Source organism: Lemur catta, chromosome 4, assembly GCF_020740605.2.
Source record: "Lemur catta isolate mLemCat1 chromosome 4, mLemCat1.pri, whole genome shotgun sequence".
Classification (NCBI taxonomy): domain Eukaryota; kingdom Metazoa; phylum Chordata; class Mammalia; order Primates; family Lemuridae; genus Lemur; species Lemur catta.
In genome coordinates, this window is record NC_059131.1 from 58,429,323 (window position 1) to 58,573,501 (window position 144,179).

General features: G+C 43.3%; 1 protein-coding gene and 1 non-coding gene across 2 annotated transcripts; one reads left to right on the forward strand and one right to left on the reverse strand.

The window, feature by feature from the left end:
* Positions 1-38,735: 38,735 nt before the first annotated feature.
* On the forward strand, positions 38,736-38,870 carry LOC123637666. Its single transcript, XR_006735014.1, has one exon. It is a non-coding gene; the product is annotated as a small nucleolar RNA U109 (small nucleolar RNA).
* A 2,527-nt stretch (positions 38,871-41,397) lies between these two features.
* EVA1A (eva-1 homolog A, regulator of programmed cell death) lies at positions 41,398-91,332 on the reverse strand. The gene is made up of 4 exons (XM_045549942.1): positions 91,184-91,332; positions 65,701-65,823; positions 59,253-59,408; positions 41,398-42,688 (listed from the first exon to the last, which is right to left on the reverse strand). Exons 1-4 carry the CDS (start codon positions 91,224-91,226, stop codon positions 42,315-42,317), a joined length of 696 nt encoding a protein of 231 aa, XP_045405898.1. The 5' UTR covers positions 91,227-91,332; the 3' UTR covers positions 41,398-42,314.
* Between the last annotated feature and the right edge of the window lie 52,847 nt (positions 91,333-144,179).

A 144,179-nucleotide genomic window follows, 5' to 3' on the forward strand; every position in this document is an offset into this window, starting at 1 on the left:
TAGCCAAAAATCAGACACAACCCAGATACTCTTCAAGGAATGGATGGTTAGACAAACCATGGTACATGAATACTACAGAATACTCCTCAGCAATAAAAACAAATGAACTAATGATAGATACACACAACAACCTGAATGAATCACCAGAGAATTATGCTGAGTGGGGGGGAAAAGGCCAGTCTTGAAAGCTTATATACTCTGTTTCCATTTCTTTATTTATTTAAGACAGGGTCTCGCTCTGTCTCCCAGGCTAGAGTGCAATACCATGATCGTAGCTCCCTGCAACCTCAAATCCCTGGGCTCAAGCCATCTTCCTACTTCAGCCTCCCAAGTAGCTGGGACTACAGGTGCCCACCACCACACCTGGCTACTCTGTCTCCATCTACAAAACATTCTTGAAATGACAAAATTATAGAAATGGGTAACCAATTAGTGGTTGCCAAGGTTGAGGAGAAGACACAGCTCTTAAAGGACAACATGAGGGATGGTTGTGTTGATAAGAACATTTTCTATGTGGACTTTGTCAATGTCAATATCCTGGTTGTGATATTGTACCGTTTTACAAGATGTTACCATTGGGGGAAAATGGAGGGTACATGGGATCTCTTTGTACTACTTCTTACAAGTGCATGTGAGTCTACTAGTACCACCAAATGGAAACCTTTAATTGAAAATAAATTTTAATAGTAAAGGAGAGTGATGTAGAAAGCCACAACCATGATGGGGTTAGCATCAATTAAGAAAGAACAGATTCAAGAAATATTCAGAAGGGAAAATCCATGGACTTAAAAGTTGCACATGGCTTTGCAGCCTTTATGAAGGATGAGCCCAGAAAGGAGTGACATTCTGCACAGAAACAGATACCTACCTAAGAGCACAAAACCCTGGAAACTTGGATACTTCACCTGCTGAAACCGAGGTAGGAAGGTCTGGGACAATACTAGTTAGAGGTTAAAAAGAAACCAATTAAAAAAAGAAAGAAAAAAAGAGAATACACATCATCCTAGAATCTGGAGGAGAGAGTGAAAGGAATGTAGGAGTAGTTTCCCAGAGAAAAAAATCTTTCCCAGCTGGGAAATGCTGTATTTCATCCATCTAAGATACCATCAAGTGGAAGATACATTTTTAGATACCATAAAGACAGAAACAAACAAACAAAAACCCTGTCATGTAAACCAGGACACAGTGCTTTAGTTCGTAGAAGTTTTACATTACACATATTAAATAAGCTCTTTTAGGCTTATTATTTAGACAGATTTTTTATCACGCATTCCTCATATATTTTTCTAATAATAACAATAATATGTGCTTATTGTTAAAAAATAAACATTTGGAAAATACTGGAAAAAATTATAGTGAAGAAAGCTAAAATGGCTCATGCTTCTAGATTACAGTTTCTTAATCTCAGGAGTATTGACATTTGGGGATAGTTAATTCTTGGTTGTTCTGTGGGGGCTGTCCTGTGCATTGTAGGACAATAAGGGTCATGGCCGGCCCCTACCCACTAGATGCCAGTAGCACCACACTTCACTCGTGGTATCCAAAAAATGTCTCTAGACATTGTCAAATGTCCCCTAGGGGGAAAAATCATCCCAGTTGAGAACCACCATTCTAGAATATAGAAGGTATCATTGTTAACACTTGGTTATTTACTGCTACTCTTTATGCTTTTATGATGCAGTTTTTCAGCTCTATGCTCAGTTCAGGCTCCTGCATATCTCTAAAAGCAGATCAGGAACATCTATATTCTTAGGGACACAACATGGCTTATTGAACCACCACCCAGTGCTGGAAATTAAGGTTGTTCCCAATTTTACACCATTATAAACAATGCCACGATGACCACCATGCACATAAATAATTTTCTGTAACTCTAATGATTTTTCTAGGCTAGATATCTCATAATAGAATTAACAAGCCAAGTAGCACTGAGATGTCTTTAAATTGCATAAGCAGAATTTGCAGGTAGAACACATGGCCTGGGAACATAGTGTCTAGTATAAGAATCATTGCCTTCCAAAACATGTTCCTGAAGACAAATGTACGCCTTGAGCTAAAATTTAAAAGAAAAAAAAATCAGCCTTTGTCCAATTAATCAAAAATAACTAAATGGATAGAATTTCTAAATTTTAACTTTCTATCTAATAAATATCTCTTAATCTTAGGAAGCTGCCTCTGCTTGGTAATAATGAGTCACTATCAAATGAACAATTAAGAAACCAGTATTCATGGGGGGCATAGGAAATGTGTTCTCATTAAATAAATATACATAGATTTTGTTGACTTTGACCTGAAATTTATCAAATCTAAAGTATTCTGAAAAGAGCATCCTGACTTTTAGGTGCTCTCGAAATTGGAACAAATTGGAAATTACCCATATAAGTCTTTTAATTTGATATCCATTTCATTAAGGTCATGGTATATTCTCACCTCAGCATGGCTACATGGCAACAGAAAGAAACTAATATGGAAACCAAACCATGGGAAGGCCAGAATGAGGCAAGGAGCTTCCTGCACTGGCTGAGGACAGAGTAGTCAAATGTAAATGCTACCATCATGTGATCATCAGCAAATGCTGCCAATGGACAAGAATAAATGGCATTTCTGATAAGCATTTTGCCGGGAATGCAATTTTGTCAATTATAACCAGATTTACTCTGTTTTATAAAATGAGATAGAATAGAATCATGCATTGCATATAGTAAAGGTAAGTATTGTTTTTGAAATGTAGAAGGCGAGAGATGGGTATGTCCATCCAGGTTCTCCAAGAAGCAGACACCAAGATAGATTTAGACATGCAGGAGATTTACTGGTGGAAACAACTATGAAGGATAAAGAGGGAGGAGAAGGCAGAAAGAGCCTTGGACCGTAAGGTGGGTCTGACACCTAAAAGGAGAGAGGATAGGAAGACAGATTGGGAGAGAGAGCCTCAGACTGCAGCACAGCTCTGAGATGATCTTGGCTAAGCCGACGGGAACCCCAGAGCAAATTTTGTTTTTTAAAGAAGTCTGGTGTTGGGAAGGAATGGTCCAGCAAAAATTACCCTCAGCCCTGGAAGTGTGTGACCTTGACATAAAAGCTATGGCAGATCCCAAAGTGCAGCTTTGGAGCTTGTCCACCAACTACGCTTCTTGCAGCAGGTTCTCCTAAAGGGAGAACCTTGGCTGCCACATGAAGATAAAGGGAGAAATTGTCTCCATATCTTAGATCCTTCCCTGTGGTATTTGCATATACTGTAGGTAGGAGTATGTGCTCTAAAGAAAGACTCCTGAGGTTCAAATCCCAGCAAGCCCAGGACTCAAGTGAGGCAAGTGAAGTCCCTAGAGCACCAAATTCAAGGAGGCACTTACACCCTGAGAGACACTTGTATAACCTTGGGAGTGAGATTTTCCTTAAATATTGTGGCTCAGGGACCTCACTCCAGGCCAGTCTTACTCAACAGGGTCATTTATAGAACTAGCTGTGTGATTTTGAGCCAGTTACTTAACCTCTGTTTCTTCATCTCTAAATGGGAATGAGAACAATAGACCCTACTCACAGGACTGCAGTGACTATCAAATGAGTTAATGACCATGAACACTTAGGACAGTGCTTGCCGCATAACAATGACTGTATAAGCGTTGACTGATTATGTTATCATCAGTATTACATTTATATTTAAAAGTCTGAGAACCACTGTCCAGCCTTTCCTTGCTAAACACTCCTTCAGCCACTTGCTGCTCATCTCCCTAAATATTTTTCCAAGTACCACAACATGAGCAATGAAGCCTAACTTTGCCAGGTGTGTTTTCAGCACAAAGAAAGCTGTGGGGGAAAAGCCCAAGGGATCCAGGATCCAGTCTCATCATGACATGACCTTGACTAAGTCGGAGTCATTTCATCTCTGGGAGAGATCGCCATGAGCAGTAGCTGGCTCGAGGTCCTGCCCCAGTTCTGCACTGTATTAATAACAGTTCCATTGGAACTGAACTCTTCTGCCTTCTTCTCTTCATGTATTTCTCACCCTCCCCGTCTGACTCTTTGAAACCTCCTGGAGAATGCAATCACTCAGCTATTCACAGTGCTCTGGATCACAACAAGGACTGGTTTTGTGAGCAGCACCTTCCTTTCACACGCAGAGATGCTTCACTCGCGGCCGTGAACACCTCCAAGCTGACTGGCATCGGGCCCCAACACGCACTCGCCCACAGCTTTGAAGTCTGTCATCTTCGAAGTGCGGCCCAGGAGAGGCGCACAGGTGCAATTTCAATAGGGGTTTGTGGGGGACAATAGCTTCTGATTGGGATATGATCCCACCTGTGTCAGAAATCAGCCGCAGCATAATCAAAAACTTTGTGCGAGATGACAGCACCGCCCCACAGTTACCTTATGTTCTGAAGGAATCAGTTCAATGTGGAGAAACTGAAATGTTCTGCTTGATTCTGAAGGAGGAGCTGAAGTCAGAATGAAAAGCCACTGTTCCAAACACAACCTGAAGAGGAAGTTGCTGGGGCAGGAAACCCGGCCATCAATTCGAGCTGCCAGCCTGTATTCAGTCCATGTCATGGAGTGCCCGGCACGGCCTTGCTTGTCACCCAACTCAGTGCGGTGGTTCTGGTCATGATGGGCAGTGCTGCTACCACAAGCGGTTGTTGCTGGGATTTATTGAGTACCTACTAAATGTTAGGCATAGTGTTTTACACACACATTATCCCACTGAATCGTCATCAAAACCCTATGAGATGGGTATTGATGTCACTATATAAATGTAATTGCTGAGGCACAGAGCAGTTAGGTAATATACCCCAAATCACAAAGTTAGAAAGGAGAGAGTCAAGGTCTATGTTCAGATCCATCTGGCTCCAGAATCACTACTCTGTTTTAAGGACATGCCTTTGAACAGAACAAAACACAAAGGTATGACAGAATAAAACAAAAAGGCTATATATATGTTACAATATATAGCTGGAGAAAGCATCAGACATACAAGATATAAATAGGAGATATAAAGTCAGTTTTGAAAAGGAAAAAGAATAAATTCTACAAAAGTGAAAGAGTATCAAAGTGAGGGTGCAATTTGTACAGGTAGGAGTAGTGTAGATAAGGTGTCTTGTTGCTGATCCATTTTGTTATCTAAGCAGGACTGGGAAGACTATAAGACTGAGGACCTGAAACTAAACTCATCTCAAGAGGTGGTGGGCTCTGGGGGCCAGACCTAACTGGGTGTTATCAAGTGGTGTGTTGGCTTTGGATAAATAAGTCTAGGCAGTGTCCACCCCAAAGAGGTGCAACCCAATGAAGCAGATAGATATGGCAGCCTGGGAGAAGTTGATGGCAATGGGATATACCCTGGGTGGTGAACCACAGGGATGTGGTGGAGAGTTGAGAAGCACTGCAGTGACTGAGTCCAGAGGTCTTGTGCCAGGCCCTGTCCTAAGCACTACATGCCTTACCTCATTTACACCTCACCACAACCCCTATGATGTAGGTTACTATATAACCCCACTGTACACATGGGAAAATTGAAGCTCAGAGATAGGAACTTACTTGCCTTAGTTCACTTAGCTAATTGGTGGTGAAATAAGGATTCAACCAAAATATCAAATGATCTAATTATTATCAGATTTCTACTAAATCCTTGATTAAGAATTATTTTGGCATCTATCTCAGGTGTTGGGAGGGTTTTGATCACCTCTGGACTCTAAACTAGACTCTTTCTAACCCCTAACAATCTGTTATCTAATCAAATAACATTTTGTGTGTCCTGATACATTTTATCTAATCTCTCCTAACGTATCTAGATTATGATAATTTCCATACTCTTTACTCATCTCAACCATAATTCATTCGGTTCCTCATTCAGCCAATATCTTTTCAGCTTTTTCCTACATTCTAGGCACTATTCTAGGCCTTACAGGCTCAAAGATGAGTAAGATACAGAGGCAGAGAAATAGGAAAACATATAACTTTAGAACATTCTTATAAATCCTGTGGTAGAAGCATTGAAAGACTTGGTGTGTATATATGGAGGGTGGGGGTGGGCCCAACTGTTTTGCTTAAGAGACGCAACTATTGAAATCTCAAGATTCACTCCTGGACCTTCTCACCTTTGCCTCCACCTCATTTCATTTCTGTTGCTTGTGCCCAACCTCTGCCTTCATCCTCCAAGTCTCACATTGACTTCAGCTCCATCCCAAGTCCCGGAATTCCTATTGGTGCTCCTTTGATTGAACAATGTTCAAATTGACTAATAAGTATTTGGCTCCTGGGCCCTTTTGACATGACTTCATTCTTTTTTGAGCACGTCCTTCTTTCGTGGCACACAAGGTGCTCCAGTCTCATAGGGCTCTTTCCCAGCCCTGGAATCAATCCTTTCTCTAAGGAGCCCTTGGTTCTTTTATTGGAGAATTATGTTTGGAAACAAAGATTTGTGTGTGGTGTGCTCTTTGCTACCAGGATATCATAGTTTCTAGTCCCTCTCAGAAATCAACACTAGGAAATATATGTATACGTATTGCGTATGTGGATGCATATTATATATGTGCATAATATAGATGTATATAACTTATGAATACATATGAATAACATATGAACACATGCACGTACATTTACTTCTTTGTCCATGTCTGTGGATATGTATTAAAAACCACGAGTTCCTACCTCCTGAGTTCGGTATGTTCTATTCCAAATCACCACCACAGGGGTCATTCTAGCCTTCCCTTTCTTTAGGCACTTTAATGTTTTACTTGATATATTCATGCATATTTCAGGAGGTTTTTCTAGAAGTTTGTATTACATTTATAATTAAGACAACAAAATAAAAATAAAGCAAAGGATATTATATTAACAAGTTCAGCACATATTGATCACCTACATTGGGCAAATCAATAAAACAGATATAAATGGGAATGAGACATATACTCTGCCTTTAAGGAACTTTGTGACACTGACAATATGTGATGAAACAGCAAGTCAATCTTGCCCCAGATAAGAAATTAAATAATAATAGGACCATATACGAAAATGACTGATATTTATGGTCTTAATTGCTAATATTCTCCAAGTGCTTTTCAGCTATTCTGATAAGGAGATCTCAGGAGTTACCAATACTCTAAAGCTTTCTGTTTTATTGTTTAATTTTATTAGAGCAGTAAATTCTTTGCTATTGATTATGAAACTTAGCTGCTTTTGAACAGAGGAAAAGATGGTAAATAACTACTGAAAGTTCTTAGTTTAAATTCTCTGAGGTGTGACAAGAGAGAACTCACTGTCTGATGCTGTGATGCTTTCTATAAACTGATCAGCAGCAGTAGCCATCGCTCCCTCTGGTGATCAATTTAACACTTGGTGAGACTCTACATCCTGTTAACCAATACAAATGGAAGTGAGGAGGTTTATGTGCATGTACATAATTGAGATGATTCGCCTAACCAGTTTATACAACTTGCAATTGGAGTCAGGAGGAAAGCTTCCAGTAAGTTTGGGAGAGAGAGACTTCGTCTTTTATACAAGGGCCTGATTCTTCTTGTGTGTGTGTGTGTTGGTAAAGTGACATTTACTTGTTTTTCAAAAGACACAGGAATTATAATGTAAAATATTGAAAGAAATGTCCAACAAAATGTTATTCATGGTTATTTCATGTGGTGCGGTTATACATGATTTTACTTTGTCCTTTATGCTTTCTATATCTTATAATTTTAAATAAAGAGACATTAATTGCTTTTGTAATCAGAGGGAAAACAGTAAATTGTAAACTACAGACCCTGAAACTAAGTTTAAAACTTAGATATAGACCTGTCTGTATCTGCGATGATCAATATCACAACATTTAAATACAACCGCAGAGAACTATCATTTACTGAATGTACATTCAGAAAAAACTCAGACAATAAATGATTTCTCAATCAATACAATACAACTTAAGAAAGACTTTCTTACATAGCATCTCGCCCTGAATTTGGATTGCTAAACATATGAAAGTATAGATTTATTTGTATTTCTTCTCAAGGGCATGTATATAATCTTATATATAATCATTAGGAAATATGCTCTGCCCTCAAATATCTCCTGAATGGCTGCTGGAAATCCCATTATTAGCATTTTTTCTCCTTTATATGGTGCCCTTGTCTCTGTTAAATTCAAGAATTTGAGAGCTGCAGGCAGGAAGTTACAGTCAATCCAGTTTGGGTCAATAAACGTATTGAGTGCCTCCTGTAGACCAGCACTGTGCTAGACTTAGGGTGTAATGCTGAATAAAATGCACTCCTTGATTTAAGAACCAATGTAGCCTAAGTAATGGTTTCCTAAAGCCAGCCCAGAGGAATGCAAAGGATTGTGACTGAGGCCCTTATTAAATAAAAGTAAAGATCCTTAGGCTCCATCCCAGAGATTGAGACAATGGATCTGAGGTTCTGGGGAACCCACAGGATGAACCTGGTATTTAGACTGGGCAGTGATGGATAAGTGGAATTCATTTGGGAGAGAAGGGTATTCCAGGTGGAGAGAAGAGCTTGAGTGAAGATGCTAAAGAGAAACCAGTTAAGAGACTTAGACTAGGGTCATGGAAGTGGAAATGGAATAAAGAGGATGAATTTCCATATATATTATAGCTACAATGATAGGATTTAGTGTTGGATTAGACATTTAGAGTAGTTGTCTCTGGGTGGTGAAATTGGAGTGGTGACCAGCAAGGGCTAGTGATTGCAGTGGGCATAACAATCACTTTTCTTTCCAAGGAAAGAAAAGACAAATGATTTTTGGTTTCCTCTTTTTTCTTTTATATTTTTCTACAGTGAACATTAATTACTTCAATAATTTTTTAAAAAAACTTAAAAACTTAAAAAAAAAAAAAATTCTTTCTGAATACACCAAAAAGGGAAAAAAGGGATAACTAGATTATGTACAAGGAAGATCCTGGAGAATCTAGCTTCCAAGTAAGAAAAGTTCTAAAAGAAAAAGAAAACAGATGAAACAGGAGTAAGACCAGCTACTGGCGTGCATAAGGGGGTAGGAATTTTTGTATATCTACGTTTGACTAGGGCAGTGCTTGTCAGATTTTTATTCTCAGCATTAGAATTATTTCTTCAAATAAAATCCGCAGAGAGGCCCTGTATATAGCAGAGATCACAGGAGCACGGTTTGGGTGAAAAGCTAGGAGGCCCTGACCCCACCTGCTCCACTTATGCCTGAGGTTGTGCCCTACTAGCATCACCCTCTTGCCCAGGAACAAAGGGTAAGACACCTCTGAGAGTGAGATCAACACTGGGTTTCCTTTTTCTTTTGTTTTCTTGTATTTAGGGATTTTAGCAGAGGCAGCTCTGTTTGATTCATGTGATATGCTGGTGACAGACAAAGCTGAGTGGAAGCCTGGTTTCCATCCTTGGTTGCTCACAGCCCTCATTGTGCCCTGGCTAGAATAAATGTGTTGTAAACACCATAAAGCACTGACTAGAAAGATGCCTTAGATGGGAAAACAAACAAAAAGGTGGAAAAGCAAGAAAAAGAAGCCTTTCTCTTTCAAGGAAAGACAAGACAAATGAGAGATGAGAACATGATTTGCAAGCAAAATGCCTGGCCCAGGTTGGTTCTAAACTGTGACTCTGATCTCTGTTTGAATCCAGGTCATTGCTAAGAACACCTAAACAAGTCTGAGGGATCAGGGCTAGTTCAGCAAAGGCAAATGGGCTGGCCCCGTGCACACAGCAATCACTCTTCTTCGCTGGTCACCACTTGGACAATGAATGGATACAGTTTGCAGCCCAGCTCTAAGAGTTTATAAATTAAGGTGGGGGAACCATACCTTTTAGACTGGTCAGTCTGGGAATAGGTTTGATGAGGAGCAGGTCCATGGGAGGGTAGGTGAGGGGGGCATTACTTTTCCACCTCACACTCTTCTCGCTCTGCATCCTTATGGTTTCCATGGAGCTTTCCTGTTCTCACATGACCGTGCACTTCCAGCCACAGATGCACCAGGGCTGAGCATGGAGCCAAGCTGGACCAATTCTAACATCTCATACCCACATCCAGAGCATGATTTCTCTAAGGATCATTATCTAACCAATATTGGGCCCCTGAGTATCTCACCAAAGTTTCTGGATTTGAAATAAAGAACATCATTTAATCTTTTTCTGGCAACTAAAGAGGTAAGCATTAAAACTCTACCTCTTCCTTCAGTAGGTGAAAGGGTAAACAAACCCTGGTGCATCTGCACAATGGAATACTACACAGCTGTAAAAAGGAAGACACTATTGATACACACATCAAATTGCATTAATTTCAAAGACACTATGCTGATGAAGAGAAGACAGTATCAAATGGTTACACGCTGTGTGAATTCTGTTTATCTGACATGCTCAGAAAGAAAAACTATAGTTATGGAGGGAATATCCATTGTTGCCAGGACTTATGGGTGGGAGGACAACGCTACTATAAAGAGATAGCATGAGGCAGTTTGGGGGGCTATGAAACTGCTCTGTATCCTGATCATAGTGGTGGTTACACAAATCTATACATGTATTAAAATTCACATAAAATTCATAAATGTCATACATTTTTCATAAAATTTATAAATTTTTTCAAAAGAAAAAAGTCAATTCTATTGTCTGATACTTTTCTAAATAAAAATGTCGGACTATTTTTTAAAAAATTCTCTCACCCCCAAAGAGAAAGTAGGGATGGCTGGTCTACAAGACAGAGAAGATTAAAACTGCTGAGAAGGGAGAAGATACGAGAGATGAACCAGCATCCCACCGGATCCAGTTGTTCCAGGCACAGCTGCAGTCTCATTCTTGGGTTCCATGACACAATCTTACACTCTTATAATAACTTCCCTTTTGTGCTTAATGCTAGTTCAGCCAGCTGTTTCATTAGCAATTTAGAATCCTAACTAACGTAGTAAGGAACCCCTGGTTCAATTTTGCATTAGTTGTTCTAGAGCTGGAGGGTATCTTTCCTCTTCACGAGCATAGTAGCGAATGGATAGCTGCTTTACAGATAAGACCACCTCAGCATTTATACGTTTCACCACATGGATGCTAAAACCCACATTCCAAACTTCTGACCCACCAAGTCCTAACGCTTGCCAAGAAGTCTCTTCCCCTGAGGTTGCCACATAACCCTGTGAATGCTCATTAAATCTAAGAAGTTTAAGTGACATTTATTGGTATACACAATTTAGCTGAACTTAGGGGATAGTTTCCACAAAGCATGCCAGGAAATGTCCCATGTTACTAGCCTGCTAGTGAGGTTTCCTTTCATGGTGGGGGTAGGGGTGAGGGAGGTCTAGTGTAGATAGAGACCAGTCTTTCTTTTCCTTTTTAAAAATTTAATATTATTTTTGATTGACAAATCATAATTATATACATTTATGGGTTGCAATGTGATGTTTTGATATATGTATACAATGTGAATGATTAAATCAAGCTAATTGACATATCCATCACCTCACTTACCTACCGTTTTTTATGGTCAGACATTTGAAATTTGCCCTTAGTTATTTTGAAATATACTCATACAATACATTATTATTGACTATACTCACCCTGCTGTGCAATAGATCTCAAAACCTAATCATCCATCTATTTGAAGCTTTGTACCCTTTAATCAACAACTCTCCACATCCAGCCTCTGGTAGTCATCATTCTACTTCCTACTTCTATGACTTCAACCTTTTTAGATTACACAGATAAGTGAGATCATGTGGTATTTGTCTTCTTATGCCCAGCTTACTTCACTTTGCATTCTGAGTCATCCATATTATCACAATGACAGGACTCCACCCTTTTTAAGGCTGAGAAGTATTTCATTCACATTGTTTTCATCCATTCATTTGTTGGACACATAGATTTTTTGGCATCATTGTGAATAGTTCACATCATTGTAAATAATGTTGCAATGAACGTAAGAGTGCTGATATCCCTTTGACATTGATTTCAGTTCCTTTGGATATATGTCAGAAATGGGATTGCTGGATCATATGATAGTTCTACTTTTAGTTTTTTGAGGAGCCTCCATATTGTTTTCCATATAGCTATACTAATTTACATTCCCACCAATAATACACAAGAATTTCCTTTTCTCTGCATCCTTGCTAACACTTATCTTTTGTCTTTTTTTTTAATAAAAGCCATTATAACAGGTATGAGATGGTATCTCATTATGATTTTAATTTTCATTGTCATAATAATCAGTAAGGATTAGCATTTTTTCCCCAGAAGTGACAAATATCCGGGTATCCAATAAGCTTGTTTGATTCCTCATAGAGATTTATTCTATCTCATTCCCAATTCCACTAGGACCAAATGCTACAAACATCTCATTTATTATGGACTGCATTTTTCTCCACTAGTACAAGGGATAAAGAGAGGACTTTGCAAGAGGGATTCATTTATATCTTTATTAATTTATACACCAACAATTAATAAATTTTCACTTCCTTAAGTGCTAGAAAACCAAGATGAGTGAACCAGTGGCCAAGAGGATACAGCCACATAAGAGAAACCGACTTTCCAATAAACACTTACACACCGGAGGCACCGAGGAAGGAGTGAAAGACAGAAGTGGTACGGGGCAGCTGCTTGGAGAAAGTGGCACGTGGGTTTCAAAGCATGGGAAGGAGTTTGCCAAAGTTTTAAGCAGGGAAGAGCTATCTAGACTGAGGAGAGACACACAGTGCAAGGGGTTATTAAACTGTGCAGTGGATTTGGGGAATTCAAAGAGTCTCATACTGTGCAGAGGGGCTGAAGAGGCACACAGGACCAAGGTTAAGAGCTTGGCCTTTGTCCTGAAGTGGATGAGCAACTGAGTGCAGTGAGAGAATTAAGTAGCAATAAGGGAAAGTTGAGAAGACAAATTTGGAAGGGAAAATTGATAGTGCATGGTGACTAATTGGGTGTGGGGTTGAAAGAAGAAAGAGAACAGGATGTCACTCACATTTGTGACTTCGTACCACAGGTGGGATGCTGGCATCAAGGAACAAAAGAGAAGACAGAAGGAGGAACATGGAGTCGGGTGGGGATGAGAAATATTGAATTCAGGAGGGAAGGTGGTTTTTTCTCTTCTATCGAAAAGACAACAGAGCAGTGGGAAGACCTGTCACTGGAATAGGAGTTTTATTTTGTCAACAGAGCAATGCCCTGTATATCTTGTTTTATCTATTCTAGTGTGTGCAGAAGAAACAAAGAGAGATCAGAGAGGCAGGAAGAGGAAGCTGGGGAAATTTTAGCAGACTGGGAAATAAAGCCTTCTGGTCTGAAACACTTGTGGCCAGCCAGTCTGAGACAGACAAGTGAAGCCACCTCGATGAACAGCCCACAAGGTTGAGGGGAAACTGCTGAAAGAGGGAGATGATGCCATGCTCAAAGGATGATTTAAAAATTCAGCAATCTAATCACCATCTGTGGATAAGATTAGGTTTGGGAAAAGTTCAAAACATTTTAGAAACCTTTTTGACTATGAGATCTGCCCTTGGTCACCAAAACTTGATGTAACATCAAGATCACTATTTCAATATGGAATTCTATTTTTTTATTTGAAAAATGAGAAGGATAGGCTCATGTATGCCTTACTGCTCCTGGAATAAGCAAAAAGACAAGAAAAACAATTCTGATAGACTGAGAGGTAAGCACGATTTTATTTTTTATTTCAGAATATCATGGGGATACAAATGCTTTGGTTACATATATTGCCCTACCCAAGTCAGAGCTACAAGCGTGCCCATCCCCCAGACAGTGTGCACCACACCCATTCGGTGTGAATTCACCCATCCCTTCCTCCCCTCTCCCACCTGCCCGACACCCAATGAATGTTACTTCTTATATGTGCACATAAGTGTTATCGATTAGTACCAGTTTAATGGTGAGTACATGTGGTGTTTGTTTTTCCATTCTTGTGATACTTCACTTAGAAGGGGCTCTAGATCCATCCAGGATAAGATCATACAAGAGGTAGTTCACTGTATTTTTATGGCTGAGTAGTACTACATGGTATACATATACCACAGTTTATTAATCCACTCGCATATTGATGGGCACTTGGGTTGTTTCCACATCTTTGCAACTGTGAATTGTGCTGCTATAAACATTTGAGTGCAGATGTCTTTTTTATAGAATGTCTTTTTTTCCTTTGGGTAAATACCCAGTAGTGGGATTGCTGGATCAAATGATAGTGCTATTTTTAGTTCTTTGAGGTATCTCCATACTGCTTTCTATAGAGGTTGTACTATTAATAGATTCAAGTTATCAGCCCTTCATCGGGTGTGTACAATGCAAATATTTTCTCCCATTCTGTAGGTTGTCTATTCACTCTAATGATAGTTTCCTTGGCTGTACAGAAGCTTTATAATTTGATCAGGTCTCATTTATTTATTTTTGTTGTTGCTGTGATTGCTTTTGGGGTCTTCTTCATAAATTCTTTGCTTAAAGGTTGATTTTGCAAAAACAGAATTTAGGATTTAAAAGGAATATCACTATATTTATATTCATAAGATTTACATTATAGTAGAAGTTATCTTAAGTGGTTTCCACTAACCAGCAGACAAACCAATATTGCTCGTCTTCTCTGTGAACAGCCTGACCCATGCTCAGGTTAGACTGTGTGGTTACTCTATAGAATGCCCTGGCATTTGCACTGACCAGCTGAGTTATATACCTACCAAAAATACTGGTTCCTTACCCAACTCTGCTTGTTATTTTATATGCACCCCAGTTAAATAGTCCATAATCTAATAAGAGGCGATTACAAAACGAAAGAGTTGAAAACTTTAGAAAAACTGAGTAAAGACAACTTGCTTTTTTAAAATGAAGTAGGGTGAGTGAGGCAACTATAAATGACCAAAAGGAAAAGTAAACATCTAGAGGGAATATATATTCAGATTTTTTTCCTAGTGACTTTTGGTTCTCATTCTACTTTATAGAAACAGAAACTGGAAATACAGATGATGCTTTCTGAGTGTGACTTAAACAATAAAGAACATGTAGAATTCTAGTCATGGAATGTAAGTTTTGAAAGCCAAAGATTGTCATGTGAATATCTTTATATTTTAAATTAACATAAAATGTTTCATCATTTTATACAAAAATATGCCCTTTTTGTCCTTCATCTTAACCAACATTTTGATTACCTGTCACCTCCTGGTCCCTGTGACAACAGAGAAGAGAGCATCTGCTCAAATATTTTGCCAATCCACTCACATAGCTTCAATTATCATTAAAATACTAATGTCTTTGAAATCTGTGTCTCTGGGACAGATTGCTATCCTCATTTAAGACCAACGGCTAATTGGATACTTCCATTTGGTTGCACCAGAAAATATCTAAACTCAACGTCCAAAATCATATGCAACCCCACCCCCAACTTCAAGCCTGCATCCCCTTCTACATTTCTCATCTCTACGGGCCCAGTGCAGCCCACATGTAGGCTTCATCCCTCATTTTCTCTCCACCCACAACCCCACAACATTGAGTCAATTCCTGAGGGAGCTGCACTTGTGAGAGAGAGAGGGTGTGGACTCTTATCTCTTAAGAACCCTTCACATCTGTGTAGTTCTCTCTAGCCACACTTCCCCTCTCTTACCTCTTGTGGATGACTGCAATAGCCTCCTAATTGATCCTTCTGCTTCAAGCTTCTTCCAGTTCAAATATTCTCCTTACCACAAAGTGACCTTTCTGAAATGTAAGTGCGATCAACTACATCCCTTGATGAGCTTCTTAATTGAAATTCTGTGGTTTCCCTTTGTTCTTGTAATAAAGTAAAAACTCCTTAACATGGTTTCCAAGGCTCTTGCAGGGTCTCTTCTCTAATTATGGCTCCAGCCTCAGATATTACCACTTTCCTTTTACACTCTAAACTCTAGCTAGAATAAACTTCTTTCCCTTCTGGGAACACACAAAGCTCATTCTTGCCTCCTGGACTTTGGGTACACTCTTCCTTCTTCTTGGTATATTCCCCTGCCCATCCCACTCCACACGTTCCCGCAAACCCCCCAAAATGTACTTTTCCTGGATTACTCCCACTCGTCCTACATTTCTCAACACAAGCATTGCTTCCGCAAAAGAACTTCAGGGCCCCCCATCCCGTCAGACTGGTTTAAATACCCTTCTAAGAGTTCGCCACACACCCTACCCCTTCCCTTCTGTGGGATTTGTCACTCTGTGTTGTTGATTATCTGCTTATAAGGGCCCTGGCAATGTCTTGTTCACTGATGGATCACCAGTGCCTGACAGAGAGTAGTTTCTTAAGTAAGGGATGTTGAATGAGTGATTGAAGGAAGGGTCCTTGCAAGCTCTTGTCTAACAATGGCACCTCATTTTCCAAAGGACAATCTTCCTTACCTCCCTTGGAAGCTTTGCCTTCTTTTGGGCTTTTAGTACTAAGTACTCTAGTATTTAATACTCCAATACTAAGACTCTATTCCCGAGGGTTTGCAGAGGTATCATATCCTAGAATTTCTTCTCAGCAACTACCCCTTCCTCCAACATAAAATGACAGGTTTCAGTGTCTTCTCTTGACATGTAATCAGGTCAGCCATGGGCTAACTTGTTTTCATTTTACAGCCCTATAATAAAGAGTAGAGGATTTTATCTTATCCAAGGGATTGTATTTCCTGTGAGAGGAAGTAAAACATTCTTGCATTAATTTATTTAGCCTGTGCTAAGCACCTACTGTGTGTAGTCACTGGGCCGCAGTCAATGAGGTTCGTCATAAACACTAAACTTATTCCTGAGGGTGAGGCATGGCATACTGAAGAGACTCTGAACAGCATTTTGCCAGGCTAGGCACTCAGCCCTTGTCATTCTGAAGATTTGCTGTAAAGAGAACTAATGAGCTGATCATGACACCAGGGATTAAACAGCAGAGGTGGGCTAGTTTTCTTTGACCAAACTCTAGTCCAGGCCCTCATCCCTTGTTCCAGTAGCTTACTAAGTTATCTCACAAGGTGGTTTAAAATTGAGGTTTTTTTTTTAAATTCATGCCAAATTTTAAAAGTACAGATTTATTTGAAAAAATGAAAAAAAAAAAAAAGCATTCACATATGGCAACGCATTGGCTGAGTAAAATTGTGGTTGCTTCCTTTGAATGGGTCAAATTCTCTTCTGTTGCCACTAAGCTGTTTCAGTCACTTACAGATCGGCCTGTCCCCTGTGGGTTTTCAAGATTATGACCCTTTATGTCAGGATAAAGTCTAGACTCAGCATAAAAGACCTATTCAACCTGTACCCTCGCTGGCATTATTTCATCTACCGCCCAGTATTTTACCTACTCTGAGTTAATGGAAAATGGTCACAATATATCCTGCCTGTTCCTATCTCTCAACTCATGATCATGCTGTTCTACTGCCTGGCTGACACCTATTTATTAAGGATGAAAAAAAGAGTGAGTTGTGGAGGAAGGAAAATAAGCTATAGAAAGGTAGCAAGGCTACAGACTTTCTCTGCAGACAAGGCATTAGAAAGACAAATCTATGTTAGGAAGCCAGATAAATTAGCTCCTGTCTGTGCTGAACCCATGCACAGCCTGAATCTACCACTGAATTGGCTTTAGAATAAACTTCTCCATTAGTGGACCAAGCTAAGGGACCTGTGGCCCTGCCTGCTTGCTCTGCATCAGTTTTTCACATCAGTGCAATGAAAAAGCTGACAACAGCCTGGTGTTGCATTGGTCATTACCACGATGGGTGATGGCTACAGTTAGCCCATTGCTTTGGCCAAAAGGGCAAAGGAAAGCAGAGAAGGAGCAGAGACTTGGTTGGCGACAACTCATGTTATGGCAAGACCACCTGTGCCACAAAGCCATTTTTTCCCAAAGACGTAAATTATTTTCTTTTTTCAATGTAGGATGTAAGAATTAGTTTTCTTCGTTCCAAGTATGGGCAGCAGTTGTATGTCTGCCCAGTAGAGGGAGGTCTCTCACCTACTTACAAACATAATATTCAATACATAATAATGCTCAGATTTATAGGGGAAAAGATGAGAATAAGAACTTGAAAATGGTTTGATATAAAATCATGATAACCAGGGTTCTCGGTAGCTTGAGGTCTACTCAAGATAACAGACAGAAAAGGAGAGTAGAGCACAACAATTAAATTTTTGGAGATTCTTACAAAGTTCTCTTTGGTCCAGACAGCCTGGATTACAGAAAGATATTAACACATAGACCGGTCTGAGGGTGTCTAATGAAGGACCCAGGGTCTCCACCCTAAAAAGTTCAAGTCAGTGAGATATAGAGGATTTCTACCTTCAATGATGGTGGTAGTTAATCATACAATTTTGCTATAAAATATATCCCATGAATAAACATTTTTGAGTGATAACATCTTGACTAGAACCCAGAATTCTGAACCTGCACAACCTGCAGAACATCCCATCCAATAAGAAGATGGGGCTCAAGCAAAGGGAGGCTCTTTCTACCCCAGTCATGACTTTTTTAACTCCTGGGAATTACACTGACTTCGGGGAGTTCCAAACCAGGGTTTAGAATAAAAACAGGCTAGCAGCTTTCCTAGTCCTTTCCCCCAAAGGTTTTAACCCTAGTTTCAACCTTCTAGGTCTTGCAAGGAAACCACACCCCCAGATTAGCAGGTGGATCACTGCTTCCTAAGGTGGGGCAGAGCTTGTCTAAGCCAAGTGGTACTTGAGGCTTAATGGACTCTTCAAGGGCTTATTTTAAAAGTGTTTGAGGACCTAATCAAAAATTGTATAGGATCTAAAACGTGAAAATAAAAATACAAGAGTAGTAATATGGGCAAACACCTATGTGGCAATAGTACTTTCTATACCCCACTCTATTCTGAGAGCTTCTCTCATACTGGCTCGTTGGCTCTTCAGCATCCCTCTGGTACTGTTGTTTCCATCTCCATGTTACAGTTTAGGAAACTGAGGCACATAGTAATTATCTTGCTAGTAAATGGTGGGGTCAGGATTTGAACCTTAGCATCTGGTTTCTGAGTCCTTGGTTCTGGAACTCTAAGCCAAGATATCTCTCTAAATAGTGTATCTTTAATTTAAATATTTACAAAATGGAACATTCTGTCAACTAGAAAACTGCACTCCAACTCTTACAGTTATACATAAATTACATTTATTAGAGATGTAGTGCATTTTATAAAATTTGGTAGGGTAAAGTAGGAGGAGCTAGGGACTACAAAGATTTTGAAGTGGCTCTGGCCCCAGATCCTCACAGCCCCAGGAGCCCTGTTGGAGAACTTGAGAAGAAGGTGCCAGAGAGTCACAGGGCAGAACTGACTGTTCACACGCAGGACCTTGTGAAAGCACCTTCTCTTGCTCCACGGCCCAGTAACATCCTTGCTGACCACCCTATACCAAGGGTTGGCAAACTGCTTCTGCAAAGGTCCATACAGTCAATACTTTAGGCTTTACAAGCCATTTGGGCTCTATCACAACTATTCAACTCTGCACTGTAATGCTAGAGAATCCACAGCTGATACATAAATGAATGGGCATGGCTGTGTTCCATTAAAACTTTATTTATAAACACTGGAATCTGAATTTCATATAATTTTCATGTGTTAGAAAATATTCTTCTTCTTTTGGTTTCTTTCAATCATTTAAAGTTATGAAACCATTTTCAGCTCATGAACCATGCAAAGACAGGCAGGCAGGATTTGTCCCCAGGGCTGTGGTGTGTCTAGCTCTGCCCTCCTTGGACATCAGGAAGGATGAGGTGACAGATTAAGTAGGGAGAAGCCTGAGCATCACCCAAAGGCCATAAAATCTGATATTGCTCCTAGGATAACCATTTTGGTAAGCTAAACTAACTAACACTGTGGTCCCTGAACCTGAAAGTACAGAAGAATTATCCAGGGTACTTGTTAGAAACACAAATTTTAAGACTTCACCTCCAGAAATTCTGATGCAGTCATATGGTTGAGCAAGGAGTCTATTATTTTAAAAGCAACCCATTGATTTAGACAAGAGGTCTTCAAAATGTGGTTTGCACTCCAAGGAAGTATAAGTGTATCCATTAGGGTATGCAAAGAAAATATTTAATAGTAGAACTGCTTCCTATATAATTTATATTCAAAAAAGAAAGCAGGAAGAAAATGAAGCTTTATAAATATTTACTATGGTAATTGAATGGCTCCCTCACTGGGTCTGTGTGTCGGTGATCATGGATCACAAGCAAAGTGTGAAATTTCCTGAGAAAAAAGCGGAAATGCTATCATGTGAAGGAACTGACAGAGGTACCTTCACTCCTATGTAGTAACTCCGTGTGCTGCATAGAGAAGAGGCCAGTACCAAGACTGGCTGAAACAATTTTGAAGGAAAAAGGAGCTTTATCTACCAGATCTCAAAACTTATAAAGGCATATTAATTAAGATTGTGGCCAGGCATGATAGCTTAGACCTGTAATCCAGTTATTCGGGAGGCTGAAGGAGGAGGATCTCTTGAGGCCAGGAGTTTGAGACCAGCCTGGACATTATAGCAAGACCCCTATCTCTACAAAAAAATATAAAATTAGCCAGGCATGGCGGTGCATGCCTATAGTTCCAGCTCCTGGGGAGGCTGAGGCAGGAGGACTGCTTGAGCCCAGGAATTCGAGGCTGTAGTGTGCTATGATCATACCACTGCACTCCAGCTTGGGCAACAAAGCAAGACCCCCATCTCAAATTAAAAAAAAAAAGATTGCGGTAATGATACAAGAATAGACAAATAGGTCAATGGAATGAAATAAAAGTATAAGATATACCAAATATAACAGAGATGGCCCTTCAGAGTAGTGGGAGGAAAGAGGGGCTATTCAGTAAATGATATGCAGGCAACTGATTATCTTTAAAGAAAAAACAAAAGCAGACCCTAACTCACTTCATCAATAAAAACCAATTCTGGGATGAGTAAACTATGAAGCACAAAATTTTTAAATTTTTAGAAGAAAATATAGGAAGATCTTTTGGTTTCAGGGTAGGGTAGGATTTCTTAAGACACAAGAAAGTGTGAACCATAAGAAGAAGAACTGATAAATCTGACACCTCCAAAGCACAAACTTAGGTTCAACAAAAAACGCCACAAACAGAATTAAAATTCAAGCCACACACAGGGAGATTTACAAAGCCTGTAACCATAAAGCGTTGTATCTAGAATTTGTAAGAAACTACCACAATTCAATAAGAGCAAAACAACCCAGTGGGGAAAAAAAGGGCAAAGGATATGAATGGGTAATTCCCAGAAGATTTATTGGCCCTGGATAAATGCATGAAAAAATGCTCAATATCACTAGCAATGAGAGAAATGCAATTTAAAATAACAAGGTACCACGTCATATACCAGATTGCGACAAGATTGAAATATCGGAAAATATCATGTGTTGGTGAGGATGGAGAGAAAGGGGGAGCTCTTCTATTCAGATGCTGAGAGCGTGAGCTGGTTCAGTTATTTTAGAGAGAAATTTAGCAATGTTTGGAAAAGTTGAAAAGGCACAAACCTACAACCCCAAATTCAACTTCTAGGAATATACCCTAGAGAAATTCTCATACATGTTCCAAAAGAAGATGCATAGAAAAATTTTCATGGCAGCATTGTTTGTAACAGCAAAAAGTTGCATAAATATAAACATGAATGAATAGGAGAATGGTTAACTAAGTCGTAGTCTATTAGAAAGGACTTTGTTTCAAGTGAATGAATGAGAGTGACATATGTCAGTAGGGTTAAATATCTTAAAATATGTTAGTGAGAAAAGGCAAATTGCAGAATAACATACAATTTTACAACAGGGAGAACAATGCCAGACATTCTTTATGGACTTGCACATATGTGGCAAAGCTTTAAAACATGCGAAGGAATGACAAATTCAGGACTGATAATTCTGGGTGGTGATTCTCTGGTGAGAGAAGGAGGCATGGGAAAGAAGGAGGAGATACAGGGAGTCCTACTTGTATCTGTTAGTCCCTAACAAGGACAGGTGTTAATTTGTTATGTAATTCTGTGTACTTTTCAGTATGAGTAAAATATGTTGTAATAAAGAGAATTTAAAAGGATAGAGTTAGACATAAGGTTGCAAACCTTCAATCAAATACCAGAATGTTTAAAGCTTCTGTAGTGGATGGAAGACGAGAAAGTTTCAGACAGATTTTGCCACTAATTGGCATATTCAAGGGATAGGGAGCTGTCGTGAGGTAACTGATGCTTACAATGAAATCAACATACCCTGATTCACCCCAGACAATCCCAGTTGATGCATGTTGCCTGGTGTGATTATTAATAGTTCCCCTTTTACTTTCAAAAGTGCCCTAGTTTGGAAGATCGATGATATGGTCTCCCTAATAATAAAGCACCCTCAGTTCCAGCACACAAGAGGCAGGCTGTGGATACCCGAGGCAGGGGATTGTCTGCTAGGGCCAGAGCTCTCATTAGATGAAGAGCTAGAAATGGGAGAAATTCAAAAGAATACGGATGGTAGTCAGTCTCCAACTGATCTTTTATCTGAAAACTGAAGGCATCAGGGTTCTCACCTTTCCTTTAGAACTATGTCCGTTTAGAACATAGGTCTGTGGTCTTTTAATCTCCTCAAAGACACAGCTGATGGAGTAAAAGGCCTATGGAGTTAAGCTCACAGATCTGGCTGTGGACAAAAGTCACCTTGGGAGCTTTGAATAATAGAGATTCTTGGGTCCCAACACCAGATTATTGATTTGAAATCTGTGGAATTGTGGCCACAGAATCCATTTTTTTAACCTCTTCAAATTAGTCTGGTGCACAGATACAGGGAATTTTGCCATCAATACCAGAGCTCTAATAGTTGTACTGTTTTAAATAGTGACTTATTGAGAGCTAAAGTCTTTTATATTAAATTTAAATCCTCAGATATCTGCCATAAACTACCTTCATCTCTTGCCTTAATCTAATGATTTTCTAGCCTCATTATACACAGCTTGCAGCCAGTCCTTTTCTTGGCTGGGTATCTACTACTGGGACCAAGAGAAGGCTGGGGCCCAGGATTTGGAACACACTTGTCAAGGTCCCTTCTAGGAGCCTTTCGGTGAGGTGTCCATGAGCACACAGAGGACAATGCCAGGCCAAGGAGCTCTGCATCACTGACCTGAGCCCAAACCTTCATGTGAAGCTCTAGTCTCTGTGAGTGGCTGAACCAGATGGCACACCACAGTGGACTTCCTTTCCTGAGGCCTCATGCTGGTTCCTGTTGGGTTGCTTTCTAAGACGGTGGGCTAAAAATTGGAGGGAAAATTGCCCCAAGCTGCTGCAAAACTGATTGAGAAATACTAGAGGATAACTGTTTTTGCATTGTTTGCACTTAATTTTTTTTTTTGTTTGGTTTTAGTTGTTATTTTAGTTTTTTTCTGCTTCAAAAGCATCTTTGGATTTGGCACAGGGTTATTGGACTTATTTTGCATGTATTGAGAGATATCTGAATAGAGTGAAAATGGGACTCCACGGCTGGGTGTGCTGCAGCCAGCAAGGGTGCACACCAAACGGCATCCGCTAAGCCTGGGTGACGGCCTTGTCAGTTTGAATTTCCAATTCATTGGCATTAGATTCTTGAGGAACCAGGTAAGATACAGAGGCTCCTACAATCCGTTCACATCTAATTGTCTGGGGAACTGTCTAAGCACAAAGTTAGGTGTCTCTCTGATGATTTTTAGACATTTGATCTGATTGGATTTTCTCATTTCTTTGGCTTTTTCTGGAAAGAGATCCGGGGATTGGGAGAGTGTTTAACCGTAAGTACCTTCATTTCCCAAAGGCCTCTGGGAATCAGGGTCAGGCTAGAAATCTGTCAGAAATAGCTCTGATCAGTCCTAGGACAATCCTTTTGTCACTGGCCTGATCCAAGCTGATTGATTATCTCTTACATGTGTGGTTTCCAACCTTCATTGACCATCAGAACCATCTGGGAGAACTTTTAAACATTACTAATGTCTAGTGCCCACCCAGAACAACTAAAACATAATGTTGGGAGAGGGGCTCTGGACATCTATGGTTTGTTGTTTTTATAAAATTCCCCAGTGTAGGGTGAGTAAACATCCAGTGTGTCTGAAACTGATGGGTTTCAGTACAAAAACTAGAAAAGTCCTGCACATACTAGGATGAGTTTGTCACCCTCAACGGGGGTGAGACACCTGGCTCTGTCCTACTGCACCCTCAAGAGCAAACTCTCTGTCCCTTTCCAGTCTTTCTCACTGATGGGATTCACAGCCCCTGAGGATGAACAGAGAACTGTTACCTGGACCCTTCTGATACTGTTAACTGTAACCTAACAGATGGACGTGAGCAAGACATTGGAAGATGCAATAAACCTGGCCTATGGAGCTAGAAAAAAAGTGGATCTACACTGTCTACAACCAAAGAGCAATGGCAAAACCTTTGAGATTACACGGAAAGAAAAGTGGTAAGGAGGGATTTTTAAAATAACACTCTCTTGTTAGTCAATTTCTCTTATTCCTACTTTTTCTTATTGCTTTTTATGAAGAGATTGGGGACTCGCTTTGCAGTATCAGATGTTTTGGCCTACGCTGGTGTTCCCCCTCTTGGGAGAGTCGGCTTTTGTTTTCCCCCAGGCGTTCTGTCCTGCAGAGTCCTGTGCAGTGGGGACACAGCTTGTGCATGTGGTGGAGCCTGCACTGTTGCTCCACCTGGGCTTGTTATTTGTGCCTAAGTGTGAATCACCGTGGTCTCCCCTGAAGCCAGCCTGCACTGTTCTGGATTTATTGTTCTTCAGTGTGAAGGCATTTGCGGGTATAGAAGTGGAAGCCTGACTTTTGATATGAAAATGAAATGTACCAATGTTAGGTAGGTTTATATACGATGCAAATGTACTTGAGGTGAGGGTGAGCTAGACTAGGTATCCTCTGCCCTTTGCAATAGAGACTATTCAGGTGTGGTGGCTCACGCCTGTAATCCCAGCACCTTGGGAGGCCGAGGCTGGAGGATAGATTAAGATGCGGAGTTTCAGGTTACAGTGAGCTATGATACTGCCATTGCAACCCAGCCTGGGCAACAGAGTGAGACTACATCTCTACTTAAAAAAAAAAAAAAAAAAGAACCATGCACATCATCTCTTGTGACTTGAATACATTTTCCTAATATTGGTATTTCCTGGGCATTGGGACAGGAATCTGAGTTTAAGTCCTGTGCATTAACAGAGAAGCTAGAGTCCCCTGGATCCACCCGCTGGATTTCCCAGCTCTCACAAGCAGGTCCTCTATGCCACAAAATGCCAAAATTAAAGCCCTGAGGGCAAACAATTCTGAAGCAGGGCAAAGGATGCATTTGTAGACACATTTCCATTTTCCTAAAAATGCCTCTTCAACTTATTCAGGGATTCTAGTTGTTACAATGATAGAAAAGGATTGGACTGGGAGGAGTTTATGCAACAGGGGAGGGAGGTTATAAAATTTTTGTAAATTTCCTTTGAGCTGGACTTGAGATGTCACATTGCCTGATCCCATGATAAGTGCAGAAATCAATAAAGCTTTCTTGTATTCTGCAAATATGACCCATCTCTGCCCTCCACTTTGAGGGTTCTGGGTTTACAAGCCCACGCTCCTTGGGAGAGGAGGAGTCCTGGAAATACTGATGAAGATAAACGATATTTGAGTTTGTATCATATGCCAGAATTTTTATTTTCCTGTGCAATTTATTAACTCATTTGACCCTCATAAAAGCAGTTCAAAATAAATGTTAACACCTCCATTTTACAGAAGGAAGCTGAAGCACAGAGAAGAAGAAATATTTTTTTTCCCAGAGTTGCACAGCCAAGCAGAAGGGCCCAAGTTCAGACCCAGGCAGCTCCTGACTTCTGCTGGCTCTTGCAAGACCCAGAGGCTCCACATCAGCCGCATCCATAGAGCATGGACTCATCCACTCAGAGCGCAGTGAGGCAGGTTGCAGATCTGGTAAATGTTTGAAATGATGACAATGGGTAGGTGGGGCAGCTGAGGGAGAGGCAAGATGACAGGGGTGGGAGGAAGGTGAGACGCCTGTAGGTAGAGGTGCCTAGCCAGTGCCGGCTGAAAACACAGTGCTGGCAGCATTTGAGAGCAGGGGCTTGTAGAAGCACCAATCTACATTTGGGCGACTTTTGTTTTTAATCAGCGGCCTATATATAAGAACAAAGAAGATAAACAGTCGGGTTTTTCCAGACCAGTACATAGCCACATAGTGCACACCTCAGTGAAAATGGGGCTTCTACACTAGGATGGAGAATGGTTGTAAGGCAGCCATGAGGGGCTTGGCGAACGCAGACCTCACCAGGTCCTGTGCTTTGTGTAACTTGGCAGATGGGCAGCCTCCAACCCAGAGGGCTGCAGGGAGAAATGACACCCTAGCAAAAAGTCAGGTTTCATTACAAGATGTGGAGAAAACCCTCAGGAAAGAAGCAGATAATTGTGTTTGTGTTTTATTTTTTTTTTTTTACCTTATAATGGGGCTTACATAGGGCTTAGTAGAAAACCTTGTATTTCAGTCCATTCATGCTATTACAACAGAATATTCGAGGATAGATAATTAATAAGGAAGAGAAACTTATTTTCTCATAGTTCTGAAGGTTGGGAAGTCCAAGTTCAAGGCACCAGCAGGTTTGGTTGTCAAGGGAGGGCCACGTCCTCCAGAGGGGAGTAGCTCTGTATGCTCACCTGGTGGAAGGTGAAAGGACAAGCTAGTCCCATGCTGAGTGAAGCCTCTTTCATAAGGATCTTAATCCCATTCACGAGTAAGGATCCCTCATGGTCTAATCACCCCTTGAAGGCCCTATTGCTTAATAGAATCACAATGACAATACCTGAATTTTGGAGAAGACAGATTTTCCATGAAACCTTGGAAAGAAAGCAAGGAGTGTATGGGCTAGAGAGGCCGGGAGAAGACAGGCCACCAGGAGAGCTTGCACTGCCGCCTTTAGAGGCATGGGGGGAGTGGTGTTCTCACCCTAAGACCCCACAGGACTCTGGAGCTCAGAGGCTCCCCGGCTGGTGCAGGCTGCAGTTCAGGGGTGCTGGCATGTGGTCCTCAGATGCTGAGGCAAGGGCTGGCCAGGGCCCAGGAGCCTGGTCCCCCTCCTCCTTTCCAATGTGTGTTCTTTCCAAAAATCACTTGGCGAGTGAGGGTGAGACAGGGAAGTTGTGTGGGGTAGAGAAAGCCCAGGGAAAATGGTGCCTTCGGGCCACCCACTCGCATGCCTCAAGTTGGAAAGAATGTGAACAGCAGGAAAACAGATTTGCCCTCTCCCCACCGTCATATATGTGAGAGTAGAACACAGAAACTGGTATGTATACTGTGGGTGCTCAATAAAGTATGACATGAGCCTTTCTCCTAACACCCGGTCTGATCCCCAGTGTTTATACGAGTGGGGTGGGGGTTGTGGTCCAGGTTTTGGCCTTGGTGCCGGTGCCGGAGTTCCCATGGCAGTTTAGGACAGAAAGCAGCCAGAGACTTTTTGCTTGTCATAAATGACAACTTTTATTTTATTTTTTTAACTGTTTCATAGCTCGGTGCTCCCTAGGTCGCTTTTTTTTTTTTTTACCTCAATGTGAAGCCTGCTCATCAATACTCTCCTCTCAAGCTCCCCCTCCATCCCAGGCAAGGTTTGAGGGCAGCATTTCTCCACGTGTGGTCTGAGGACCACCCACAGCCCAGAGACCCTGCACAGATGCCGGGGTTCTCCGCGACAGGCTCTCAGGCGCTCCGGTTTGGGAAGCAGCGCTGGAATGTCCTGCCCCTCTGGTTGCTTCTTAATTGCTCCTTATGTCCTCCGCAACCTTCCCTCATTCGCTTTCCGAGACGCAAGAGAACGTAAGCTCCACGAGGACAAGGGGTCTGTCCGTTTTGCTCACTGATGTCTCCCAAATTCTTAGAACAGTGCTGCTCTCGTGGTAGTTGCTTAGCAAGTATTTGTAAATAAATGAACTGTTTCTCGAATGCTCACTTTGTGCCAGGCACTGGCTGAGCTGAGTGCTGGGGACACTTTCGGACAGCGGACAGGCACAGGCCGGCCCTCTTGGGATGTGGCTTCCGGGGCCTGGGGAGGGCTAAGGGGGACAGCAGGCAGGTTGGCAGACTAAGCAGTTGTAGTAAAATGAGAAAGTGGGGTGAGAGTAATATCAGGGTTTGCCGATGTGACTCCAGAGGCCACTGAAGAGAGAGAAAAGCCCGACAGTCCTGTCTTAACTGTTCAGCTGCAGGTGGCACCCTGCGGGCCCCAGAACACACGTGTGGAAGCCCACGTGGCCTCCCAGAGGACAGGGAAGGTGGAAGGCAGATTGAGTTCCATCCACGGGATGCAAAGAGGGGTAAAAGCGTGTATGGAAGAGCTCTGTACCATCCACAGGATGGGGAGTTAAGGACAGAAGTCTGGAATGATTTATGTTTCAATGTCGACAGGAGAGGCAAAACTTTCCTGCTATCTGTGACCTCACCCAGAGTAACCAGCAGTGTAAACCAGAGAGTGAAAACCAGGGTGGGCTTGTATAGAGCCTAAACAGAAAGAGGGGTGTAGAGAGGTTTACAAGCCACAATGTAGCCAGCGGCTAGGCCGGTAGATAGAAGACAGAAAGTAAAGTTTTATGGCCAGAAATAAGGGAGCATGAGGACCCAGCTTCAGAAGGAGAAAAAGCCCCAGGCAGTGGACCCGGTGTGGCCTAGACACCTCCACCCTCAATTTTCTCATTTGCATTGCACAAGGTTGGACCTTCCCCTTCAACTTGGTACCTACCCTGCTTCTTCCTATAGGCGGGTTCAGCTCTCTTTATTTCGAATAAAAAAGGAAAGTTTCATTTAATCCTGCTGTTCTCTGTTCTGGACAGCCAGCTATTAAAATTGTTCTCTTTTTTCCCTCAGCTACTAAAAAAGTCAGAGCTCAAGTCAATGCCCAGTAAAAATAACCAGATTTTCCTAGGCATTGAGTCAATGTGTTTCCCGTTCCTTCCTGTTTTAAAATTCTTTTATTTCTATTTTAACAGCTGCACTGCAATTTTTTTTTTCTTTTTTTTTTTAGTCTTGAAAGCTGCCTTCACTTTTTTGGAAGTTTTATGCAGATATAAATTATGATGAAATAAAACACATGTGTCTATTTTCTCCCACCCACCAATCCTTCAACCCTCCCCCTGACTGCAGTCACATTGCCTGGAATCGCCTCTTCCTATGGCCTTACCCCTACCAACACACCCGCATCCCTTTCTTTTTCTCCTTGATCTTCACTTGCTGGCTTTGCCTGTGGCTCCTACCCTTGTTCTGACCCCTGAAGTTTAGTGTCCATTGTTCTTCCCCAACTCTGATGCCTCCTGCTCCCGCCCAGACCTTGGACACCGTTTAACACCTGTTTCATAGAGTAGAATTAGTGTCACCTTTCTTTCCACAACGGATTCCCCTAGGGAAATCGAGCAATCCGTTTGGGGGGACCCAAGTGGAACTTAATTCAGAGACTCCTCCACCCTGGCCCCAGACCCTGAACAATGAAACAAACTTAAGCAAGGTCTTCCTTTGTGTATTTCTGTCCTGCTGCTTGGTAAATGCTTGCTCACTCATTCATAACCAAGGCTTCCAAGCCCGGCATCGCTCATCCTGCTGTTTGACAGTTGTGCCTCCCAAACCCTTTGAATCTTAACTTAGTGTCACTACAATGTTATGATTCATTGCTCTTACTCTTTCTCGAGATTGTGGTTGTTTCTTTTAAACAGCTCTTCCATTAAGGCAGAGGAGTCAGCATAGCACACACACATGTCTTCCCGAATCCCTGCTCCGTGGGTGGTCCCAGCATTTTTTGTTCCAAATACAGCCTCTGAGAAAGGGAGGAAAGGGAAGTCATGCTTGTCTGTCTGCTCCTAAAACTTAATTTTCAGTTGATGTTAGTTAGTACTTGTATGCATAGGTGATAGGGATTCCATCCTCTGCTCCTTTAACTAATAAATAGTTTAACATTTTTGAAAGGAGTACAACTGTCTGTGTGCTGTGCTATCTCTGAGTTCTCAAGATGTGCTTTGGCTTAGTCCAGTTTGGCTTAACACAGAGCATAAGTACCATTCAGTCATTCAGCAAATGTTTGTTGAGGAGACTCTGTTTTAGGAGCTGGGAATCCAGCAATGAAATTTTTGTGGAGTTTATATTCCAGTGAAGAGAAGACAGACAATAAAACATGTATAAATGATATAATGTCAGATTGTGTTGCGTTATGAAGAAAAATAAGATAACTTTGGATAAAATGACCAGGAAAGGCCCCTCTGATGAGGTTAGAGACATGAATGAAATGAGAGATACTTCTCCCTTCCCTTGCCCATGGCTAACATCAATAATCAATCAGAAGGTGGGCGCTGTGGCTCACACCTGTGATTCCAGCACTCTGGGAAGCCAAGACGGGAAGATCACTTGAAGCTAGAAGTTAGAGAACAGTCTGGACAACATAATGAGACCGCATCTCTACAAAAATAAAAAAATTAGCCGCCATGGTGGCATGAACCTGTCGTCCTAGTTACTTGGGAGTCTGGGACAGGAGGATATCTTGAGCACAGGAATTAGAGGCTGCAGTGAGCTATGATCACACTACTGCACTCCAACCTGGGCAACAGAGCCAGACCCTGTCTATAAAAACACACTAATAATCAGAGCCATCACTTCTCTTCCATGAAGCCGTACAATCCTCCACGCAGCACTCCAGGCCATCTCTGCCATTTGGTGGGTATTAATATGCATGACTGGGCCTATTTTCCATCCTGTTCCAAAAATGTCTTCCTTTTCTAAAGCAAGGAGGAAAATGTAAAATAGGGAGCGAATGTAAGGAACAACTTTACCCATCATTATTTAAGAGCCTAATGATGTGGGATTGATTGTCTCCTCTTCTTTTGTCATAAAGACAAGATGTTTCCATCCCTTTGTGAGGTTTACTTTGTACATCTGAGTTTATAACTCACCTCTGAGTGATTTATGGCCCATAAATCACAGGGCTCTGTGGCTACCTCGGCTGATCAGTTCTAATCACCAGCTTTAAATCTTGGGTGCTGTCATGTCATAAGCATGCTCTCAGACTGCAACCTGAAACCCGTTGTAAGCAGCATGTTTTCTTGACAGAATCCATTTTCATAAATAAAAACACTTTACACATACACCTCCCAATTTTTTTATCCACTCACTTATTGAGCACTTGCTGGGTGCCAGACACAAATATTAAAAATGAATAAGATACATAATGTCTTACTCAAGTCTTCTACAAATGCCAATGGAGAATAAAATAAAATAAAATAAAATTCATATCTTATGCTATTATAATTATTTTTAAGACACATGACCCTACAAATCACCACCTCAGAGGTCACCAGTGAATTCCAGTTTCCAATCCAGGGGCAAACTTTGTTCTACTTGATTTCTACTAAGGACCGTTTCCTTCTTTCCTCCAATTGCTCTTCTCAATTCCTACCATTATGCATTACCCTGATCTTGGTTCTCTCCTATCTTCCTCTCCCATCTTCCTCTCCACCCTTTCTCTGGGGGATCTCCAGCACTCCCAGAGATTTAATATCACTTCCATGTGGCTGAATCTCAGATATGGATCCCTGCTTACAACTTCCCTTCTCAGTTACAGTCCGCCGAGATACCATTCTGGAACCCGAAATTTTGTATGTTTAAAGTCAAACACATCATCGCTGTATTTACCAGGATCTTTGTGATTGCAAATGACAGAAATACAACTTAAAGTGGCTGTGGGGAGAAAAAAAGAGGAATACATTTTCCTGTACAACCAAGTGTCCGGAGCTAGATCCGGGAACTCCTCTCCCCTCTCCTCCCCTTGGCCCTTCTCCCTCCTTTTGTGTGTGTGTGTGTGTGTGTGTGTGTGTGGACTTTCTAGGTCAGGATAGCCATGTTATAAGCACCAGGCTTGTCTTCACTGGCTTAGTAAACCTAGAGGAAAGAGAGAACTTAACTTTTCCCATAGTTCCATCAAAAATCCTACAATTATTTAATAAATTTCACTGGGCTAACTTGGGACACTGGCCCCCTGCAACCCATCACATGACTGAAATGTGGGAGTACACTAATTATGGAAATCTAATTCTAAATTTTTGGAGGCTGTGTATAAACTTCAATCACACTAACTGAGAGCAGGCAGCTGCCAGTTTTCGCTCCATCTTTGGAAGTTCTGTCACTTTGCATCTTTCATTCTCTCTCTTATCACATTATACTTTGCAAAACAGCCATTATGCACTTTCTTATCTCCTCTGGCAGACTGAGGTTGTGGACGTAATCCTTTTGATGTCTTGAACATAGTAAGTACTCAGTAAACACTTGTTGAAATGATGACAATAGAAATTCTAGAATCTATGCCAAGGAGTCTTGGGGGTAAGAAAAAAAAGTGTACTTCATAAAAATTCTACTTTTTAGATTTTTCTTATATTAAACAATAGAATTTTCAGATATAACCAGAGGTTATTTTATTTGTTCATTTTCACCAAAAGAAAATTATTTTTTCTGGTGGCAATTTCAAATGCCTTGCAGAAAATAACTCAAAATAGTGCAATGTGTTACCACCTTGTTTGTAGAGCAATAGCAACAACACCAAAAGGGCCTCTGCATTTCAAAAGAGCTTTGGGATGCTAAAAGTTAACATTCAGTTGTTGCTTCAGCACGTGTTTATTGAACACATATTAAAGCATGGCTTCATGCTAGGAATACTAATATTAATACAAATTTATTGACCCCGTAGAACTTAGATTCTAGTGGAGGAAACAGACAAACAAGAAATTACTACTAAGCACTGGGTGCATAAGAGGAGTGAAACTCAGTTGATAAACTGCCTGCCTCTTCCTTTGCAAACTGTCAAGGTTAATTCTGGTTGCTTCTCAGGGCTCTGTTTTATATCCACCCAGGGAACACTAGCATTCTGGTCTCGCAGTTAAGAGTTAGGCAAAGGGCTAGAATGTCAAGGAGGCCTGTAGCAACACCAGCTGCCTTCCTGGTCCCTAAAGAAGTCTTGCCTGTGGTCCCCAATGCCTAGAAGGAGCTAGTGATGTTGGCTGAAGACACCTTGGAAGAAGGGACATTATGGGTCATTGCACCTACATGTAAGGTGATTCGGAAAGTCCAAAAACTACTTAGCAATTTGGAGAGGATTTCCAAAAGTAGCTTTGATTTTCATGCCTTTATGTTCATATTGCTCATAAAAAATTTCAAATTGCAAGGCCTGTACCATTACATACCCAACTTTCTAAGAAAGCCTTAAGAATTCTATGTACTTATATACCTTCCAAGGCCTAGAGCACAGCAGGAACTAATTCCAAATTTCAGTTGTAATCTGTGTTCTGCACTCAATTTACATGGTTTAAGGAGGCACTTCCCAAACTTTGCTGTATGGATCCTCAATTCCAAGGGGTGGTCATTGGTGAACATAATTTGAGAAATGTTGTCTTAAGAGATCCTAGCCTGTTTAGTGAAGAGTTTCTGGAATAAGTTCTGTTTTGAACTCTAAATGCTGTACCGGTGGCAAATAACTTGCTGCCAAGAATACCACTGTGTGTGCATTACAGAAAATACAATCAGGACATAGATTCATTGTCAAAGGGAGGAAATTCATCTAAAATTAGGAGGTGAGCAGAGATAAATGTTGTGATTGAAAAAGATGTCACATGGTTTATATGGCTGATATAAAAGCATATCCTTATAATTTTAAGGGCTCTCTCCTTCCTGTTCTTCTGCCAGTGGGGACATTATTAGTGTTCAGCTAGATACCTCGGCAGTGGCCATCACAACCTGAGGCTAGCTCAAGCAACCCTGTCCCATCTCCCAGGCCCTGCAATCGTCTCCCTCCCCCTGACTTTTAGCCACATTTTACTCTGTAGTTTTTCTTCCTGCAGCTGACCTTACAGCTGAGCTTTTCCCTGGGTGCCTTCCCAAAATGCTCTCTAAAACCATCATTCTGTGATTAGCTGTATGTTCCACCCTTTGAGCAGCTTTCCCTTTTACCCACCTTGCCTATAGGCACATTTTATATTTTGTGAGACTCTATGGTGCGTTCTATGATTCTTCTACAACCCTAGGAGCATAGGGCTGATAAAGGCATTTGTTTCCTATTGCTGCTGCAACAAACTACCACAAATTTAGTGGCTTAAAACAATGGCAATTGATTATCTTACAGTTCTGGAAGTCAGGGTCCAAAATGAGTCTTATGGGGCTAAAATAAAGATGTCCGTGGGGCTGCATTCCTTCTGGAGACACTAAGGGAGAATCCTTTCTCTTGTCTTTTCCAGCTTCTGGGTGCTGCTCACATTCCTTGGCTCATGGATGCATCACTCCAACCTCTGCTTCTGCCATCGCACCTGCTTCTCTGCCCCTGACCCCTCTGCCTTCTTTTTATAAGGCCCCCTGTGATTACATTGGACCCACCCAGATAATCTAGGATCATCTCCTCATCTCAAGATATTTAATTACCTCTGTAAAGTCCCTTTTGCTGTAGAAGGTAACACACTCACAAGTTCCAGAGGTTAGGACGTGGACATATTTGGCGAGGGTGTTATTCAGCCTACCACATTTAAGGAGAGGGAGATTGGGTTTTGCATTGGTCTTTTTCTTGTTGATGTCTCTGAACCATTATCCTACAACAGGCATTAGCAAACTTTTTCTATGAAGGAGCTGTGTAGTAAATATTTTAGGGTTTGTGGGCCAAGTGGAAAAATCAAGGCTATGATAAAGGTGCTTATATATCCGTTTAAAATGTAACTATTTAAAAATGTAAAAATAATTCTTGGCTTGCAAGCAGTACATAAGCAGGTGGTGGCAAGATTTGCCCATGGACTGTATTTAGCTGAATTCTGCTCTATGATCTCATAAAATACTTCTTTAGAAGCTCATGCCATTTAGCTAAATCTCTTCTGCTTTATCTTGTCACCTATGGATATCCTGGTCACTCTTCAATACTCATTGAGGATGAATCACCCACTGGAAGTATCCAAGAAGGTGGGAACAGTCTCTTGATTCCTAGACATGCTAACGTCCAACCCTACAAAGTAACAATAATATCATAAAGAGAAAATATATTTTTGTTCACGCATCTCATTTCTATCAAAAGTTCCTGATTCAGAAATGCATTTTCTCATTCAAGAAATTCACTCAGAAATATCTAGATATTGCCCTGAGTGGCCACAGTTTTTCCATTCCAAAACATCTGCCAGATTTGGTGTTGTAACAGGGTATAAGGCATCAGATACTCTCCATGAAAAGGCTAGAGATGATGGCCCAAACCACAAATTTTCAGTACTATAAAAGACAATTTTTAATCATCTGGTCTTTTTGGACCATGTGTAGCTGGTTGCATGATTCTGATTCTGAATGAATTCCCTAATATGGGCCCTGGCCTTGGGCCCAGAGAAATTTTTCTTCTTAGAGCCTCAGAGATTCCTTGTGTTCTTCAAATGACAGCTGGAAATGAGGGTCATTTTTAATTTCACTATCACCACCAGTAAGCCCCAGTCTCTGCCTACCACTGAAAGAAAGAAAACCAAAAGGGAATAGATGCCTAGGAAAAGAGGCTTTAGTATAGTAGTTCCCTCCCTCAGTGACTAAATGACGGTTTTCTCCATAGACAGGAGATAAAACGTGTCTGAGGGTCAAGTGTGTCAGACCAGATGAGTGAGACCGAGATGGTCTTGCAAGCAGGAATCATGGCATATATGATGTGGCTATTTTGGAGACACAAGAGGCACAGTCCCAGTGGTTAAGTTTTAGAAGTTCCCTTTATTTGTTCCATCTTTGAGGGACTGGAAAATCTGTAATCAATGAGATTAAGAACAGCCTTTGTAGTTCAAGAACCACCCATGCCTCCTAAACCTGTAAGAATTTTCTAAGACTCTGAATGTGGAATTGAACTTGGAGAAATGCACTGAAAACTCTACCACACAGTCACGTCTAAGTTAATGTGGAGGAAGACGGGAGAGGCTCCAAAGTTGAAAGAGACAAGAAAATGGTTAATGGTAGAGGAAAGAACAAATGAAGACAAATAAAACAGACCTCCATAAATTTAAGAAAATCGTCTTTGTCATAAATAAACAAGGCTTTGGGGCTCTGTGGAACAACACACTGCAATAGGCTTTATTTCACATTCTCTGAGACTTTATGTAGTACTTTATTAATTTAAGACGTATTTAAGGAAGTGTTGCTGTGAAACTGGTCCTGCATGCTCACTGAGAAATGAGAGGTAGGATAGATCCAGCTGGCAGGAGCTCAGAGACAAGGGCACACAGGCAGGTACAGAAAAATCGCACACATCATTAATGTACAAGGAGCAGTGGGGACACAAAGGCAGAATTTGACTCTATCTGGAAAAAGAAGGAAAGATTTAGATTTTCTTACCTCGAGGTAAAAGCAATTTATATGTTTAAAACCTAAAAAAAAGTTATGAATTTTTGAATCTGCAATTAGTGATAAAGTGAGGTCATGGTGCAGATTTTCAAGAAGACTTGGCAAGATCGTCACCTTGAAGGCTGATACTTTTGGTGCTATTTTTTTATGTTAAATCCCATATTTAAGGCAAGGAAATAATGTATCCTGATCTATACTGATTTGGGCTGGCAAATGATTAGAAGATTGACATCCCTTTTCTAACCGACCACAATTTTTAAAAGGAGTCCATTTTTTAAGTTATGCAATCTCAACCTAGGTTGAGAAAATGAGGAACAGCATGAGAAATGAGGCTAATTTTGCTCTGCTTAAAGCTGACTAGAAGAGCAAGTTTGGCTGCCTTTATCAGAACTGCCTCTCTGATAAGTGTGATATTGCAGCTTTTATGACAGCTATGATAATAGGCAGGAGGAATACCTGACCCACTTTACTGTAACAAAGTAAAATACAAAATATGCCTACAAGTAAATGAAATTTTAGAATAAAAAGGGAGAAATTCCATGAGAAGTGTATCAATAGATTAGAAACTATTTTGCACAAAGAGAAGAAAGGCAAAGAACAGGTTAACTTTGAATCTAATGTGAATTACTGTAAAAGGAGATGGATGAATGTCTTTTATGAGCAGAAGAAGGTAACTCCAATTGAAGCATAAGAACTTAAGAGTAGTAAAGGGAAATGCTTAACTAAATAGAGGGTTACACTGCTCTGTAGAGTTTCGTGGGAAGTTTTAGGATCAATTTTATTTATGAAGAATGAGTCAGAAGTAAGCCTGTCTAGAGATAGAGAGTTGGAAGCAGAGACTTTAAGAGTTCTTCCAGCCCTAGATTCAGGCATTTGTTTCATCAACCTCTCTCTCCTCACAGAAAGCACAATGTGGATGTGTCTGGCCAGTGAATGGCCTTCCATATGGCCATTCAGAAACCCAGGCTCCTTCCATTTTGTGGCTCCTCCATCCCCTAGAGCCTCAGAATTCTTTGCTGGATCTTCTGCATCCATCCAGCGGAGAAGGAAAGAGTATAGAGGATCAAGTGGAAGCTTTTATGAGCCAAGCAACATCAAAATGGCAAATGTTGACTAGGTAGGCCTGTTCACACGGCCATATCTTACCACAGGGGAAACTGGGAAATGTAGTCCATCTATGTGTCCAGGAGGCAGAGGAAACAGAGTTTGGTGAATACGTCATAGTCTTCGCCTGCATAGTCTTTGCTGAAAGCATATGACGTGACCAGCTCTGTGCATCCTGCCAGGACCCAAGCACGAGACAGACTCCTGCCTTTGATGCACAGGTGGATAATTTCACAACCATGCGGCAAGAGCAAGAGCATAGCCAGCACAGGTATGTGAAAACTTAGAGGACGTACTTAGCCCAGCCTGGAGAAGAATTGGAAGGCTTCCTGGTGGAGGAAATGCTTGTGCTGAGTATTGAGGATGGCTAGAAGAGCAGGACAAAGAGAATGAGGGAAAGGTATTTTAGGCCAAAGCAACAATCAGAATAAAGAATGTGGGAGGGAACTATAAGCAATTCAATATTATTGGAGTGTAAAGGGATGGGCAAGGAAGGGCAGGAGATGACCTGCAAGGGCCTGGCGTGCTATCTGGAGGCATGATGACATTTTCAATAAGCAACAGGAAGAAATTGGGGGACTTGAAGAGGGATTGGTACATTAGCAGCTATGCATTTAATAGAGGTCACATTGGTAGCTGTATTCAGGATGGCTTTGATGGAGACAAGACTTGGAGAATGGTTTGGATGTTTTTGCAATTGTCCAGGCAGAGATGATAAGGGCTTAAACTGGGTGGTAAAGGAAGGATAAATTTCAAGAAATATGAATGACTTAAAATTGGGAAGATTTTCTAACTGTTTAAATGTGAAGGTTCAAGGAAAAGAAGGAACCTGGACTGGTCCCAGGCTTCTGGCCTGGGTAACCCTGTAACCTGCCTTTTCATTAACTGACGGGAAATATAGGTAGAGTCATAGGTTTGGGGAAAGGTGAGTGCAGTTTGGGAGTTGTCCAGTTGTCTATTGTGTAACAAACTACCTCAAAACTTAATGGCATAGCCAGGCGCGGTGGCTCATGCCTGTAATCCTAGCACTCTGGGAGGCCGAGGCAGGAGGATCGCTCGAGGTCAGGAGGTCAAGACCAACCTGAGCAAGAGTGAGACCCTGTCTCTACTAAAAAAAAAATAGAAAGAAATTAGCTGGACAACTAAAAAGATATAGAAAAAATTAGCCGGGCATGGTGGCACATGCCTGTAGTCCCAGCTGCTTGGGAGGCTGAGGCAGAAGGATTGTTTGAGCCCAGGAGTTTGAGGTTGCTGTGAGCTAGGCTGATGCCACGGCACTCTAGCCCTGGCAACAGAGTGAGACTCTGTCTCAAAAAACAAACAAACAAACAAGCAAAAAAACTTAGTGGCATAATCCATGTGGAAATGTCTACTCCTCATTCTTTTGGGATCAGGACTACATTTATAACATGTTACATTAATAAAGGAGTTTTCAGGGCTGCCAACCTTACAGTAGAGGTTGAGTGGTAGTGTATTTCTTCTACATACACTACCACTCAACCTTATTCTAATGGATTCTGTAAACTGAGGAGTTGGACAGGGCTCAACAGGGGTGATTTATCTCTATTCTAACATCTGGGGCTTTGGTTGGAGAGAGTCATATGATTGGGGGCTGGAATCACTTGGAGATTTCTTCACCCACTGGGGCATTGGTGGAGATGGCTAGAAGGCTGGATTCAGCACTGTGGAAGGTTTAGCAGCATCCCTGGCCTCCAGCCACTAGATATCAATAGCATCCCACTCACCCAGTGGCAACAACCAAAATGTCTTCCTGACATTGCCAAATACCTTCTGTGGAACAACTGTCTCCTGTGGTTGAGGATCGGTAGGCTGAGTCTGAAACTTAGCCAGGACTGGAAAGAGACATTTCCAATCATCAGCGTGTAGGTGGTCTTCAGAGCCATTGCAATATATGAGATGTTTCAGGATGTGTGGAGTGAGAAGATCAGTGGTTCAAGGTTAGAAGGATGGGCCCATTTTGAAAGATGTGAGGAAAAGAAGAGAGAATATTAAGAAAAATCAAGAGAGATAGTAGGAAAACCAAAAAGGACTGGGAAGAGCGGTGCAGTGGCTATTGCAAGTGTCTTCCCAGCATCCTGTCTCCACTCTTTTTAGCTGGGCCCAGCGTCTTAGTCACAATGACTGCTCCATATATGGGCACATTACACAAGCCAGCCCATGTATTTTTTATATTTTGAGCCAGGGAGCAAGGTGTTTCTTTCCTCTTGTGTCCTTGTATTGAAACAATATGAATCCACAAGTGCCTGTGGGGGTGCTCCCTGCCACGTGGCAATGTTTCAGCTGAGTGGGGTTAGATGCACCATGAGTTAATAATGACCACCTGTGCCTCCCAGCTCAGGAAGAGGCTCTTCAGGGAAGTTGTGGGAGTATCCTCACACCTAAGGAGGATTTGGAGGTCGCCTAAGACACCTTACACTTCCTAAAGTTTTCTCAGACTTTGGTCAGCTAGTGCTTCTCTGTGGAACTCTGGAAGACCAGAAAAGCTGCACCAAAAGCATCCCTTCCATGCTGTCTCGGTCTTGCTGCTGACTTCTGAGCTAGATAAGCCATGAAACTATGCCAAATACACACACATGCAACCTGTGAGTTGTGCAGGAGCTTGATGAGTATCGAGCAACCCATCACACTATACTGGTGTGTCACAGTGTCATCTGCAGTAGAAGAAAATGAGCCCAGCAGCAAAGGAAAAGCTGACAGCTGAGAAAGACTAACATTTTGGGATCATTTGAGCCCCTGGACCTAGTTATCCCGGAAGCCAGATCCAACTCTTCCCTTCCAGATATGTGAATCAATAAATGTTCTTAAATTGGATATCTTTCTGTTGTAAATGCAAGTGTTCTGATACAGAAACTTGAACCAAGAATGGAATGATAGACCTAAAATGTGAAATCGGTTGAGTGAAGATAGGGAAGGTTGAAAAGCTGGAATCCTTGTGATACAGAAGTGAAGCAGCTGTCACCTAGCATATTTTGTGTCTCAGGTAATGCCCCAACCATCCCAACAACAGGAACACTATAGACTTGATAGAAAGGCATCAGAATATGGGAGTGAGAACTAGGAAGGCCGCTATGTCCCTAAGCCCTCCCAAACACCTCCACTACTACAGCTACTGCCTAACAAGTGTCATGATCCCTCCCCATAGTCAGCTTTGGATGTGTCCTGGCAATGAAGGCAGTTGGCAATTGTTGCACTTTTCTCAAAGTCAGAGACCAAGACAGATGAGGTTAATCTAAAGCCCAGGGGAATGAGATGATTTCTGCAATTGCTGCTAAGTGACTGAAACCAATAGGGTATGGAATCCAGATTCAGAGAGGCTGACTTAAGATTTTTGGCATTTGTTACTAGCCAATTTTACTAGCTACCCAAAATTATATAATCAGGCCAGCTACTGAGCATTTCAAGCAAACTTTATCGCTCCCTCAGAAAATAAAGATTACGATTGCTCAGTTCTTAAGGTGATCCTCCAAGTCCCCAGAACAGAAAGTGGGTTGCTAATGCAGTAGAAACGCCACCAGAGGAGGTCTTCCGACCATCAATAAGCATGGCGGCAAAGGACAGGGGAGATCCTCCCAGCAGAAAGGCTCTGGAGCATCCAGATAGGCTGACCAAGGAACCTATTCCACAGCAAGAGAAGGGAGCCAACAGAGATCTGTTTATCAGCCTAGAGGATGTTGCTTCCTCCTCCATAACCCATTTCTAAATGTAGCACAGCCTTCCCTCTCTTCCTTCCCTACCAACTTCCTCTCTCCATATTGGGCCCGCCATCTTATTACTAGATTCAGGTAAGTCTTCCATTCTTCTATCTGCTCAGCAATAACTCAAACTATACTGCAATCATACATATAACCTACAGAAAATGAGAAGCCCATAATCACACAGGGGTTAATTCTCCATTCTAATAATCCTTGAGGGGCCTAGCAAAAGCCCATACCCACCTGTATAAAAGGCTGTCATTTAAGGTAAGTGTAACAACAGAGACAGACATGAAACAAAAAAGATTTTATGTAACATTTATTTTTTAATCCCATCCTAATTTTGGCTTTAACCCTCACCTCCCTTTTCCATTCTTTTCTTGGAAATCCAAACTTTTTTTTTTTTAAACAAAATGTTTAAAATTATGATTATCTGGAATCATAATAAAACTTTCTTCTCTTCAAAGAGAGGGGAAACACACAACTTTTATTCTTTTGCAGCATTTTCAAATTTGCATGTCAATATATATGTTATAAACTATTTAAAATAAAAAACCCTTCATCCTTTGAGGTTATTGACATTTTCTAGTTCACTGACACATCTCCCATAATACAACAATTCTATTCATTTTCATGAATGAGGTGGGAACTATACTAAAAAATAGGATTTTAATCCCTGAGGTGCCAGTTAAAATGGATGAGGTTGCCATTGCAACACAGGATTTAAAAAATCAGCCTTAAATAATAAGCATGGATCATGCTATCTGAATCAGCATCACCTCCATAGCATGGAGTCATTTAGAAAATTGCATTTACTGGGTTAGGTTCACCCTGCTATCTCAGCCTTCATGCTATGATAATCTTTCCTTTTGTAAAGGAATAACACACAGCAATGAAGGCTGCAGAAACTTCTGAGATCCTCAGAAATCAAGAGAAACCACAGTCCTGTTTCTCCAATCTCCATCCACATTGTTGGAGAGGGGTTTTCAGCACCATTCCAAGGCCTGGAAAGGCTGATGAACAGACTTGGTTTTTCTACGTTTCCATAGATTCAGTCAAAAAGGAGAAATCAGTCCTCCTTGCTAGAAAAAGGGCATGTCCTGCTTTTCTCTGCAGCCACCCCCTTAGCAGAGCTGGGTTCAGTTCCTTGTGCCCACCGTCCCTGCAAAGCCTCCCTCAACAGCGGCTTCCCGCGGTTTCCGGGGTTCGCGCCGCTTTCCTAGTAGTAGCGGTTCAGGCTCCTGGTCCCGGGCACCTCGGGCTGGCCGTTCATCCAGATCTCCCTGATGATGCGCTCGCGCTCCTCCAGCCTCTGGGCGCGCTCCAGCTCCTCCGCCGAGGTGAACACGTTCTTGTTCAAAGTCCTCTCGAAGCGGCGGTGTCTCCGCACCGAGAGGTCAGACGCCGTGTCTGAGCTGCCGTCCTCGCTGTCGCTGCTGTCGCTGCTGCTCTCTGGGTCCTGCAGGAACTTCTTCCCCGGACGCCGCCGGCAGTCTGTGTGGCAAGAGATCCTCATCACCAAGGCAGCCAGGGTCAGCACCAGCCCGATGCACACGCCGGACACAAAGTACAGAGCTGCCCGCTCAGGGTTTTCTGGAGGGAGAGGAGGAAGCGGCAAGTGTTTGAGAGATGACGACTGTATATGCAGAGGCCAAATAGGACTCCCACCAGGCCCCAAAGCTTTGATGGTTACAAATATTGGGCTCCCATGTAACAAATTTCATAATGTATTCAAAATATAGTTATTGATAAAACAGTGAATCTGTAAAGGGTACATGAGATTCTCTTATTCTTGTGCAACTTTAACTTTGAAATTATCTTCAAATGAAAAGTGAAAAGAAAGAAAAACTGTAATTACTTAGCACCTACTATATGTAAGCAACTGTGCTTAGGAGGCTTTTAAGAGGCGTTTCTGTCTCAAGCCGCTTTTCACCTATATGAAAACATCTCTCCTTGCAAATCTGCTCATGCAACCCCTTGAACTTCCTTTTCATCACAGTGCTGGGCAGTTTCTGAGCTGATCTCCACCTTCTGGTATTCAGGCCTTGTGCAATCCCATCCCTTTAAGGAGTAGACCTAGCGACTCCTAAGACATACAGTCCGCCCTTGAACAACACGGGCTTGCACTGCCTGGGTGCACGGTTAAGCAGAATTTTTTCAGCCATCTCCAGGGATGAAATACAGTATTCACAGGATACGAAATCCGCATATAAGGAGGGCTGACTTTTCTAACACACAGCTGCCGCAGGGCCACAGGGTGGATGGACTGCAGAACTTGAGTATACATGCATGGACTTGGGTATACACAGGGGTCCTGGAACCAATCTCTCACATATACCGAGGGACAACTGTAGAATATGGCAAAAGCAATGAGTGACTCTAACATTAAGTTACATAAGACTGTGACTTCCTCTTGCTGTTGCTCTTGCTCTCTCCCTCTCTGTGGCTTTTCTTACTTGCTGGCTCTGAAGAAGCCCGCTGCCATGTGGGAGCTGCCCGACAGAGAGGTCCAAGTGGCAAGGAACTCTGGCCAACAGTCTTCAAGGAACTGAATGGTGCCTCAAGTCATGTGAGTGAGCTTGGAGTGAATACCACTCGGCCTATCCTTGAGGTGACCACAGCCCTGGCCTTGCAGCACCCTGTGAGAGGCCTTGAACCAGAGAACCCAGCTAAGCCACACCCAGATTCCTAACCTGAAGAAAATGAGAGATAATAAATATATGTTATTTTAAGCTACTAAGTTTTGGGGTAGTTTTGTACACAGCAATAAATAACTTACACAATCAATCACATACAGAAAGCCAGTACAGGCATTTAGGTCTTAGCAGGTTAACAGAAAGGAATTTAACTGAGCTCTTTTCCTTTGTGAAAGAAGAAAATCATCATTCTGTTGATGATCAAAACACTTAGCGGGTCAGTGGTGACTCCTGTAAGATGTGCTCAACAGAATGAGTCTTTGGGTGAGCAGCTTTCCTTTCTAGGTACGCGTGAGGACACAGGGACATGCCTGGCCTTGAGTCACAGGGCATGGTCAAGCTGAGAGGACCCCAGATAGACAAATTAATTTTCCATATTCTGTATTCACTTGTAAGTATGAATCAAAATATATATTGTTTTATGGGTTTTAAGAATATAAGTAGGATCATAGATGATATGTATTTGCTTTTTAAATTTAAGAATGTTTCTTAGAGAGATCTCCAAATGTGTGTATTTAGCTTAACAGCATTTTTTTTGACTGCTGCATAGTGTTCTGTAGCACAGATAGACCTGTCAAAGTTTATTCAACCATTTCCTTATTGATAGCATATAAATTGTTTGCAATTTTTCACAATTACAATCAACGCTAGAGTCAGTGTCCTTGGGTCCTTGTACACATCTCTTCATGCAAAACAGAATTATTTCTACAGGTTAGTTATTTAGAAAGTGAACAGCTGCATCAAAAAGCATAGGCATTTTGAAGTTTTATGCATTCTAAATTCTGTATCCAATAAAAGGCACTATGCGTCTAAACACAGCATATTGAACCCATGTGTTAACAGTCCATCCTTCCCTCTGAAGCCCCATCAAAACGACAGTAATATGGATAAAACAGATATAAATTACAAGTACAAAGAGTAGTGTGGAGAAGAAAGTAGAAACAAGAATAGGTGATAATAGTCAACAAACGGATTTAAAGTGCAGTGAAGGAGACTGAAACTGAACTCTGGCCGGCTGGTATTCCGCAAACACTGGGAGGACTAAAAAAGCTCCTGCCTTGAAGAACTAATAGTCCGCAGGGAAGAAGCCCACCCTGTTCCACTACAAAAGAGAAGTGCTATGATAGAAGAATGAAGAGGGATCTCTGGAAACACAAAGGCAAGTAGGAAGCTAAGATCAGATATGGGGGTCGGAGAAGACTTTCTAGAAAAGATCATTTCTGAGCTGAGAGTTGAAGGCTGAGATGGGTTAGCCATGTGAAGATTGGGAAAAGTGTTCAGCAAAGGCAAAGGGAACAGCATGACAAAGCACAGAGGTGTGAAAAAGCAAAAAGAGGTATTGTGATTTCTCTAAGCCCCAGGATAAGTAGAAAGGCCCAAGCAAACAAGTCCGAGTCTGTCTAGTTCCAAAGCCCACTCCCTTCTCATCACTCGGTGCCTCTGTGGTGCCAGTATCAATGCTGAGGAGCCATCTACTGCTCAAGGCTGTTGGGAGGGTCAATGTGGATAATGCATGTGAAAGTTTCATTTCTGGGTAAATAAAAGGTGGCATCCTCAGAACTCATTTGCTTACCCATTGGCATATTCCTATGCCAGGCACCATAGGGTCACAGAAAAGGCACTACCTCTATCCTTAGGTTTACATTTTCCCTGAGGAAATAATGATCAGGACAGCCCATGAATCTGCATTTATCTATGATCAGCTCATGTCTCCTGACCATCCTTAACATGCACAATGTGTACAAAGCCACGCTGTCTGATGACAGGCTGGAATGAGCCTGAGTCTTACCTAGATTCTAGAGCAACTTAGAAAATTCTTAAGCCTTCAGATACAGAGGACATGTCTTAGGACAAATAAAAGCCCTGGACTTGGCCTCCCATGATTGGGTTAAATCCAATAGCTTGCTTTTCATTTGTACAGTGGGAGGAAGGCTCTCTCATTCATCAGTCAAATGACCTTGAGCCAATCACAGCTTCACTGAACTCCCAAGTGTGACAGGAGAAGCATGCACACAACAAAACTTAACTGGAACTGAGCGAGACTCAACAGAACCATGGGAGTGTGAACGAGGCCTCTCTGGGGCAGGCTCGGAGAGTGCAGAGTTGGTGAAAGGTCTGTGGGCACAGGGAACGGAAAACCAAAAAGGCAAGAAAGGTTCAGTCCAGAGTGGCCTTTATAAGACCTAGTTCCAGTGATAATTCAAAAGTAAAAATCACCAGGATAAAGCAAAATGGAATCCATTTGCTGGAAAAGTGGATTCTGCTGTTTATCAAGATAAAACCTCTCTCCAGGGCCATGCCTTGGGCCTTTCCGCTCTGCCTGGAGTTCTTTGGAGCCCTTTTCCTCTAAAACAGCCTTGACTCTGCCTCAGAACTCTGCTCCCAATTGCTAACAGAATTGATTTTCTGCCAACATCTGTGTCGGGCAGGAGTAAGGTCATTCCATGTGGGGTGGCAGCTGATCAGAGACCGGGGGTGCTGCCTCTATCCACACACCCACCCCCAGCAGGCCAGTGACCTGCCTAGGTCCCTATGGGTCTAGGAGGGCCTAAGTTTTATCTCACTGCTCTGTGCTTTACTCTAGATAAGCAGTCTTCACAGTGGGAACACGTGCCCAAGAGGTGAACAGGCACAGACAGTTTTAAAGAAATCAATTTCCAGACCTTCAACAGCCATTTTCTTTCTTCTTTCCTATACTGGATCTACCAAGAAGGTGCCCATGGTGGAGGGACAGCTTACCTGTTATACACCCCCCAGTGTGAACCTTCCCTATTTCATAAAAGGTAGTCCCCGTCCCCACCCCACGTCCCAAATCTTGCTACAGTGCACTGTCGCAGAGTGCAAAAATGGCCACCAAGCAAAATAACAGTTCCAAATATCAATGGCAAAGCCTGGAGGCAAAAGCCCCTATCAACTGGTAACACATCCTTTTCCAAGTCAGTTTCTGGTTCTTGGTTTTCAATAAAACAGAAGGAAGGCACAATCAGGTCACTGACTGATAAATCATTAAAATAATTTTTGATGACAGACCACTCTGATTTTTGGCATACAATGCAAACTTAATTCAAAGACTTGAGTGACTTTACTATAACAAAACTGCTTTTGTTTTCATCTACATATTTATGTGAACAGTTTCTCAACACCCATATCTATAAAAATGAAAATCGGAAATAGAATTTTCACTGAATCATGTCTCATTCTTGCAATAAGTGATCTTTACCCATGAATTCATGAACTGCGGGGAGGGGGGGAACCTCAGCCATCTCTTTAAGAGATATATTTCCTAAAAGATACGTTTCCCATAATAAGTTTTATGTTTAAAAACTCTCTTGTACCTTCCATCCTCATACAGAACGTATCTCACAATGAACACTTTTTCTTTTACCTCAAACCAGCAAGTTCTCTTTCTCTTTCACTCTCACTCTGGCTCTCACTGTCTTCCTTCCTCCCTCCCTCTTTCAACCATTCCCTTTCTACCTGAGGCTCCCCTCAGCCTACCAGCCATCTATGCCCAAAGCCCAGGGTCACCTTTGACTCACTTTTTTGCTTCCTTCCATGAATTAACTAATCTCAGCCATTCTCATGTCTCTTCCAACCCCTCCATTCTCACTGCCATTTCCCTGCACCTGCAGTGCTCTAGCTCAGCAATCAGATTCCACTTCCTTCCACCTCCAATGCATTTTGCACACAGATGTACGTCAATGCAATTTTTAAATATCACTTTGATTACATGCCTCATTTTTTCCAAAAGAAAAAAAGACTCTCAAGGCCCTCAAAGATATGGTTCCAATCCCCCTTTTCAATCCTATTCCCCCAAACTCTTCCACAGGAGCCTTTACTCCACACAAGCCAAAGGCTTCGTTGTCCACTCTCAGCCCACAAACACACCTCCTTCAGGTTCATTCCTGACTCCTCTGCTGGAATGTCAGAATATGGGCACCATAGTAAATTTTCCAATAGATAATTAACCTTTAACAAAACTATACTTTTCTTCTTTACATTAATGTAGTGCTCAAGTGATATGCCTTGAACTTCACAAATATTGAATTTCACCTTTCAGCAGTATGAAACATTCTAAAGGAGTTTTCTTAGAATTCTATTAAAGATCACTTCATTATGAGAATAAAATAAAAATTTTACACAAGGTTATTGTGAAAATTCTTCCTTAGGAAAAGAAGACTTTAAAATCTTCCTGTACATGCTTTGGTTTAGGAAAGACGGCTTTGAGCATATAAACTACAGATTAAGCTCATATTGTCCAGTATGCCCTGGCAACAAAAAGACTTTGATTTCTGACCTTAGTTTGGCTTTGTCTTCTTAATCAACTTAAAGAAATAGAGCCAATTATAATTAAGTTACAGCTTTTCTAAGTTAGAATGAAATGAGCCAAAGAGAAGGACCGGCCCACTTCTGATCTAATGCCCTTGAAGGAGACACACCAATGGGAAGCTGGCTCTGCTCTGATGGGGAGGGGAAGGGCCCCCATAGGCAGAGTGAGTGGGCATCAGCAGGTGCAGCTACTGTGATTGGCATTCTGCATCCATTTCTGGGGATGAGCTTTGAGACCAAATTCTTCTCCTCTAGCTCCCCCCGTGAAGCCTTGGAGAGAACCTGCCTGGGCAAGCCATGGCTCAGAAGACACCAATACTGCATCTGCCACCAGTCCATTCAACCCAAGGAAGCCAATTCCCCAAACAAGAGAGAATCTGCCTGTGTCCCAGCATGGGAGAAAGAGGACATGAGAGGTCAATTATACTTAACTTTACTGCCCAACTCCCCCAATAAATCAACCTCTCTTCTGCTAGTATAAGCACTTAGCATTAAAAGAATTCAATTCCAACCATCCATGTTAGTAGGTTAGAAATAAATTCAGAATAGGCTGTCTTCTAAAACCTCTAGATGGCTCAGGTATCCACGAAGGCAGCAAACACATCCCTGTCCTCCTGGAGTCTGAGTCTGGAGCTCCTAACTCCAGCTCCATTTCCTGGAGACTTGCCTGCATTCCCTATGGGAGTTTTCAGACCATGAGAGTTTTTAACATAACTGTGTGGGCCACACACTCCAATGAAGTCAAGGTCAAGAGAAACCAATAAATGCGGAACAGACACAGCAGAAGAGCTTGGGCTACATTCCCTTTACTTCCTGACCCCTTCACAAGTGGAATCTCTTCATGCACCCACCCTTTTCCCAACATTGGAATCTAAGGATGTTTAAAAATATATGAATATTGCACACATGCATACACAAAGAGAGACATAACTCGCAGGGAAAGGAGGGAGGGAGGAATGAGAAAAGGAAGGAAGGAAAGAAGGGAGACAGGGAAAGAGGGAAAGAGGGAGGAAGACAGATTTGATAGGATAGAATGGATATATAGATAGAGTGAACTATCATTTACTGAATGATTCTCTTTGCCAGGATCTGGCATAATCCCTTTATGCTGGCCATCTGTAACATCTTGGACCATTACCACAGTTCAGCAGGGTAGGTAATTGGTGTTACTCCTGTTTAAAAGATGAGGCTGAGATGAGGTGCCATATGCGGGTCTGCCTGACACCCAAATCCATGCTTTCACCAGGATGGAAAACTATATCCTAAAGGCAGAAACACAAATCATTCTGGCTTTTACATACTGTTCTCTCCCCACCTGTTATATAGGCCTAACTTTTAAGACAGTTCCTGAACTCCATCTGGGAAACTGCTGCTCTCCCTCCAGCTTCACTCGTCCACCCCATCCTGTCTCCCAGATCAGAAAACATCCTCTTTTGCCTACAACATCTCAGACACGGGTTCCCAGAGAAGCCCAGTAAGAGCAATCAAACAGGGCCAGGGTGTTTACTAGGCCTCACGGGGTTTCAAGCTGGTGACTCAGCTGATGCAATTCATATCGTGCCTCTTCATCACTTTTCTGAAAAAATCAAAACTGGAGCTCTACGGTGGTTGTTTTTTCTCTCCTCTAATACTTTCTGCTCGAAGTCACTTCCTCGTGACCAATGATCCACCCTGGTCCTGACCAGATCCAGACAGCTGTTAATTACCCAGGAAGCAGAGTAGGGAGGGCTATTGTCAGTTGTTTTCCCTTAATAAATAAAAATAAATGTATTGCTGTATCTTGTTTCCTGCAGGGTCATTGTTTTCATGGGCAGGAAGAGGCCCTATGGAGAGGTCCTGGGGCTAATTTCATTGCACCCTCAGAGGTCAGATTATGCCCGAGAGACTCTTTGCAGGAGTGCACAGCCACAAGCAGCCGAGACCAGGTCAGCTGGCCTCCATGCAAGTGCCACCTTTGCCCTGCCTGGGCTCTCTTATTGGCCCCAGTGCTTCCAATTCTTTGAGTGGAAAGGAAAAGGCTTTAAAATGGGCCTTAAAGAGAATAATGGGGCTTGTGTAGAATGAAGGAAGGTGCAGCATAATCTCTTCTCCGACTCTTTAGGCATTGTAAGGATGTTTCTTTATGGGATTCTGCCCCACCCCACAGGAAAGAGGAGACTCCCACTAACACTACTCTCCTCTCTGAAACCCTGGAGGAAGCTTTCCTTCCTCTTGCTTCCATCCCTGACTTGTTTCTCTTCAGGAAGAAGGAGGAGTAGAAAATCTCTGCTGCCACCAGGCTGGCTCTGACGTTTGCTCCTTTACTGTCAATGCTTTCATTCCCCCCCATAGGCAATAAGTGCCCCACAAGAAAGCATCCATTTTCCTACCCCTCATCCTAATCCACCTGCTCACTCTTCCCCTGCCATGGGAAAGATCTGCAGTCCCATAGCTGCCCTCCACTCAAGGGAGCTAGGTATGAAGGCCCTGGCACACACAGTCTCTAATCTGGCTTCACCACTGCTGAAGTTGATACCGATGAGGTCAACTTCAAAATTCTGATGCTTTTCTGAGGGGGTCCTTGAGTTTGGAAGGCAAGAAGAGTATGATACATTAGTCCTTTCAATCTAGGCAGCACTTTATGTAGCTGCATTACAATTAGTTATAAATCATTATCACATGACATGAGAAATTTGAGCGCAGAATCCATATGATTCACTTCGGAGTCCCAGAGCATCCAAGCACAGTGTGTTGCTCATGGTATCACACAGGTATTTATTGAATTAAATCATGAATTTACAACTTCTAAAAGAGCAGTTAATATATTTATTATATGTTGATGTGTGTGTGTGTGTGTGTGTGTGTGTGTGTGTGTGTGTATATATCATGTATATGATGGCCTAACACTAAGAGTAAAGAATAGAAAAAAATTACAAAATCACTATTATCTCACAACTTGAAAATAACTATACAGGCCAGGCGCAGTGGCTCACACCTGTAATCCTAGCACTCTGGGAGGCCAGGGAGGGAGGATCACTCAAGGGTCAGGAGTTCAAGACCAGCCCGAACAAGAGCGAGATGCCGTCTCTACTAAAAATAGAAAGAAATTAGCTGGACAACTAAAAATATACAGAAAAAATTATCCAGGCATGGTGGCGCATGCCTGTAGTCTCAGCTACTTGGGAGGCTGAGGCAGAAGGATTGCTTGAGCCTGGGAGTTTGAGGTTGCTGTGAGCTAGGCTGATGCCATGGCACTCTAGCCCAGGCAACAGAGTGAGACTCTGTCTCAAAAAAAAAAGAAAAAAAAAAGAAAATAACCATACAGTATGTAGTATACTGAAGTGAATTTTCATCTGTTCTTTCTCTGTCATAAATGTGCATATTTATTTATTTATATTTACTTGGTTGTAGTCAGAGTATATATAAGGTTTATATCTTTTTCTCTGGGTATTGTACATGTATATTTCATGCAACATTGTTCAGTATTGCTCCATCATCTTTCCTCAATCAAGACTAATAATGGCTACATAGTATTCTATCCAATGAAAGTGCCACAGTTTACAGAAACAGTTTCTTGCCTTGGGTTATTTAGCTTTTTACAAAAAATATTTAAAAGAAAATAATGATGGAAGGAATACTGTATTTAACACTACTTCCTTTTTTGCTTCTTTGTTGTTTATTGCCTTACAATGGATTCTCAGAAAAGGAATCTCTGTGTCCAACAGGATATACACTATTATAGCTTTTCATACACATTGCTAAGTGGTTTTTCAAGAGTGATACATTAATGCCATGTGTCAAAGTACCACTTTCACCAAACCTTCTCTAGCAGGGGATGTTCCAACTGCTAAAAATTTTACAAATTGTACAGGGCAATAAATAGTTACTTATATTTATTCCACAAAAATTTGGAATAAATTGGGGTTTCCCCCATTAGAGACTGTGAGTCTTCTCATACATCTTTTATGAGTAAATTGGTAAAATTCTTTAAATGGCAATTTGTTAATGTCTTTCTCAATTAATAATTTACAGATACTTTGATCCAGCAATTTCATTTTGGGGAATTTATTCTACAAATTCACTTCAACATGCATGTCCTGGTTAATTATTGCAGCTGTTTGTGGCTCAGTTTAAAAAGATTTGAACCGTGCCCACTGGCTGTCAGTAGAGGACTAGTGAAACTATGGATGGTCTGTGGATACAATGGATTGGTGTGCGGTTGTCTAAAAGAATGAGGAAGGTCTCCGCATACTGATCTGAAATATCTCCATGATATATTTTCTAGTGAAAAAAGCAAAGTGCAAAACAGCATGATGGTATGCTACTTGTGCATAAAATCAGGGGTAGAAAACTGTATGTTGATATATCTTACATCTGCATAAAGAATTCTGGAAGGATTCATAGAAACATGGTGATGGGTCAAGCTTGGGAACTGGATGGAAGAAGCAGCTCTGGGGTAAGACTCCTTGCTATATGTCTTTTTATGTCATTTAATCATTGAGCCATGTTCATTCACTGATTTATTGAGCACCTAATGGTTGCCAGGCACTATTATACATGCTAAGGATATAGCAGTCAGCAAAAGACCCAAAAATCTCTCTGTTCCTGGGAACTTACGTTCCAGCAGAGCAAATAGATACTAAACAAATACGTAAAATATATAGTATGGCAGATGATGATAAGTGATAAGGAGGAGAAAGGGGGAAAACAGGAAGGAGAATATAAAGTATTGAATGTGTATCGGTGGGGAGGAGGTAGATAGAGTAACAAGAGTGAAACTCATTGAGGTGACTTTTAAGGAAAAACCAAAAGGAAATGGAAGAGTGAGTGTATTAAAAATTCACATCATTAAATTAAAATGAGTAATCATTCCATTTATTCTTTCTAACAACCCTGTTAGGAGTTCTTAATAAGGCTATTATTATTAATGAGATTATCCCATTATAAAATATCATTCTGGTCCCAGTGGGTTGCTTGCAAATAGTTAAAACAAGAAATGTTAACTCCTCCAATCCAAGTGCTGAGACAGAGGGAAACAAAACATTTGGGAAGAATGTGGATGGGCACCTAAGCCCATGGAGGAAGCAAGGGGAGAAGATGACCCCGAGAGAGCCCTGAAGACTAGGAGGGAGTTAGCCAGCCAAGGACCGAGGGGAAGAATTCTTGCAAAAGAAAACAACTATGCAAAAAACAAAGAGGTAAGCAAAAACCTGGCAAGTGTTGAGAATAACTGGAGCAGAGGTTGCGGTCAAGGTGGGTGGCAACTGTATAAGAACATGGAGAAGTAAAGGTCAGACACTAAAAGTCCTGGTAAGCCACACAAGGACCTGCAGAGTGGGGTGCCCCAAACCATCCCCAGGTCCCTTTCTCCTTGTTTGTCTGCTCTAGAGCAGGTTTTCTCAATCTTGGCACTATTGACATCTTGGACTCAATAATTCTTTGTTGTGGGAGATAGTCCTGTACATTGTAAGATGTTTCTCTGCTAGATGCCAGTATTGGCCGCCTTTCCAAGGTATGACAACCAAAAATATCTCCAGACATTTCCAGAAGTCTGCCTGTAGGGCAAAAATCACCCCTGGTATGAACCACTGATCTAAACATTGACAAAGCTAAAATGCTCATTTTTCCAGCCTCCCTTGCAGCTAGAGAGGGCCATATGACACAGTTCTGGTCAATGAAATATCAAAGGAGATCTACTGGAACCTCCTTCCTTTCTGCCTTTTTTTGACCTTGAAAGACAGCATGAATGATAACAGTCACGTTTTAACCATGAGATGACAAGTTTAAAAGAAAGGCCATGAGAATCACAAAGATGTTCGTCCCTACATTTTTTATTGTATATATCTAAGGTGTACAACATGATGTTTTGATACACATATACCTAGTGAAATGATTACTACGTCAAGCAAATTAACATATCCATCACCTTCCATAATTATCTTTTTAATTTTTTTTTGTGGTAAAGCACCTAAAATCTATTCTCTTTTTTCAGTATACAACACAATGTTATTAACTATAGTCCTCATGCTATACATTAAATCTCAAGACTTATTCATCCTAAGCAACTGCAAGTTTATATCCTCTGACCTACTTCTCCCCATTTCCTCTCCCTTCCCACCCCTGGTAACCATCATTCCACTCTTTGTTTCTATGTATTCAACATTTTTTTTAGATTTCACATATAAGTGAAATCATGCAGTCTTTTTCTGTCTCTGGCTGGGTATATACCCAAAGGAAGTGAAATCAGCACCTTGTAGAGATCCAGCACTCCCAGGTTCATTGTAGCTCTATTCACAATAGCCAAAATACGGAAACAACCGAAGTGTCCATTGATGGATGAATGGATTAAAAAACTGTGGTATATATACACAGTGGAATATTATTCAGGAGATATTGCCACTTGTGACAACAGGGATCAACCTGGAGGACACTATGCTGAGTGAAATAAGCCAGACACAGAAAGAAATATGCTGGCCCCTACATTTTTAAGCCAATGGGCTAATGCCAGCAACTGCCCACTTCCAGACTTTCTGTTGTGTGGGTGAGATAACTCCTATGTGTTTAGGCTACCAAGTTGAGGTTTTCTATTATTTGCAGCTGAGAACAATTCTAACTGCTAAACCATAAAAAAGTATTTGGATTTTATCCCAGAGATAATGAGGATGCACTGAGGGATTCTCAAAAATAAAAGGAGTTGCATCATCACTCCTGAATTTTGGAAAGATCATTTTGCTACAAAATATAGACTGTGAGGCAAGACTGGAGGCAGGAAGACCATGGAAAATGCTGTAATGACAAGGCAGGCAAAACCAGGCTGGGGCTTGAACCAATTCAATAATGGTGGGAATAAAGTGGAGGGGACGCATTTGAGGGACAGGGAGAGGCTAAAATGGACCCACACTACCCAGTTGGATATGAGCCGTGAAGAAGATGTAGCAGAGGTTAAAAATCATATTTCTGGATTACGTGATATCTTAGATAGGTATGCAAAAGAAGGAGTATATTTAAAATGATGGACAATATTCCATTCTAGGCCAGGTTGAATTTGACATGCTTATAGCATATCCAAGTATAATTTTCAGGACACTTTGAAAACGAAGGCAGAAAAGAGAGGGGAGTAGTAATTGTCTAATGTATATATGATATAATTCAGAATTTAATATTATAATAAAATAACATACTTATTATGAAATAATATCAATGAATTATAGAATAATTAAAAAGACAGCTAAGCAAAAAGAAAAATAAAACATACAGGTGCATACCTGTACAATGCTGGCACCCAGATATAATTTGTAGTAAAATGTGGTTACCTATACATATGAATATGCACACATAAATGGGATTATATTGTATGTAATGCACAGTAACAGACTTTATTCACCCAACAGCAGGGCATAAATATCTTTCTATTTCAATTAATATCCACCAATTTTTCTAATTTTTTTACTACCTATATTGTAAACAGTTTTTTTGTTTGTTTGTTTGCTTGTTTGTTTTTGGAGACAGAGTCTCACTCTGTTGCCTGGGCTAGAGTGCCGTGGCGTCAGCCTAGCTCACAGCAACCTCAAACTCCTGGGCTCAAGTGATCCTACTGCCTCAGCCTCGCAAGTAGCTAGGATGACAGGCATGTGCCACCATGCCCAGCTAATGTTTTTCTATATATTTTTAGTTGTCCAGCTAATTTCTTCATATTTTTTTTAGTAGAGATGGGGTCTTGCTCTTGCTCAGGGTGGTCTTGAACTCCTGAGCTCAAATGATCCACCTACCTAAGCCTCCCAGAGTGCTAGGATTATAGGCGTGAGCCACCACGCCCGGCCTTGTAAACAGTTTTGAGATGAATTATCTTCATAGTAAAATTTCTGCTTATATCTCTAATTATTTCCTTAGGAGAAATTTCTGGAAGTAGAATTTCTGGCTATATGTGTTTTTAAGGCTTTTGATAGATATGGCCAAATCATTCTCTAGAGAGGCTGTAGCGATTCACAATCCCATAAACGCTAGGGGCAAATGTTCATCTCCCCACACTTTCTCCAAAACTAAAGTTATATACTTAATCACTTAAATCTTTGAGAAATTTATAAAATAAAAACATTAATCTCATTGCTGTTTCTATTTTGTGTTTGTTAGTATTTGAGATCTTTATGTTTTATTAATAATTTATATTTTTTCTTTTGCAAACTGCTAATTCTTGTTCTTTGGCAACTTTTCTTTTGGGACACTTTTATTGATTTGTGAGAGCTCTTTATATGTTATAAATTTTAACCTTTCTTCATTAATGCTACATTTTTTTTCTTAGCTTGTCACTTGTCATTTACTTTTAGGGCTCATTTTGGTAAGCAGACATTTAAAATTATTGAAATGGTCGAGGTTTTACATGACTGTTGTGAAGAATGGGCACAAGATGTATCTAGAAGCAAAGAGAAAGATTAAAGCACTACATGAAAGGCTCAGCTGAGACTGGAGACCGTGAATTTCTAGCAGCTTCAAACTGCAAACTGTATTCCCAGTAATGCAATTGTGCTCGGAAGAAAACAAAAAACAACTGCAAACTGTAGTAGCACTTGATAACTTGGGTGCAGAGGGAGTCTTAAGTCATCACATATCAACCCTGTGAAAGCCGATAGGTGAAAGTAAAACCAGTCCTTGCCCAAAGGAAATCTAATCAGAACCTTGTCCCTTCCTTTTTATATAACACCCAGAGACATCAGGCAAAAACAAAAGCAAAGTATCAAAAATTTAAAAACTCACTCAAGCAGCAGAGAAGGAGTTTGGTCATTCAAACGATTGAGCATTTTCATGTATTTTTAAATGGTTCCTTTTTTATGAACAGCATCTGTTTTCAAGAAATTATCTTGAAGAGAAATTCAGCCACCCTCCTATAGAGTCCAACTTTGAGCCAAGAAAGAGGCAAATATCAGACTCTTTCAGACACACACGTCTTCTACCTTCATCTCTCCCACCTCAGACAGCCCCCCAAACACAGAAAACACACACACACACAAAGTGAGTAGGATACACTCAGAGTTAGGGTTTCCCCTACGGGTTTTCTCAGAAATTGGACAAAATAATAAGGCAGTTGTGTATATTAGCAAGTGTGTTGCTGAAATAATGGACCACGTGGATGGGGCAAGAGGCAACTGATGTACTGGGAGAAAACAGGAGGGCCTGGAGCCCAAGGAGTTGAAGGGTAGATACAGCAGAAGAGTAGCGAGCAGGAGAGAGCTACAAGATTAGGACATTTTCCACAATTTTCTTTTATCATACTTTTCTTTATTGCCTCCAATCCATTTATTTAATTTTCTTCTTTGAAAACAATGGTTATTTGTATCTGTTATATTCATCTTCATATTTTAAATTTTCTTTATGCATTTCATTTATAATCAGGGAGTATTCCCCACTGAATCAAGTCTATTTACTGGATCTAACAAATTTTATCTTAGCCACTCTATTTCCCATTTCCTTACATTTTTTAAAATCTCAGTCCATACTTACTTAAAAGATCTTCCTTCATCCCAAGCAGTATTTAATTCAAGAGTATGGGGAAGGAAGGAGGAAGTTTGGAGGGAAGAGAAAAACAGCGCCTTGTACCCTTTCGGCCTTGACACGATCACAAGACACATGGTCAACAGTGACCACTCAATGAGTTGCCACTTTCAATGGCCACATTCAGGGTCACGCTGGCTGAGATGGAAAACTGCCAGGCACCTCCTGTGCCGAGCAGAGCTCCAAAGTCCAGTATCTGTTTGCTCTCACCCGAGACATTTTCTTGCAACCACTGATTTGCAGGTGTCCTTTGAAGCCTTGGAAACTCCAGAGCCTGCCTGCCACCCCCACTTCATTTTGGAGATATTTTCACTATAAAGTTAAGGGAATCATCATTCAATCACTTTTGAAAATATGATGCCAGAATTTCAAACATCTCTTTTCTAGCCTTAGTGTCCTTTCTCCCCAGTACAGCCTTGAAGAAAGAGCAAAGGTAAGATCCCCCTGATGTGTGGGTGCCCGGGAAAGAGGCCTCTGGGCTTCCTAAGGGAGGTGAGGAGCTGACCGATGACCTAGGCCTTCACTGATCCAAGAAGGCAGAGCCCCGGACTTGAGGCACATGCAGATTACAAGCTGCATCTTGCCAACCACAAAGGAGCCAGCTGCGTAAGCCTGGAGAAGTCTCTCTTTCTGAAATCAGGCTGCATGTCATCCAAGATCCTCTCACAAAGAGAAGCCGTGAGCTTCCTTGGCTCATGGAACCCTCAACCTTGCCCCATATTTGCCACTGTAAATAGAAATGTCAGGTTTTGCATTTGAACTCTTAGGTCACCACGTATCAACCCTGCCTAGAGAATTATAAAGAAAAACCAGTCCTTGCCCCAAAGAAATCTAACTGGAACCTCAGTCCTTTCCTTTTTATATAACATCCAGAGACATTAGGCAAAACAAAACAAAACAAAAACACAGTATCGAAAAAACCCTAAACCTCACTCAGGCAGGAGAGAAGCAGTTTGGTTATTCAAATCACTGAGCATTTCATTTTCATGTATTTTAAAATGGATTCTTTCATATGAACAACATCTGTTTTCAGGAAATGATCTTAAAGAGACAGTCAGCCATCTTCCTAAAGAGTACAACATTACACCAAGGAAGGGGCAAATATCAGACTCTCCTGAACTCACAGACCTGTCTCCATCTCTCCACAGTGTATCAAACACCTCAGATAGCTCCTGAAACAGGGAATACACACACACACACACACACACACACACACTCACACACGGGCAGCCTGTTTGGAGCTGGAACTGCATAGTAATAGCCAGGATGGAGGCCCTCCATCAGCCCCCTCCATCCTCAGAGCTAATGCGCAATGACAGATGCCCACAGTAGCCCCAGGCCACTTCACTCACTCACTTGAGCTGAAAGGAAACCAAACATTTTCAGCAAGATAAAGCTCTTAGAACCCTTCATTTGCCAAATTAAAGAATGCCAAGCTTAACTCCCAACAAGAAGAACTTTCATTTCAAGACTCAGCACAGCAGAACCCTCACTTTGATCACAGAGCATTTCTCTCCTGAGTATAGGGCCAGAGAGAGCCACCCAGGAGACAGCCCCGGACCCAGGCCCAGGCCCCAGCACTGGCCCAGCCAAGACCAGGTACCTACCTGCGACGAAGGAATAGGCCGCTAGGATGTTGCTGAGCAAAGCCATCTCCACGTGCTCCACACTGGGGCTGAGGGGCGGCCTCGTGTGGCATCCAGAGGAGACCTCCTGGAGATGCTTCGGCTGAATCAGCGTGGATACTCTCCCTCTCTTCTCTTCTGTTTGGGAACACAAAGGGAGTGATGAGACACATTCTGCTTTCTGGAGGCCATGTTCCGGGTAGCCTGGGCTCGTGAACAAAGAGCCAGTCTCCCGATGCCACTGAGCTTTCCAGTCAGGGACCACAAAGATCTGGGGTCTTGTCCTCTCTGCTCAAGCGAGCCTGTTGGTTTTCAAGGCATCAGCCACTCTTTGCATCTCTGATTTCCCTGGCCTTTCTCCTTTCTCTTCCCCGTCTCCCCACTTTAACACTCTCCCCTTACCTTTCCTGGTGTTCTTTATTGCAGTCTCCCTGGTTCACCTTTGAGGCACAGCCCAGCGGGTCCAAATCACAAGTGGCCAAGCCACAGCCCTCTCCTCTCCTGCTCTGCTTTCCCGGGAGCCAGCACTGACGACACTTGTGTACCTTGATCAGTTTGCCTCATCCCTCAGGTCACCAAATGTGCGTCCTTGGCAGCAGGTCAGCGCTGGCTATCCCAGAACTGCCAGAACGGTTCCAGTTCTAATAAAATACCCACCAGAATTTGGGAGCTCGCGCCTGCTCCCTGCCCCCAACTCCACGACTACACCTGTGCCTTTTGATGGGCCAGCCACACACCCACCCACCCACACACACACACACACACACACACACAGCCCACAGACTGCCACCCACAGCATCACCCCTCCCGGGCCTTGCAGCTCGTGTTCAGCAGCTTGGCCCCTGGCTGGAGGAGCACGTCCTGTTCCCAGCTGCTGCAGCAGCTCAGACCTGGCATCGTCACCCCCAGGTCACAGCAAAGGCTTAGAGCTCCTGCGCATGGAGGGGGAGAGAAGTGGCAAAGACTCCAGTGGCTCAAGTTCAATGCCGTGGTGAGTGGAGGGCGGGGAACTGAGTCATGGGGTGCGGGGGGATGTCAGGTTGGGGGAAGCTAGAGAAGCAGAAGGCTCCAGTCCTCTGGGAAAGAACTTGGGCTCTCAGAGTGTCACAGACGTCAGTAACACGGAGCACAGAGGGCCTGGAGAGCTGCGATGCCACAAGGTGGATGGAGCGGGTTACAACAGAAAAAAACACTCGCTCACTCAAGGAACAGCTGACCAGCTCACAGGTGAGAAGAAACAACCATAAGGTCCTTGGAGCAGCCAGAGGCCTTGGGAGTGGCAGGTCGGGGGCTCTGAAAAGGGCTGGCTACTGTTGAGGGATCCCTGAGCCTCTAAGCCAGAGCACGGGGCCTCCTTTAGCAGCCATTTGAGTTCCTAAAAGGCGACAAGTGGATGATCCAGATGAATGGTTAGAACCACCATTAATTTCAAAGACCTTATTTCTGAGTGCTCATAGGAATATTTTAATTTTATACTTGAGATTTCAAAACTGAAAAAGCACAGCTTTTAAAACCTATGACTTTGGAGTTGAGTTCTTTGCATATTTCTAAATGTTGAATATATTGTGATTCTAATTTTTAAAAAGTGTATACTCTTTGACACAGAAATTTCATCTTGGATATTTTTCTTAACAGATAATTGAACTGGTATAATAAAGATAGGTTAAATATATTAACCTATATTATGTATTAACCTATCTTAATATATTAACCTGAGTTCAAAGGCTGTTCTGCAGGTCTGAGGACTTCAGGACCCAGGAAAAGAATGAAGCTACTGCAACGTGTCTGAGCATGCAGTGAGACAAGGCTATTTCAAATCCATTCCCTCCTACCTATCTCCTCTAATGCTACCATAGCACAAGTCTCATCACTTCATTTTTGAGAATTCTGCAACAGTCTCCTACCTGTTTTTTCTGCTGACATCTTCTTCCTGCTCAATATAGCACCCACTCTCACCAACGGAGTCATCTTTCTCCAATACAACCATGATCACATCACTCCACAACCTGGCCCTTTAATGAATTTCCTTTGAACTTCTTAACACATCACATGCCCACTTCCACAATATCTGACCTCTGTCTAGCTCCTAATTGACCTCCTATCCAAGTTGACACTCACACACATATACACACATAGACACAAGCATGTTTAATGGTTCAAAAATACTTTTAGTTTCCCAAATGCAGCTCTTTCATCTTCCCATGCTTTTGATCATGCTCTTCCATTTGCTTAAATGCCCCCTTTCTCCTCATCTGTCTGGCAAGTGTTTCCTTTAAGAGAGAATTCAAAAGTTCTATAGCAGTTTCAAAATCCCAATAACATTTTTTTTGCAGAAATAGAAAAATCTATACTAAAATTCATATGGAATCTCAAGGGACTCTGAAAAGCCAAAACAATTTTGAAAAATAACAAAGTTGGAAGTCTCACTTTTCCTGATTTCAAAACTTAAAGACTGGCATAAAAACATACATATAGACCGATGGAGTACAATAGATATTCCAAGAATAAACCCTTACATAAATGTTCAAATGATTTTCGATAAGGGTGCCAAATTGTTTAATGGGGAAAAGACTATCTTTTCAGCAAATAGTGTTAGGAAAACTGGAAAACATGCAAAAAAAAAAATGAACTTGGACCCTTACCTTATACCGTGTTTAAAAAGCCCTAAATGTAACACCTAAAATTTTTATAAAAGTCTTAGAAGAAAACATAGAAATAAAGCTTCATTATATTGGATTTGACAGTAGTTTCTTGGATATGATACCAAAAACCTGGACAACAAAAGTAAAAAAAAAAAATAGCCAAATTGAACTTCATTAAAATTAAAAACTTGTGTGCATCAAAGATCAAAAGAGAATGAAAACGAAACCCAAAGAATGTTAGAAAATATGTGCAAATCATATATCTAATAAAGGGTTAATATCCAGAGTCCTACACATCCTAATTCTTAATATCAGAACTCCTACACCTCAACAACAACAAAAACAACCCAATTTAAAAATGGACAAAGGACTTGGAAAGACATTGCTCCAGTGATATACGAATAGTCAATATGCACAAGAAAAGATGCTCAATATCATTAAGCATTAAGGAAATGCAAATCAAAACCACAATGAGATACCACCTCATACCCACTAGTATGACTACTATCAAAAAAAAAATCAGAAAATAACAAGTAGTGGAGAGGATATGGAGAAACCAGAACTCTTGTGCCCTGTTGATAGGAAGGTAAAATTGTGCAGCCACTATGGAAAACAATAAGGCAGTTCCTCAAAAAAGTTAAAATAGAATTATTATATGACCCAGCAATTCCACTTCTGGGAAAGCAGACACTTCAGAATTTATACACCAATATTCACAGCTGCATTATTCACAGTAGCCAAAAGGTGGAAGTAACCCAAATGCCCATCCACGGATGAATAAATAAACAAAATGTGGTGTCTACACGCAATGGAATACTACTCACAGCCTTAAAAAGGAAGGAAATTCTGACACATTATAACATGGATGAACCTTGAAGACATTAGGCTAAGTGAAATAAGTCAGTCATAAAGGGCAAATATTGTATAATTCCACATATATGAAATACCTAGAGCAGTTAAATTCATAGAGGCAGAAAGTAGAATAGTGGTTTTAAGAAACTAGGGAAAGAGGAAAAGAGAATTATTATACAGGCTCCAGGGTACAAAGTTTCAGTTTTGCAAGATGAAAAGAGTTCTATAGATGGATAGTGGTGATGGTTGCACAATACTGTAAATGTAACTAATGCCACTGAACTGTGTGCTTCAAAATAAGTTAAGATGATAAATTTTGTTATGTGTATTTTAAAATTGTACTACAATTTTTAAAATCAGTAATAATAATAATAAAGTTTTGATGGGGTACAACAGTTAATTGTGAAGGTTTTTTCATTGAGAGAATCCTGCCATCAAATTTTGGTTTTAAATTAACAGGAATGGTAGCAGAGTTATCTTTTAGTGGTATTAAAATTAAAGTTAATAGAATTCTAATTCTATCACATTATAAATATGGCTTAATTTTAAGTAAAAGATGTTATCTCACTTATTGAAAAAATTGAACAGTAAATTAGTATAATCTACCACATTTATAGAATAACAGGCAAAACATATATCACATCAATAAATACAAAATGTATTTGCATAAAATTTAATGAAGACTCATGATAAAAAAAAACAGGAAGGAACTCAACAACTCAAAAAATTCAACTTAAAAAAACACAAATAACATTAAAAAGTGAGCACACTTAACAGGTACAATGTACATTATCTGGGTGATAGACACACTTATAACTTTGACTCAAACTGTATAAATGCAATTCATGCAACCAAAATGTTTGTACACCCATAATATTCTGAAATTTAAGAAAAAGACCAAAACAATGGGCAAAATACATGAACAGATATTTTTCAAAAGACGCTTATACAAATGGCCAAGAAGCATATGAAAAAAATGTTCAGCATCACTAATCATCAGAGAAATGCAAATTAAGACCACATGAGATACCATCTTATACCAGTCAGAAAAAAGTCAAAAATAGCAGACGTTGGAGAGAATGCAGAGAAAAGAGAACTCATACACTGTTGGTGGGAATGTAAATTAGTACAACCTCTGTGGAAAACATATGGAGATTTCTCAAAGAACTAAAAATAGAACTACTATTTGATGCAGCAATCCCACTACTGGGTACCTACCCAAAGGAAAAGAAGTCATTATATAAAAAAGACACCTGCATTCATATGTTTATCACAGCACTATTCACAATAGCGAAGATAGCGATTAACCTAAGTGTCCATCAATGGATGACTAGATAAAGAAAATGTGGTGTGTGTATATATATGTATACACACACACACACACACACACACATGTGCACATATACACATACTCCATGGCATACTATTTGGCCATAAAAAGAATGAAATCATTCATGTCTTTTGCAGCAACATGGATGGAACTGGAGGTCACTATTTTAAGTGAAACAACTCAGACACAAAAAGACAAACACTGCATGCTCTCACTTATAAGTGGGAACTAAATACTGTGTACCAATGGACAGAGAGTGCAGAATAATAGACACCGGAGACTTGGAGGGGTGAGAAGGTGAGGGGGTGAGGGATGAGAAATTACTTAATGAGTACAATGTACACTATTCGGGTGATGGCTGCACTAAGGGCTTAGATTTCACCACTATGCAGTATATCCAGGTAACAAAACTGCACTTGTACCCTCTAAAATTATACAAATTAAAAAAATAAAGAAAGGTCTATGGCAGTAAAGCTCCCCATGAATCCTCCAAAAGCCCTTCTTTGGCTAACAAAGTATCCAAATATTGTTCTAATATTGCACTTATGATGTTGCAATTGGAATTATCAGTTCACATGTTTGTCTCCTAAACTGGAGAGGCATCTTATAAATCCTTGTTACCCAAGCCCCTGACACGGTGCCTGAGGAAAGAAGGTTTTCAGTAAATGCCAGCTGGCTGGATGGGTGGTGGGTGGATGAATGAAAGGCACAATGACAGATCTGAGGGTGAGCCACCTTGAAGACTAAAGGACAACAGGGCTGACGGTAGCTCTGCATGGGGCACCAAGCAGAGCACTTCCCCAGGGCCATGAGACATGTGCAAGACAGAGCCTTAGGTGGCACAGAAACTCTTCCTGCAAGTCTCCCTGCCCCAGGTGCCAATGGAGAGGGTGGAGGAGCCAGGAGCAGGAGAACCAGGCACAAAGAAGTCAGGCCAAGGCAGAGGAAAAACGACCTCTAGATGGCCCATCCTAACAGTAGCCTCCTTGGAAGACCCTCCATGGTCCACATGGGACAAGTCAGTCTAGGGCAGGGGTCAGCACAGCTTTTCTGTAAAGGGCTGAGAGTAAACAGCTTAGTCTTTGAGAGCCTGAGAATCTCTGTCACAGCTACTCAACTTTGCCATTGTGTTACAAGAGCAGCCATTGGTAATACATCAGGGAAGGAGTGTGGCTGTGCTACAGTAACATTTCATTTACAAAAATAGGTCTTGGTCCCAATTTGGCCCACAGACCATAGTTTGCAGACCCCTGGCCTAGATCCTCACTACTCAAAAGATGGCACGAGGACCAGCATCACTGACATTACTTGGGAGCTTCTTAGATCTGCATAATTTTTTTTTTTTTTTTTTTTGAGACAAGAGTCTCGCTCTATTGCCCGGGCTAGAGTGCAAATTTTGTATTTTCTGGAACCTTGAGTCCACCCATTTATATTGAGTGCAATCACTGAATCCCAAGTGTAATAGGAAATGTACCTGGTGATAGTACATTTCATCTTATATTTTAGTAGCAGCAGTGAGTGCCCCCTTGGATGTGAGCACCCATACAGGTGACTGTCTCATTACATAACGCTCAGGGGGTGGTAATCTCATTATTGCTTTAGCTACCTGAGAAGAGCTGTGCTGTCAGAAGCAGAGAAGTTTCTGGTAAGAACAGTTCATCTCTGATGATGTTGGTATCAGCCAGTACAGGTTCTAAAACTTGGTTGGCTCCAGCTGGCTTCTCCAACTCTGAAAGCAAAAAGAAGTGGCATAAAAACCATCATATACATGGGAGATCACATCATGCTTTAGGTCTGGTATCATCATGAACCCAACAGAGAAGCCTTGGTGGCATGTGTCTGGATTCTTGGAGGGATGAATAGTATCCCCTGAGAGGAGAAAGCCTAGTGCCAGAGTTTAATCTGGAATTTGGACCAGACAGCTACAGAAACCAGCCTCCTAAGGTCATAGCAGAAAGGAAACAAGAGGTAAAAGATCAAAGATACATGCTTCCTCTCCTCTCCTGCCAGCCAAAACCCACAAAACAGCTTAGACCAGGACATGCTCGTCTGGCCCCTCATCAGTGCAGTCTGCAGGCCGGCCTCTCTGGAACAGGAAGGGAGGGAATTCAGTTCCCAGATAGCAATGCCCAGATGGGCCACGAAACAAAGTCTCAGACAGCTCTGTGTGGGCACTAAAAACCTGTCAATGCTGATGTGTGGATTCCCACAGCCTGTGCCTCCCATGCAGAAGTGTCAAGGCCTCTGCTCAGGCCAGCTAAGGAAGCTCCTCTCTGTCACCAGCTTCACTGAGGCGTGTGTAGGAAGAAAGCAATCAGTCACCGAGCTCCAAGCACTGAGCCGTCCCTCCGCACATGTGCATACTCATTCATTTGTCATCACTGCACCCTGCCAACTCCTGCAGCATCTGACTTCTGCTTGCTGACAACTTTGTAGAGACTTATCTCAGCTGCCTGTGCCCCACAAAGGATTTGTGGCACCTTCCTATCTCCACTTTACATGTCAAGAAATCAAGGGCAAAAAGGAAAAGGAAACTTGAAGCGTGGTATCAGCAGCTCCCTACAGACGCATGTACCAAAGTGCCCCTGAAGTCCTTCCAGTGGGAAAATGTGTGGAGGTGGAAGACAACGATATTGATGATCCTGACCTTGCATACATCTAGGCTAATGTGTGTATTAGTGTCTTGGTTTTTAACAAAAACAGTTTTTAAAAGTTTTAAAAAGTTAAAAATTTTAAAAATAGCAAAAAGCTTATAGAATAAAGATACAAAGAAAGAAAACATTTTTGTACAGCTGTACAATGTTTGTGTTTTAAGCTAAGTATTATTATGAAAGAGTCAAAAGTTTAAAAAACATTTAAGATTTATAAAGTTAAAGTTACAGTAACTAAGGTTAATTTTTTATTATTGAAGAAAGAAAATTTTTTATAAATTCAGTGTAGCCTAGGTGTATAGTTTTTATAAAGTCTACAGTAGCATACAGTAATGTCCAAGGCCTTTACATTCACTCACCACTCACTCACTGACTCACCCAGAGCAACATCCAGTCCTGCTAGCTCCATTCCTACTAAGTGTCCTGTACAGGTAAACCACTTTGTATCTTTTATGCTATATTTTTACTGTAACTTTTCTATGTTTTGATGTACAAATAGTTATTATTGCGTTAAAACCACCTAGAGTATTCAGTGCTGTAAAATGCTGTACAAGCTTGTAGCCAAGAAGCAATAGGCTAGACCACATAGCCTAGTGTCGTAGGCTAACCCACTTAGGTTTGTGTACGTGTACTCCATGATCTTTGCATACAATGAAATCACCAATGTATTTCTCAGAATGTATCCCTGTGGTCAAGCAATGTGCAACTATACTTAGATATAAATCTACCAAAACATTTACAGGACTTGTATGCAGAAAACTACACAACATTGATGAAAGAAATCAAAGGAGATCTAAGTAAATGAAGAGACATACCATGACCATGGACTGAAAGACTCAACATAGTAAAGATGCTATGAATAATTCTTCCCAAATTGATATGTAGGTTAAATGCAATTCCTATTAAAATCCCAGCAAGATTTGTTGTAGATATAAACCGAGATTACACTAAAATTAACATAGAAAAGCAAAGAAACTAGAATGGCTAAAACAAGGTTGAAAAAGAATAAAGTGGGAGGGGGAATCAATCTACCCAAGACTTACTTTCAAGACTTAGTACATTGCCACATTAATCAAGACTGTGTGTTACTGCAGAGGGACAGACGCAGAGATCAATAGAATAGAATAGAGAAGCCAGAAATTGACCCACACAAATATGCCCAACTGATTTTTGACAAATTTGCAAAAGCAATATAATGAAGGAAGACAGTCTTTTCATCACGCTGGAGGAACTGAATTATCAGTAGGCAAAAAAGTGACCTTTGACCTAAGCTTCACACCTTATACAAAAATTAACTCAAATGGATCACAGACTTAAATGTATAACATTAAAACTATGAAACTTTTAGCAAAAAAACACATAGGAGAAAACCTTTGGGATCTGGGGCTAAGCAAAGAATTCTTAGCCTGGACACTCAAGGCATGATCCACAGCAGGGAAAACTGGTAATCTGGACTTCATCAAAATTAAAAATATTTCCTCTGTGAAAGACCCTATGAAAAGGATGAAAAGATAAGCCACAGAGTAGAAGAAACTATTTTCAAATCATTTATCTTACAAAGAACTAGTACCTAGTATATATTTTTAAAACTCTCCAAATTCAAGAGTAAAGAAGCAAACAATCCTTTTAGAACATGGACAACATCATGAAGAGACATTTCACTAAGATAGCAAGTGAACACATGAAAAGATATTCATTAGTCATTAGGGAAATGCAAATTAAAACCACCACACACCAATCAGAATGGCTGAAAGAAAGAATAATGGCAACACTAAATACTGACAAGGATGTAGAAAACTGAGTCACTCATGCACTACTGGTGGGAATATAAAACAGCACACAATTTGGCAGCATCTCAAAAAACTAAAAATGCAACAATACAACTCACCAATTATACTTCTAGGCATTTATCCCAGAGAAATGAAGACTTGTGTTCACACAAAAACCTCTGCATGAATAGTTATAGCAGCTGTATTTGTAATAGCTAAAAACTGAAAACATTCCAAGTGTCCTTCAAGCGGTGACTGTTTAAACAAACTGAGGTACATTCATACCACGGAATACTACTCAGCAGTAAAAAGGGAACAAACTATTGATACACAGAGCAACCTGGATGAATCTCCAGAGAATTACGCAAAGTGAAAAAAAAAATTTCAAATGGTTGCATATTTTTAAAAAGGTTATGTACTATATGATTTCATTTATACAACATTTTTGAAATGAAAAAATTATAGAAATAAGCAAAAAATTAGTGGTTGTCAGGGGTTAAGGAAGAGATGGGGTCAGGAAAGAAGTGAGTTTAGCTATAAGAGGGCAACATGAGAAACCCTTGTGATGATGGAAATGTTCTGTATCTTGACTGTATCAATGCCAACATCCTGGTTGTGATACTGTACTACAGTTTTGCAAGATGTTATCATTACGGAAACTGGTTAAACAGAACATGGGATCTCTGTATTATATCTTGTAACTGCATGTAAATTTGAAATTATCTCCAAAAAAAAGTCTAATTTAAAAAATGTCTTAATGCACAATCTCTATGGTCCTCCTGATTCATACTCTGCACATTTAACTTTGAGAAATACTAATATATTATAAAAGACCCAACCAGGATATTAAGGGAAATATCCTCTTTCTCATGAGGGACAGCTAAAGGGATAAAGAGTTTTTCATCTGGGGAGAACTTGGAGAAGACTATCAGGGTTTACTTTTTCTAGAATATGATGGGATTATACACAAGAAATTGGACTTCATGTGGCACCAGTAAACAGGTCACAGGCTGATATATGGGAAAGTGCACAAACTTCAGGATTAACCAAACCTAGGTTTAAGCCCAAGCTCCATCATTTCCTATCTTTAAGACTGAACAAGTTAGTTAACCTTTCTGACTCTCAATTTCCTCATCCTTAGATAAAACTAATTATTCCTACTTTAATCCATCAGTCAGCATCTAAACAAAGAAATAGAAATGGCTTCAGTATTTGCAACAGAAAGAATTTAATGCAGGGACTTGGTTGCAGTGATAAAGACTGAAATATAGGTTGCAAGTGACAGAGAAGCTGAGACTTGAAGACAGTTGCAATAGATGAAAACGTTAAGAGTGTAAAGATTGTCTCAAGCTGGTATCACTTTAAAAAGATGAAATTAGATGGAGGAAGATCCCACGGGATGGGACCATGATGTAATCCAGACATTAGCAACAGTAAGCAGCAGGTCATTGAGGGGATGCAGGTAAGATGTAGTGTTGCCAGAGCCCAGGAGCCAGGGTCTCCAGGAAGAATCTTGAACCAAGGATGACCCAAATAGTGAGAGCTGGAGCCATAGGGGAGACGCAGCCACTGCTGGAGGAGACACTTGAAGAAAAGAAAGAGGAAAAACTCTGGCTTCCTCTTTTCCACTACCTCCCAGCCTTCTACTGGTGCTTCCATCGGTCAAATCTAGCAGGAAACCAGAGAATCCCTGAGCCTGGGAAAGGCAGCCTCCAGGTCAGCTCCAGCTCTCCAGAGCAGAGCAGGGATCAGGAAACAAACAGGCCCGGGGCTGGCACACTCACAGGTTTTTGTAAGGATACAGAGCATGTAAGAAGCCTGGCACAGAGTAAGTGCTCAAGAAATGGTCATTATTTGTATGCACCAATGTTATGTGATGACATGAAGAGCTGCATTTTCTCATCATTTTATATCTGAATAGATAGAAACACAAGCAGGGCTCATGCCACGTGGACTTCGCCAAGAGTGCTTATTTTTTCCAAGTGAGCAGCATATCTGAGAAATGTGAAATACAGCCCTGTCCTAAAGTTTCATTGTATAAAGCAAATGCTGAGTTTCCACAGCTGCTGGCTTCAGCCTACCCAGAGGGATAGTTTTAGTGAAATATTAATCTCTGAGAAAGCCACACTGGGGTAAGCTTGCACAGTAATTCAAGCAGCATGTGCAAAATTTATTTAGTGTTTGGCTGGGAATGGTTTTAATTATATGAAGTCTTCGGAATGAGAAGAAAGTGATTGAAGATGTTTAACTAAAGCAGTCATGGAGGCCCTGGATGCTCCCAGACCTCTCTCCAGTTTCAGTTTATTGCTGAAGTCCCCAAACCACAAACACAAAGGAAACTTCCATGGAACTGGATGATGGCATTGTCAGAACTAAGATGCAACTAGCAGCAAGAACAGCCAAGACAGGAGACACCACACCAACACCCCCAGCAGTTCAGGGACCGCCAGAGTAGCATAAATGTCATGTGTTCAGTCATGTGTCCCTACAACTGGGGTAGGGACAGAGGGGTGAGAATCCAAAGGAATCTTCAAAACCTGAGAGGCAGGATGCAAAGTGCTTTCATCAAAGGACCCAAGTGAGTACAAGGTACAGAGTATGCTGTGCACCTGCTGGACACCTCATACTTCCTGGGGGTCACTGGTATGGTGTGGTGTTCAAGTAGCACCCAGGAGTGGGACAAGGGCCAGGGCCCATCCATGAGGATGACATAGGCATAGGGACTGGGCCTTATAGACAGAAGAGTTGAGCCAAGCCTATGGGCTTAAAAATGGTCAATAACCAAAAACCACAAGGTGTCCCCTAGGCTGATGGAACATATAAAAACCCAGAAGTTATTTTTAAAGATCAGCTTTCAGCCTCTGCTTTCTGTCCATGGCATACAGGCCCTGCCATCAGCCTGGGGGCAGCATTTCTGTTTAAGAGGGAACTTCAGAAAGGAGACAAGAATTTTCAGAGACAATCAAAAGCTAGTCCTGTGAGGTAGAACACAGGACTTGGAGACAGGCAGCAAGGTTCCAATGCTCAGCCCTCGGTTGGCCCAGCAGGATTGATGCCCTAATATCTATGCTCTATGCCCGCCACACGGGCGTCCGGATGACCTACCGCAGTATTCACTGCCTCAGGTCAGCCAAGCCTGGGCACCAGGGTATGCTGGGCTTGGCTGGTAGGAGTGGGGCGGGGAGTCAGACTGCACTGACCTGGAGTCTGGAACATCGAGGCCAGGAGGGGAAAGGAGCAATCTCCACCTGGAGCCCCAGAGATCCCTCCAGCTCAACATGTCCTAAGTTCATTCCTCCAGCCCACCTGCTTCCTCTATTTTCTACAGTGTTCATAATGTCCTGAGTCTCCCAATCACTCAGGCTCAAACCTGCGGGACATCATAGACCCCTTCTCTCCCTTGCCCTGAAAATCCTACTTCCTGTACTAACTCTCCATCCCCACCATCACTCCCCTCACTCAGGAATTCCTCCCTCCCCACTCCCAATCTCATACAGTGGTGCCAGGCTAAGCACTTGGAAACAAAGTTCTAATAATGCCACTCCTTTGCTCCAAAGTCAACAAAGGATCCAGATCACCTAGAGTAAAATTCAGATGTGAGCCTGTAAATTGAAGCCGTTCATGAGTTCTTCCCAACCTACCTTTCCAACACAGCCCAACGTCAGGCACATGGAACCATTCTCTCCTCTGCACACTTCCCACCCAGTTCTGTCTCTAGCTTTGGCTCTTCTTGCAATGCATTTCTCTGCATCACTGCATTTCGGAATCTCTGAATCTTACCCACCCCTCAAGCTCCACATCGCATCACCTCCTGCTAGCACAGTCTCTGATCCTCCCCGGCAGGCATAATCGCTCCTGCTTTTGGACTCTTGCAACCCTGGGTGCCACTCTTCGGTACTGAGTAAGCGTGTGTGCTTTTTATACTTTCTCACTGGGCTGTAAGCTCTTTGACAATAAGGGCCTCACCTCAGCTTTGCCTTCATGGCGGAGGCAGGGGGAGACCCAAGAACATTGAGTTTGGCCAGTTTGTAAGAAATGTAAAGAAGTTTGGGGGAATAACTTTGGAAAGGTAGATTGAAGTCATGTGACTCTGGAGTGATAGTTGAAGGCGTCTGGGAGTCACCAGTAGAAGTATGAAAATAGATGAGGTAACCCTGAGAAAGAACATTCAATGTGAAGGGAAAAGGCCTATGGCTGGAACCGTGGGGAACACCCACCTGCAAGTGTCAGCTGAAAAACAAAGATACCATGATGGACACTGGCAGGAAATGGTTGTAAGGACGGAAGATGGTCACACCACCCATACCCCACTGCCCATGAGAAGAATTCCAGCCCTGTTGGTCAGCCATAACAACATGTGCCTGAATAATTCTGATTGAATCCTGTGTGTCTTTGTAAATAGGGCAGGACATGCTGGCAGGCTTATGGATCCTTAATTCAGGATGTTAAAACAGGCAGTTGACTTGCTACCATTCTATTCCTAACCAGTGGGGCCTCCCAAGCCCAGTACACCTGAGGCCTCTGCAAATATAGAGAACTCGCAGAAATAATGCCCGACCAAGGAACACACAATGAAATGAAAACAAGAAGCATTCCTGGTCATCGGATTCTTTTTTGTGTTGGCCTCCCAGTCCCAAAAGTGACTTCTAAGTCCATTACAATTATTAAACCCAGAGCACACACACAGGAACCCTGAGGAAGTCAGCGGAGGGTTGGGGGCATCAAAACCCCTGCTGGAGGGATGAGCAGTCTAGGTGGGGGGTACACCAGCCTCCCCAGTGGGAGCCGTGTGGATTCTCAGGAAGGTGGCAACTTACACCTGACACCTTCGTGATCATCCCTCACCAGGGGGAGCTAGTCCCACAGCCACATGGGACCTGCTCTGTGTCCATTCAACTCAATTCACTGCAGACAAACTGCTGAGCTCCCGGGAAGTAAAAAGCCCTGAATGGGGCAGACGTTCATCTGATCAGAACAGGGAGGCCCTCCCAAGCCAGCCTTGCCAAAAAGGTCTCACCAGGGACCACAATTGTCCTACACCTGATTCCAACACAAAGGAGGTCAACTTTATTTGTTTCCAGGGTTCTGCAAATGTTGGATTCAAATCACATTTCTAAAAATACTTTTAAAAGTTTAAACAGAGACACTCAAGTGTGTGATGCCAAATGTGAATGATCACAGATCCCAGTGGTTTCCATAAACTACAGGGTAATATACCCATTCCCACTTCAGAATAAAGGTTCTCCTGTCAAAACCATGAATATGTTTGAACACACGTAGATGTGTCATTATTTAGGAAGACTGTGGTTCCATAAAGTTCCTTTAACAATTTCAGACCCACGCAAGTCTTCTCGTGCTGTAAACTGTACAAGCAAGTACACTACTACCCCTCTGGCCCCTGTGCGCCTTGTTCAAGTAAATGCCAAGCAAGTCTCAGGGGCTTCCACTGAGTGCATTCTCTTATACAGATACAACAGTAAACTATACAGTAATAAGTGACCACATAACATGTTGCACCATGGCAAGTTATTATTGGTAGCTTTGGCGCTTATTGTAATCTTAGACTGATTGGCAGACTTTTAAAAATCTGAACAAGATCAACTCAACAATGCAGGGCCACTCTGTTACTGCTCCTCCTGTGGCCAATAGTCAGTGACGAGACTGACAGCTGAAGTTTGGATTCAACATGCCAAATTAAACATTTTTGCTCTGTTAAAGGCAAAGAGAAACAGAAAGAAACAGAGAGAAACAGGTAGTGAAGTTGCTGAAAAACAAATTTTAATAACATAATTAATCTCTCATAATGACACAACATAACTTTGGGAAGTATTTTCTGCCAAAGATATAAACTGGGGAAAGAATCTGTTCATCTATTCCTTTTAATTAGACGCCTTATAATGAAACAATTGCTACAAAGTATTAGTGAGTCAACATTAAAACCAATTCTTCCTAGATTTCTCTTTCAAGTTTCTGGATATTTTTAATCAGAATAGCCTGAATCTGCAAGGGTATCCTGTTTAATAATGCTGTCACTTCAAATGTCTAGTTGTCCCAATTTCCCTAGGCTGTACAGCCAATACAAAATATGGGGGTGCATTTGAAGTGAGAATGCTCTGAGGCTGCAACTGTCATCCTGGACCCTCAATTTTAAATTTTCATATTCATCATAATACTCTCATTATTTCCTTAATTAACTAAATATTACAAATTAGATTTATTAAATGAAATAGATAAAAAAATATTGGTTTCTTCTGTTTTATTCATTAATATTCCATATAAGATTTCATTTGAAGAGTTTTAATGCTTAAAATATTTTTGAAAATCACTGTGTCATTTAGTTCATAGGAAAAACCCAATATATTAAGCAGGAAGGGGTGAAAGAAACTATCTTTTTGGTAAGAAAGATAGAAACTAGTTGTGTGCTTCAATCACAGCCCCAGGTATAAATTTAGGGCTCAAAAAAAAATGCTTATGAATCAATCAGTGAAGCAGAAACAGTGGCCCCTTGCTCCTGGCATTGGGAGAGGGGAAACTTTAGGAACTGAGAAACAGGGAAGGCCACACAGGAAGTTTTGCTTCCTCTATGAGAGCCATTCTTTTACAGACAAGTCAGCAGGCCCTTCTTTGTGGGAAGCAAGGCAGACCAGAGATGATGGTCAGTGGGCAGCCAGAGGCGGCCACTGACCATTAGGGCCAGCAGAGCTGAGGTGTCAGCACAAAGGAAAGGACATCCTGAGCAGTGAGGTCTCTGGACTTGTGGTAGAGAAAAAGTGGTGAGCAGACGTGATTTTGGGGGAATGAAGCCACAGGGTGGAGAACAGAAGCAAAGCACAGAACACAGGACTCAACTCATTTATTGACGGAGTGCCCATTAATACAGGCTACCATATGTATTTACTGGGCACTGGAGTCATGAAGATAAATAAACCTAGGTCGGTGTCTCTTTGGGGGAGGAGAGGTCAAAGAGGAGTGCAGGGCGCTAGGCAGATGACAGAGGAGGGGGCTGTAGTCAGCCTCCTGGGAGAGGCAGCCCTGGAGATGAGTCCAAAGGAGGCAGGAGTTATTCAAGGAGGGCATAGCTGAGGACTGGGGAGGGGGACACATCCCGACTGAGAGGGCATTTGTGAAGAAAGACAAGATTTGAGAGAGAGAGTTGTATAGCTGGGGAACAGCAAGTAGATCAAAACGCGTGAAGCACAAAGTGAAAGAAAAGAAAGAGCAAGAGATGAAACTGCTAAGGGAGCCGGGGCCAGGTCATGGGAGGCCTGGCGTGCTCTGCGAGGGAGCTCGGACTGTCCCCTGGCAGCACCAGGGAGCCACGCAGGATGCTAAGCTGGGAACTGCGTGTACACTTCCCTATTCAGTTTCACACTGTTGGCTTGTGTGGCCTCCCACAAAAACTCCCCAAGAGCAGCAACTGTCTTTTTCATCGTTGTATACTTAGAGCTCAGTGAGCATAGTGCCTGGAATGCAATAGGAACTCAACACTTACTGTTATATGAACAAATAAATGAATGAGCAGAGTGCAAAGTAGGGAAGTAAGAGGCTGGGAGGCAAATGGAGTGAGGGTCTTCTCATGCTGGAAGAACCCTGGCAAGTGCAAAGGCTGAGAAGTTAGGACAGGACCTCACCTGAAATATAATAATGAAACCATGAGTAAATACAGACAGAATCTTCACGTCCTGCGCAACATATGCAGAAAGTAAAATGACCACAATGAATATACCTGGAGTAGGAACTAGATTGAAATCCACTCAAGCACCCTGGTCTAAGGAAGCTCCTGAATTCTTCCTGGGAAAGGGCTGTGTTATGGGTTGAATTCTGTACCCACCCCACCCCCCCAAAAATATGGGGAAGTCCTGATCTCCAGTAGCTCCAAAAGTGACCTTATTTGGAAATAGGGTATTTGCAGATTTAATTAAGATGAAGTCATTAGGGTGGGCCCCAATCCAATATAACTTGTGTTCTTATAACAAGGGGAAATTGAACACAGACACACATAGAGCAAAAAAAGCCATGAAAAGACACAGAAAGAAGACAGCCATCTATAAGCCAAAAAACGCCTGAGGCTCCTAGAAGCCACAGGAGCCGCCTAGAACACACCCTCCTCTTGTGCCTTCAGAGGGTGCACAGCCCTGCTAACACCTTGATTTTGGATTTCTGGCCTCCAGAACCGTGAGATGATAAATTTCTGTCATTCTAAGCCACCCAGTTTGTGGTATTTTGTTACAGGAGTCCTAGGAAACGACAATAATACAGGCTGGTAGTTCAAACAGATCAACACTTGTGTTTATCTCCCCAACATGCATTTTCTTTTCCTTCTGGCGGAATGGGTCTTAGAAGGGACAAAGAGAAGGGAGAGCAGAGAGCTGCACAGGCTCAGGGGTGGGGCTTCATGCCACCCCCTGGGAGGAGGAGAAAAGATTCCGCATCTCAGCAATGGCACAGGCTTTGACACCACATCCGGGTTAAATCTGACGCCACCATTCCCCAGTGATATGACTTTGGGCAAAATAACTTACTATTTTTAAACTGAAATAGAAAATACAACTTAACATTCTTAAGAATTCTTAAGAGTTACGCTTAACAATGAGATAATCTACGTAATGCACCAAGCACTATGTCCAGTGACCAGCAGGTGACCTCCCAGATGTGCGTGTGATTCTGAGTCACATGTCTAGAATGTCCATGAATTTTTTTCCCTTCGCTGGAAGAATCAGTCCACTGAGCATTAAAGAAATAACTAGACATGCTCCCATTAAATTGGGCATGCAGTCCTGTCATTTTTACCTTGGAGCATGCCACAAATCGTTTCTCTCCGTTGTCCCTTCCTTAGGGCCCCTGAATTAAAGCAACAGCTCCTAACTGGCCTCCCTACCTCCATTCTCTCCCCACCCTCCACTCTAACCTTCACAGAGCCACCAGAATCATCATTCCAGAGCAAGCGGTGGCAAACTGCAGCTCGTGGGTAAATCCAGCGCACGGCCTGGGTTTGTTTATGAAGTTTTATTGGCACATAGCCATACCGTCTGTGGCTGCCTTTGCACTACAGTGGCAGAGCGAGTGTCTGCAACAGACTTTATGGCCCACAGAGCTTACAATATTTACTGTCTGATCCTTTACAGAAAATGTCTGCCAGCCCCTTCGTAACCTGTCACTCCCTCCGGTGACTTGCTTCTGATACAAAAACGAAGCTGCGTTAGCTGGTCCTTGTCTATCTTTCCTGGCTCATCTCTTGCCACTCCCCTCTACGTAGCATAAACCCCACCTTTTTTGCTAGGAGTCCCCCCAAACACACCATGTTGCCTCCATCTAGAATATCACTACTCCCTTTCCATGTAGAAAACTTCTGTTTTTCAAGATTATTCCTACATGTCCCTTCCTTCCTGAAGCCTTCCAGAACTGCCCCCTCAGCCCTATCCAAGAGCCAGGTACTCCTTCCTGAGAGCTGTCTCGGCACCATGTAACATCCCTTCAATAGACAGCGTACTGTCTATGGTGAATACGGGCCTATATGCCCCTAATCTAAACTGTTCTCTCTCATTCCCTCCTAGAGCACCCTGTTCTTGTCCAGCATAGCACTCACCATAGTTTGTAATCATGTATTTTATCTGTGTCTTTATTACTTTAATGTCTGACCCCTAACAACTGTGAGCTTCAAGAAGGCAGCAACTAAGACTGTTGGAATCGCCGCCGCGTTACCATCCCCTAGCCTACACCCAGCCACATGGTAGTTGTGCCAAGTGCTGAATGAATGAGTGGTTGGCTGAATGAAAAAAATATATCTTACTAATGAATCAATACAAGTGAAAGAATCAAAGTATCAAAACTGTTACTTTTTGGGCATACTGAATACTCCCTCCCAGACCCTTCTGGCACCCCCACGGTCTAGAAGGGAGGATGACAGAAGCACCACTGACAGCTTTGATGTGGATATTCGAAGCATGTATACAGGCCTATGCACTCATTTTCAGAAATCAGTGTGGAACATGTACATAGATGGGCCTTTTCCGTGACAGAAAATTCAGACCCTGTGGAATAGGAATAAAGACACATATAGAATTATGGATCTTCTTTGAGTCCACATTTGTGCTGAGCCATACACTATTCCAGCCACGCCCTCCTGGAGAAGGACATCGTTGGTTCCTTGTCTACTAAAGAAAGGTGGGGCAAGACCCCTGCAGCTTCTGCCCTGTGTCCCCAAGGAGAGTGCCCTGTCTGTCCATCCCACCCACACCCAGCCAAAGGGACACTGCACATTCCCACATCCAACCTGGCGGGACAGAGCTGGGAGGGGTCCGGCAGGGATGGTCCTTCCTTGCCCCCCAGTCCTCCACTACTGAGGGAACCCTGAAGCTTGACGTGTGACTCTGAAAGAAGCACTGTTCACTTTTCCTGATATCCGAAGACTCATGATCAAGCAAATAATTCAGCTAAGTTGCTGCTTCATGTGGGAAAAAAAAAATGTCCCAAGGCCATTTCCTGTGTGGCCTTTTGGAACCAGGACAGTATCCTTCGGGAGGGCCCCATCCATAAAGGCTGTCTGTGAAGGTGTGTGCATTTTGCTGAGATGTTTCCAAGAAGAGCAAAGAAGCCATTTCAACCAAGGCAAATTTATGAAGTTGGCAGCCAAACCCTAATTCCAGCCCAGAGCCTCAGGGACGTCAGCACCACGAACCAAGGCAAAGCTGAATTTCTTGTTTAAGTCAAGCTTTTAACCCTCTGTGGTATCTGCCCCTGGTCTGAACAAAAGAATCCTATGTATGAAAGCAGAGGTTGTCTTTGCTTCTAGATAAATACATCGTCTCAGAGCCTGTTGGACCTGCATCCTCTAAGCCTGGTAATACAGCATTCATAAAGAAATGCCAGCCTTTTCCATCATTAAGAACTTAATTGGCAGCAGCCAAATCATCTGGAGTCATTCCAAGCAGAGGGCTGTCGTCCCAGCAAACTTTATCACGTGCCCTCCATTTCCTACAAGATCCAAGCAACCCTCTGTCTCCTCCCATAGACTTGCCTTCATCCCCAAGCACGTGTGCCTCTGATCAGGTGTCTCGTGTCCAGTCCAAAGCTGGCGTCCTCTCCCCACGGCCCCACTGTGCTCTGGGTCCCCTTCTTTCCTCCTCAAGCCTTTCTGCCACCACCATTCTCAACTCTGGGGATCTACAGAGCAGACACCAATTCTCCATGCCTGACAGGGAGCCCCAGCATGTAATGCTCACTCAGAGAATATTTCGAAGGCAGATTCGGTGGATAACATACTGCACCTGAATTTGACATGGTCTGGATTTAACAAGTGATGAGTCACCACTGGGCACTGTGAAAGACATTTTCTCTGCTCCACCTAATAAAGCTGTCTAGAACATGAGGAGAAATACTAAAAATCTGCATGGAAAAGGAAAGTGAACATGGAGATCCTTTTCCCAGCGAGCACAGTGTGCTTGTGCCACTCCACAGGGCCTCCTCTGGCGCCGTCCTGCCTCCCCATGCAAATATGCGTAGGTCTTTTCCATCCCTAAAACACCGCCTTTACCTAACACCTCTAGCTACTGTCTTCTCTTTTTACGTTCGCAGCCAAGCTTCTGGAAATAATTGCTGATCCTCAGTATGTCTACTTCTCACCTCACATTTGTTCACCAGCTCCCTTCATCCATCAAACTCCCCTCACCAAGTCATAATAGCTTCTTAATTCCCCAATCCATGGACATTTCGGCTCTCTCAGGGACTTCCACATCACGGAATGTGCAATGCTTCCCACTGATGCTGTTGATCCCTCCCTCCTGAAAACTCTCCTCTTCCACATCCCAGTGTCCAATTTCCTCCTGCCTCTGCACTTACTCTCCCCTGTTACTTTCCTTGGGTCTTCTCCTTCCCTCCTTCAGAGGTCAATATTGTGCTTTAGGCCCCCCCTCTTAGAGGCAGTCTGGCCCAGTTCCCAGATCCTGACAGTTGGCCTAAAATCCTAGGTCCTTTCCTTATAGCTGTGTGACCTGGGGCAAGTTACTCACCATCTCTGTGCCTAGGTTACTTATAAAATAGGTAAAATAATAGTAGTCCTCCCTAGCAGTGGTTGTTAAGAGGACTAATACACATAAAGTGTTTAGAACACACAATACACGCTCAATAAGCATTAGCTATCATAATTCCTCTTCCCACACTCTGTGGTCAATAGATACACATCATGACTTCATTATCTTTTGTTAAAAGTTTGCTTATGAATCTTCGTTAAGACCTCTCTCTGGAGGAACTCTCACCTGCCCACAGACATCTCTCCCTAACTGTCCTGGTAGTTCAAACTCAGCATGTTTAAAGCTGAGCTCATCATCCTTTCCTATAAATGCTGCTCCCCCCATTACCCTCCTGATGAACAGCCCACTCTCCTTCCCACGAGTGACCCAGGCCAAAATGTCGGAGTCATCCTAGACTCCTGCCCCTCCCTCACTCCCCCGTTTAGTCACCAAATCATGTTAACTCTATTGCCCAAGTATTTCTTGAGTCTGTGACCAATCTTCTACCCCTATTACCAGTGTCTTATTAGAACCTCATTAGTTCTCACCTGAATGATCAATAACAATAATATTAATAATATTGGCCACTATTATCACATCAATCAATGGATAAACCACTGCAGTAGACCTTTCACGTACTTCATCATCCTGACCAACATACATACCACCCCTCGGGAAGTAGAGTCTCTGTTTTCAAATGAGAAGACCCAGGCTCAAATACATTTACTAGATAGCCTGAATTTTAGAGAGACATTGTGAAACTGGGAAGGAGACTGAGATGTGCCTGACTCCAAACCCCAGGCTTTTTCCACCCTGTAAACTGCAGTGATGTCCTAACACCTGTGTTCTTGACACTTGTCTTATTCTTCTACAATATCTACTCTAATGCCAGAGAGGTCTGTTATTCTAACAAAACTCTGACCCAGTCTCTCCTGTGTGTGAAATCCCACAGGGGCTCCCCAGTGCCTTCAAAGTAAAGTTCAAATTCTCTAGCAAGGTCCTTCCTGATCTGGTTACTTTGCTCCTTCACAGACTCACTTCCCTTCTTTCCAACCATGCCTACCGACCTTCCTTTCTTGGAGCACACCTTGCCTGCTCACCTGGACATACTGTACCTCTCACTGGCCCCTCTGCCTAAGTTCTGCTTCTCCCTCCCATCAGCCTGGATCCCTCCATCTCGCCCTCCTCGATGAATATCTTCTTGGAGCTACCTGCTATCCAAGCTGAGTTCATGTGCCCCTACTCTGGGTGCCCACAGTGCTCTGTCTCTGTGATTGCCTCTAGTGTGGCATTTAGGGTAGTACAACACTCATGGATATAGGTGGTCTGGCCCAGACCCCGGCTCCTGACAGCTGACCTAAAATCCTAGGTCTGTCACTTATAGCTGTGTGACCTTGGGCAAGTTACTCACTGTCTCTATGCCCAGGTTTACTCAGCTATAAAATAGGTATAGTAGATAGGGCACCTACTATATGCCACAGTTCGCGGTAGGCTCTGGTGATGTGGGACTCAACAGGACATGTGTCCTGCTTTCAGAGAACTAATTCTAATGAGAGAGACGGGCAGCAAAATGTTGCGTTACTATCTCTGATTCCCTTGTCTGTCTCCACCCTGGATCGCTGAGCTGCTTGGGCACAAAGAGTATCTTGTTCATCTCTGTGTCCCCAGGGCCTAGAACTGTGCATGGCACACAAGGGTGTTAGTAAACACTGAGAGCTTGAGCTGAGCAGACACACCGAGGCCATCAAGCTATCTCTGTGAGCATACAAGCCCACCCGCAGGGACACAATTCACTGTCATGTGCGTCTTTTCCAGACTGAATGTCCAAGTCATTATTTTCTGAATTTTCACAAGGTCTTCACAGTGAGCCCCACTTTGACATGCAGCAGGACCTAACGCCACAGAACGTCCATGCCAACCATTCCTGCCCCCGTCACTGACCTGCTAAGAGATTAAAGGACCCAGTCCTCATGGCAGGTAAGTGGCATTGCTGACTTCCTTCCAGTGTTCATTCTGCCCACTCCCACGTTCACTGTCGAATCTCAGTGCAGCAAGGAAGGGAGCTGCTGTCAGAAGTTGCTCAGCCAAGTGGCACACGGGATGGGGGACCTCAGGAAAGAAGTGCACTTGTCTTCCAGCAAGAGGCCCTCCCCGCCCCTCCCCACGGGCTGCTGTGGCCTGTCTTGTCCTGACAAGATGAGTGTGTTTGTGGAGGTGCCCAGGGGAGGACTGCTTTAGGCAGCCCTTTTGATTGGGTCCCCATGCAGAAACAGGATCCCTGAAGTCTGTTCCCTGCAGCTACTTCCCGTCTGAGTGACACGGGCAGGAGGGGGCAGGGCAAAAGGGGAGAGGCTTAAATTACAGCAGGTGTTTTGTAAAAAGCCTTTTCCTTGCAACTGTATGGTTGCTTCTCTGCTGAACAGCATTTCCGTGTCCTCTCACCATGGAGGACAAAGTGCAGGCTGTCTTGGTGATCAAAGAGGGGCAAGAGAAGGTACGGAGTCACTGAACCCAAGAGCAGAGAGCGCAGAGAGCCTCCACCTGTCCCAGGCACAACCTCAGAAGTCACACAGTGAGAAAGAAACAGGGAAAAGCTGGGAGGAAATGCCTTGCTCCCACTCCAACCACAGAGGCCCACATTCTTGCACCTTCTTTTTTGAAAGCAGATTTCCTAAAAGCATCACTGATGATAATATGAGTATCCCAAGACTGTCCGGGGCAGGGTGAAGGGCTCAGAGTCCAGTGGTCTGGATCAGATTCCAGATTTGCCTATACGCTGTGGGTGTGACCACACCTCCTCTTCAATACCGACCTCAGAGGGTGTTTGTGAGGATCTAGCAATAAAGGCACCTAAAGTCCCTAACACAGAGCCTGGCACCCACCCTAGCTGCTACTATTATTTTTTCTTTTCTAAGAGGCAGGGTCTTGCTTTGTCACCCAGGCTGCAGTGCAGTGGCACGATCATAGCTCACTGGCAGCCTCGAACTCTTGGGCTTAAGCAATTCTCTTGCCTCGGCCTCCCAAGTGCTTTGGATTACAGGTGTGAGCTACTGTGACTGGCCCAGGTGCTACTGTTATAATCAACCTCTAGGAATCACCCATAGGACCACTTCCCTCGAGGGAGGTTGGTCCCCAGAAGAAAGCACCCTTCTCCCTGCCTCCATTCTCTGATCCCTGGATGGACTGGGTCTTCCTCTGCAGCCATATCTTCTCTGTCATGGTACTAGTCCACTGTGCTGTGTTGTCTATTTTCTTATCTATCTCCCCGTTCCTCCAGGAGCACCTTGAGGACTGGGAATGGAACTTCCATGCTAGGGCATTCATTTACTTATCTATCTCTTACTGAGTGCCTCCTATGTGCCAGCGGTCACTAAGTGGTACATAAGTGAGTAAAGCCTTGGGATGACCTACAGAAGGACCTACACCAATTGTCCAATCAGCAAGCATATGCACTCATCATCTGTCGGGAGGTCTATGCAATCAGTACATGCAAAAGGCTTTGGGCTCAGAAAAGAAATGTAAATGTGAACACAATTCCCAGGAAATGTGTCAGTCCTTATAGTAGTTGATCTGCTGGATCACAAGCTGAATTTTATGTAAAACAGACCTGAGCATCAAAACTCCATCTCTCTCTCTGTCTCTCCTTCCGTTCCTCCTTCCCTGTATCCCTCCCTCCCTCTTTAAGCCTGGAGAAACTTCACAATTACTTAGCAATTCATGCAGACTTTTGGATGTTTTAAAGGTAATTGTTCAAAAGCCCAGACTCCACAGGGGCCATCCACACAGTTCATCAGCCAGCGCTTTGAAAAGGAAACAAAACAACCACACACAACCACTGAGCTCGGCTTTGTTTCTCACTGTGGTTTCTCTGCTTACTAGAGACAGTGTCCCTCCCTGACCCTGGTCTCTGGTCCCTCTGTCCCAGGAGGAAACAAGACCAAGCAGAGACAGGAGGCAGAGCCACCATTCAAAGAGCTCAGCACACCTGAGTTTTAAATACCTACTCCATTGTCTCCCAACAGCACGGGCACAGACTTCCGGACTACTGAAATGTCAAAGTCATCTCCTGAGACCCATCTCCAGCCCTCCAGTCCACACCATATACCTACACGTCTGCCAGGCCCTTTCTTGACTCTTCACCTCATGTATGCTGTTTCTTGTCTGTAATGCCCTTTGATCATCAGTCCCCTCAAAAGCAGAAAGCTCCTACTTATATGCTAAGGCCCAGCTCAAACATTCTCTCCTCTTTGATGCCTCTCATGACTCTTCTAGCACGGATGGTAGCTGGTTCCTTTGAACTCCCATTTCTCAGCTCAGATCTCTTATTTGACTTAACACACTCTGGTGATCTGTTCATATATCCATTATATGTCGTGGCGGCCAGTGAGCTTGATGATATGGATTAGGTCTTCTTCATCTTTGTGTCTTTGGCACCTACACAGGCCTACTTATAGCATGTGTATTCCAAGTCCATGCTAACACCTCAAAATTCCACCACCACTCTAGTCTGAGACCAAAATGTCCCTTACAGCACTAAACAGGGTTTTATGTAGAGTCAAACAGCAGAGTACACTTCACAAAGAGCACAGATCAAGACCTAAACAGGGCAAAATGTACCTCCCTAGAACCAGACACACAAAGTAGGAGCCAGCTCCATTAGAAACCTGCCTGTTGGTCAGTGGAGAGGTACTGCCCAAGATGGCAGCCAATAAGGTGTAACATCAGAGGCCTGACAACCAGGCACCGAGCTTGACTCCCCTCAACCCCACCACTCCTGAGCTAGTTTATTTTCTGGGCCAGGCTATAAAAGCCTCAGTGTAAACACAAGTGATGCCCAAAGATCTTGGGTCTGACTTTTACCCAAGTCATTAACATCCTGGGGGAAAACGTTTCTCAGATCAGCCAGCTGTTGACCTAGGAGAGAGGATGATGTCAGGAGACATAAGAGTCTAGTGCCTGAAGTGGAAGGCAGTGCTACAGGGGATCTGAAGAGTCTTGGATGTGTCAATGGACAGGAAAGTTCTCACTCTGCTTCACCCTCAAAAGCAGCCTTTACTAGAGTGTTTCTGTGGCCCCTAACAAAACCACCAGGCCTTACAGATGTCAGGTGACCTCATCCCACTGAAGTTTTGGGGGCAACCTGTCAAAACAAGCAAACTCAGGGGGATTACAGCTGTGGAGGACAGCTGTGGGGGAAGACAGAGTACACAAATGCACAGGTGTTTGTGCAAGGCAGTCCGGCCTACAGAGCAACTGGTCCAGGACTAGCAAAGAGGGGGCTCAGCTTTCAAAGCCAGCACTGTAGTTGCAGCAATAAAACATTCCAAGCTGTAACCAAGTACTCAATGTCAAACACAACTCATACAGATGGTCAACGACTGGTTCCAAACCTGGTTCTCCAACACCCTATATGAGTCATTAAATTCCCTTAACAAGTTTTACCTTTAATACATAAATGTTTCTCATAATACTCAGAGAGAAGGTATATTCCGCACCTGATCAAGTATAAGGTAGGAGACCCAACTGGTGGCATTTGTTCATCCATCCCCTATTCATCAATTGGTTCTGCCAATATTTATGTGCTAGGTGCACATTACAAAGGGCACATGCTTGGTAAGGACAAAAACCATGGTCACAGAGTTTCTGACCCCACATCTTCATCTGTCTCCTCCAGGCAGGTGTGTGTTGACTGCAATCCCCCATTCTCCACCAATCCCCCAAAAGCAAATGCTCTTCTAGCCCTGACTAGGCACACTTAAGCTCCAATGAGTATCAAGGTCAGTGGTGCTGGCTCAGCACTGTGACAGGAGACTAACCCCAAAGTCCTACCCCTGTGTGGCTGGGGGCAGGGCAAGGAAGAAAGGAAAGGAACAGGAGTTGTAAAAATAATGGCACAGGCTTAGATCACAAGTGTGATGCAGGCAGAAAAGCCAATGGACTTAGGCTCTCATGCTCTCAACAAACCTCATCTCACATTTACTGAGCACTTATATATCCCAAGCACTAGGCTAAGCCCTTCACCTGTATAGTGTAGAGTGTGTGTACTGCAATCCAGATGTCATGTGAATCTTGGCCCTACCATTCATTAACTGTGTGATTTTGGGCAAATCACTCAACCTCTCTGTGACTCTATTTCTTTGTCTGGAAAATAGAACAATACTAGTACTAACTTTAAAGGGACATTGTAAGGATTAAATGAGTAAAAACTCATAAAATGCTAAACTTGAACCATCTCCTGGCATGGGTAGATATTCAGTATTAAGATGAACAATTATTATCCCATTAATTAGTCACACTAGTCTATAGAGAAGGCATACTATTTTTTCTTATTTTACCTGTAAGGCCTTGAGAGACTGAGTCCACTTGCCCAAGGTCAAGTAATTAATTTTTAACAGAGTTAATAAGTGGCAGAACTGGGATTGGAATGGAGGCAGCCTGACTCCAAAGCCAGAAAGCTTAGCCCCCACTGTGAGCATGGGCAGCACTATTCTAGAGTCCAAGAATGTTCGACCAGTGGAAAGATGAGCAAGGGTCCCTACACAGTGCAGTAAATACTAGGAGAGATATATTGAAAGAAAAGTGCGGAGGGGGCAGGGATGCCTCGGGCTGGGGCCGCAACAGAACTGGCTGTAGGAACTGAAGAATGCTTCACCCAGAATGGGACTTGAGCTCTAGTGTCAAAGAGTGAGGAGAAATTTGCCAGCCAAGGAGGAAGAGGGGCATTCTGAAAAGTAAGGACCTAGAACAGTGAGTTGGCAATTACGGTGGGAGCATAGAGGAAGTGGCATAAGGTGAGGTTGGGAAGGTAGGTTGAGGCCAGTGGTGAAGGGCCATGTGTACAAGATCAGAGGTTAGATTTTATTCTGTAAAGACAGTGATTCTCAAACATACAGAAGAATTACCTTCAGTGCTTATAAAACACCTGCAGATTTCCATTCCTTCTGTTAGCAATGGGAGACCAACAAGTGTACTAAGGCAGGATAGTTGTAAGACTTAGTGTGGATTTAGCAATAGAAGTCTGGCACTGGAATGAGGGGAGAGATGGCGACAGAGGTTGGTATAATCAGCCAAACTGGAGCAGATAAAAGGATGAGAGCTGGAAATAATGGCACTCTCCATGAACTGATACATTAAATCAGAGTTTCTCAACCTCAGCACTATTAATATTTTGGGCCAGATAATCCTCCATTGTGAGGTGCCATCCTGTGCAACATAGGATATTTAGCAGCTTCCCTGGCCTCTACCCACCAGATGAATAACATCCTCCCCTGCTTACACTATGGTGACCAAAAATATCTCCAGACATTGCCAGATGCCACTTGGGGGAAAAAATCCCTGGTTGAGAACCATTGCTGCAAACCCTACCATTCTTACTTTATGGATGAGGAAATCCAGGTACGGACGGAAACGTACAGAAAGACCTCAGTCAGGATTGAAGCTGGCGGTCTGGCTCCAGGGCCTAGGCTCTTAGCCACAGTGCTTAACTGCCTTTTTGGCAGAGAGATTCAAGCCATCCTTCTGCAGCAAAATTATAGATTTGGTAACAGACTGGATGACAGGAAGGGCATGAAAGAGTGAGGTTCAAAGGTGAAATCTCAGTACTCGCCACTGAACTCTGAGGATAGTAGGTACTAAATAAATAGTTTGGGTTTATATAGAATCAAGATGCATTTGCTCAGCAAGGAAAAGGACTGGTCCCCTGTGCTATGGGGCAAGCAGAAGGTGGCGGTTTCTTGCTCAGACTGAACAGAGGAACCTCTATAGGGCTGGACTTGGGATGTGCAGTATAGACCACCTGGAACCCAAATCCTGGCTGGGCCTCTTCCTAGTTGTGTGGCCCGGGAAGTCTTAAGTAACCTTTCCCCATCTCATTTTGCCCGTTTGTAAAAAAGGGAAAGGAGTCTCCACTCACAGCCTTGGTGTGAGAAAGGCAGTTTATTAAGAGCAAAATGGCAAGCTGGCTTGACGAGGTTGGCCCTCCTGTCCTTCCAAATCATACTAATTACCTCCACGTCCCGTATCTAGTGCCCCTCGCCCCCACCGTTGGGACCCCCAGATGGAGCGGCACGGGCTGACTGCGCCCCTGTCCACCAGCAGAGCATCCCCGTCAGGCTTTAGGGGGCGCCAACGGCCTTTTCACTCCCCAGTCAATAATGACTTCAGGGTCCTGAGGGTCGCCAAATGCGCGCGGCGAGCTGAGTGTCTCCAAAACGAGCCAGGTAAATAGTCCACGGCGCACCACGTAAATTTCAGGCAGGTCCGCCTGGGACAGGCCCAGGATCAAAGCCAGTCGATGCCGTGGGCCAGCTCGCTCCGCCCGGCTCCCAGAGACGGACAAGGAGAGAGGCGCCAGATTTGGAAAGGACTCGAGGGTGTAGAGGCTGGGAGCTGGATGTAGGGGCAGGGAGCTGGGTGTAGACGCAGGGAGCTGGGTGCAGAGGCTGGGAGCAGAGAGTCGTTTGAGCAAGAAAAAGCAGCGGGGAGCAGGGGAAGCAACAGGCAAGTGGGAGGAAGAGGGGGCAAAAAAGAAAGCGCTGGGAAGCAGAGTTCCCTGAAGGACCCAGCCCACAACACCTGGGCAGGGGCTCGGGAACAAAGCAGCGGCTTCAAGTCAGAAGTGCTCTGGGTGTTTCCGAAGAGGGGGCGCTCTGGGGAAGCCGCGTCCCGCCGGGGATGCCGGGCACCCCTGCGCCCAGGGCGCGCTCTGGGGCGCCGCTTACCTTCGCCGGAGCCGCCGGCGCGTACTTCCGGGGGCTGCGCTCGGGGTGCGCGGGGCCGAGCCCGGGGACAGGGAGCCGGTCACCGAGGGGAGGACGTGACGAAGCGCTGCCCGGGGCTTGGGCCGGCACCGGCGCCTCGGAGAGAAATCCCGGCGGACCGGCCGCCGGGGCAGGGGCTGGGCTGGGGACGCGGGGTCCCGGCCTGGGCGCTCACGGGGTCCCGGCCTGGGCGCTCACGGGCGGCCGCGCCGAGCCCCGCAGCCGCTGGAGAAGCCCGAGTCAGTGGGAGGAAAAGGTTGTCTCATTTCCTTCGGTCTCCCCCCTCCTCCACCCCCTCGGCTCCGGACCTGCCCTCCCTCTCCCCCGCCCCCTTCCCCAAGCCAGCCGCCCGTGTGGGCGCTCGCAAGACGCGAAACCTGAACGGCTGCGGCGTGCGGCGCCTCCCTCCGCGCCAAGTTAGTTCACGCTCCCAACTCCCGCCCGCCCGCCTGCGCTTCTCGCCGTCTCCGGCCGGGGAGGTTCCCATCGTCCGCCCCCACCCCATCCCGGACTTCCAGCCTTTCCCTCCGCTGGGACGAGCCCAGATCTGCGAGCAGACCTCCAAGCTCCTGCCAGCATCCATCCTTCTCATTCCCGTCCCGTCGCCTGCGTTGAGCCTGTATTAAACAACCCAACCCAGACAGGAAATAACCACTTACTTTGTTAAATTTGATCAACTTTTTTTTTTTTCCGAGAGGGGAGTTAAAGCCTGATGCATAATCTCGAAGGAATGTTCATTTTTATCGGAAGGAAAGCAGCTGAGGCCTTTGTTTGGCCTTGTTCGTTCAGGGTTGGGGTTTTGTTTGTTAAAATCAACAAGTATTTATTGAGAGGCTGATAGGCGCTGAGCTGGGCGCTGGAAATGCAGAAACAAACCAGAAGGGCACCCTGTCACCAGACAATCATCATAGGTGATTAGTTAGTGCAGGGAGAGAGGAGGTCCAGGGGTGCAGTGGTCTCTTAAGAGATGGGTCAAGGAGTGGAAGAGCCTTCTATGAAATAAAAACAGCATGGGCAGAGGCACGGAGGAAGGAGAAAGCCCTGTCAGGAGGCAGTCTAGCAAGAACACAGCCAGAGTAGTGAGCGATGGCGGGAACCGGATAGCGAATGTTGCTCTAGTCCACCAAGAAGGGACAGGAGCTGCAGGGTGCCCTGGGATGGAATTGACCAGATCTGGTGACCAAGGGCCTGATAGGGTGAAGAAGAAGAGAGGATGAAGGAGAGAAGTAACTCCCAGGCCCCTGACTAGAGTAACCAGTGACCAGGTGGATGATCAAAATCCCAGAGAACCTTCTGAGCTGCTACTCCAAGTGTGGTCCACAGACGGGCAGTATTAACATCACATGGAAGCTTCTTAGAAATGGAGACTGCATTTTAACAAGATCCCCAGATGATTCAAATGTGTATTAGAATTTGGAATATACTGACTGTATATTAGACTCACTGTATACTAGACTGTGGAGCTCTGACTGTATATTAAAAACACCTGGGGAAATTTAAAAGTCAACAGGAGGCCCCAGGTCCACCCCCACAAATACTTTTTTAATTGGTCTGGGGTGGGGCTCCTACATCAGTATTTTTGAAATACTCTCCAGATGATCTAATATAGCCAGAGTTGAGAACCACTGTTCTAGAAGTTTTCAAGAGCTTCTTCATTTAACCTTGAAATGCAGCCCATCAGAAAGGAAAAAAATACCCATGTGCAGATGAAAACATAAAGACAAGTTATTCCACTCTCCTACAGAGGTAACTGGTCAAGTAGAAAGGACCCTTGTTTCCTAAGCTAATCAGGAAACCAGGTTCTAGCCTCAGACAGCCACTAAATTCCTGTAAGAATTTAGGCAAGTACTCCCCCTCAGACCTCTGCTTCCTTATCTATAAAAAAAAAAAAGAACCACATACCTGCCTGATTCCAAATTCCACACCCTGGCCTGCAAGTGGCCATCAGAGCTCCCCGTAACTCTTCAGCTTTCTTAGCAGGCAGATGGAAAGACGGTGTTGAGAAGCAGAGTTTTCTGATATAATGCTACGTGTGCCAGTCCAGAATGCAGCCAGGCACAAATACCAAAGACTAGAGGTTTGTGTGCTGAGCGCAGGGGCACACACAAAACTGGTGTTCAGTAAATGTGTTGAATGAATGAATGAATGAACAAATAAATAAGTAAATAGGGAACAGATGCCAACAGGTGAGCATAGACTTTCTACAGACTGGCCCTAATCCAGAGCCTGTTCTTTTGCCCCCAGGCTGGAAAAAGGACAATTGAAAGCCCTCTGACCCAATCTAGCCTTGGATTTAAAACACCACTGCTACTAAGAACTGTTAATATGTGTTGAATACTTAGTACACACCCATCATTAAGCTAAGTGTTCCACTTATAAACATTGCCTCATTTTATTAAAATGAAGGAGATACTGTTGAAACTGTGTACTTTAACAGATTTCAGGAATCGCGGTTATGGAGGGACTAGTGCTGCTGTCTAGGTTAGCCCCTGCCTCTGGTTGTGCAGCAGGGCACAGCTAGCTGCATCCATTGCTGGTCAGACAGCCCCCTTGAGGTCCCTGCAAGTCATTCTCCAGAACAAGCATCCTTGCACGGAGATGAACGTCAAGAGAAGTGACTGTTCCAGGGTCCTGCAGAGGGAGATTCTTCCAGGAGCTATGGCGGGGGACCTGTGGGTTATGGCTGAGCCTTGGAAAGGGACTCCTCAGAGCAACCAACTTCGTGGCCGCATGGGTGTTCATGTGTATGTGCCTGCACTGCCTGTAATGAGAGCCTCTTAGGTGCCAAACCCTATGCCAGTCCTTTCCACATATATTTCTTTTTTTTTTCCTTTTGCAATTTCTTTTATTTCAGGAAATTATGGGAGTACAAACATTTTGGTTACATGTTATGACTTTGCCACATCCCAACCATGATTTGAGACGTGCCCTTCACCCCGCACAATGCTCACCGCATCCATTAATTGTGAGTTTACCCACTCCCAACCCCCCTGCCCCCAAAGAATATTATACTGTGTGAGCACATTAGTGTTGATCAGTTAGTGCCAGTTTGATGGCGAGTACATGTGGTGCCTATTCTTCCATTCTTGTGATACCTCACTTCAGAGGATGGGCTCAAGATCTATCCAGAAAAACATAAGAGGTGCTAGATCACCGTCGTTTTTTATAATTGAGTAGTATTCCATTGGATACATACACCATGTGACATATATTTCTTTTAATCATCACAGCATCCTGATTGGTTAAGTATTCTTATTCTATTATTTTATAAATAAGAAAACTGAGACATCATGAAGGGAAGATCTCTTTGTCCCTGAAGCTCAAGTTTCCTAAGTAGCACACTCTCCTGCAGCACTTTCCACGTCCACCACCCCTGGTCACCTCCTTCCCTGGTGGGGGAGAGTCCTCATGTCAAGTCCCATTCACTTGTTATGGTTACAAGTCATCAAAACTCTCTGTGCCTCATTTTCCTACCTGCAAAATAAATTGTCCTCGATTGCTCTTTTCTTAAGGTACTGTGTGTGTGGTCTGACGCTCTATAGCCTGAGAGGAGATGAGGAGAGATAACCCACACACTGTTAAGAGCAACTGAAAACAGTGGGGTGATTTACCCCAAGATCAGAGGGCCCAGTACTTCACTAATAGCACAACTGTCATAAAAGAGGGAACCATCTATTTCCCATCTCTAGGGAGATATATGTACAGGGCAGCATTAAATATTAAGACTTTAGGTCAGATGCGAGGAAGAGGCATTAAGCCCCTGTGTTAGACCGGGGCAGATGCTCAGTGGCTGCCCCATGAAGCTGCTCAACCTGGCCTTACAGGGTCTGCTGGACTCGCCTTAAGGGTGGAAGTGGTCGAAGAACTCAAGCAGGGCTTGGGATGCACAAAATGAGACAGGGCAGAAGGAGGGAGTCTACGTGCACAGGCATAGCGTGCAGCTCTAGTTCTAACCAGAGGTAGGGAATTAGAAGAGGAAGAGGATTCATCCCAGGAAGCCAGGATCTGCAGTTCAGGATCTGAAGTAACCACTCCATGCCTAGGTCCAGATGCAGGGCTGTGAGCTGGGACTGTCAGTGTGGGCAACCTTGCAGCTGTGGACAGATGATGCCAGCAGGCCTGAGCCCCCCTGCAGAGTGCACAGGGCCTCCAAGGTGCTGGTGGTCAGAGCAGGGAACCACCATCCCTCACACTGATGTCCTGACCAACAGTTCATACAGCTCATAGAAAAAGTCTGGATGCCAGAAGCCCTTCAGTTATTACAAAGAAGACGTGGTAGTGTTAACCTTCAGTGAGCAGAGACTGTGGCATTCCCTCAGTGCCACCAATGTCGTGATAACAAGATTTGATAGGAGGATTGCTATGTCCAGGTCATCGCTGAGCCCCATTGATGAGCTACTGTTTGGCAAGACTCCAGCCACATTCCTGCTGCGTCCACTTCCAGAACTCCATCTGTCTTTGCATGATCGCAATTTGATGATTTTACACAAAGTTCACTGTGGCAAATTTGTACTAGTTTTTGCCTCAAACAAAACTACAACCTCAGATTTGACTACTCCCATTTTACTGGTGAGCAAACTAAGGCACAAAACCCAAAGGCAGACAACAAAACGAAGCTGAGCTACCAGCTGAACCAAGTTGAGACCTCTAGACCCCCACGGTTTACCCCAAAATGAAGAGCTGCTGAAGGCAGCACAAGATGCTTGCAGTGAGGAATGTCCAAGTGTGTCCTTACCTAAAATCATCTGGCATTGCACAACCCATTTGTCTATCAGTGCAGTTCAGCTTAACTGTCATTTGCTGGAGACTTCCTGCCCTTCCCAGGGAACTATCTAGACATCATAGGCAACCTTGCTGCATGTCACACTCAGCCCTCACCTGGGCAGTGCTCTGAAGTTACCAGCTACACTCCAGACCTAACCAACTGAATCAGAATCTCTAGGGGCAGCCTTCTTTTTTTTTTAAAACTGTTGCAGGTAATTAAAATGTGCAATTAGGATTGAAAGCCACTTCTTTAGGAAATGCTGAGACAAAATCCAGGTCCTCACGGAAGAGAAGTTTACAAAACAATAAGGAGCTCGGTCTAGTAGTGGATGGTCTCTGAAAGTCATCAGGAAAAGGAAAACATCAAAATTGCTTCTGTCTGAGGCATATTAAGACGATGCCAAAGGGACAAAAACTCCCTGGACTTACCTCTGCCTTGAGTGAGTGAAATCATCCCCACATGGTAGGATGTGGGGATTTTCCTACCACACAAGGTAGGAAATCTGGTTCTGTCCCAAGAAAGTATAAATGATTGAAACCAGGATCCTTGCCTGCTTCCACTACGGCACAGCTATTTACAAGAAGCCCTCAAACTTCCAGCTCTTATTAATTCCAGAAGTAGTAAATGATCTCCAGGAGCATTAGAGCAAGGCAGGCATGGAAACCGAATAATGAAAGACAAAGGAAATTGCCTCATGGCCTGATGAGAAGCTAATGGATGTGCAGACAGAGACACCAATGTGTCACCATTAATGATGTCACTTTAGGAAGATCAGGAGGCAGAAAAAAATTTTTTAATGCTTTGCCCTACGGTCGTTTGGTATTTATTCATCTCAGCAAAAGTGAACTTGAAAAGAAAATGTATACTTGTTTAAAATGTTAGTTTGGGGAAAGCAGGACAATCTTTCTCCCTCTCTCCCTTCTTCCCTCCCTCCCTCCCTGCCTTCCTTCCTTCCTTCCTTCCTTCCTTCCTTCTTCCCTTTCTGTCTCCCACTGTCTCACTTTTGCCATTACATTGCCTGGCAAAGTAGTGGGATTTCTGTTAAGGCTCAGGCATAGTCATTAACCAAATGGCATTCAAATTCATTCATTCCTTGACAGTCTGCTGAAATGAAACTAGTCATTTGATAGTACTAACTACTAAGAGACACCAAAGGTTGGAAAATGCAGTACCACTTATTTACAGTCCAACCTTTCACCAACTTTTTATAAGGCCTACTGGATCCCTTTAATCTCCAAATAAATCAATGTTGACACTTATACCTTCTCTGAAGTTCTAGTTTCCAGATGTAGATAACCTGGACAAGTTCTCCAGACCTTGTCTCTTTTATTCAGAAAGCGAAGTTTTACCTGTACGGAGGAATGCAAGAGGATGATGAGAGTATCATTCAGTCGTTTCAAAGAACTTTTAGTAGAACTAAAAACTCCGGGGAGTGTAAGTTACACAGCTAAGTCTCCACAGTGTTCTAATCACTTCTCCCACCTTTCTTAAAGCCTAATGTGCCCCAAAAGGATGAAATAATGAGTAAAAAGCATCAAGTAACTTTTGTCTTTATCTGTTATATTGTAGAGCGGAGGACGCTTACCTCATTGAATCATTTCCTCACTGGCCCCAGTCAGAAGAGCAGAGATCTAAATACTCGACTCAACCACTATATCTTGCTTGGGGTCATGAGTAAAGATCAAAATATTTCTCTAGCCAGTTGCTGCTGCCCAATACAACATTACTTCTGATTAATGATAGGTTTTTAATCAAAACATATTCACCAGTTAAACCATAAACATAGCTTAGTATAAATTTTGCTTCTTTTTCCCCCCCATTTTCTAAAGGGAAATTCTCATGCCCAGCCTGACACCTCCTTTACTTTTTTCATTTTAGCTAACAAGGTTAAATAAGCACAAACAGAACTCAAATAAATCACCCATAAAAAGCCCTCTCTTTCTAACCAACAGGCAGCCACTGTAAAAATGAGAGATTTCAATTATAAAAAATGAGACAATGCAACTATAAAACATGCCTGGAGAAATTGCTAATAGTTGTTCTTTAAGAAAATGCAAGCTAGATCCCTGGCCACAATGTACATGACCCCAAAATGTTGTAGTAAGATAAATATTTTAAAAAATAAGATCAATATCAGTCTATTTTTATATTGAAAATACGATTGGTATTATAAAATTGAGACATCCCACTGCATTTGAGTCCCATGATCTGTTAAAAAATCACCTTCATATGTAGAAAACGATGCATTTTTAGAGAAAAAGGAAACAATTGTGTTCGAATAAAGTATAAAATTTGAATTAAAGTAGCTCGACCTAACAACATAACTGAACTGAATGCTGAGCCCTGTTTTAGCATTCTATTACAAGACTCCCTGCAGCTCTCCCAAATTCCTCAAGGACTTGTTACCTGTAACTCTGTGAAAGGTGTGAGCCTGAGAAATGAATAGGGTGATTTGGTCTGAACAATAAATGGGTAAAACATAGGACAGATGACAAATCATACCAAATTCTTAATTCCCTTGAAGAGTGTACACTAACCAGAACAGATGGTTGAGGGAGCCCCAGACTTCTGAAAAACCCCACGGTGCATGCATTTAATCAGTTCTTTAATTCATAGATTTCGTGGTAGCAAGCTCTGTAACACGGTGCCCTTATGCACAGGTACGCTAGACATCATCAACAAACTAGATGGCAATGTGCTTGTGGCCCCCATACCCAGATGGGAGTGATTTCCATTCCTCAACTTGTGTCTGCGACCAGCAACCAGTCAGCCTCTGTTCCTGGACATATGTAGTGAAATTTGGGATCTACTGCAGATGCGAACAAGGAATCTAAGATTTCGATCCTAGGAGCAGAAAAGCTAATAAATGAAAGGCTGATTCATTTGCTTCACCAAAGGGTCCACACTAGGTGTCATTTAAATGAACAGGTTTGATAATATATTCATACTATGATACCCTTGATTTATTTTAAGCGGTTTGCTATACTTCTAGAAGCAGAGGGTTTACTTGTACTGAGCAGCGCAGAGGAACAGAGCTTCCACACAGCTGTGTGACTTCAAACCCCCTGGGCACGCGGGAGGTTTGCTCAGGGGAGTCTGCTCCGTGCTGTAGGCCCCTGCTTGCCAGTCCTTTCCCCCGCAGCTTTATTTCCTCTTTCCTTGTCTTTAATCTTCCCACTGCCTCCTTTCTCTCAGCCTTGAACATGCCTGATCCTCCCCCGGCATTGAAAACATGTTAATAAATTGTTATTAAATAACTCTGTCAGATTTGGGACCCATTTCTAGATGTTTTTCTTTATCTTTAATTGTTTTAATAACCAAACTTCTCAAACAAATACATGTATTCAGTATCCTCACTTTCTTACCCTATCAATCCTCCACTCACTGGAGTCTGGTTTTTGTCCCTGACACTCCACTGAAACTGCCCTCGTTAAAGTCACCAGTGGCTGCCTCCTGCTGTGTTCGAGATGTCTCTGCAGTTTTGCTGCTGTGGCCCTTCCTTCTTTGCACTCTCTCCTCCCTTCACCTCTGCACTTCCCCATTTCCTAGATCCCCTCCTGCCTTTGTGATCACGCCCCCTCTGTGACCTTCTTTAACTGGCTTTGCTTCATAACAGACACATCTGTTTGTGTCACCAAAATGCCCACGTCTTACAGGATAAAATCAGGACTCCTTAGCATGGGCTGCAAAGCCCTTCAGGGGCTGCCCCTCCCTGCCTCTCCCACCCACCCAGGAACAGCCCGTCTTAGGCTTCAGCCATGTCAACCTTTTTACACTTCCCCAAACATGTCATGCTATTTCACGCTTCTGTACCTTTGTACAGAATGTTCTCAACTCCACGCCCCCGTCCTCCCCTGAGGAATTCCAGCTCATCTTTTAAGACTGAGAACAAAGGTGAGCCATTCTGGGAGGCCTCGTCTGCCCCCAAATAGAGGCAGCAATCCCACCTGGGTCCCCAGCAACTGTGACACGTCTTCATTGTAGAGTTCTGCACCCTGCGGCCTCACCCAGATCCAGAGTTTACCCGCAGCACCTGCTTCACGATTAGGGTGCAAGAAATGTCACGCTTCTTTTATTTCTCCAAGTTGAATTTCATTTGACCTGCACTCCCTATTCGCTCCATAGAAAAATTTAATCTCAGTTATTACTGGGGCATCTCCGTTCCCCAGGGTCCTGGTGACTTGCAGGTTGCGGAACATGCAAAGAGGGTGCCCCAAACTCTGTCTGCACAGTCTCCACATCCAGGTCTATTGTCCAGACCTGCATGGAGCCACGAGGGAGGTTCTTCTGAGGCTTGGGACTGGGGTTTTTTCCCAGGGATTCTCAAGGACACAGCCCTTATTGTTTAGTCATTTCTGTCCCCCCTCTCCCCAGCCGGCCCCCTCAGCTGCCCCCATCATGGGTGCTGTTGTAAAGCAGGGTCCAGACGACCATACCTCATGGACACCCCAATGATCTGCTCTTTCTCTCGCTTTCAGGGACTCCCTCAGGCCCCAGTCAGCTATGCACCCTCACACACACGGAGCAGCAGGATTCCCCTCCGGGAGCACAGGCAGCGGAAACAAAGAAATAGGGATGTCTTCTAGAAAGCCTGTTTAAAGCCCGGTGACTAAACAGCTCTGGAAGACAAGAGCATGACAGGGTCTTGCCACCTTCTTGAGACTGAGAAGAGTACCCACAGCCAAGAGAACAAGACACAGATGAATAGCTGCATAAACTATTCTGCCATACAACCCTCCATGAATTTAATTCATTAAAACCAGAAATGTCCACAAAAAAACACAAATGGAATCGCTCTCCCAAAGACAGACACCTCCACCTGGCAGCCCTCTTCTCTCAGCCTAGTCCTTCTCCCCGTGCCTTCCCTGAGGAGGGAGCCCTAAAATGGCGGGGGGTCCTCCATCTGCGGCCCAGGAACACGGCTCACATGGCTGAGTTTACTGGAGCTGCTGACTGGGGCTGCTGACGCAGGGCATTTGCCGCAGCTGCACTAACCCACTTTCTCTCATGGATGATTTTAATCTCTTTAATTTTTGCCCAGCCTGTGAGAAAACTGAAAGCATGGTTGGGAGGGGGCGGGAGATAGAAGTTACAGGTCATGAGCTGAGTAGCAGCTAAATCCTGTGGGAGGAAGCGACCGCGAGTGTAATCCTTTCAGGAAAACAAGTATTACTGGAGAGGAGAAAGCTGCCAATGTAACTTTGTTCCAAGAATAAATAGCACATTTTCCCTCAGTATTTGCTTTTCTCTCTTTGATCCCCTTGAAACCCTCTGGAAATGCCTGGCCAGCAATTTTTCTCCCCGCTGAGGCTGGGCAGAAGGAGCCACAAGCACTAGCTTGAGATTCCTCCAGTGAAGACAAACCCAGGGGCTCCCGGGCAATGCTGGAGCCACGAGGCTGTGGCAGCCAGGGATCCTGACGTTGGAGTGAGGCTTAATCACCACAGATATGTCACGGTGTTTCCAAACATGCTGTCACAATGCCAGAAGCAGTTTCAAAGGCAATAATCCTGGAGAGGGACTATTTGACCAAAGCCACTGGGAGTTTGAAAATGGGAAAGAAAAGGCAAAGCTCGAGTGGGTTAATGTTTAGCTTTGGTCCCAGGCTGAATCAATGCCTGCGCACAGGACGGCTGACAAGAGCATGCCCTCACCCTAGGGAGTTTACGGCTCAAGTGCTCTAGAAACCACGGTCCTTAGTTACTCATGTGGTTTCCCCCTCTACTACCAGGTAGTTTCATTTCCAGGGAGGTGAAATGAAGCTATCTTGGAGAAATGACAATGAAAGATGAAAGTCTTGGCATCAGACAGACCTGCATTTAGTTCTGGTTCTCTCACTTACTAGTTGTGCTAAGACAAGCTAAGTACTCGGCATCCTTGTCTGGCAGACGGGAATAACAATACTTATCTTATGGGATGGTCATGAAGAATATATGAGGTGATGGATGCAAACACTTCACATCACGCTTGACTCCAAATGTTCAATAAATGTCAATTCCCTTCCACCACTGTCCCCCCATGGCATAGCATTCAAATCAGAAAATACTTACTAAGCATAGATGAATGGAAAGACTTATACCAGCTTGTGCTGGAAGCCAAGAGTATAAAACCCATTCAATTAGAAATGATATTCACAGTGAGGATCCAAGCCTGGAAAGTGTCGAGTAACAGGCACATGTGATGTCATAACACTGCACACGAGGCACTGATTAACGGCCAGCCCTGATGATCAGTCCTAGGAATGCCCCTGAGGGTAGAAGTTTCTAAGGAAAAGTGTTATGGGCTTGCTCTGGACAGAGAGGCAAGGAACAACTGGGCATATTTTGGAAAAGCTAATATACATATCTGACTTAAGTAGGAACATCTTAAGGGACTTTGGGGAGATATCTGGAAAGGAAATTGGGAAATGTGATAGGTTAAACATAATGGTGACAAATTCTTTGTCAGTCTCCCCATTGAATAGTAGAGTTTATGTCTCTTGTTGAATCTGGGCTGGTTCAGTGACTCCTTAACAAATAAGATGTAGCAGAAGTGACGCTATGCCAGTTTCACACTTAGCCCTTAAGAGAACCAGTAGCTTTTGCTTCCTGCTTCCTGGCACTTTTGCACTTTAGACACTGTCTCTTAGAATCTAGCCATCATGCTGTGAAACATCCAAGCCAAATAGAAAAGTCATGTGTGGCTCTTCAATCAAAAGCCCTGACTGAGCTCACGGCCCACAGACAGTAATAAAAACCAGTCATGTGAATGAATCATCTTGTATATTCCAACCCAATCAATCCTGCAGATGACTGAAGCCTTAGTTGATACCACATGGAGAAGAAGAACCATCCAACTGATCTCAGGCAACCCACAGAATCTTGAGAGATTGGCACTTGCTGTTAGTTACAAATTATCTACACAACAATAGATAATTGAAACAGGAAGTCTTAGAGAAGGCATTGAACATCAAACACCAAAATCTATATTCATCATCATTATCATCATAGAAACCATTAGTAAATGATCACTATGGGCCAGACACTGTAAGTTTTTATATATATTGTAAGTTTTTATATAGGTTAAAAATTTAACCTACTTATAAATCTGTGAGGTCGGTACTATTATTCATATTTAATAGTCAAAAAACTAAAATTTAGGAAGGTATTGAAATTTGTTCAGTTATACAGCCAGAAAATAGTAGAGATGGGATTCAAACCAGTTACATTCTTACTACTCTCAAACCTGCCATCTTTCTGCAAGTAAAATAAGTAATGGACATATTAATAATCTAGAGACTTACAAAGAACTCTTCCAGCAGGAAATTGGCAACCAGTTTGAAAAACCACAAGCTTCCTGGGCTTATCAAATCATTCCAGGCAAGAAAATGGCAGGGTGTTTAACTCTTATTGTTTAGTGACTGTATAGGTACATAAGACAATTTGAGACAAACAAGAATGAAAAGTTTATTCAGGAAAATAGAAGCCACCTGTATTAGTTATCTATTTCTGTATAATTACCCCCCCCAAAAAAAAAACTTAGTGATGTATAACAACATGACCATTTATTATCTCTCATGGTTTCTAGGGGCCAGGAATTTTAGAGTGGCTCACTTGGGAAGTTCTAGCTTGGGGTCTCTCAGTAGGGTGTCGTCAGATGCTGGCTGGGGTGTAAGTCATCTGATGACTTGCCTGGAACTGAGAGGCCACTCCAAGGCAGCTCACATCCGTGACTAGCACGTTGGCGCTGGTGGTTGGTGGGAGGCATTGGTTCTTCATCAGGTGGGCCCCCCAAGAAGGCTGTATGAGTGTCCCCATGGCTGGACAACCCTCTTCCCCTAGATCAAGGCTTCCAAAAGGCAGAAGCCACAGTAGCTTTTAGGATGTAGCAGCCTCAGCAGCCATACGCCAACTCTTTCACCATATCTTATGGATGCACAGGGCCATCCCTGATTCAGTGTGGGAGGGGACTCCCCAAGTCATGAACACCAGGAGAAAGCAATCACTGGGGGCCATGTTGGGGCTAGCTACCACACTCCACAGTTTACTCCAAGTACTATAGGCTTTGAAAGAGGACATTTGCTGCTTTTATATGTGTCTATAGGGCTACAGAGCAAAGGTCAAAGAAGCCATTTGTGATGATCCCAGCCTGTATCACCAACACAAGAAGTTCTGAAGCACTCACGTGGAAGTTATTTCAAAAATCAGGAAACTCCTACCATGTATCTCAGCCAGCATCTCTGAAGTGAGAGAGTCTTTATAGGCCAACACTGACTGTCTCAGCTGCCTACAGTACTAGAGAGGGCTATTCACTAGAGAGTACAATGAAGCTGCTAAAAACCTTGTATCTGCCTTCTGCCTCTGCCTGCAAGTACTTCCTGACAGGTAGCCTCTCCCACTTCTCTGCCTTCCCATCTCAGGCAAATGCTTCTTATGGACTGACACTAACCTAGGATCACAGAGAGAAGGGGATTCTGGGAAATGCCATCCTGGCCTCTCTCCTTGGCAAGGCAGGGAGTTTGTGGAAGCAGGTGGTGGTGGTGGTGGTGAGCTGAGCACACGTCATCTGGCCCAGACTTGGGGGAGTTTTGAGCCAATGTAGCATGCATGGTGCTACGCATTTTGACTTGAAATTCTCCCTCTGCTCCAAAATAATTGTAAACTGTCACACACACACACACACACACACATACACACACATACACAAACATGTATTTAAGTAAGATACAGCATGCTCACAAACAAAATAAATGCTTCCATGGATGAGACAGTAATGAACAGGGACTAAAGCCATGAAGCTATAGATCCAGAAATGGGCAGGTGGGGTCAGAATTCTACCCCTTTAGATAGTTCAAATTCTGAAGGGTGACAGGACTCAAAAGCACCTTGTGCTGACAAGAGACAAGAGCTGGGGTCACTCGTTGAAAGAAGATTGCTAAAAGCTGAGATCACCAGCTAGGCCTATGGCTTGTAAAAGTGGTATACCTATGACCCTATTCTGAGTAATTGCCACCCATATCCAGCATGAAGAAGAGAAAGGCCTTGCATGTGTTATCACCTCACTGAAATCCACCACTTCTTCATATTAGCTTCCTCTTTTAAATCCCTCCCCAGATTATTTTATTAGACTTATCAATATATTTTACTGATATTTTTGCTCTTTTTTTCTTACACCCCATTTCTTCCCTGTGAATTTATACCTCTTCTTGCTAAAGTACATGCTTTAGTAACTTTCTTCAATGGTTTATAAAAGGTATAAAAGATAAATGCTCATACTTGTCGCGCCGCACTCGCCTGCAAGGACGACGCAACAAACTGGAGTTCTTCCAACAGCAGTTTAATGAGGCATCTAGTCTAGTTACATGGCGAGAGACCCCGAACAGGAAGGACAGTGGGCTTATATACCATTGCAGGTAGTCGTGGCGGGAAGTGATTGGTAGAGGGCCCTGACAAGGCTCCCAGCAATGATTCTATTGGCTATGTGCTCACCCGTAATCAGAGACCGCTCCCAACAGCTCCCCCTTTTGTTTTGCAACACAAGCTTTGGGGACTCCAACCTCAAGGTCCGGATCCAGGGGGTGGAGTCCCTGAAGCAGGTGCAAAGGCCACCGTCTCCCGTGCAATGAGCAGAGACTCTGGGAGGTGCAACGGCTGGTAAGGGGGTGACACGCCACAATCTGGTGCAATGGGGAAACCCCTCAGAGTGCATGGGCCATGTCACGCTGTGCGAGAGGGGAGGCGGTCTTGACCTTCGGAGCGTAACATTTGTAGCCAGATGCCAGGGGATTGACCACACTCGAGGGCGGCTAGGGCTTGGGTAACCACCACTCAGTCCCTGCGGCGCTGTGCACGAACGCGCAGGAACCCCCAGATCACGAAACCTGCTCCCAGGATCCCCATGAACCCTAGGGACCCCAGGCCAGCCCAGTCCCGAAGTCCTCAGACTATTGACTGAAATGTAGGAAAGAGACCATTGGTCACTGTCAAGTCCAGGCGTGTGGAGTTAATGTGGGTGATCTCCAATTGCAACTGCCGGGTCAAGGCGGTAAATTGACTAGACCAGTGTCCTGTCAACATAGCAGATAATTGACGAGACTTGTTGGCCGCGGCGGAAGCATTATCAAACGGTACCGCGGTAATGCATAGTCCTGTGAAACGCCATTCGCAGCCTAGCTGTGCCAGCTGCCATAAGGCATGTATTTGCTCCTGGACCAAGTCCACACGTTGGTTCAGTATCATGATACCACCCTTCAGATGCGCGTTGACGGCGGATTGTGTGTCCAGAGCTGTAGCCACAGATGCCGATAGGTTGTTCAGCGTCTGTGCTGTCTGAACAGAGCCTACCGCTGCAGCTGTAGCGGCTGCCAGTGCGGCAGTCACTGCCAATGTGGAAATTACAGCTGCAGTAACGCCAAAATCTCTTCGCTGTCGGAAAAGGGTCAAGAAGCTAGGAGCCTCCACCGGCCAAGGAATATGCCGAGGCATACGGGCAACAATTGCCATGGACTGGCTGGAGGCATTCCAGCAACGGGCATAGGAGCAGTTTGCCGTGGAGCAGTTGAGAACACCAGGACCAGAGGAAGTAGCAGTGATCCAGATAAAAGGGGGCCAGAGGCAAACAGGTGTGGAGGGGAAAGACAGATTACGCTGCTGAATAGCGTGGACCGACGTCTCAAATGTTGAGGAGGAGTTCCATATAAGATTGGCAAGGCCCAAAGAGGCATTAGTAGCGAACAGCCGGGGGAAGATCTGGGCATCATGGGTCACCGGCATCGGTCTCGGGAACACCGACAGGATGGCCCAGCGCCGGTCCGTCGTCACCGATGCGGCCAGCAGCAGAAAGGTCAGGAGCAGCAGCATCCCCAGCAGCGGACGCCCCATCATCTGCATCCTCCACATCTGCCAACCGCTGCACTCGCTGCGTTAAGCGTGCCGGGACCCACACTGGATCAGGAGTGTCCTGAGGGAAAACACAGACAGCTCCCCTGGACCGGCTCACAACCGGATCCGGGCCTTTCCATTTGTTAAGCAGGACATCCTTCCACAAGACCTGCTCTGATAAAGGGGAACCGGGGTTGGCGTGGCGGTCCGCAGCAGAGCGCCCCTGATCATCCAGCAAAAGAAAATTTAAAGTGAACAAGGTAAGAGAGAGCACAGGCTTAGGGGTACGTAAGCCCAAAGGGCTCGTCCCCGTCTCCCCCTTTTGTTTTTTGAGATAGGCCTTTAAGGTGCCATGGGCACGCTCTATGATACCCTGGGCCTGGGGGTTATAGGGAAGGCCCGTGCGGTGCTCCACGCCTAGGCGTGTGCAGAATTGACGAAAAGCTTGTGAGGTATAGGCAGGGCCATTGTCAGTTTTGATAACCTGAGGTTTACCCCAGGCAGCCCAAGCCTCTAAGCAGTGGGTGATGACATGACTTACCTTTTCACCTGTCAAGGGAGTGGCATGAATTATGCCAGAGCAGGTATCAACAGAAACATGGACATAAGAAAGAGTGCCAAAGGAGGAGTAATGAGTGACGTCCATTTGCCACAAGTGGAGTGGCCGAAGACCACGAGGATTGACACCTACATGAGGTGCTGGACGAAAAGGTGCACAGGCCGCGCACTGCAGCACAATATCGCGTGCGGCTGCCCGCGAGAGGCCAAATTTGAGACGTAACGTCAGTGAAGGAGTATGGTATAGAGAATGAAACTGGCGAGCTGCCTCCAACGGAGAGCCAACCCAATAAGCGTGAGTGGCATGATCCGCCAGGGCATTGCCACGCGCCATGGGGCCCGGCAAAAGGGAATGGGCCCGAATGTGTGTTATAAAAAATGGGGACCGGCGCGAATGGATGGCAGCACGGATAGCACAGAATAAGGAGAACACCGTGCTGCGAGAGTTAAGAGAATGGGCTGTTTCCAAGTGACGGACAGCCTGAACAACATAAGCAGAATCAGAGATTATATTAAGGGGCTCTGGCACGGTTCGGAGAACCAATTAAGCTGATTATTCTGCCAAAGACCCTGTCCTAAGAGCATATCGGCATCCCAGGCAGGCTGGCCCTGCTGCGCGTTCTGCCGAGCTTGATTAATACAGGCTTCTTGATATATGGATTTCCAATCTAAATATTGCCCCATGGATAGACAGGCCCGCGCGGTACTAGCCCAATCACTGGGGGTCATGGCATGCGCACTTAGCCGTTCCAGTAGGCCACGGGTGTAAGCGGCATTGCATCCATAAGCCTTGACAGCTTCAACCAAAGCTTTTAGTTGCTTGTAATCTAGGTGTTCGTGAAAGCGATGTTGATTAGCGTCCTCAAAGACGGGGAAAGCAAACTCCCTCTGTATCTTCTTTCTAGCTCGGGGAGGCACAAACGAGGTTCCGCCCTCCATATTTAGAGGGGCGGATCCCGCAACGGGAAAAGGAGGGGCAGTAGCGTACGGGGGCGGGCGATTACGCTCCGCCTCATATCTAGCCGCCGCCTCCTCCAGCTCCGCCTTCTCCTGCGGAGACAGCCCCTCCTCCGCCTCGCGAGAACGCGAACGGGAAGAAGAGCGAGACGATGAAGAAGAACAGGAAGAAGAAGGACGAGAGGAAGAAGAGGAAGAAGAGGAAGCCGACATGTGGAGGGAGGCCATTTTGAGAGCCACCTCCTCCATGTCCCTTTCAGGCGGCGGGCGTCCCCGCCGTTCCTGTTTACCCACGGACTTACGTTTCCTTTCCGGCCTTTTCCTCGGCCGCCCCGGCCGAGCCGGACCCACTTTGCCTCTCTCAGACATACTATCTTGATGATCACTGAGTACTTGCTGACCTTCTCGGACCGGACCGCTGCAACGGTCGTCCTCTAAACAGGAGCGCACCAGTGCCCACACAGGGAGAACACACTCCCAAAGGGGACCAGACTCTCGGGCATCCCAACTCGGAATTGTTAAAGACCCCGAGTGGAGAAACCATGGGGCCACCCGGTCCACGTCCTGCACAAAATGGCGCAGGACACGGTCAGGGATACGAAGCTCCCGGGCGGCCAGAAGACCCCGCAGGGCCCGCAACAGGTGACAACTAGGAGAGTTCCCCATGGGGTAGGTCACAAGCACCCGGTGCCGGCGTCAGAAGAGGGCAGGGGTCCAAAATAAAACCGCCCCAGCTGCTGTGGTTCTGAACTCACCTCCAAAGAGGTCGTCTCCGCCGGTGCGAGAAGTTCCCGGGTTTCGGCACCACTTGTCGCGCCGCACTCGCCTGCAAGGACGACGCAACAAACTGGAGTTCTTCCAACAGCAGTTTAATGAGGCATCTAGTCTAGTTACATGGCGAGAGACCCCGAACAGGAAGGACAGTGGGCTTATATACCATTGCAGGTAGTCGTGGCGGGAAGTGATTGGTAGAGGGCCCTGACAAGGCTCCCAGCAATGATTCTATTGGCTATGTGCTCACCCGTAATCAGAGACCGCTCCCAACACATACTTTTTATATTTTTGGAAATATCTTTATTTTTTTCCCTCCTGTAAAATAGTTTGGACATAGAATTCTAGGTTGATAGTAATATTCCTTCATAACTTTGAGGATATTATTCTATATCATCTGGCCTCTATTGGTACTAATGAAATGTCTTTTGTCAGTCTGATTGTTCTTTCTTTTCTCTCTATTAACCTTTAAGAATCTCTGGCTGGGCATGGTGGCTCACACCTGTAAACCTAACACTCTGGAAGGCCAAGGCAGGGGGACTGCTTGAGGCTAGGAGTTCAAGACCGGCCTGAAGAATAGTGAGACCCCCCTCTCTACAAAAAATAGAAAAATTAGCAGGGCATGGTGGTGCCTGTAGCCCTAGCTACTTGGGAGGCTGAGGCAGGAGGATGGCTTGAGCGCAGGAGTTTGAGGTTGTAGTGAGCTCTGATGACGCCACTGAACTCTGGCCTGGGCAACAGAGAGAGACTCTGTCTCAAAAAAAGAAAAAGAAGAATTTCTCTTTATCCTTTATGTTCTACAGGTCCCATGAATATGTCTGGTTGTGAGTTTACTTCATCCTGCTCGGCACCCTGTGTGCTCTCACAGTCATAAAACTCATGGTTCTCTTTAGTTCTGACATGCTGTGATGATTGCCTATAATATCAATTTCCTAACGTATGCTATTTCCTTCATTTTATGCTTTTTAATTCCCTATTTAATTTATGTTGGAACCTTTTTGCTCGCCTTCCATTATCATCTAATTCATATTTTTTACCTCTTTAGTGCTTTCTGTGTGATTCCTACCATACTATATCCCAATTTATCAACTATCTCTAAAGAGTTTGCAGTCTAGAGTAAATCCCATGTATTGATTTGTGTTTTAAATTTCAGAGAATATATTGACATTTCCAGGATTTATGATTCTTTTTTTTCTATGTCAGTATTTTTCATGTTCAAGATTCACATTTAAATTGTTTTTATTTCACAATTCCTTGTACTTTTTTATGAATACTATTCTGTCCTTCAGCCCTTCAGATATTGTGTTCATATGTGCTAGACACATTAATTCCCTATAACAATTCTATAGGGGTACTCTTATTATCTCCATATTACAGATGAGGAAACTGAGGTGGAGGAAGATAGTTGAGTAAAAGTCAGTCTTCTGGAAAAGAGATTAAGATAGAGAAAGGTAGATCTAAAAGGGAAAATGAAAAATATTTGGCACAATATTCTTATCAAATTAACCTGTGCAATTCGAATCAAAATTTCAATAGGCATTTTCATTGAAATAGGCAAATTGATTCTAAATTGCATATGGAAAAACAAAGGGCCAAGATGTAGCCAAGATAATTCTGAAAAAGAGGAACAGAAACAAAGAACTTGACCTACAAGTGATATAGGCTTACTATAAGCTAAAATAATAAGACAGTAAGCAAGTAAGACAGCAACAGCCCAGAGACGGGCAAATGGGTCAATGGAGTAGAATAAAGGGCCCGGAAACAGACCCAAGTGTAAAAGAGTCCTTGGTATAAAGGAGATGAGGTAGTGTAAAATCACTGAGAGAAAGACAGAGTATTTAACAAATAGAATTGGGACAACTTGATTTCTATATGGAAATTTCTGTTGCTGGAAAATACCACTAGATCTCCACCTCACACCATTACAAAAATAATCACATCTAAATGACCTTGAAAAGGGAAAGAACTCCTAAGCAAGATACAAAAAACCAGAAATCATAAAGGCTTAATTACTTTGGCTATATCAACACTAAAACATCAGTACAATTAAGGCCACATAAAAAAAGTTTGTGTTTTTAAAAAGAGACCAGGGACACAATAGAACACATTTTCAACATATGTAATTAATAAAGTTGAGTAGTAAAGTTGAGTAAACTTTATATTTTTATCCAGAAAAGACTGACTTCTACAAAATAAGAAAAAGACAAACAACACAATAAAAAAAAAGGAGGGGCAAGTGTTCCTTCCTTATGTTCACAGAAAAACATAAAAAGATGATTAATATATGAAAATAGTAGCAGCAGAAAAACAAAATGTAAAACAACACCAAGGTTCCACTTAACATTTCTCAACAGGGCAAAAGTCTGACATATTCCTGTTGGCCAGGATGAAGGACAACAGGAATTGTCAAACACTGCAAATAGAAGTACGATTCGGTTCAACCACCTTGGAGAACTGTTTCATAATAACTGGAACCCAGAAGTTGACAATCCAGTAATTCCAAGTCTAGGTTAATACCTCCGATGAAGTCTTATACACGCGCTCTGTAAGACAGAGGAATATTCATTTCAGCTCTGTTTGTAATCACAATATTGGAAACATCCTAAATGTCCATCATAAGGAAAGCAGATAAGTAAGTATTGGTGAATATGTACAATAGAATACCAAAATGCAATCAAAATAACTGAACTATATTTTTTACATATCAACAAAAATAAATTTCAACAACATAATGTTGAGTAAAAAACATTGAATAACATTATGTACCATATGATACTATTTATGTATATGTTATGAAAAAAACAATTTGATGTTTGCAGATATATATGTATTTATACTTCTATATGACAAATTCATGATAGTACTTGCTACTGGGGAGAGAAGAAGGTGAATGAAATTGAGGAGGTGAGCAAAGAAGAATTCAACTTTATTGTAATGTTTTATTTCTTTTTCAAAAACTAAAGAAAATAGAATAAAATGTTGGCATTTATTAATTTTTGAAGTTGGTATTATAGACTAAAGTTTGGGTCCCCCCAAAATTCATATGTTGAAACCTAATCCCCAGTGTGTGGGTATTTGGAGGTGAGGCCCTTGGGAGGTGATTAGGTCATGAGGGCAGAGTCCTCATAAGTAGGATTAGTGCCCTTGTAAAAGAGACCCCAGAATAGTCAAAGGTTAGTTAACAGAAACAAAAATACAGCTAGAGAGGAAGAATAAGTTCTAGTGTTCTATAGCACTATAATTAACAATGATTATAATTGACTATAATTAATAATAATTTACTGTATATTTTCAAATAGCTAGGGGAGAGGATTTTGAATGTTCTCAGCACAAACAAATGATAAACATTTGAGGTGATAAATATGCTAATTACCGTGATTTGATCATTAACATTGTATACGCATATTCAAATGTCACACTGTACTCCATAAATAGGTATTAATACAACTATTATATGTTAATTAAAAATAATAATAAAAGCAAAAAAAAAAAAAAAAGGAGAGAGGGAGAGACCCCAGAGAGTTCCCTTGCCCCTGCTGTGATGAGGGGACACAGTGAGAACTAGGAAGTGAGTCCTCAATAGACACTGAATCTGCTGGCACCTAAGTCTTGGAATTCCAGTCTCCAGAACTATGAGAAGTAAGTTTCTGTTTTTTATAAGCCTCTTGGTCTATGCCATTTTGTTATAGCAGCCTACATGAACTAAGACAATTGAATAAATTGATAGTTTCTGTAGTCCTTTTGTGATTTTTCCCCAGTGAAAAAATCAAAGGAGGGTGTGGTGGCATGTTCTTTGTAGTCCCAACTACTCGAGAGGCTAAGATGGGAGCATTGCATTGAGGCCAGGAGTTTGAGGCTGCAGTGCGCTATGATCATGCCTGTGAATGGTCACTGCACTCCACCCTGGGCAACATAGTGAGACCCCATCCCCCCCCCAAAATAAAGGTTATTACCTTTTCTATCAGAGTATGTAAAACTATCAAAAAGTTTTAACATTTTCTCATGTCTTAGGATATGCTAAGAGTCAAACAGAATAGCACCAAACACTGAGGCTGGGCTCACTCAGAAGCCCCAGACTTTGTAAGAAGAAACAGCCATGATGAGAGTCAGTCAGAGGACCCCCTATCCTGAAGGAGCAATGAGGAATGCTGCCAACCTGCCCTCTTCAGCCATCTTAAAGGAGTCGTCTTGCCTCTGGAGCCTCCCTAGCTCACGTGCCAATCATGGCCAGGTCAACCCACGGGCAAAACTTAAGAAAACCTGACCAGGGCTGCATATAGGAGGGGGCCAAGTGGTTCATAAAGTGTGCAGCTATACTAACTCCAAAACTAGAACATGCGTGCACCTGGCTGAACTCCCTTAGAGTCAGCATCAATAAGGAGGGGTTTTTAATCTCAGGGATTTTATTACCTAATCTGAATGGTTCTCAAAATCTTTCTATACCAAATTCTAACCCTAATTATGCTAGCAGTGCTAAGCTGATACCGATTGACTGAAATTAATTGTCCAGCCCCAAATCTATACCATACCAGTTTGCTATAGGAACATAGAATATGATCAAGGAATTAGTAATTCCCAAGAAAAATTAGAGATTGATAAAATAATAACATTTCAAACAGGGGGAAAAGTGGGTTCCTGTAACTGCATGCCAATCAGATGGAGTCCAGAGCATATAAGTGAATACGGAAATTGAAATATGAATGAAAGGTAATGTTCATAGTTGTTACCTGTATGGGCTTTTAATTAGGCAGGCCTTGAAGGACAGCTCCACCCTTTAAGAGAAATATGGCCTTGCAAATTTACTTACCTTCTCAAGGCCTCAGTTTCTATTTCTGTGAAATAAGGACATTAATATCTACTTCACAGGATTTTTTGTTAAAGATTAAAGTGGTAATGAATGTAAGGCATTTAGCATTGAACCTGTATGTACCAGTTGCTCAATAAAAGGCAATCATGATGATGGTGGTGGTGATTTATAACCATTGAAAGAGAATTCAGTAATCATTAGACACTGGGGAAGATTTATTAATAGTTATTCCAGACTAATCTCATTTATTGTTTTATTTGCTTCTAAAATTAAATAAATTAATAAATCAAGGAAATACCATTAGCCCTAATTAATCTGTCTTCATTTTATTTAAGCATTTAGCAGTTCTTTCATTATATCATATTTTTATACTCAAAATGATATTATATTGTTTATGAGGAGCAATCTTTAAGTCTGTGAATGATCATACCAAGCCACTAACTCTACATCAATCTTGAGGGTGGCCAAGGTATTTATAGCAAAGATACTGCCTTGTTTAATATGTTTATTGTTTATTAATGGTTTAGATGGAGTCATAGTAAAGACATTTACTCATTTAGGCCTCCATGGAATTAAAATTATCTTGTCAGATTAAGACAATCTGTATTCGGTGGAACATAATAATAATTGTATAACTTTTATTATCACTTCCCCTGAGGAGAAAATTTTAATTTGATCTAATCTCTCCCTGAGAAAAATTAAATATTAAGAAATAAGATTCTGTTGGATAAGGCTGAGCTTTGGAGAGCCACAAACCATTATAATGTCTAAGATTTTTTTCACTAATCCCTTCCATGGTGAATGCATGAGTTAAGATAGGATATATCAGATAATTTTACATGAATAGACATTCAGTGTGAGTTAACAGAGAGACACAGCTGCTAAAGGAGGTATTATAGTCATGGGCTGTGTCAAAAAGGCAAATGAGGCCAAGTATCAAAGGTAAGGCCAAGTATCAAAGAGGTGGTGGAAATTTTAATGTACTTTCTGTTGGTGAGACTTCTGGAGTGTTGAGTCTACCTCTAAGCAACAAACCACCAGTGCAGTTCTGCTAGGCTGCAAGCAATCAGAGTTGTGAAGGCATGCCAAATATCACACAAGGAGCCAGATTACATGAGGAACTGGATCATAAAGAAAAAAGTCAAGGGACTCAGAATAATTAGAAATGCATAAGGAACATGATAATTACATTAAAATATTTAAAGGAGAAAAACAGGGGAAAAATTGTGACTCAAGAATCTACCCACAACAAGGCTGCCATTTATGAGTTGAGGTAAGAGAAAGACATTGTTAGCTATGCAAAACTCAGAAAACATAACTCCGCTACCTTTCTGAATAAACTACTTGTCACCACGTTCTGAAAGTTGAATCCTAAATGCATTAGGATTCTGGATTGCATTTTAGAACAGAAAAAGGATATCAGTAAAAAACTAGGGAAATCTCAAAAAAGTCTATGCTTTAGCCAGTGTAGGGTACCAATGTCAATGTCTTAGTGTTGATAAATGTGCCATGGTTATATAAGATATTTATTGAGATTCCTCTGTTTTTCTCCTTTAAATATTCGAACTTTACGTTGAGACTTATGAAGTTTTGAGTCTAGTTCTAGGCAGCAAACCACCAATTTAGGAAAATAATTTTAAATACATTTTCAGAAGCCATATGCACAGATGTTCATTACATCATTATGTATACTAGTGAAAAATTTGGAAACAAAACGTTCAACAACATAGGAGTTCTTAAATCATGATACATCTCTATGATTAAATGTCTTAAAGGCATTATAGATGTAATGGTATTCCATGATATTAACATGAGGAAATGCTTACGATATAAGATGGAATTTAAAAGCTGGATACAAATCTGAGTTGTAGCCCAATTGCTACGCTACTTAAGTAAATAGGGAAAAAAAAAGATTAGAAAAATAAGATACTCAAAAATAACATACATTTTCTCTAGGTTTTGTTTTTTTCCTTTTTCTCTATTTTCTAGTGTTCTCTAATAAGCATATATCACTTTGCTGATCAAAAAGAAATCCATAAAAATATTTAGGCTCGTTTCATTATGTAAACAGTTTAAAGGTCAAAATCTCTCCCCTCTCCCCCAGGCTTTGATTAACTATAAGATGTAAAGACTACAAATGAAAATCATAAGATTGCACACCATAAAATAACTCATAAGGATTATTTATGAGCATGGACTATGGCTAAATCCATTCGAGCTGAAAGAAACTATCTCCATTCTTCTAAGCAGTTACCAATGGCTTAGAGGCAAGAGGGCCAGTGAGATATTTAGAGGAACGTGCCAAAGATATCTCATCTGGACATAAATGTACCATACACAGAGATAGAAAACAAAACCAAAATGGGTGGGATTAGAATATGTCCCAGACCTTGGACAATAAACCAAAATTATGTTTTAGTGCCAACAAATGTTCATAAAATAAGTATGGCAGTAATCCAAGCTGAAAAGTATATAGTTAAGCATGGCATTTGTCCAAAACAAAGATTTAAGTCTCATTATCAAAAATGCTTCATGCAACCATCAAATGCAGAGTAGAGAAAATTCAAGTCAGAGAGCTGTAATGCTACAGGCAAAACACAGAACACAAAGTGTACAGGGATCACATTGTATCACCAAGAGCTTTTACTTGAATAAGCCAGTCATTCCCTCCCTATAAGTGTTCCTTACAGAATTCTGATGAAAACAACCTCATGCACAAAGATGAAAGAATATCATCCCATTTAGACAAGGTAAAGGTGGTTTGGCCAAATGATACCAGCACTTGAGCCCATCTTGCACAACAGTCCTGAGTATTTAGGAATCTTGATACTGTTGCAGAGACCATCCATGAGTCAGAAACCTTCCAAAGGCATCCTATCCAGTTGGACATTTCATTTTTCCAACGATGGGCCACACAGGTGTGTGGACTGTTTATAAGTTTTACTGAGAGTCTGTTTGTTGGCCAGAAATATGGATTTTTTTTTTTTAGCTCTAAGACCAAAGCAGATCAAAACAAATTTTAATAAATGTTCCTTCTATAAAACATTTATAGGCCTGGTACTAGTCTTAGTTCAACTTTGGTCTTGTTAATTATAGAATGGTATCAACAAGCTAAGTTGTTATCAAAACTATGGAATATAAAATTTTTTAAAAAGCTGTAGAATATAGTCACAGTTTGGTCTAGTATGTATATCTTTGTCCCAAAACTTGAGGAATATGACTTCTTCCTAGTGGACACAATACATTTGTAACCCAAACGTCCATAATGTTGGAGCTAACGTTTGGCAATTCTGAATATCCTGAGATTTCCTTCCAAAAGCAGCTACAGAAACTTAAATAATGATTCATATGCAATTAAAAAAATCTAGGATTCTCTTCTGATATTGTGACTTCATGTCCATGAAATAGCTACAATGTCCACATATCTGTATTCCCAGTGAATTCAGCACAACTTGATAAAGAAAAATACAACCAGTTTGAATCTGAATACCTAACTTCCTTCAATAAATTACAGGTCTTCTTGAATTTTTCCCCCCAATAGTTTCAAGGTTAATGTGTTCAAATGTCTCGTCACAGCCTTAAAGTCATAAAATTCTCTGAGCCGGGGAATCTTGACAAATGATGTCTCTTGGGATATATTCATTTCCCAAAATCCTTGATCTACGAACACAGTTCAGTAAGCCTCTTCTGACTACATTAAATAAAATATAAAGTCCTAGTTTCCACTGCAAGTTATTGAAGTATCAAACTGGCAACGATGAAGGTATAGTCCTGAAAAAAGTTCAGCCTTGTTCATTTTCTCTGTCTAATCATCTTAAGAAAATAGCTATAAACATTCACAGGAGAAAATGTCTGAAAAGAAGATTAATGCAAGCTGGGATCATCCATCTTTTCTGTTGACATAAATGTGGGTGCTAGTTCTGCTTTTAATTGTGTGGCTCATCTGTGGCATGTGAGCTGAGTTTCTTTAAGGTGTTGTGTATATTAGTAAGGAGGGGGCCAAACCCAGTAGGTACCACCCCAGGATCAAACAACACATTGACTCAGACATAGAGTTGATCTTTTTGATCCTTTCCCATTCTTACAGTTAGGATCAGAAGATAGAGAGCCTGGGCCCCTTATAGTGAGTAAGAGAGAAAGAAGAAATCAAGGGCTGCTCGCCAAGACTCACGGTCCGTGAGCAGGATTTCCCCAGGTCCACCTGAAGCAAGGCCTAAGAGAAGTTGCAAGGGCACATACTTGTCATGGGCTTGAGCGACTTACAAAAATATTGCCCCTGAGCCACAAGCCACAAGCCACAAGCCACAAGGCACGCCTGCTCTGTGTGATTTATGGCCTGTTGCCCCTTAACTCAGCCAGGTTTGTTAGAGGACAAGCTTTGTTCCCAGAGGACTCATCAGTGAGTGACAGCTGTGGAAGTGTTGCAACTTGAAAATTGACTCAGATGTGAATGTGTAAAGTATATTCAAACACAATTGATAAATGCAGCTCATAAGTCAGGATGGGGCCTTTAGGGAAATTCCAGTAGACAATACTGTAAGGGATAAATTTGATGATGATTTTTCTTTTTACCTAATCTGGGTTCCTTCCTTTTATTTACCCTCTTTAGCTTAAGTAAATAATCAATCCAACACAACTATGCCTAGACAAGAATATTTACATTAATGAGGCGAACTCTTCCTCTGTTCTCTCTTTCCCGAGGGAAGCACTTAATATTTTAGAAGTATCAGACTGAGTTATGCAATATAAATCAGAGAAGATGACTTCTGATCTTCCCATTCAAGATGGCTGACCGATCACACATGGCAACCTCTTCCTTCTCCCCATATTCTTAGAGTGATTCACTCTGGAAAACAAGATGGAACCTCAGTGGGTCAGAAATCAGAAAAAGTCACTAAAACATGGCATACAGATAGGATTAGATTAAAGAAGAAAACCACGACCAAAATGCACAAAGTAGAGGGCAACTACAAAAGGTGAGGCAAATCCCACCAGGCACACACTATCAGGAGGGAGTAGTTGCCTAGAGGACAAGGGGACCTTGGAATTACTAACAGCTTGTTATTTAAGGTCCCCCATGAAGAGCAACCAGGTATGTGGAATCCTCCTCTCTTTCCACTTTCCCATCTTCCCACCCTTCCTCCTACCCACACCACTTGTATCAGACAGCAAGCAACAGAGCTGACTGCACTTAGAGATGAACAATGAGTGTGTGCAAGTGGACAGAGAAGCAGTTTAGTTGCCTTGGGCAACTGACAACCCCCTGCAAGTACGAGTAGTTCTCATGCCTGAGAGTCTGTCAAAGTAACCTAGTTGGCAGCAATTGGCCCCTCCTTAGGCTAAGTACACATGTGTGGTACAAACACAGCAGCATAGAATGTCTCTCTCACCTGCCTCTTACCCTATCCTATCACGCATGCAAGCAGATAACGAATGCATAGCAGCTCACAGGGGAAAAATAAATGCGAAGGATCACTCATAATCACAAAGCACTAAACATTTAAGGAAAGCTAACACCACTAAAAAGAGGCACTTTTAACCTCAAAGAATAGATGAACCTGGCTAATGGAAAACAGAAGGTAATAAGGCAAGCAGAAAAAAAAACAATCATGAAACAATGTTAAAAGAGACATACTCAGAGAAAATATTGGCAATGAACACAACAAAGGAATAGTATGCAGGATATATAAAGAACCTCAATAAATCAGAAAGAAAAAGCTCTCTCCACCGAATACAGTGAGAAGACAGCCATCTAAGCCAGAAGGAGAGCCCTTATTAGAACCCAACCATGCGGGCACCCTAATCTCCAACTTCCCAGCCTCCAGAATTGTGGGAAATAAAAGTATTGTTTAATTCAAGAAGAAAAAGAAGAAGGAGAAAACAATGCAATAGGAAAATAGGAAAAGGTTCTTTAAAAGTCATTCATAGAAATAAAAATATAAACAGCTTAATTTCGTTATTAATTGGAGAAATGCAAATTAAAATATATTTTTACCTTTGAGATAAAAGTTTCTTAATATAAAATGATGACAAAAACAAGGGGAAATGGGTGCTGTCATGTAATGATGCTACTTTGGAGCAAGACTGGGAAATAACTGATAAAATTAAAGTTTCAGATCCTTTGACAAAGCCATTCCATTCTCTGTATCAGTTCTGGAGAAACATTCATGTATGAGCACAAAGTCACACAGACAAAGATATTTGTGGCCACATTATTTGTAATAACAAAATCTTGAAAATAACCTTAATGTCTGTCAATAAGGTAATTATTAAATACTATGGCACATCCATATTATAGAAAACAAACAGAAAAAATTAGTTTTCTTCATTTATAATAATATGGAAAACTCTCTAAGCTATGTTATAATATTAAATGAAGAAAGCAATTGTCAGAACAGTACGTACAATAAATTCCACACGTGAAAAAATTAAAACAAAAGTATGATATAATTTTACAGGTACCTATACCCATGTAAATACATATATAAAATTTTGGAAGGATATACATATATGATTCACCCTGCAAAGGAGAATGGGGAATGGGAGGTGGCAAATATGGATTTTAGCATTATTTGCAATATTTTAATGGTTTATAAACAGAATATATACACATATTACTTGCACAAAAGGTAACTTTTAAATTCAGAAATAAAATTAAACTATTGATCAAGTAGGGAGATAATTATCTATTAAATGAATAAAGAAAATCCAGCACCCAAGGTAACTTTGGTGGTTACTTTTGCAAAAAAAAAAAAAAAAGGTGAAAGAAAGTAGCCATAAAAAACATTTATGTTCTTCTCCCAAGGAAAAGAATGACAATCAATGACAAGTCATAGCTACATAGATGCAGACCCACGTGAGAGCACAGAAGGTAACGTAGCACTTCCTCTCTTTGACTAGCAGGGCTCTTAACTTCTCTACTAAAATATGAGAGAAAAATTATCATTGAAAATAATTTTAATACATATCACACTTTTTGGAAAGTAAGAAAACCACACTTATCTCACTGACAGAGAGATCATCTCACACCACTGGCTTTTCAGAAAAATTGTGAAACATGCCCTGTAAGACAGCCTTTTAAGGACAATATTCCACAAAGTATTTTATTCAACATTGTTAAGTAGAATTTTCTTTGTTAGTTTATGCCCCAGCATTCATAATTATGAGTCCCCTGTGATAAGCAAACAAAAGCCATTATCTTTGAACTGATAACATCATGTTCTCAACACTTACTGGTTGTTCTGAGAATACTGACAGGTTTGTGACAAGTTTCCTGGGGCGGGGGGAAGTGTTTATTCATGCAAGAATGGGGATAGGACTTTATAATTAATGAGTCTCTGAAGTAGAAAACAAAAAGCCAAATTGGTTATGCAGCATGCTCCTAACCCAGAAGACACAACAGAGGGAGGCGGCTTCCAAGTGATAAGTCTACAATCTTTGGCTTGATCAATCAGGCTTGTCAAGACTATGCTACCATGACAAACATCCCCCAAATCTTAGTGGCTTCAAGCAATAAAAATCCCTTGATTCCTAACAGTACATGTCCATTGTAGGTCAGCAAGGAAGCCCTGTACATCATAGTCGCTCATGAACCCATGCTTACAGAGTAACTGCCATCCGGAGCATTGCCATTCATGAAACAGATGGAAAGAAAGAGAATTCTAGAGGATCTTGCACGTGTAATAAAATGCTCTGGCCAAGAAGGGACACATATCACTTCTGATCATTGGCCAGAGCTAGATATATGGTCCCACTTAATCGTAGGTGCCAGAAAGTGCAATCATATCATGTGCCAAGAAGAGGGGAGAGCCACAAATATTTGGCAAATGCTAATAACTCACATCAGCCTTGTCCAGGGTCATCAAAGACATGTACACTGGGGATCCCAGGACAAGTCTGGTGAGAACTTGGAAGCCCCACGTTGGCTTAACCAAGAAGTAGAAATAACTCACCCTGCACAGGAATCTTAAAGTAAATGGAAAAATCCCAGTAATGTCTAGTATAGGCTAATCTCTGTGTGTAGGTGTTGTTGGGATGTTTCTTCCAACTGTTCACAAATGATGCAGGATCAGTGGTTTTCAAAGCTGCCTGATCATCAGAGTCACCTGGAAAGCTTTAAAAAATAGAAATGCCTGAGTCTTACTCCTAAGAATTCTAATTCAATGTACTGCTGGGACAGGTCCCAGGAATCTATATACTTAACCTCTGTAGTGCAGTTAAAAATACATATTTGGTCCTTGTCCCCAGTTCCTAGCAAGAGCTTCTAATAATCTTGGAATTTCCTGTGTGGTAGGAGTGATAGGAATGTCTTTTGTTATTCATAACAAGCCTCTTTCAAACATACCTGAGTTTATCCTAATGAAGTGACTCAGGGTGGGCCCCAGATAGCTTGAGGTGGAGGCTGGCTCCAGAGGAAGCAACCATGTGAGTAGACAGTTGAAACTTAGCTCCACTCTTGAACTTCCAGGGAGGGGAGATGGGCTGGAAATTGAGTTCAACCATCAATGGCCAATGACTTATCAATCATGTCTATGTAACAGAACTTCCATAAAAACCTCTAAATGATGAGGTTCAGAGAGCTTGAAAGCTCACAAACACATCCCTATTCTGGGACGATGGTGCACCCCAACTCCATGGAGACAAAGACTCCTGTGCTTAGGACATTTCCAAACCTTGAACTATGTACCTCTTCATCTAGCTATACTTTTGAATCCTTTACAATAAACTTTAATAGTAAGTATAGCATTTTCTTGAGTTCTGTGAGTTGTCCTAGCAAATTATCATACCTTGGGCAGGGGAAGGGTTGTGGGAACCCCTGATTTTGTGGCCAAGTTGGAAACAAATGCAGGTAACCTGGGGACATGGTACTTGCAACTGACACCTGAAGTGAGAGCAATCCTGTGGCATTTAACCTTTTAAAACACTGACTGCTGCACTAGAAAAAAAATTTTTCCCTGGGGCAACAGTGTTTTCTTAAAACAAAACAATCCTTTCTAATTTGTTATTTTTTATTGTTTTCTATGCATGAGTTACATGCAACACAATCCACGTTTTTCGAATTAAATTATCAATATTAATTGTAACAATAAGAACATCAACAAGTAAGATTGTCAGGAACCAACCGCAGGGTTTTGCTTCATAGGGCCCTGGGCTCAAAACTAGCCTGAGTTAAACAGAACTCACATGGCAGTGAATGTATTAATCTTGTGGAGTCAGATGTTAACTCTGGGTAGTTACCATGAGAATAGAATTGAATTGTAGGATGCCTGGTTGGTGTTGGAAAATCAGAGAATTGTTCGAGTGAAGCACAAAACTCCTCACCCTCACATCCCAAGGATTCTCATGACCGTTAGGTATGGTGACTTTTGCTGAAGACGTTTAATCACCCAGCAGTCCTCATGCAGGTTAATGCACCAGCCTTTCCAACTTCACTGACCACTGAGACTGTTGAGTGGCCCCAAAAGAGCCATTGAACATCAACAAAATAGAGTGAAAGAAACACTGGCTGAGAGTCATAATGCCCACTACTTGGTCCTAGCTCTGGTTATCTATTGCTACATAGCAAACCATCCCCAAACTTAGTGGCTAAACATAGCAACAAGCAGTTAATTTGCTGATAAATCTGCATTTGGGGCAGGGCTCTGCAGAGATGGCTATTCTTGTTCCATGCATTTCCAACAGGGATGGCTTGAATGGAGCTAGAGGATCTACTTCCAAGCTGGCTCCAAAATGCTGATAGTCAGCAAAGGCTGTTGAACAGGAACCTCAATTCCTTCCCACATGTGTCTCTATGGGGCCACTCAAGCTTCCTCACAGTGTAGCATCTGGGTTCCAAAAGTCCAAGTTCCCACAGAAGGAAATGGAAGTTGCTGGTCTCACAAGGCTTGAGGCCAGAAACTGGCACAGTGTCACTTAGGCAGGCCAAGCAGTTAGGGAGCCTGCCCAGATTCAGGGGGAGGGATATAGTTCCCACCTTTCAATGGAAGAAGTGTCAAGGAATTCATGGTCACCTTTAACCTACCACAATCCCTACTCTAACCTGTGGGCCTCAGGCTTCGCACCTGTGAAATCAAAGAGTCTAATTGGATTATCCCTGAGGTTCCTGCCAATCTGCAAAGGCTTTGAATCACTTGTTCTCAAGTATAATTTGCTGATTGACAAAGAAGCCCATTCTGTGAGTCCATGTCCTTTGTAGGCCTGCACATGGTGACAGCTCAGCTCAGACAGACACACAGAGCTCGCGGGCAGCAAGGACCTGGGCACCCAGGCTCCTCTGCATTTCCCTCTAAACACACTGCTGTTTTTCTCCACTAAGCCAAAGTCCTATTCTAATTCCTGAAACCTGACGACCGCTGCCCCAAAGCCTTCCTAACCGTCAACATCATTCCTGCCCTATCTCTTGGGCAATAACTCATAAGCTAAATATGCAACAAGTGTAGAAGAAACTTCAACAAGAGACCAACAAAGCTCACAAGTGCGGTGAAGGGGTTCTGTGAGTGGGCTCCAGAGTCAGAAAGTCTGGGTTCAAACACCCCCAGCACTACATTTTAGCTGTGAGACCTTGTACAGAGTAACTTCATCGTTTTAAATTTCATTTTCCCATTTTTAAAATGGTGACAGGAATAGCATGTACCTCATAAAGTCATTAAAAGTGCTACCTACCTGAGATAGTGTATATAAAGCACTTAGCACAGAGCCTGCTCTATTATAGGCACTTTATAAATATTAGCCAATGTTTTTATTAAGTCATAATGCAATAGTCACTCTAGCTATTGTTTGTTCTTCCTTTCCCAGGTGCAGAGAGGGTGGATCTTGCTGGAGCAAGTAGTGTGAGGTTCAGAGCTGCCATATTGCAGTAGGCCTGGCCACTGAACACTGGCCTCCCCCCCAGGAAAAGAGAAAAGATGACACAGTTAACATGTTTTGCTGACCCTGCATCAGAGTGAGAATCCTGCATTAGCTGGACACCTCTAGTCAGTCATTTCCTGATCCCAGTGTGGACAAACGACTCACATCCTAGGCTACCCACGGCTTGGAGACACTTGTTGAGTGTTTACCATGAGCCTACTGGGTGCTGAGACTACAGCAGTGAACCAGCCAGCCAAGCACCCTGCCCTCTTGGAGAACACATTTCACTGTTCCACCCTACCTGAAAGGCACACCTTCCAGAGGCACAGGTATAGAGGCCCTTCGCTGACTCGTCCCGTCTGCCCTGACCTCCATTCTCATTCTTGAATCTGCAGCTTTCTCTGACACCTGAAAGCTGGCTCTGCAGACTTTCTCGGGGGTGGGGTGGGAAATGGGAGGGGAAAGACTGTATACGGTGGGGGCACACTTGTATGGCCATGCAGGAATGTTCTGATGGTGCACTGGAGTGCATTTCCTCAGTGTTATTACAAAAGTGCCAGCTCATTTCTGAAGAAATACAAAATAACAAACAAGCCGGCATTGTTTGCTTTACCAATGCTGTGCTGTGGTGCTGACTCTAGGGAGGCGGCTGCCACAACAATATCTTGTAATAGCCCAACTCTTTCGCAAGATGGCTGCAGGGCTCTAATGCTTCCTGCACAAGGAAGAAAAGCAGTGTTGAATACTGAGGCAGGGCTGGAGGCGGGGGGCGGAATTCAGACATAAAAGAAGCAGGCGACAGAAAACACAGAGTCTGGCACTCTAGTGGACGAAGGTCAGCTCCCAGGAAAGGAAGGACACAGGCCAGCTTAGTCACAGCCATGAGCACAGGGTCCCTTGCAGACATACGCACTCTGGCCTTAACTGTGACCTTTCCCAAGGTTTCTATTCTCAGGCCACTCACTTCCTTGCTCTGAGTGCCCTATGCTGTGTCTTTTTGCTGGTAGATCCTAAATAAAGATACAAAGCCCAGGCCTCTCTCTTGGCCCCTCAACTCTACCTATCCAGAGGCCTCCTGGACATCGTCACCTGAAAGTCCTATGGCCCTTCAGGCATAAACTTCGAACTGTTAGGGGTTGAATTGTGTCCCCTCCCAGAATATATGTTGAAGTCCTAACCTGCAGCACCAGTAAATGTGACCTTACTGGAAAATAGTCTTTGCAGATGTAATCAAGAAGTCATCAGGGTGAGCCCTAATCCAATATGACTAGTGTCCTTACATGCAGAGAAAGATGCCATATGAAGACAGAGACACACAGGGAGAAGGCCAGGTGATGACAGAGGCAGAGACTGGAGTGATGCAGCCATCAGCCAAGGAACACCAAGGATTGTCGGCCATGCCTGAAGACAGGAGGAGGCAAGGAAGGAAGGATTCCCTCCTACAGGTTTCAGAGGGATCATGGCCTTGCTGACAGTTTTATTTTGAACTTTCAGCCTCCAGAACTATAAAACAATAGATTTAAGTTATTGTAAGCCATCCAGTTTGTATAACTTTGTTATGGCAGCTCTAGGAAACAAATATACTCAGCACAGCCCCAACCAAGTTCATTATTTTCTACTTTTCTGCTACCCTCTCTTCTACTATTTCTTGTGATGTCTGAAACAAGTTGCCAAATCAGAAATCTGAGGGTCATTTTTACTCCCTCCCCATGCCACAGCCATCAAGCACAAGTCACGTCAACTTGCCCTCCTTTGTACGTCACCAATCCTTCCTCTGTTGATAACTACGTCCTTTCTGTTGTGCTTTTGGCCAATTTCCCTTTATCTGACATCATCTCCTGCCTCCATGCTAAACCATTATCCTGCCAGTGTGCTCTAAAGCCCTTTATGTCACGCCCCTGCTTAAACCTTTCTCATTAGTCCCCTGTGTCTACCTTCATTACAAACTCTAAACCCACAGGCATCACGTGCAGAGCCCTGCGTGAATGATTTGGTTTCAGTACGACGGCCTCCGTTTGTTATCCTTCATATACTCCTTTCCTCACCCTTGAACTTTATGCTTAAGCAATGCTAAATTTCTCTTGAGGTTTTCAGAATAAGTCATGCTCTTTCATGCCTCTGTGACCTTGCAGGAGCTGACTCTTGTGCCAGAAACATCACTCCATCCCCTTATATTCCTGGTAAATGTCTATTCATCCTTTAAGTCTTTGATTAAGTGTTTTCTCACTGTGAAAGACTTTCCCCAAGCAATTTTGGGTAGCTTATGTTCCCACTCTCCTGTGATGATAATCATCTTCTTATATTATAACTAGACTGTTTGCATGCCTGTTTTTCTACCACACATTTTGAGGGCACAAACTGTGTTTTCTTTGCACCTTTAATGTTTGGCATTTATTCATTCATTCCTTTCTTCTTTTTTCTATTCATTCAACAAACGTTTATTGTATTTATCTCCTACAATGAGCTAGACAAGGCACAGGGAATACCATGAGACTACTCCTGCCCTCTTGGAACTTGGAGTCTAGTAGGCAATAAAACTAAATAGGTGATCACAGGGAGGGCAAGAATGCCACCAGGGACACAGGTACAAGGTGCTGTAGGAATAGGTAGGGAGTACCTTGCCCAGCCTCAGAGAGTCCCACCGGAAGTGAGGTCAAGGTGTATGGGGAGTCCAGCCTGGAGTCAAGAGTGCTCCCAGTCCTGCACAGCTGGAGAGTGGAGGGAAACAGCAGCATGAAGAGACAGGCTGGTGCTGGGTGCAGAGACCAGATCCCAGGGGCCGTGGAAGTCGGTTAAAGAGAGCAGACTTAACCTGAGGGCCCAGTGAGTCATAGGAGTGTTTTAAGCACTTTGTCCCTTTTTTTCCCTTTAAAATTGCCTTTACTCAATTGCTTTTAATTAAAAAAGAAGATTCTTGTAATAAGCAAAACAGCCAAAGACAGAGAAACAAAAAGCTAAATATCACTCCCTCTTGTTCTTTGGTCCTGAGGCAACTTACACTATTAAATTGCACTTCTTCAAGTTGGTATAACATATACACATGCAGAGCAGGCATGTGCGCTGGGTTTTGTTCTGTTTGTTCATATTTTTACAAAAATGAGATCGTAGTATAGACATTTTCCCACCACTTGCTTTTTGTACATAGTATATACGATAGTATATCTCTTCATGTGAACATATTGATAGTTGGCTCTAATTCATTCATCCTTCTTTGTGATAGCTGCATGTTTATTTGGCCATTTTATTATTGACAAATAATTGCCCAGTGCTCAGTACTTTGCCACAGGGAACATTGCTTCTGTAAACACCCTTGTCAATACATTCTTAGGGACTGATGCTTTTATACCTACTGGAATGACTGCTCAGGATGGGGATGCTGAGTTAATGGGTGCACATTCTGCACTCTAATAGACATTGCCAGATTACTTTTCCCTAGAGGTCTGAGCAGTTCACATTCCCACCAGTAAGACATAAAAGTGCTCATGCACAGATGTTACTGGTCTTTTTCATTTTTGCCCATATGATGAATAAATAATTAAATTCTACTTTATCTGATGTCTCTGTCCCACCTAAATCTTCATTTCCTCTTTTCTAAATTGCTTGTTTATATTGTTTCCTATATTCCTATTGCTTTTGCCCATTTTATTACTAATTTTTATGAGTTTTGGATAAATTAAGGAAAACATCCTTTTGTATGTGCTGCAAATGTTTGTCTGAGTCTACAGTTTGTCTTTTGACTTTGTTTATTTGTTTTTTTCTTATAATCTGAAAAACAAAATGAGGGAATAGGTGTCATTTGTTTTCCCCTTCATGGATTTTGGGATTCTCACCATCATTAAAAATATCTGCTCTATTCGAAAGTTATAGAAATTTTCCACTAGACTTTCTTCAAATATTTTTCATTTGTTTATTTATTTATTTGCACTTACATCTTTAACCCAAACCCAGCTGGGGTTTATTTTTGCACACAGTATGAAATAGTGGTCCACCTTACAATTTTCCACAGATGGAGAGCCCATCCGGTTGACGTCATTTCTTGAATCAATCATAACTTTCCCACTGAACTGAAATGTCATCTTTATCAAATACTAATTCTGCAAACATATGGTGCTTATTCCCTAATTCTAGCCTGTTCCAGTGGACCACTTATTCAGGTGCCAAAACATTTTCTTCTGATGACCATCACTTTATGTTAAATTTCGATATTTGGTAAGGCAAATGTCCCCTATTTCCTTTTCTAGAATTATCTGTCAAAGTCTGCAAGACTATATTACAACACTCCACTATAATTATGTTTTTAATTAAATTACTCTTGTGTTCCGAAGAGGAGGTGGTTAAGAGTCATAGCTAATCCTGGATGAATGTGAATGAACACCCCGTCATTCATGCAGCCAGAGTTACCCCAGACACCCGCATGCCCAGTCTCACACTCACATTCCTGCCCACCAACTGACTCCAAAGCCCCCAGAACTCTGGCCCCTGATGGCTACACTCTCCTTTCCCTGAGTGAGTCCCAGGGCTGCCTCAGTCAGATGCCAGGGGCCACCTGTCTTCTGCCGACAACCCCCAGGCTAAGTGGCTGCCCACTTGGAGCTTTCCTCCTCTTTAGAGTCCTGCTAGCCCTGAGCACAATGGGGTAGAGGACCAAATCTCTGCACCCTGGTAACTGCCCTCCCACATTTCTGCAGCTGCTCATGGGGCATCCATGTGCCAGGCTGCTCTCCAGCACAAACTCTCCTTCCAGAAGATGTTTCCCTGCTTCTAGGCCACCCTGTGGTTCTTCCTAGGACTCTATTCCTGACCCTCCCTGGGGTGGAATCAGCTCTGGCCTCCTCCTCATAGGCACTGCTGATAACAGCAGGAGGAGGTAAAGTCAGAAACAGGGTGCCATGGATTGAATTGGGTCCCCCTAAAATCCATAGGCGGAAATCTAACCCCCAGTACTTCAGAATATGGCTTTATTTGGAAAGGCCTTCATCCAATAAGACTAGTGTCCGTATAAAAATTGGAACTCTGGACACAGACGTGCACACAGGAGAACGCCATGTGAAGATGAAGGCGGAGACTGGGGTGGTGCTTTTAAAAGCCAAGGAGCACCAAAAAGTACCCAGCAAACCACTAGAAGCTCAGGGAGAGGCAGGGAACGGATTCCCTCCCACAGCCCTTGGAAGGAATCAACCCTCCTGATAACCTTTACCTGGAACTTCTAGCCTCCAGGACTGGGAGGCAATACATTTCTGTTGTTTTAGCCATGTCATCTGTGGTACTTTGTTACGGCAGCCCTAGAAGCTAAGATGCCCAGCAACGCAACACAGATGAAGGCGGGCGGCCTTCTCCCACCTGAGTCCTTCTCGCTGACCTTTGCTGGGTAGGGAGTCAGATCACCACAAACTTCCAAGTGCGTCTGTGCCTGCAATAACCTGGCCTCAAGAACCGTGGCCGTCGCCTGGTATGGAGGTTTAGCAGAGCAACACAGGCTCCCCATTGCCACCCACAGCCCGGTCCCCATGCAGAAGCAGGCAGAGGGCTCTGCCTTCCCAGTGGGGAGTGTTGTGCCCAAGCCTCAGTGGTTCAGCAGGAAACAAGCGGTTAGCACCTGCTCTGCAAACTCAGCCGGACATGCTGAGGTTTAGGACTTATCCTTTGGTGCCTGCCCCACCGTCTGCCGTCCCCACAGCACAGGAATCCTCACTGTTCTGAAACGTGCAGAGATGACCTGTGGGCATTCTTTAGGACTGTGTCCGGTTATCCCTCCTGATGTCCCAGCCCCTAGCTCAGTGTCTGCCTCACAGTACATGCTCAGTCTTTGTTTACTGGGTGTATGGACAGACATATGCACAGGAGACTCTTTGGGCCAGTACATGATTCAACAACGCAGCTCTGAGCGCATCACCTAGAGGAGCTTCTAGGAGCTGAGTCTGCCATTGAGTCGCTGCGGATTCCCGTTCTGGCCATATGGACCCTGCTTTCTTTCTCATTCTCTCTGGGCTGACCGTTGGCGTCCAAGTTCCCTTCCATTAGTGCTCTCTCCTGGCAGCTCTCCGCAGCCAGCTTCACACAATGGAGGTTGAAACAGCCTCTGGCAAGTCTCCCTGGAATTCACAACCGGCTTCTCCCACCCCCAAATCTACCAAAAGCCTCAGACAGAACTCAAGGGGAAACCCTGCATTTAAAAAAGAATCTCTTTCCCTGATGCTTCAACAGTTTCTTTTGAGAAAGCACAAACTCATCTTGAAACAACAATCTGAGGGAAAGTATTGGAAGGAAAAACAAAGAAACAAACAAAAAAAACCTTCAGGCTTCCCTGACATTATGTTCCAGAAACTTCTACATATGGGAATTGCAGCCAGGACTGCAGTTGCCAGAGTTGAAGAGAGACTTCCAGAGACACTGGGGACTTGAGAGCTGGAAATGGCAAGGAAAGTGCCCCAAGCTCCAGTCCAATTTGGCTCTTAAAGAGAAACCCACCACTCATTAACTGGCCCTAAACCCTGCTAAGTGAAAAAGAAAAATAAATGAGCTCATTAAATCCGGAAGGAGGGATGACCGAGAGCCTTAACCAAGGAAATTCCCAACACCCACTTAGAAAAACAAGGAGGTGTTTGGCACAATAAGATTCATGGCCAGGGAAGGGGTTGGGCCCCAAACAAGGGGGTTGAGTCATCCTATACCACCGCACAAGGGGCTGGACTGGTTCCAGCTCTGCAAACAGGCGCCTCAGATAGGGGTCCGCTGCCGCTCTGAGCCACCGCGATGGTGCGTGTGGCTTACCAATTCAACAGGTCCAAGTCTTTGGTCAAACTCATGGGGAAATCAGTTGGGAAATATAGTGGGAAGTTCCAGGAGCATGACGAGTTCTTAAGAGAATTATGACTTTAACCCAAACTGCAGTAACTGCCTGTGACAAATACAGCCTCAGGTTTGACTTAATAATAAAGGCTGTTCATCATTCTCCATCCTCCTCCCCTATTCATCACCAGCTTATGCTGGCCCAGTGCTCGATGCTGCCCCTTCAGGCTTGACTTACTAGCATTGCTCCCATCAGCCTGTCCAGGTTCCTACTCCTGGCCCCAGCTTCACCCCCGACCATGTCCCTCTTTGGTTTGGGGGTTCTGCAGACTTCCTTCAGATCTCCTTATTCTTGAATGCTTGGGGATCTGATCATTCCTGACATCTGCTTTTGTCTTGGGGAAAAGACAACTCCCCTCCCACCCCTCTCTGTGGTAGCTCCAGGCCTACGCAAAGGATGACTGTACCTAGATGAATGCTTGTGGCACTGATGCACGAGCAGGAACAATGGGAAGGCAGAGGAGGGTGCCTAACCCCACCTGTGTGTTTGCAGGCAGCCATCAGGGAACGTGGAGGAGGTGACTCATCAGACTTTCCCCTGGTGGGGGCGGGGCTGGTGAAGGTGACTCCAGGCAGAGGAACAGTGGGGCAGAGGCCCAGAGACGTGAAGAGGATGAAGACAGCCAGATTAACAAGAAACTGCCCACTGCCAAGGGAAAGACGTGGTCAAGTTTATTCTGTGCCCTTTGCTTTCACTCACTGATTCTCTTTCCCCTGGGGGACAGTATGTCAGAACCATGTTCATGACTGACTTATAGGCAAAGTTATCATTTATCTAAACTTGAAACCTTATAAGAACCTCTACAATAAGGCAAGATCCATTCCCAGCTACCTTCTCTCAGCCGTCCCCTTCTAACATGGACACCATTCTCAAAAGGCAATATATAATTACAGGAAAGGAATGAGTTTTAGATTCCCAAGATTTTGAATCTCAACTTGGCTAAAAGCTAACTGTGTGACACTGGACTGGTTACTTAACCTCTCTGAGCCACACTTTTCTCATCTGTGAAATGGATGTAATAATACCAACCAAATAGAGTGGTCATGAAGATTAGAAATAATATATGCAAAGTGCCCCCCAAAATCTTTGCATATAGCTCATGTTCAAGGATGGCAGCTAATATTATTCCACGTTGTGAGCTGGGCCACCTCCCCTTGGAAGACCCCTGCCTCCATCCATGCCTGGCTCCTACTCAGTGAAGGTGGGATGTGGCTTAGTTCCTGCTGTGAAATCCAGGACTCTTTGTCAATTCCATTTTTGCAACAAAAACACTAGGTTGCCCACTCTGCATCTTCATGAAGTCCACCCTTTGCTCTTGGAAGCTTTAAAAAAAACTGATTGTCATGCATGAACAAGCCCTTGGAATCCAAAGTCACTTCCTTAACAGTCAGAAAGGTCAGACTGCTACACGGGTTTTCAATGCACTCCCAGAGGCCTACTCTGAAGGTCAGGGCCACAGATTGTTCTAGATCTTAAAGCATGTTACACACATTTTTAGTCGCTTTGAGGCAGGTGACTTACAAGAGGAGTGCTTGCAAAAGATTTAAAAAATTAAATCTGTAGTCCCTTCTCTGGTGAGGAAAGTGCCAACTTCTTGGTCTTGTAGACCAGGACAGAAAGCCAACTTGGCCTCAAGGCGGGTTGCTAACCTGGAAGGGGTGGGGAAGAGGTCGGGCACCCCTGAATCCTTTGGGAGTCGCTGAGGGTACCTTTCTCAGAAGTCTAGATGGGTGGCAAGTAGCTCCATTCTTGTCCAGGAAGGGAGCGGGGGCTGGTAACAGGACCCTTTGTATTTTGAGTTGAAAACAAAGGATGGCTGGGATTCGTGGGAGCCTGCGCTGCCCTGGGGCTCCTGGGACCAGCTGGCACCTGGAAGGCGGCTGTGAAAGGAAACTGGAGGCAGAACTCAGCTGAGCTGCAACCTCGTGAGCTCCCGTGGGGGTCACCCCTGGCTGAGGTTACCGCTGAGGGAACGGGGTCATCCTCCCTGGAGAACCTCGGTGGCTGTGCGGGGACGCGGACAAAAGCCGCTTTGTGGAAGGCCGAGGGACCGTGCGACGGCGCCACCGTGTGGCAGCACGGCGCAGCGGCGGACAGAGCGCATCCCGGTTCTCCAGCCCCGCACCCTGGAAATTCTCGGCAGGTGAGAAGAGGAGGGACTTACGGAGATGCTGGTTTTCTGATAACAGGGTGGATGGAGACTACTTGCCATGCAATTGGAAAAAATGAGAGCGATATGCCCATTTTTGCACTCCAAGTGTGTGGAGCAACCTTCACCATTTCCCTACTTGGCTGAATTTGGTCCTAGCCAATAGCCCCACCTAAAAATTGATGACTAAAGACAATTCCAATTGAATGAAGTAGAGACTGATTAAGCATTACGGATGTCTAGTCCCTGGGATGTTTCCAGGTTCCTGACTCAAAGAACAGGTGTTGTGTGCATGCATGAGCGAGGAAAGGAGAGAGTAAATTGAGAATTTCTGAATTTGACATCCCACCTTGCTGGGGTTTTTATCCGCAGTCTACCCGCACTGTTCCATGGGAATTTCCTGGCCTCAGTCTCAACTGGGGCACAGGTATGGTTGAGAGTTAGCCCACAATGTGCGGAATTCACGAAGGGAATTCCTGAGAACTGCCTCTATGACCCTTGAACACACCTAGGGAGGAGAAAAGGGAGGGGATTGTGGAAGGTTCCTTTGGAGGGCACCGCTGCCAAGTCCCCACCTCCCTCTGGAGGGTGTGGAGGGGCTGCCTCCTTCACTCGGCCTAGCAAGGGGGCTTCCGTGGGAGCAGTGAGCAATCTTACTTAATCAAACCGTGTTCCCACTTCCTGGGGGCACAAAAACCATGTGCCTGACTCACTGAGATGACTCAGGCAGCCTGTGCAGCAGGACAGAAGGGGCTGCCCCGCAATTGGACTGCACTCCCAGAATTCCGCAGAACAAGGAAAAGGTAGAAAAGCCAGAGGGTGCAGTTTTAAGTCCTGCCTGACAGCAGAGCCTGGGGGCTGAGGGCCCCCCAACAGCCAGAGGGCCATCACTGAACCAGAGGCTCAGGGCGGAGGGAGGAGACATCCAAAGGGACAGAATGCAAGGTCCACATCACAGGGCCTGCGGTCAGCAGGGGGTCTCTGAAAAGCCCAGCAATGTGCCCCTAGTGAAAGAGTCAGCTTCAGACAGCAGCCTTGCGAGAAAGCTCCCTAATAACCTCGCCCCCAGCCCAGTCACCAACCTTCCTTAGCAAGTGGGGTGGACAAGAGCAGAGAAAGCGAGAAGCTGGCCACTGCGCCTTCTCAGAAAGCAGGGTTTTCCCTGCCTTCTCTGCAGATAGGAGGAGGGGACGAGAGAGAATGCTAATTTAGGTTCACAAACCAGGCTTTGCAATTACTCAAGTGAGACTATTTGCAGCTAGTGACTGCAAGGCTGTTGTTACCTGCCTGAGAGGAAAAGTCAAGGGTCCAGTGCAAATAAATTTTAAAAGGATAGTAGGAGACAAAAACTAAAGATGTGTCTTAGGATCCACTTGCATTTGTTCAACATACAGGTTGCTGTATGTGCAGCTAGTCTTTACCCAGCATTTTCTCTGTGCAGAGACTCTGGGAGGCAGAAGAGGAGGAGGAGGAGGAGACAGCCCCACCCTCAAGGGCCTGCCAGTCACCTTGGAGAGAGAAGCCTAGTGCCCCCGCTCTACTGGGGACAGGCAGTAGCCCAGGGCCTGAGCATCACTGCAGCCTGGGTGCCTTTGAGTTCAGAGGTCATATTTGCAGCCAGACACCCCTCGCTCTCTCCACTGAGGACTCTGGAGTGAGGGTTTGCTCATGTGGCCTCTGCTCAGCTCAGGGAGGACACCACTGTCCCAGGGCCGCCCGAAGCCCAGTAATGCACTCCAGGGCCTGGGGAGGGGGCTGATGTGGAGTCTGGGGCCTGCACCACTCTGATTCTCCCAGGTCACAGCTTTTCTCTGCTCTCCCTGCTCCACCACCATCCTCCAACCATCTCCGTGGTACCAACTCCTCCCCAACACCTCACGTCCCACCCCTGCGCCTGCGTGCCCCTCTCCAGCATCCATTTCTATCTGCACCCTGACCTGGCTCCCTCAACTCCCTGCTGCTACTGGGGACAGATCCGTCAGCAGTCACCACCATCTGATGTCCCTCTTCCCTCCCTGCTCTCATCCCGCCCTGCTTAGAGGTGGGACCCTGCCATTATCCTCTCTTTACTGATGAGGGAGGCAGTGACTTGTGGGCACAGTGGGAGGGGCGTCAGAACTAGAGGGGGTGTCTCTGGCTCAGGATCTGTTCACCTAGAGAGATAAAGCAATTTCCTTCTTAAATCTCCTCTAGGCCTAAGTTTCCCCATCAACCGTTCTACTTCTCAACTGTTCACATCCCTTCAATTATCACCTCTGGCCTGGGGCAGTCTAACTCCTCTCGGCAGGGTGGGCTGGGGTCCCACAGTGCACAGCTGAGCTTCGCCCCCAGTTTAGAGACGAGGCCACAGAGAAGGGGAGAGAATCAAGTGCCTTTCCCAAGCTCTCCCAGACCTGCCAAGGTGCTCCCACCGTTCCACATCCTCGTGAACGGCCTGCACTCCTACACCCAGCGGCCCACGTCAGCACCGTGGGAGCCGCCATAGCTGCTATTTCCTTCTCTCTAACCCCTCACATGGAATTGGTCACTAAGCCTATCCATTCTCTCTCGTTCATGTCTCGGGATTCTCCCCCTTCCTCTTCATTTCTGCTGCTTCTGCCTCAGCTCAGACGTGACCACTTAAGCAAATGCAATATTATCAAGCACCCCTGTCTGTCAAGCACCGTGTGCATCACCATCTGATTGAGATGCAGGGGCTGTGCCAGGGAGTTCCACAGAGGGAGCCGCATGCAGAGAACGGATTACAGCAGTGCAGGAAGAGCTGAAAAGCCAGCAGGGGACAATGAAGCAACACGGAATTAGCAAGAGCAGGAGGCCATTAACATCCCCAAAGCTGGAGGGACAAAAGGAAGAGGTGGTGGTATCAGAGCCAGAAGCGGTGGCCACTTGGAAGGAACTTGAACCTTGAAGACAGGGGTTGTCGAATAGGAGCTGGGCCGTTGGAGAAGATGCTGATGTTATCAGTCTCTTCGCTGCTCAAAGCAGAGAGAAAGGGAGTAAAAATACCCTGGGCTTTCCCTTCCTCCCACCAGCGCCTCCCACTGGTGAAACCCAGCAGGAAGCCAATTGCCAAGTCAACCTAGGCAATGTAGTTTGCAAGGGTCAGCCTCTGTGATGCAGAGCAGAGAAGCTGCAGGAATCTGAAAGCAAACATGCATCTTTCCAGGATGAGCTCTGTGCTGGGAACTGGGGGTAGAAAAATCTAACTAGACAGTCACAGCCCACAAGGTAGCCATAGATACACAGATAGTTACAGCACAGTGTGCTAAGTGATGGAGGGGTCTGCGTGGTCTAGCAGGTGCTGGGAAGGGCATCCAAGTCAGCCTGCCCAAGGCCAGGTAAGTAAAGACTCCTGCAGGTAATGTAAGAGCTGATACTTGAAGGATAAATCAGAGCTAACCAGATGAGAAGGAAGGTGGAGTTGGGAATACCGTTTCAGGGTAGAGCATGCTTGAAGGCAAGGAATGGATAGATCGTGACTTCTCAGCCAGATAGTGGCTTACACCTATAATCCTAGCATTCTGGGAGGCTGAGGCGGGAGGATCACTTGAGGTCAGGGGTTCAAGACCAGCCTGAGCAAGAGCGAGATCCCATCTCTACTAATAAACAGAAAAAAAAAATTAGCCAGGCAACTAAAAATAGAAAAAAAAATTAGCTGAGCCTGGTGGCAGGCGCCTGTAGTCCCAGCTACTCGGGAGGCTGAGGCAGGGGATAGCTTGAGCCCAGGAGTTTGAGGTTGCTGTGAGCTAGGCTGATGCCACGGCACTCGTGTAGCCCAGGCAACAGAGCAAGACTTTGTCTCCAAAAAAAAAAAAAAAATCATGCCTTCTCCACAGAAATCCTTCGGTGGCTTCTCCTTGTGTATGGGAGGAAATCTAGGTCCCTCTCCAGGTAGTACAAGGCCCTGCTCTCTCCAGCCCCAGCCCTATCTCTGGAAAGCCACCTGAGACTTCAGCCGCCTTGTACTTCTTCCTGTGCATGTAGATAGAGCTTTTGATTTCCCAATTGGCGCCTTTGCATAAACCTTTCCCGCTGTTCCCTGTCAAGATTCTTTTCAAATGTCACCTGCTCTGTGAATTTCTCTGACCTCCGTAGATGAAGCTCCTCTAGGACTTAAGTGCGTTGCCTTTAAATCCTGTGCATTTGTGGATTTGTTTCTGCAGCTGACTGCCTCCAAGGAACCGTGGATATGGTCCTCATAGGGCACTTCTGCATATTTATATTACATGTCCTTAGTGCTTGCAAAGACCCTGGCACAAAGTCGGCACTCAGAAAACTGGGAGAGGGTGGAGAAAACAGAAAGAGAGGGAAGAAATAGCCAAGGTTTGTTGATTTTGAGGTCACACCACTGGTACTCTTGAAAGCACTCGTATTTGTGCTGGAACTCAGAGAACTTGTGATGGTTGCATTAGGATATAAGCACACCACACTTTTGTGAATATAAATTTCATTTTCAAAGCTAACATTCTGTGTTTCTGTTTTCAAGGTTGTAGTGCATTTTAGAATCTACCCCGTGATGAACACATCCTCAGGAAGAGGAAAAGTCTAGTGTTCTCCCATCTCCATCTGCTCCTACAGGCCACTCCAGCTAGCTCTGAGATTTCTCCGCACACCACGCATTTCTACTTTGCCAAGCTCCAGAAGATACTTCAGCTTATTTGTTTTTCTTGCAAAACACCCAGATTAGCTTTCAAAATTGCAGCTAAATCTAAGGCAAATAACTTACAAGAAAGGCGAGGGCGAGTCACTGAGTAATTATTACCTGATTTGTCCCCAGCTGCCTGTACGTTGGCCACACTCTATAGCTCGTCTTGGTGCAGCCTCAGAGTTTACCCACCAGCCTCCGTGTCCAGCAGCAGGGCCTCGGCCAGACGAGGTGTGGTGCAACCTCATGACGTAACACTCAGCAGACATTGAATGTGATGTTGAAGGTGCATGTTTACTTACACAGGAGAATGTGATATCTTCATAAGTTGATATATACAGGGCTTTTTAAGCAGAAGAAATGATCTAAAATATATAAACCAAAATGTTTATTTTTCTTTATCCTGTAATTTTCAAAATGTTTAATGATAAACTTGAATTGTATGTGAAAAAGTAGTAAGCTTAAAAATTTAAACTTAATCAAAATACAAAAGGTTAAATATGTATTTTTAGTTAGTTAATCATGGGTCACCCTTACGTATATTACAATTTGAGTCAGGAGGTCTAGATTCCTCACTTCTGTCACCTGGCAAAGTGCCACTCGTGTTTCAAGACTTAGCCCAGTTGCTGCATTTCTGGGGACTCTTCCTGCCCAAGTCTGGGTAAAGTGCCGTTCCTGACCGTTCCCCTAGCCCACTTAGACCCCCTATACCAGCAACCACCATACAATATTGTAATGGGGTTTTTTGCAGCACACTCTGAGCCCTTTAGAGAGAGTTATTCATTACCATGCAATCCAGCAATCACACTACTGGGTATCTACCCAAAGGAAAATAAGTCATTTTTTCAAAAGGACACCTGCACTCAAATGTTTATAGCAGCACAATTCACCATCACAAATATGTGCGAGCAATCTAAGTGCCCATCAATTCATGAGTGGCTTAACAAAATGTGGCATACACAGACACACACGTGCACACACACACACACACACACACACACACGCACACACGGAGTACTACTCAACCATAAAAAGAAACGAATTGATGTCCTTTGCAGCAATATGGATGGAACTGAAAGCCATTATCCTAAGTGATGTGTCTCAGGAATGGAAAAACAAACACCACATGTACTCTCTAATAAGTTGGAACTAATCAATGGGCATACATGGGCACAGAGGGAAGTAAAAGTCATTGGAAATCAACAAGGGAGCGGAGGAGAGGCGGGTAAGGGTAAAAACCTACCTAACAGGTACATTGAACACTATTCAGGGGATGGGCGCAGCAATAGCCCTGACTCAAGCATTAGAAAAGCTATTTATGTAACAAAAACACTTGAACCCCCTTAATGTTTTGAAATTTAAAAAACAGAGTTATTCAGCTCCTTGTCCCTGGGTCTACTTGACACATTGAATAAATGAATGACCCAACACTTTGATGTGTGATATTGGGCATGTCATCGCCCTCCTACAAACCTCAGTGCCTTCATCATTAAAATGGGGATAAATACGCACATCCCTGGAGTAGCTCCACAGATTAAACAAACGTTTTGTGCACTGAAGAGCCAATAGAGATGTAGTGGTACTCACAGGAAGGGCATGTGTGACACGCAAACCCAGAGCCCACACCACGGGTTTCTTCTTCCAGCTCATGCTCCAGGTTGTTTGCTAATGAGACAGAAAGTTCATTTTTAAAATGACTGTACAAGCAGTAAAGAGGACTTGTGTGTATGTGTTCTTATTTGTTGTGTTAAATGAGATTATGGTCATTCTCAAGCCCCCAGTCCTCCTAAGAGATCCCACCAGGAGGCAGCCTAAGTCAAGTTGCCAAGTCTTGGTCTTCCCCAGTACCTATGTGGTCTAGAGAACTGGGTTCTCTTCATTGCTTCAGAGTGCTGTTTTGAACAACCAAATGGTTTTATTTATTTATTTATTTATTGTTTGGATACAGGGTCTCACTTTGTTGCCCAGACATGAGGGCAGTGGCATGATCATAGCTCACAGTAACCTCAAACTCCTGGGCTCAAGCGATCCTCCTGCCTCAGTCTCCTGAGTAGCTGGGACTATACGCACATGCCACCACACGCAGCTAATTTTTCTATTTTTTGTAGAGATTCGGTCTGTCTATGTTGCTCAGGCTTTTCTTGAACTCCTAACCTCAAGTGATCCTCCTGCCTCAGCCTCCCAAACTGCTAGGACTACAGGAGTGAGCCACCATGCCCAGGAAATTTTGATTATTTTTAATGTAAAGATTTCTAAACTGCATTGTAAATCAACACAGCAATGTAAATAGAGTTTTATAACAATTTCATGTCAAGTTAGGCTGTGTTTTATCTTTTTGGATATTAACTTCATATACAAATAATAATAATAGCTAACATTTAGTTTAGCCTTAGTATATTGCAGCTGCCGTTCTGAATATTATACATACATTTGCTCATTAAATCTTCATAACATTTATAGGATGAGGAAACTGGGGCCCAGAGAGGTTAAGTATGGTGCCAAGGTCACAAAGCACAACATATAAACCCTAGCACCATGGCTCTGGAGCCACATTACACTTCAGCTGTCCAGTCTCAGTGCTGTGCAAAGAAGAGTACATGATGGAGAGAGGAGTGGGGTGTGGACTGTGCATTCATTTCTTAAAAATGAAGTTTCCACTATCAAATGAGCATTTCTATATATCACAGAACATATTGAAAATAAAATAGAAAAAAAGGGGGGACTCTAGATCCACTAACCAGTGGAAATGGTTCTCACTCACAACAACCAGAATAATGGAGCCATTATGCATATCAGTAAAGCTATCAGGTGATGTTTCCGTGATAGCAGAGGAAACGTGTCAAGAAAGTTACTGTTGAGGAATGTCTAAAGTGTCTGTCTTAGCCCATTTTCTGTTGTTACAACAGAATACTGCAGACTGGATAATTTATAAAGAACATAAATTTTATTTCTTACAGTTCTGGAGACTGGAAAGTCCAAGAACAGGGCACCAGCATCTGGTGAGTACCTTCTGACTACGTCATAACGTGGCGGAGGGCATCGCATGGCGAGAGGGCAAAAGTGTGCCAGCTCAGGTCTTTCTTTCTCTTCCTATAAAGCCAATGGGTCCCATTATGGGGCCCCCACCCTGATGACCTTATCTAATTCTAATTACCTCCCAAAGGCCCTACCTCCAAATGCTATCAACATATGCATTTGGGGATTAAGTTTCCCACACATAAAATGTGGGGGGCACACTCAAATCATAACAGTATCTATTAAGATTTTGGGGAGCTTCCAGATAGATGAATACATGGAGGCTTACGGAAAGGTGAACAAGAACTCATTCATGTGCCAAGGAGGGTGAAGCACCCCAACTCCACAGGGACAGAAGCTCCTGCTCTTGGGACCAGTCTAGACCTTGCCCCATGTATCTATTCATCTGTTTCTTTGTATTCTTTAAAATATCCTTTGTAATAAGCTGGTAAACTGTTGCAATAAGTCATTCCAGGATGGACACTGATCACCTACAAAGCACATTGAGACATGGCCCTGGGGTCAGTGATATGGATAGCAAGGAAGCCTTCCTGCCCACTCCAGGGCAGCATATGGAACAATACCTTGCATTTGAGTGACTGTTCTGTCCATCCCCGGATAAATGCAGATGGATTTACTGCAATCTGTCTGGGTGTAACCAAGGAAAAGGATACTTCCTAGCTTCTGTATTGGAGGGTTCCACTTATGGCAGCTCAGTAGAATAATGCTCAAGACCCACAGAAGATGTTTAAGCATCATGAGAGTATGGCCCAGATTCAGCAGACCAAGTCCCAGGTTCCATGAGCATCCCACACCAACCAGAACAAGAGGCAAGGCTGTACCTCTGCACACGAAGAGGACTGCACTTCTTCATGTGAATTAGCACTGAACAGGATGTAATGGAAGGACACATACCCCCAGTGACAGCAGCCTCCTTCCTGCAAGTGTACCACCAGGAAGGGAAGCCCAAACCCAGGCAGGCCACATGCCCAGAGGCCACATCCCCACACCCAGGGCAGGCATATTTGACACTCTGACTTAATGCCTGTGAATTCTTCCCCAAAGTCAGAGAACACAAGACTGGTTTCTTTTGCTGTGAAATTCATGTAAAAAAAAAATACACATGCACACAAGTATGTATGTATGTACGGTAAAAATACAAATATTCAATAATTTTTATTTTCCATATGTTTCCTCCTCTAGCTCATGTATTTTTATGAAACACTTAAAAAGTGAGATCTTAGCATTTAGGTTGTATTTCAACTAGCGCTTTTCAAACTATGGGTCATGTCCCATTTGTGAATCATAATTCAATAGATTACAACCAATATTTTTTAATTAAATAGAATTGAATAAAATAAAAAAATTTAAAAATGTATTTTGGCCAAACCACAGTAAATAAGGATCATGTGCCTCACCTTCCTTCCTTCTCCATCTTCCAGGGACATCACTGAGGGGTCCTGCCCCACCCCACATGCACACCTACAATCATCCTTACAATGTCCTAAAGCTCTTTCAGAGTCTGTCTCTCCCTGGACATGCTGAGAATTCTTTCACTGAGTCTGCATGAAGCATTTTCCACTGGGCTGCTGCTGCTTCAAAATGCCCTCAAATGTAAATGAGGATGTACAAGACTACTAGGAATATTGAGGGCCAATGGACACAGCTCAGTGGTCACTTCTACTCTGTACTCCAGACTCCTCCCTGCTCCTCAAGAGGCTATGCATTTGCTTTTGCTCATTCATTCAGTGTTTATTGAGTAGCTACTGTGCACCAGACCCTCAGCCCTCCAGGGTCTGAGGCCTAATGGAAGAGACTAATATTAAAAGGTGGTGACATGGATCACTAGACAGACACAAGCCGTGCTGTGAAGGAAGCACACAGACAGCTGAGAGGGGATCCAATGTAGATGAGAAGGGTGAGACCCTCGAGAATGAGGAATGAGACCGAGAAAGAGTGAAAGTTACTCCAGACTGAAGGAACAGCCAAAAACAAGGCCTGACACATTTGTCTGTCAAGAGACCAACAACATGGCTATTGATAAGTGGGGAACTTGCCAAGAGATGCATCTGAAACAACAGGCAGGTGCAGGAACCAGGTCTGGGAAGGTAAAGGGCTGTCGTGGACACACTTGGGACCGTCCCCTAACTGCAGTGAGCAACCAGTGAAAGCATTTGAGCAAGGGAGCAGCGTGAGAAACAAAATGTCATCCTTATCCTCAAGGAATTCACAATGATATAATTAGATTAGGAGCTCCAAAAATGTTAGCTTAACCTTGGGTAAAATGATGAGAACACAGAAATGACCCTAATATTTTACTAGAGGACTTGGGAAGATACAATCGTGTTGACACTCACTACTCTGAGAATTCCACGTTCTGTTCTGGCTATTACCCTTCTCCGTGAAGATAAGGAAAGAGCAGGTTAGGGAATATTTATATTCCAGAGCCCACAACTCCAACACCTCCTTTACTGGGCTGTCATACTCCAGGCCATTATCCATCTTTCCTAAGCAGCCCAGGGCAAGGTATCAGACAACCCAGCATAGCTCCCATTCCCAGAGCTCCCTGGAATTATTCAAACTAGTCAATCCTAAACCTTCTTATCCTGCCTTGCCCATCCCTTCCCACAGAAAGCACAATAAAGTCCCTAGCCCACAATTCCCCCTCCTTCTGGCTCCGACCAACCCCAGTGTTTCCCTGGGTGGCCCCCTGCAATGTGGCGTGGCTTCTCCTCCATAACAAATTGTCTTTTTGATGGCAATCGTCTCCTGATCTGTTGACCTTACTAGACCTCAAATTTTCTATTAATACACTGTATTTTAAAACATCATGTGCTATGAATGGCTTTTACATTCTTAAATGGTTAAAAAAATCAAAAGAAGAATACTATTTCATGACACATGAAAATTATACGAAGTTCAAATTTTTTCGTAACCCAGCTACACTCATTCCTATACATAACACATGTGGCTGCCTTTGTCCTACAATGGTAGAGTTTCATGGCTGTGACCTTATATTAATAGTCTGCAAAACCTAAAATATTTACTGTCTTTACAGAAGTAATCTACTGACTCCTGCCTTAATTTATGGAACATGCTTGTAATTTTATTTGCCTGTTTAAGCTATAAACTTGTGTGACCCATTGCTCTCTATGTGTGGTAAAGAGCTGTTTATAGTTTGCAAGTTGCAGAATGTCTAGGTCTAGCTTTCTTGTAGAATCTACCCCCCAATAATTGATTCTCAGTAAGAAGAATATTTTACGCCCACATAAATAATAGAAACAAATTTCATGAAACATCATTCATCTTTATGACGTGTGGATCATTTTGATGCTTTCTGTTCTCTTCTATTCCATTTTTAAAATGTACTGGTCAAAATCCACCAATTTCACAACTCATTCATGGGTCAATGTGCATGTATTAATAAACATCATGAATCTAACAGGGTCAAATCTAAACAATACAAACTGTTTCTTCTACAGAGTCTACTAAGGAGGACAAGTATGGATACAGATAACAGCAATAAAGCACAAATGATATAATACAAGTTTAAAAGAATGCTCTAGAAGAAAAGAGGAAAAAGCTATTTTCTTCTTGGAGTTATTAGGTAGTTTCATCCAGAAAGTAAGATTTGAACTGAGTCTTGAAAGATGGTCAGGAAATCCTGATAAAAAAGCAAGAAAAGGGCATGATTCACCCCATGTTAGAATGACATGCTCTGTAACAGAAGCTCCATAGGCTAAGGACAAGGGCTTACTCAATTTTTTATTTCTAGTTCCTGTTTTGCACACAGTAGGTGCTCAATTATGGTTTGTGATGGAGCCATGCAATAGTTTCCCCAGGATCTATCTGGGGAAGATCCTCTAAATATGCGAATTTGAGTTCTTATGTTCTATTTTTTTTTTCTTTTTTACCAATTTCAGTTCTATCAGTGTCATTTTTTAAAATTTGTGCAACTAATATTTGTTGAGGGCATATTGTAAATAACATTTGAAACCAAGATCCCAAATCCTGAATCACAATGTAAAATATTCGTACTGAAGATCATTTTTAAAAAAATCAGTAAAACACTGGAGGCTGTTATTTGGGGTTGACTCTAGGAAATTGGTTTCCTTACTCCATCTGCCATGTTTGGTTCTTAAGAAATTTATCAGAAGGGACCCAGCAGTCAAATCCATACTGTGCTGCGGTTAGTCTTCCAGCTTGAATTTCCTTGTCTGATCTTCCATTTTCCAGCCTCAAGGACCCCCAGTATGTGAGCTTAAGGCCTAAGAGGCCAGACCAGGGCTGCCTGCTCTGTGCCTCCTTTCCCTGCACCCACCAGGGCCCAGCTACCTCTCGCTCTTATTACACTGAAGCCAAGAGGGAACAAATGAATTTCTGCCTTCTTAAACCCACACCCAGAAAGCTCTGGCCCTATGCAATGTTGTGTGAAGTCCAGTGCCTGCTCCAAGAGCCTGCAGGCTCTTCCTGGCCTCTTTGGCTATGAGTCCTGGCTCTCCATGAAACTCCTGATGTCACAGTGTTTACTTCCTATAATGGGCTGTTCTCTCTCATCTGTCTCATTTCCATGACTCGCCATTCACCCCAACCCCAAGCCAATCCACAAAGCTTTTCCCAAAAGTTTGGGGCAATGGAGAAGGTTTACATCACTATATTTCTAGGTATTCTCCT

Bases quoted from the DNA above. Each gene is read 5' to 3' on its own strand.
- EVA1A (XM_045549942.1), bottom strand. From the start codon at position 91,226: ATGGCCACTTGCAGGCCAGGGTGTGGAATTTGGAATCAGGCAG. The intron at 65,824-91,183 runs GTATGTGGTTCT...TTTTGCTTTCAG, and splicing joins TGGAATTTGGAATCAGGCAG to AGTTGGAGAAGCCAGCTGGA. The intron at 59,409-65,700 runs GTAGCTAAAGCA...GTTCCCAAACAG, and splicing joins GACAGCACAGCTCTTCTCAG to AAGAGAAGAGAGGGAGAGTA.